Here is a 111947-nt window from a genome sequence, read left to right as displayed (position 1 = left end):
AAAATTAACATCGGAGGAAAAGAAGAAATCGATAATTCTGAGTATTACGGTCGGTTTCTCCATTTATGGACCGAAGTCTTGTGATTGAAGTGTCGCTAACAATGGATGAAAATATGGTGGCCGTTTTCTTCTTAGCTTTTTCTCCCTCTCTTCGTTTTCACACCTTTGTTTCAGTCTAGGTCTCGGGTTTCATATTTCTATCCAAACATGTACATATTTCACACCTTTGATCATTTTTAATTAATGTTTGCATCTCGCTAAATATTATTAGTCGATCTAAACAATTTCATCTGTCATGTTAGCTAGTGATCTGATATATGCATCTTTCTCTATTTGTGAGTTTGATTATTTTTATCGCCAAAACTGCTCTTAGTACTTTTATATTTTTTTATTGTTTTATTTGTAATTTTAGTCATTTTCGCATCTCGTACTAATCAACAATATCTGATATCATGTTAACATCACCACTTCAACACCATATCAAAAAGATACTAAATTTGAGTGAAAAAACAAAGGTAAAAGATAGCATATTTAAAATAAAATTTGACTATTTAAAAAGACCAAAATCACAATAAAATCAATATTCAGATTCAAGTTCGCAAATTTTTCTACTTTCAAAAATTGCAATTTTTCCTAAACATTAACTGTGTGCAGAATTCAACATACATATCCCAAAATATTATTATTACAGTAAGTTCCAATATTTCATGTTGATCCTTTGAAAAAAAATATATATTAAAATTTTGATATATTGATAATCCGTCGGTGCCCTTAATTTTTCTCGGCATACTAATCTTGGTATCATACGTTATATTTGACCGGCAGCTTTTCATGCGTTGACTGAACAGTGGTCAGTGAATAAAATAATTGATGGGTGGTGAGTGAGTGGATAAATCGATCAAATATATTCAAAGCAAGACATATAATAGAGTTTAGACAATAGGGATAACTTAATTTATTTTAAAAAATATATTAAAAAACACAATAGATAATTATAGAAAAATATTGATTTTAGTTAATTAATAAAGATCTAATATTTTAACCTAATTATAAACGTTAAAAAACTTGTCAGAATTAAACTCAGTCAATACATTGTCTAGCTAGTTTAAGCTAATTAATGCTAGAGAAGAGTTTGGATTCAGTTTGGATATATAAATACTCGTCTTGAACATAATGTTTCATTCAATAAAGGAATACGGTTAGTTGCATCCGTGTTACAATAATATATATACTTGTCTTGTTCAATGTCTCGTGGCAATATCCTTCTACATCTCTCTTTTTCTACTTAAGAAGAAATTTATTAGAAGACGTTTTACAAATTCTTGTAACAACCCACTTCAATCTTAAGATTTATCTATTAACTAAGTCGAAACTCATAATTAACTCTCACAAACAGTTGAGACAATAAGTCTCACAACTGATATATCATGAAAAATATAGAAAGAATGAGTCTTCATATTCAAACGGTCAAGCAACTCAAACTCTCTTGACTGAAACGATTGAGTAGTTGCCAGAAGCTTTGAGTGATCTTTGATGATTTGATAGATGTTCTTTAGTGCTAGGACTGTTGAGCACTATGAGTATGTAGAGTGCTAAGAGATTTTTTCAAAGAATGCAAGCTTGTATATGTAAAATCTTGTAGGTAGTTTTTCTTGACATCCTCTATTTATAACGTTCTTTGCATTTTTCTGTTCAACGTTCGACTGTAAGCTCATAAATACAAAAGCATTATTGTTGTCATAATCCTTTATTGATTCATAATACACTTTAATAAATGAGCAATTTGGTATTTTTTGAATATGGAAAGAAACGGTCGCTGACATAAAAATAACTAGCTCTGATATATGTCTTTTTAGGAAAACATTTTGATACTCTGATATCTCGTTTTTAGTGTATGATCAGTCAAATAAATTTTCTGATAAAGTAGGTAAAACGTGTGGCTTGTATCAAAAGATATATTTACTCAACTATTTTTCAATTGTTCTTAGGTAGAGTGAATGGTTGAGTGGTCTTATGATGCTCGAGCGGTCGAGAATATCAAATGTGTTGCTAAGACTAAAACGATTAGATAGCTTTGTATCTTGAGATCGATTGAATAATTTCTTCTAAATCTTCAATAAAATGGTCGAGTACATGTAATACGTGTAAAGACAGCTTGATCTGATACAATAAGTTGTTAAATATCACCAAAAATAAGGGATTGACAAAAAATATTATTAAATCCAAAGAAAAAAAAGTTAGTACGTCATAATTGGAATCATAATCAGACTGAACGTGGATTGAATGAAGCACACGCACAAACAAATTAAAGCTCACACAAACAAACAAATTATGAAGGAATTATCTAGCTAGCTGCTAGCACAATGAATCCCCTCCTGTTGCGAAAAAGTGGCAATATAATTAGCGAACATATCAGGTAATTTTGTTCCATATTAATAGTGTTTTTATCAATTCGACATATGTCACATGTGTTGTTGAGTGGATAAATCATGATAACTTATTCAAGCGTGATGTTTAAATGAGTGGTCATGAATCATCACTGAGCACACATGTGTCTGCTGAGTGGAAGAGAATATTACCGATATAAATAGTATTTACCAAGCCAGTTGATGTGTGTGTTCAATTAATTTTTGTAGTCGATTAGTTTGCGGTGAAGCCAAATCGAAGCCATAAGTTTCGGGTCATTAATTAGTGCGGTTCCAGGCTAGTAATTGAGGGTGGTGGGTCATATTCTTTAAGCGTACAAGGCTCCTTTAACTCGAAACTGGCTAGCTATATTTGTTATTCCAATTATTGGATTGAAAGAGCCTGCTAGTGCTACCGACAGTTCAATTATATATATTCTCGTATTTAAAAATTTTGTGTATATATATATCTTGTGTGTGTGTTTTCAATTTGTCAAATTGATTCATCTCAAAATTATATATATATATATACACACACACACACATGTTTTATCGGGTACATCACATGGGATTTCGACAATTCCATCGGAAATTAACTTTATTTGGATTGATTTCGACAACTACACGACAATTTTAGTATTATTTTCCTATGGTAAACATGCATTGATTTCCACTCCTTGTGTGTGTGTGTATTAATGTTCTATACAGATACTTTTAAAATGGAGCAAGGGCTTAAACTTTGATATGCTGCAATACTTCAAATAGTTTTAATTGAAGCTTATTAGATTCAATGTATGGGTAATATTTGCATGCACATCCGTATGAATAATAATAATATGACATAGACTTAGTTAATGGAATATATAGTAATTAATATATTTATAATATATATATATATATATATATATATATATATATATATATAAATAGAATTGTGTATGTTACTGATCCAAAAACAAAAAGACTCAAGTTTTTGTTTCGAAAGTAGACAAAGTAGCTTGTCCCTTTGCTTTGTCACATCCTATATAAAAGATTTTCTAGCGTAAATTCTTCTGTTCCTCTACCTTCCCCCATAAATTTTTGGTTCAACATATCAAAATACTTTAATTTCAGCTGAAAAGAAACAAAGGTAAGCTCCCATTTTCATGTTTCCTTATCTCTCTTTTCTCACAATCACGAGTAAATAATAAAAACAAACACAAAAAACCCTAGCTATGTAGCAACTTTCTTCATCTTTTTCAACTAAAAAGGACTAATAAATATCTGCTTTTTAATTTCTTGGTTCTCTTGAATTTTTGTAGATCTACAGAGAATAGAACAAGATGATTCAAGAGCTTCTACGGGGAGGCAATGTTGGATTGATTGGTGGAGAAAGATCCAAAATTTCTAAACCTAATGGAGGATTTCTTGATGGCTCGGTTTCTCCTTCATCGTCCAGTACTACGTCACCCTCTTCTTCTGCTGGAGCTGCCGCCACTGCAGCAGCTGCGGCTTCCATGGAGAATCTGAGATGTCCACGATGCGATTCTTCCAACACGAAATTTTGTTATTATAACAACTACAACCTCACTCAGCCACGCCATTTCTGTAAGACTTGCCGCCGCTACTGGACTAAAGGTGGGGCCTTGCGCAACGTTCCCATTGGAGGTGGATGCCGGAAGAACAAGAGCACCACCATAGCTGCGGTGGTTGGGAAGTCTTCGGGTGCCGGAAAGTTGAAAACTCTCTCACCAGAGATGGGGAAAGCAACCTTTTTCAGTGGATCTGAGCACGCTAATGCTTTCACTCAAAGCCCTATTTTATGGGCAACCCCTCAAAACTCTCACATACTTTCTTTACTCAGAGCAAAACAAAACCCTAGTCCTAATCCACTCTCCAATCCTGGAAAAGTAGAAGGTGGTTTGTTTGGATCACACTTGGTGACAGATTGTTCCATTTCCAATGGTGTGTTTCACTCTCGGGCTTTGGGATTCGACCCTTTAGGCCCGATCCATGTTCCATCTATCGGTCTGTCAAATTCTTTCCACAGAAACAATCAGCACCAAGCTCAAGCAAACCAAGCCATTATTCTCGGTGAAGTTCAAAATAATAGGATTCAAGAACTGTATCAAAAGCTCACATCTTCAACAAATTTTTATTCTGAAAATGCACCGCCGGTAATTCGTGGAAGCATGGTGTCTTCGTCTTCTTCCTCCTCCATTTTCGAGTCAGCCCCCATAGCCGGATCTGAAATGGGCTTCTGCAATTCAACTATTTCTTGGCCTACCGATCTTCATCTACCCACTAACAAATGGCTCATATCCTTAAGCGACCTAAATCCTTATTTACAATCAATTATATACTGCACGAAACCGCTTATATGCGCCCATGACTTAATCATCATTTGATCATAAAGTTTATAATCGGGTACTCCATATAAACTTTATCATCGAACGATAATTAACTAATGCGGTGAATTTCAAATATTTCGTGTAGTGTGTATATTATATATATCAACATCAGTATATACTTCATTAGTTTCACTTACAAAGCTAGAGCTAGCTAGGGTTTGGGGTTATTATTTTGCTGTCATTTGGAATGTGGTATATCATATATGGGTGAATTTAGCATTCTTTTTTTTCCTTTTCAGTTAATTAAGTGTGTTTAATTAGTTTATGGTGTGTTGTAATTGAGAGCGGTGTGGAAGAACTTTTAGATGCTAAGTAATTATCTGTGCATGGTTTATGCTGTAGATTTGATATTAGTATAAAATCAAATTAGTTGGAGTATTATTAGTTTAATCATTTATTTTTTTATTGCATGATGCTCAATCCACCAATCCTATAATTTTCTTGATATGAGAGAAGATTCACATTACACGAAGAAGATTTTGACTATACAATATCTTAGAATATAATTAATATAATCTTCTTCCGAATGCATTTTCTCAAGGCAATTAATCATTATATACAACTGTCTTGGGGTTTTTTTTTATACTTTGATATTATATTTCATAGTATCATTTTTCTGCACAGCTTTTTTATTTTATATATATAATCAAATTAAAAATATTTCCTCCTATTTTTTTTTAAAAAAACAAAATTTTCGACATAATTTGTAGGCACTTTCATACACCGAATATCTAGTCTTATGCTTCATCTAAGCTAAATTTGACAAATGGGAGTTTAGTATCCCTGTGATGCTCCTACAAAAACTTAAATTCCTGACAAATCATGTTTCTTTTGATTGTTTTTTATCGTCAGATCAAATAACTACCGACGAGAAAAAATCAACACAAACTCTATATAATTTTAAATATATTATTAAATGACCGCTCCTTAATTAGGATTATCAGTACAATATATATGATTTTTTAAACTAAAAGTGCAAATGAATCATACATGCTCTCAAAGAAAATACTAGGTTATAACAAATATTTAGGAAATGTTTATTTTTTTTATTTTTTATAGGTTGCGAACACACTCCATCAAATTCCCGACGATTTTGTGTGTGTGTGTCTGTTTTTTTTCCAAATAAATTTTTACTACGTTTGAGTATCATAATATAGGGTCCAGATACATGTCATCCTCTTTATATATATATATATATATTAGAATCTTGTTGATATACTCGAAGATTTGAATTAGTAGTTATGGAGACAATGTGAAGTAAGCGGGCTATGAAGAAGCAGGAGAAGATTATTGGTTTGTGAAGCTTTATATATTATTATTATTATTTTGAAAAGGTTTCTCAGAATCGAAAAATCTGATTCTCACAGTTGGGAGGAATCCTTCAAAAAAGGCAAACTGCAACCCAAGGTATATATATATATATATATATATATATATATATATATATATATATATATATATATATAGAGTGAGTCTCATGTGAGACCGTCTCACAGATCTTAATCTGTGAGACGGGTCAACCCTACCCATATTCACAATAAAGTGTAATACTCTTAGCATAAAAAATAATACTTGATTACTCATTGATGACCCAAATAAGAGATCTGTCTCACAAATACGACCCATGAGGCCGTCTCACACAATTTTTTGCCATATATATATATATATATATATATATATATATATATATATATATATATAGTGTGGGTTTCATGTGAGACCGTCTCACGGATCATAATCTGTGAGACGGGTCAACCATACCCATATTCACGATAAAAAGTAATACTCTTAACATTATAAGTAATACTCGTAACATAAAAAGTAATACTTTTTCATGGGTGACCCAAATAAGAGACATGTTTAAAAAATATGACCCGTGAGACCGTCTCACATGAGTTTTTGCAATATATATAGTTCCTGATTTTTATATTTATTTTATTTCGGTGCATATGACGGTGAGGACCACATACAGCACCATCACCTATTAGAGTCCAAACAAGATCATATTATTGTACATTTTATGACAAAAATCTTAATAATTAATTAAATAACGCAAATATAGTTCACAGTTGACTTCTATGAACAGTATAGCAGGGAAATTGATCGTCCTATTTCGTTAATATATAATTCAATTCCCACGAGCGCGCGTGCACACAAATGTATATATACTATCAAACTAGCTAGAAGGGTCGAGTCGGTAATATCTTGAACCGCCAGAATGATGCGGCTGCTGCCAAATCTCACACAAAATTGACTAAGCCCTCTAGGCCGACCCGCCCGGCTAGAAATTAAGTGGGTTAGGTTTATGATTTTTCAACTCACCAAAAATGACGGGCTCATGGGTTAATTTATTTGCTCGTTTTTTGACAGCTAGTATTGGGCCTAGGTTTTGACCTAAATGCTCTTGGACGAGTCCATTACATTTGGACTAGGCTGATTGTAGGCCCTATAGACAATCATTCTATTTGACCAACAACTGACAAATATGGGCTGCCTTTTTTAGGGAGTCATTGTTTCCCAGAAGACTGTTATGATCATTGTTAAATGAATTATTTACGTAAATAAAAGTTTTTCTAATAAAATTAATCTCTTTATAAAATGTTTAATTAAATAAAATTTAAGTTTTTATATCAAAATGTAAAATAAAAATATTAAAAAATTAAAAGGAAATAAAATATCAGAAAGGAAAAAGAAAAGCAAACTTGAAATCGGCCTGCAGCGTCAAGAAAATCCATGTACACCTTAACCTCTTGTATTAACTTAAAAAAGTTTCTGTTAGTTTGAAAAACTTGATGAGTGTATTTTAGATTGGGTGAGGGGTGTAATGTTATGGAGAAGAAAGGATGCTGGTATTTTGCTCCTTCTGACGGCAAAGGCAACAGTTAGATGGGTGGCGATGGAGATATACGACTTTATGTTCATCACTTTGGTTTCTTGGTTGGCTATGGCGATTGTGGTCTCTTTGTTTGCTTGGATGGAGACTTAATCGTCTCTTAATAACTAAGTTATATTATTTTCTTGAAGGAAATGATTAAACAGATAGCGTATCAGTTGAAAGTATAATTCTAGAGTCACACTCAAACACTGATGAACAGTTGCGTTTAACGAAAATAAATACCATGATTCAAGATGTAATATGTAGGAAAAAAATTAACTAATGAACATAATATTTGGTTTCAATTTTCTGGAAATGAAAGAAAGAATCCATGTACGTAGGCCACCCATCATATATACATGTATACATATACATATATATGATATCCAATATTCGAACTTTACTTCATTTTGATATTATATTGTCTGGTGCAGAGAGAGTCCAGATTTGTCAAGATTGGAAATCAGCGAACAGGCAACAGTAGACACGGCCATTTTATGCCATCAGCGGATCAACGAAGCGATTCGAATGATGCTTCACGCCTTCACGTGAGCGAATGGCATGTTTACGGACAAGCTCCAGAAATTTATTAGTAAGTTAACCGGGATACAGAAAGAATCCAACAAGGAGAGGAAGATGGAATGGCTGAGTTTTTTTTTTTTTTTTTTTGTTTAATGTAAATTTCTTATTCCGGTGTTTTTTTTTCTTTTTTATGCCGTAAAAAGAAACAGAAGCCCTGACGATGTCCTCTTCCGAAGTCGCAATTAAGTAATCAAGAAACCAGAGTCGTCCCTAGACAGATTCGAGGGTGGACGCTAGCTACGTTACAAGCAACATACAAAAATGAACGTTCACACCAATTAAGTCCTAAAAACATTACACGCTACACTGGTGACATGATCATAATCTATAAAAATACAAATCCAATCTAAGAATTATACGTATATGCAGCAACATACCACCTAGGGTTCTATATTTTTCATGGGACTGAGGTGGGTCGAAGGTCGATTTCTTGGGTCCAGGCACATCGGTCCTGAACGTGCAATTGCCAATACGTTTGAGCAAGTGCATCAGGGTCCATGGACCCGTCTCCTGCTCCTGCATGTGACTCCCCGACTGAAGAAGTACTTGAGGATCTTTGTTGCGAAGAAGGTTGGATTGTACCCCTGCAGTCAAATACCAAAATTAGTTATAACGGAAGGCATCCAGATATGCCACGAAACCGAAAGATGGTGCGTGGACCCAGTGGAAAATGGTAGATCTAGTTGCTCCTTGCTGAAAAGAATGTGGTGTGTGTGTGTGTGTGTGTGTCTATATATTCTAGTCGGCATGGGGGCAAAAGTGACAAGATTCTATAGGATCTCGTGGATCATCATGAATCATGCAGACTGCACGTAGGGAAAAAATTAAGAGAATGTAACTTTTTAAAAAAAGAAGGAAAAATTACCTAGGGTTGCTGACTATGCCGTCGATTATGACATGAGCCACATGTACTCCCCGAGGCTGGAATTCTCTGGCCAGGCATTGAGCTAACCCTCTCATAGCAAACTTGCCACAGCCTGTTAATACATATAACAGTAACAGTAACAATAACAATAACAATAACAATAATAATAATAATAATAACAACAAATTAAATTTGTGTTGCAAATTTTAAGTGCTTTCAAATAACAAATTCAAAAGTGATTTTTCCAAAAAAAATTGAAATTTGATCACTTTTACATTAGTTGATCATGTTCTATTTGAGTCGTCTCAATTGTATCTTGCAAGTATAATAAGATCTTGCAGATATCATAGTCAAATTTGTACATGCAAAGTACGTATATTTAGAATTTTATTAGAGCTCAATATCAAATAGAACAAAATTTGAGTGTTTCTGGATATAAATTTTTTTAAAGTACAAACATATTTAATATTTTTGTTTAAAAGGTGGCTTGGCTAAAAAAAGGTGCTTGAAGGAGATTTTATTCCCACCAAAAAGAAGTAATACAATTCGTAAAGTATACACTTTTGAGAATCTAATGTAGCTTATTATTTTAACATTAAAAGCATTACTCGATCTTAATTGAAAAACAGTACTTAAAAGATCATGTCTACAATTAGTATTTCTTTAAGCCAATTGACTGATTGAAAATTTAATAAATATTTTAAAGTTTACACATATCATAACAAATAATTTCACTAGTTCATATATAAATATAATTAATAAGCGAAGAGTAAAAGAATTAATTAATGGCGTTGGAAAAAGCTAGCTAGTAAGTGTATTAATGACATACATAAGTCGGAGAAGCCAGCAATCCCGTAAAGAGAAGCGGAGCAGCCGGTGAACATAATCGTCCCTCTTCCTCTATCCACCATGCCCGGAAGTACCTGCGATTTTCTCCAAATATTCAGTACCAGCTTCCGAATTTTTAATTTGGAGTACTGCACCAATTACCTGTTGGGCACAGTGGAATGCGCCGACGGCGGAGACGGCGATGGATTTCTCGAAGTGATCGAGCCTGATATCGGCAAAATTGGTGGGGATCCACGATATTGGATGGTAAACGTTGTACACTAAAACTTCCACGAAACCCAGAGACAGAACCCCCTCGAATGCATCCTTTATGCTTCGGGACTCGGAGCAATCGATTCGGATTGCGAATACCTGCGCTTTCTCTTCTCTCGCTATTTCATCTGCAAATCTTGACAGTCTACCTGTAACAAGTAAATCAGCATCGATCTGGGTAACTGGTATAGTGGTATATACATATATACGTATTTAAATGAGGTGGAAGTGGTGGAGAAAGTAATTGTATATATGTAGGGAGACTACTGGCCTAGGTCGCGGGCTAGAATGGCGACAGTGTACCCTTCATGCGCGAATTTCCGGGCAATGGACCGGCCGAGCTTGGCACCGACGCCTACTATGGCGGCGATGCCTTTCGGCGAGGCGGAGCTTGCCATGTTACGCATCGTGTGTGTATATACTATCTAGCTAACAATAATATTTGTACGCAATTGTGGATGCATAAACAAGATATTTGAGGAGATTTTGGGGGGGATCTGGCATGGAATTGGATGAGTTTCTTTCAGCGATCGTCGCTTTCTGGGCTAAAATTGGTTCCCAGACCGGTGGCAGTGTTCAGTACGGTGTGCATCTGCTTATGATTGATGAATGGACTCTATAAAAATGCAAGTAGTTTTTTTTGCTTCTTCCTGGTATCCATGTCAATATGTCATCTACTCCAGCGGAGCAAATTATTTACAAAAAATGTAATATATTTAAATTAAAATATAAAGATATTATTATTATTTTAACTCTAATAATCGTAAAATTCAAGAGAATCGACACGAATCATGTTGATGGATAATGACTCAATTTAATTATTCAATTCATCATTGAGACATGACCTAATTTAATTATTCAATTCATTTTTAAGGTCGAAATTAATTATAAAAGCCAAAGCCCGCTATACACTCCCAAAAAAATCTATAAATAGAAGGGGATTCTCATTAGTCAAAGGAGAGACAATTTTATGCTTAAACTTTTTGCTCTCAATTTAACATCTTTCATTGTTTTCTGACTTAAGCGTCAGAGTGTCTACGTTGGGCAAATCCCAATACTGCTGACGTTTGTTTGTGACAAAGGTGATAACCACAAAGATTTCTCTCCACCACCAGTTAATTGGAGTTGTTTACAAGCTAGCTAGAATGTCCTTCTACAATTACTTGAATTCGTTTACGAACTTGCAGAGTAATTCAGATAATCATAATTTTTAATTACATTACATGTCTTGGCTACATAAATGCAGTTAGATAGAGAAGAGCATTACAGTTTTTGGTATATTTTCCCACAGGAAATTCTGGCTTCGTACCTGAAAGAAGATTTATATGATATTTTCTTAGCAAGTCATTTCTTATCCACTTGATATGTAAGACCAAATGGCCACGACATTCCAAGAAATTTGTTTGTCAATTATCACATGTGCTACCTCACACCCCCCGATCCCGTATCCAATTATATTACAAAATTATTAAAAAAATTAATTTTCATCTCGCACATGAGAACATTTCTAAATAAAAATAGGTAAATATTTAATTTCCATGAAATAAATATCTCCAGACTAACTAATTTTGTTTATTTGTGAGGCATAATATCACAGGAATAAAATTAAAAAAAGAATCTAAGGACAAATCGTTTAATAATTAATTACAAACAATTACTTGAAAATAAGAAATATCGATGGCTTAAATTTTTAAGTAAACGAAAGTAATCTTCATGCCTACTAAAACTCAAATATTCTGTATTTTAGTCCATTAACTCGTCAAATATCGATCTTGTTGTATTAATTTTTAATTTTTCCACTGTTTTACACGTATTTATCAAAAGATAATATAATAATTTCAGTTCTAGTAATAAATGATTATTAATACGCACAAGTATAGCATTATTATTTAACACATTATTGGATGGGTGCATGCCTGTCATCTTTATTACGACCAAACAAGTTGATGATTGGTGGGCTTCACACTACATATTTTTATAAATAAATTTACTTGAATTTATATGCATACAGTAAGACTTCGAATAATTGACTTGATTTATATCTATAAAATTATAATTTTAATATAAAAAATAATATTTTTTTATCAAACGAGTGGGAGATTTATGTGAGTGAATTATATTTTTTTTTTGGAAAGAATGTGAGTAAAATTTTTGACTGTCATTATGTGCAAACTATTCCAATACTGCTTAATAAACAGTACATGTATTATATATACATCAATCTCGTTTGGAGAAAGTAAAATGAATGGAAGCTAGCTGATCGCATCGACGGCAAATCCTTCACCACTACTTTCCTTTGTTTTGCTTTAAATCTTTATTCCTTTTTTTTTCCTTTCACACACACACACACACACACACACACACATATATATATATATATACACACCTCTAACATCAACATCAACTCGCTTCGGTGTTTTATAATTTAATAATAAATATATAATATGCCAAGCAATGTAAAAAAATATCGAATTTTCGGTATATCGAAGTAATCGTATCGAAAAATACCAAATTTTCGATATATCGAGATATACTGAAAATTCGGTAAGATAACAGTATCATTTTTTTCTCGTACCGATATTTTCGGTACAGTATACGTTATCATAAATTTCGTTATCATACCGTACCGACCACCTCTAAATATACCATGGTTTTTAATATTATATATTAATGAAAAACTACTATAAAATTAATAGCAAACAAAATTGTTTAATTTTAGCTAAATTTAAATAATCCTATCGTTCCTCATCTTATATAACACCGACGAGAATGATAATAAATAAAAATAATAATTATTATATATATAATCAATGAATTAAGAATTTTTTTTTCAATTTAATTATATTGTGAAAACTATGCGTGACGATGAAATTGAGTAGGAAGTTCTAGTTAAGTATTATAATCATTTAATCATTATTTGATGTGACTTCAAAGACAAGAACATGAGATATTTTTTGGTTCTCCTATTTTTATCCACGATTATTAGATTTGTTTCGATATTTTATGTAAATTGATTGATGAATTAACTACACGTGATATTAATTCTATTTTAAAAAATAGAGTCAAAAGGTGAATATTCGTTTTATTTTTTTGTTACTTTATTGAGTAAAATAATAATATATTCGACTTTTGTATACGTATATGTAAAAAAAATCTTAAAAATATATATATATATATAGTATCATTTCATAAAAGAATTGAACTGGTTTGCGAACTTTTCAAGTCAATTTAAAAAGTATTCTTTTTGTATTTGAGCTTATCGAAATCGAGTCAAACTCGAGGTCAAATTATTTTGTTCGATAGTTCACGAATCTTAGTATTTCATCGATATATAATAATTATATATTAAATAAATAAATTTCGATTATTTTGATTACTTATTTTTAGCAATAATTCAAGAACATGTTCTAATCTTTTAAGCCGAACTCAAACTCGATCTTTAATTCGAACTGAATTTCACAAAATATTATTAATTTTTTCAACTTCGAATCGAGTTCAATCTCGAATGAGTTCAATCTCGAATAGAACTAATTCGAACAATCAAATTGTCGTGATATTCGACTTAATTTGATTCATTTACATCATAGATACAATACAATGAGGTGAGATATTTGTTTAAAATCAAAACAATTAATTAAACATCCTACGCAAACTGGTGATATTTGAACCAAAACTGGGTTTTGGGGCCTCGTCACCACATTTGATAAGGTTTTTTTTTTTTTTAAATGCTGCCCAAATTTAATAACAAAATATCCGGAAGATCTGGTCTGAGTCCATTTATATGTCTCCCTTTTTATTGGGCTGACTACTTAGTTGTATGAAATTTTAGTGGGCCTAAAGGCCCATTTAAAATATGTAATTATCGCGGCTTCGAGGTGGCTAATAATTCCCGAGTCCAAAGATTACGAAAACTCGTTGGAAAATTTTCCCACCTCCACGACTATTTCATCATACATCACGTTCATTTTTCCCCAACTAGGTTTAACAAAAATAATATAGTTTACCATCGTAAAAAAGAAATTTTATTTTCCAAATAATGCTTCAATTTCATGACACGTTGCAAACCTCGTGTATGTCGTTGACAAAATATATTATAAATCTTATTCCCATATTTTGTAGAATTCTTTTATAGAAAGATGATTAGGTCAAACAAACATTATAAAAGGAAAAGAGTGAGATGACCACGTGTGAGTTTTTCGTAGGGTTTGGACAGCAAACTTTTGCAGAGAATGCAAAGAAGATAATTTTCATGTTGAAGAATTTGAATGATTGATTCACGTTTATACCGTGTTGCTAATTGGTGTTGAAGATACTTCAAAAAGAACACTGAAGCAGAGTGTTGATCGAAGATGGTTATTTTATTTGTTTTAAGCAACTTCGGTTTATATATGCATCTAGTTTTTAGTTTGGTTATTTTGATGCATTTTAATTCATTGGAATATCGAATAATTTAGTTTTTTTATTTTCACTAGTATTGATTTGTGTAAACGATTTACATATTCCTCTAGTGAATTTTTGTCATGAGACGTTGTACAAGTATTTATACTTGTACATAATTTAAACATGTCTTTTATTTATTAAAATTATATGTGTGTGTTTATAATTAAATTTCGCTGTATGTTGATTGTTGTGTGCTCGTATTGACAACACTTTGTCACAACATTAAAAATCTGATACACACAGTTTATTTATCTCGTGTATTTTTATGATCAACAACACCCTTTCACATGGGAACCCCAAGGAATTGTTCTTGCCACTGAGAATAGTTTTCTACCACCGGGGGTGCATGATTTTCTATTTTTTTTAAAGACGGTTGCGCATCAGCTTTTGATTTGAATTCCAAATTACTTTGAACAATTGCATTCAATTGTGGCAATACCTGATTTTTATTTCTCTTTTTAAATGAAAATAAATAATTCGGATCCCCACATTTCTTCAATTGCCTTTGTTTTCCCTCCCTTCCTATAAAGTTTCTCATCAATTCCCCATCTAAATTAAATTCAAGTTAATACACTACAGACACCCTTTTAGCTACCTTCATATCAAAATCATCCCTTCCTTAAAAACAGTTCTTAGATCAGTGCTTCAAATTATTTTAATAAAATATTTAAAATTATATTTTCTGTTGTTTACCATATTAAAATGGAGACTGTGATACACGTCATAGAATGAAAGAGATCCCGAGACTGTGTAACCATGAGATTAAACATTTGAAAAAATCTTAAAATATTTAATAAGTACTACTCATACCAAAAAGACGCATCTTCATTTTGATCGAGAGTTCGTCTTTTAAAAACTCTAAAGTTAAGCGTGCTTGACTTGAAACGATATTAGAATAAATGACCCCTTGAAAAGTTTTCATGATGATATAAACACATTTGAAAAGCCCGTGTTAGTATAATAAGACAAACATCGAATCGGGTCATTACAAAATCTATTTGGAACTTAGTTTTTTTTTTCTGTCCCCGTAGATGACTTTGCAATAATTTAATCAAATCATTTGCAGTATACGTATAATTGAAACTTTTGAGTTAATTTTAAGCTAGGTTTTGACCTTGCTTTTGAAGAGAATTTTAGGAGATCGATCCATAGGCACAGCAAAACGAAAGTCGCCATTTACATGAAATATTATAAATATATATGGGCAGGAAAATTTCAACAATCATCATTTAATATTAATGTACTTCTCCCACATTAAATTTGATTCGAGTTCCATCACCATTAAATTTTATTAAACCTATAATTTATTTTTAATAATTTCTTATATAAAATGTCGTATAATTATTTATAGCCACTGTTAAGAAATCAGTCGTTTATGTTTGATGTGACTTTTAATAATATAAAATCAATGGTACTTTACATTTTTCATAATTTAATTAATGATTCTTTATAGTTTTCCGTTCCCTAGCTAAAATTTGGTGTCCAAACTCCAAATGCCTTTGTCAAATTCTTATAATATTATATTAATATAATGAAAGGAATCTAATTGTAGTAGCCCGAATTCTAAATTGGGTAATTAACGGAGTAATGGTGATTAAGAAGGTTTAAGGTGTAATTTTGGCTATGGTCATGATCGGACGGACCGAAGAGGGTTCGGAAGCACCGAAGAGTTCGGACGATCCGAAGTGTAGTTCGGTGAATCCGATCATAGGTGTCAAGTGTTGATCGACACGTCATTTTCCATGCATGTTCGGACGGTCCGAAGTGTATGATCGGAGGATCCGATCATGAGCTGTCAAGAGCCAATGGACACGTAGCGTTCGGACGTTCCGAAGTGTTGTTCGGAGGATCCGAACATGACCTATAAATAGTGCTCGGATTTCCTCATTTTGACTTGCCAATTTCTTGAGTTTTCTCTCATTTTGGAGAGTTTGGAAGGTTTCTAGGGTTAGTTGTTGGTCGAGCGATAGCTAAGAGCTGCCAGGAGTAGTAGCGTAGCGGCGCCTGAGTTTCAAGGCAATCGACATCAAAGGGCTGTCGACGGACGAAGGTAAACCCTAAACCTTTGGTAGTACTAGGGAGTGCTGGTTTTGCTAGTTGAGCATGGTAGTATTGTTCATTGGGTATGCTTTTGATGCGTAGGCTTGTTCTAGACCTGATTAGCGGTGTTGCGTAAGGCTAGGCTTGCTGTGATAGAGGTACGAAAGTACTATCCGAGATATCCTGGTTGAGTATACATTCATATATGTGTTGCATGAGTATTTGCTGCATTGTTATATGTCATATGATGCATGCTATTATGTCACGTTTATTACTGCACGTTGCATTTCATGTTGAGCCGTACCTCCTTCGAGATAGCCTTTGCTGTTGAGCTGTATCTCTTTCGAGATAAGCTATATCTTGGGGCCGCTCAGCCCTGTCTTGTGGACGCATGGACACCGAGAGTACACAGTGGCCGACGGGTCGGGAGGGCTTCGGTGGTCCGGGACATTTTAGGTCCACGTCTGTCTTGTAGTGGATGCAGTGACCCAGAGGTTGGACCGCGCGGCACTATCCACTTGGCGCCTCTAGACTGAGCATTTTGAGATCCTTTGTGATTCCTGTTTCTTGACTACCCTGGTATCATATCATAGCATGTGCATTTCATATAGGTTTGTATACTCATACTTTTGTACTGGGCGTTCTTATCGCTCACGTCCTCGGTTTTGTTTATTCTTGGACACCCCATTCCCACGGGGCAGACCTCAGGTTGGACAGCTCAGGAGGAGCAGGAGGAGGACGTTGAGTAGCTGGTTGGTTTAGTTTATCGGTATTGTTTTGATTCGATATGGTTGTATTGGATATTTATTTTGAGTTATTCTAGACTTCGATTGGGTTGTATAACCATTATTTTGTTGACTTTTCCGCTGTTATCTCTGATTATTGTTAATTAGGTTAATTGCATGCTTAGTTTTTTACTAGTAGGTGATTCTGGAACGGGTCACTACACTAATAGTCACTTTTAATTATTTTAGACATGTATGTTTGCCTGCCTTTAATTTAAAAACAATTTAGCATGTTTAGTAATTCCTAAGCAATCACTTGCATCTTAGTTGCTTTCCCCTTTACCCTACGGGAATCTCATCATTTCAAACGGTGAAAATTTATTTGCTTGCTCGCTTACCTTTTTGAAACAATAATAGTTTTTTTTAGGAGTTTTCTAGTCCATACATATGTATTTAAATATATCTTACAACAATCATAACAATCGAGAAATTAATCGTTTTATAAAAAATTATAATAAGTGTTAGGTGCATAATTTAAAAGAGTTCAATTCAAACTAGAGTATATCTCTTCTGATATGGTCTCACGAATTTTTATCTGTGAGACGAGTCAATCATACCGATATTCATAATAAAAAGTAATAATCTTAACATAAAAAGTAATATTTTTACATGAATGAGCTAAACAAGATATCTGTCTCACAAAATACGATACGTGAGACCGTCTCACACAAGTTTTTGCCTTCAAACTACACAAAGGTGTAATGATATTAGTGCACACAATGGTCAATTGTAATATAAATATAAAGAGTAGGTCTCATGTGAGACCGTCTCACGGATCTTAATCCGTGAGACGGGTCAACCCTACCCATATTCACAATAAAAAGTAATACTCTTAGCATAAAAAGTAATACTTTTTCATGGATGACCCAAATAAGATATCCGTCTCACAAATATGACCCGTGAGACCGTCTCACACAAGTTTTTGCCAAATATAAAACATTGCATGGATGAAATAATGTATCAGATTTTATATATTAACATCAGATAATGTGTTTTTATTGGGTAAGTTGAATGACCAATAATTAGGTGCAATTTTCAATTTCATGATCATTTATTAATATCGTAAATGTTAATTAGATACTGACAATAATATAACATATAATCTGTGTATCCAAAATTTCATATCTCTAGTAATAATAATGTTGATAGTGATGACGAGATATAGTAATTTGTACTCAACCTATATTAAATATTTTGACGATGATGGAAGAATGTAAGTGTGGGCTAGGATAATTAGGGGTTGACAACGTGACAACATCATTTATTTCCATTAAAGTCTGATTATCCAACTTGTCTAGAGATGTACAATCAACATGCATGTTATCTACTTTGATTGGCGATAATGAATTCAGCCCCACATTAACTCATAACACATGGTATAAATAAATATTAGATGCGTAAATTAAAATTTTATATAATTTCCTAGCAAATAACCATATATATATATATATATATATATATATATATATATATATATATATATATATATATATATATACACACAAAATCGAACACGAGATATATATTGGCATGGAAAGATTTGGGCTGCATGCATGCCAATTTTATATGGGAAAAAAATTTAAAATTATATGTATGATTTGTATTTGCTTTAATATTAAAATATTGATCAAAGCGACGACATGTTGATATTAAACATTCATTCGATTTCTCGCGAGTGATGTGCCCACCATGATCACTCACCAAACGGGTCTGTGCATGCCTTTATGGCCCTAAAATAAATGGACTTGCATGCCATGTCTCGTATCGTCCTCATATTATATAAACATGTTGTTACTTGATTAAATTTTATAAAAAAAATTACGAATTTGAATTTATTCACTTATTTTTTCAAGATTACATTTTCCACTTTCAAAATGATTAATGTATATATTTTTTGTTTTTGCTCTAAATAAACAGATAGAGAGATCTGTCTCACCTCATACCATGTTGTTGACGGCTTTCATCGTATATATGTTGAGACACAAGATCATATATATTAGCCCATTTGGTGTGATATAGGGGATTGATACATATATATATATACAATTTACTTAGGTATCTCTGATACTTGAAGAAGCTGGGTGGTTGGCTGTGGATTTTATTTTCCAGCCATTTATGATAATATAAAAACTCATATTAGACGGTCTCACTGGTCAATTTTTTGAGACACATGTTTTATTTAGTTTATCTATGAAAAAAGATCCGTGAGACAATTTTTGTGATAATTAGAGAAAAATATAAATGATGGGGAAATTAAAAAAAAAAAAGTAGGCTTTTATTTTTGCTTTCTTATTTCTTTCCGCTGCGTAAAAAAGCGTGAAAAGAGAGATATTTCAAAGCCTTAGCTTCTTTTCCATCTGCTTTGAAATTTGGCCTTTCCCCTGTGTGCAAAAATAAAAGACACCAATAAAATAACAACTACAAAAGACATGCAATTTGTTAACATAAAATAAAAGTATCCAGCTTTTGTTTGTAGGTTTTTCTAGCTAAGCAAATAATTAAAATTATACTAGATCTTGCCAAATTAATCTATGAAATATTAATATTAATTACTTTGTGATATACAAATTTTGTTCTGATATAATTAAAAAGCAGAAGATGGTTTAATCTTCAAACAATGTTGGTATGGGGTCTAGCAAGTTTATATTGACAAATTACGCCACAAGGTTAAATTTGTAATTTTCCGAAAAGAAGCGATTATCATGCTTTATAGTGAAAAAGGGCATGCCGTGTGATAAACAAGATACTAATTTACAATAAATTCATAATATCTCTGTATTCTTAGCTGAGGGATGTTTTGGTCTAGTCGAGTAAGAAATATATAATTTTATTTCACAAAAGTAAAATGGTATTATAAATATTTTGTATGAAAATATACCTTATATAACATTATCAAGTACAAAACAGTACAGTAATTAATTTATCAAAGAAACTCTTGTGAGACGGTTTCACAGATCAATTTCGTGGATCAAATCTCTTATTTGGGTTATCAATGAAAAAGTATTACTTTTTATTATAAATATTGGTAAAATTAACCCATCTTACAGATAAAAATTCTTTAAACCGTCTCACAAAAGATTTATTCTTAATTTATAAGATAAATTTACATGTCATTAAAATCCTCGAAAAATGTTTGTTAATCACACAATGGCTAAAATTGCATGTCAGATCTGCGTAACGGTGAACGTCAGGAAATCCAGTTAACGTTAACGGAGTTTCAGCCCACCATCATCACCACCCACCCAATCTCTCTCTTATAACACATGGAAAAAGTAATTATCCGACATTGCAAAATTTTGATCAGTACTCTCTCCTTGCGCATGGTGTAGGCTGAGGCTCGGAAATTTTGTTTTGCACGAAGTTTTCTTCAATGGGAAGGGATACGAGCAAGTGCAAGCGTTCGAGAGAGGCGGTAGTGGAAAAGACGGCGCCACAGATTGGCGCGAGGGTGACTCGGGCTTCGACAGCTCAGCAGGCGGTGGACAAGAAGAGGAAGATTGGATTGGGAGAATCGGAGATGACCGCGTCCTTAGTGCGGCTCGAAACGCGACTCTTGGCCGTGGTTCCAGCGGGGAATTCGGAGTTGTCGATGAGTTCGGGAGATTCAACATGCCACATCGGTGGTTCCGATCATGTTTTGGCATCTTGTTGCTCAAGCAACGGATCGATTCAGCCGGCCAAGGGGAGTACGGATTTCGTAGATCTGGAGGTAAATTTTGAATGAGTGGTTGAATTCTACGATCTCATACTTCTTAATTTCTCTGCAAGTTACGGACGGTGGAATTAATCTCGTCTTAGAGCTTTAATTGTTCTTCAAAATTAATACACGAGGTTCCAATTTTGAACTCCTTTTTCCTAAACGCACAGGAGGAGAATGAGGAATTTTCTGCTACATCAGCTGGCAAATTAGAGGAGAGGTAAATATATGATATGATTACATATTTAAATCTTCAAGTGAATCATTCCCACTTTGATTTCTTCCACGTACAGTTCCACTCAGCACTGTCTCTGACCTTCACTCACTTCCATGCGCAGAAGTGGGCGACTGTTAGAATTTTCTTTTCTTTTCCTTTCACGAGGAATAGTGGTTACGAGAAGTCACATCTTTTTCAGGAGAGAAACGACGCCGTCTAGACCGGTTCAAGCTGAGTTAGGCGAGCTGGAGTCTACTGCGATGCCACGCGAGCCCAATTTTCACCGACGTTCCATATCAGCGGAGAAAATGCCGTCCGACGTTGAACTCGAAGAATTCTTTTCTGCTGCTGAAACGAAAATCCATAAACAATTCATGGACAAGTAATCTCTCTCTCTCGCGCTCGCCTTCGCCCCGCGCGCCCCCCACCGACCAACCATGGTAGCTAATGTATCATAGAAATTTTCTATAATTTGTGAATGCAGGTATAACTTTGACATATTGAAGGACGAGCCATTAGAGGGACGCTACGAATGGGTTCGGTTTCTAGTAAATCCTTGAAAATGGAGAAAAAATCGTGGGTTTCTTCAGTGAAATCGATCGGTTAAGGTAATCAAGATCAGTATGTATGGGTTCGACTTCCACTAATTAAAGCTTAATCAAGAACTAAGGGTCCAACGATTTATTCTGTAGATTTAATTTGTGGCTAGTTCAATTAGCTGGGATAAATGTACAGCTACCTAGCTAGCTTCTTCTTTCTTTATGTTATCATTTCTTCTGAGTTCTGTCATTAGTGTAACTGTAGAGATCAAGAAGAAATTGATCGAGATACTAGATCCTCTTTCTCAAGTGTAAGGTAAATTATTTAGTCTCACGATTTGAAACTTCGTTCTGCGATGGATTGGAAATCTAATCCCTTATGTTAACATTGAAAATAAAAGTTCATTCCTCTCTTATAACTTACTCGGTTTTCTTTCTTTATTGTTAATATTTTCTTGAACTTGTAGTGTTTTCAAACAAGGGTTGAACCAAGAACTTGGTAAAGGAAAACCAAGATTTTTACCACGAGAATCAAGTGATGTGGTGTGACATTCTTTATTTAATACGGAAGTTAGGAGAAAATTAACGTATAATACAGAATATTTTATGTATATATTTTGAGGGATTGACCATATGATTCCGTGGGATCGCACATGATTATTCCTTGAGTATATAATTTTTTTTAGGCCTTGCGCTTAATGTGGCCCTCATTCCATTTTCTGAATAATTTACGGGTAACGAAAAAAGAGTGAATATACGCAATGAGTAATAGTGTGAGCTTAGAGAGTTTGGAATATAAGAGTGAGAAGGGAAGGAATTAATGGTATGTGATGTTGGTATTTGGTAGATACTGGTACAAAGCTACAGAACAACAGTGCTTGCCGTGTAAGCTATACGGACACGTGCTCCAGACCGGAAAATTAAGCCGATATCACCCGCCCATGTGGCTGTGTTTTGTGTGTGTGTTTGTGGACCTAATCTGCCCAAGGGAAAATTAATAAAACAGGTTTTTATTTTTTCGAAATAGAAATAATTAGAATTGATGGTTAGTGATTATTAATTCAATGAAAATATATTTTTTGGTAATTGATGAAAAACTGATACGAAATGGAATGATTAAGGATTATTTTGGAAAAGCTAAAGATGAGATAAAATTATTCACCAAGGAAATTGTATGGAAACATATTTGATGAAAAAAGAAGAAGAAAGAAAGTAGAATGTGGATGCATATCAGATATATGTACAAATGTTCGATTTATGATTTTATCCGTACACGTATGATGTATATGTGTGCTGCATGGCTTTCTTTTTCTCTTTTGATTTTACTCAAACTTAGCTCAGTAGTCTCCTTCCTTTTGCCTTTTATGTTAAACCCCACCTCGGTTCCTTACCAAGTACAAATGAGCCAGTGAAATCAATTATTACTCTTATTCTTTTCTTTTATATATGTAACATATATATATTGCATGGAAACATGCATGTGTAACAAGAAGTTTGGCACCCCTACTCCCCATTTCCGTCTTAAGTTTGAATTTTCTAACTACATATCATTCTTAGACCTTTTTTTTTCTGTGTATAACAATGAAATACGTTCCATCTATTTCTCTGGATGTTTTCATGAGTCAACGATTAATCCCTTATAAATTCCAAAATTTACACTTCAAAAAACCATGGAATGGTAATAATACATGTGGCCTTGAATTAGAAAGAGTTGTTGGTTAAAGAGGGGGAGAGAGAGATGTGATAGAGATAGTTTCTTTTTTCACAAAGGAAATGGAACAAGAATAGGTGGGTATGGAGGGGTAGTGGTCCTTTGATTCCCTTAATGAAATTGGTGGGGGTAAAAGCATCATATAAATAGCTAGGTCGCCACCAATTTCATTTGGGTTTTTAACTTTGGGTGAGAATGAGATTAATTGTTTGATGTTTCTCCAAAGAAGATGAAAATGCAACTTTCAAGTATTAATTAGTACCACAGCTTTTGGTTGTCTTTGTTCCCACCGACAAACAGTATCAGTATCTACATAAGTTTAAAGGGTAAGGTTTAAAAATAAAGGTTTTAGTAATCTTTTTTCATCAGATGTGAGTGAGTGGGTTTCATTGGGATTTGCCAATGGGAAGGTATGTCTAGGTGTGAGCGATGTAATGATTAGGACAGAGAGGGATATAAGGGTAAAAAAGAAATTCTGAGCATCTTTTATTCAGGATGTAATTATCATGACAACTAATCATCCCATAAATTTTATTAATTAATCCGATTTATTTATTATAAATGAGCTGAAAACACAGTATTATATGACTTTTCACGAAAACGAGATGATCCAAATCTTAAACTTTTATTCGATGCCTTCTTTCTTTATCGGAATCTCTTCCAGTTGTGGAAAATAGCGGCTCCCTTTTCTCGTATAGAGCAGAGGCCAATAATGTAATGTTTTTTCATATAAATAATAGTGACATATTAAAACATGTGAATTTGTAAATCTACTCCAGATTATAATTCTTACCGCAATATAATTTCTTAGATAACTATCAATCAACGCTACTAAATTCGGGTATTGCTTGCGTGTCAGTATACATTGTTGTCCGTAATACAAACAAAACAAGAATTACATTTCTCCAACCACATATCTTCCTATACTTGAAATTTACATACAGCACCTGCTAAAATTTTTATGCACACAAAATGAACTGAATAATGAAAGATTTAGAAATGATGACGAAAAACAACGAGTCGGGACCCTACTAAATCTTCTGCTCCGCCTACACGATATCGATGGAAGCAATTGTTCTGGTCGACATGTATCTGTTGGAGCTTTCCTTTGCTGCAGCAGAAGACGATCTGTCAGATCCATCCTTTGAACCAGAATAGCCCACGGACTTTGAGCCACCACCTTCTTTTGCTAATGCATAAGCAACTAGTGCCTTCACAACCTGCCGGAATCTCCTTCTGTAAGTTGGTAGCTTCGCTGAACTTCTGATAATCCCCAACATTCTGCCAAGAAACGTCGTTTAAGATTTTATTTGCAACTGAGGGGAGACAGAGATAAAGTCTGATACACTAGTTTTTTACCTACGAATGAGGCCCTCGATTTGAGCGGCTCTGATGGAATCTTTAGGAACAACACTCCCATTTTCCCAAGATTTAAAACACTGTCCATTGTTTCCCAAAAGAATAAGTTTCTCCAGATACTGTGTCTCGCCTTCCTCCAAGTTGATCGCTCTAATTTGTTCCTTGAGGACCATTATTACAGGGTGGAAAAACCAGTCCGACAGTCTATCCTGGGGTCTATTGTGATAATTAACCTCTGTATCGTCCATAAACATAAGACCATTTGATCCAGTTTTACAAGGCTCTTATAATTTAGGATTCTGACACAAAACATTAATTAAGAATCAGTTAATCACTATGATTCTTTTACGTTGTTTATATATTTATCCATATATTTCTTAGAACTGCAAGAAGCCCTGAAAATTTTAAATTGGAAAACTATTAATTATCATCTGCTCGATTTGAACTCCTATTTATGCATTATAACAAGATTCGTAGCTCATTTCGATCCTCTCATTTTCACAGTCATCTGATGGTCTTTCTTGATGAATATCATTCGAGATCATATATATATGGATCAATGAATGCCTGTGAAATGAAGGAAGCAGAATAATGCATATTATTTCCTAAAGTACGATAAGTATAATGGAAGTAGACAGGTTTACCTATAGCTGCTGTATTTAACATTTTTATATAAAAAAAAACTATTTTTTCTGGGATTTACGCATCCTTGGGCGACATCGTACTGTTCATTGTTCAAGATCTCGCATCCCTACTACTTATTTCAGTTGTTCTGTTGCAATTTACCTTTATAAACTGTAACTTTTTATGTATCTTGTATCGAACGCAGCTGGAAATCCATTGTGAAAGATATCATATCCTCATGTGTGGTATACCAAAGCTGCCCGATCACGGATTACATGCTATCTTCATCAGAACTTCTATCGTACCTCCGCGTGTTGTATCTGTTAAGGACTGGCATTGGTGCAGTTACAGGTATTCTGAATGATTTACCTGCGCCCATTGTAGTTCTATCCTGCATTCTGCCTACATCTTTGCATACATTGTCTAATATGGAGAGAAAATCTCGTACGATCAGGAAAATCCTTAGTGGATGAGCCTCCTCTTTTGCAGCATCTCCATGGAAATAATCGGTTACCTCAGTCACGAGGGACAGTGCTTTTCTTTCTACAGACTTAACCCGATATATTTCCTCGGTAGCTTCATCAAGAAACTCTTTCATCGAATCATAGAATTTACCTTGCATGCTCTGTTTCTCGTATTGAAGAACCAATCTGATCTTCTCAAGTCCCGTTTCCAGTTTGGAGACGTAGCTGCTCAATACATCCGAGTCCATTCCTGCTGCCTTTTTCACACTTCTAAGTTCTTTACTTAGCCCAGATACGATCTGCAATCCCTTTTTCTTGAACTCTTCTTCTCGAAATGGGGTTTTGATTGGCAGATTTTCACTGGTGGGGTCGGAAACTGCTCCTTCGGACCTGACTATCTCTTGGACGACAAAGTGAAGTAAGGTTGTTTTTCCATCCATTCCCTTTATGTCCACTAATTTTAATAGAGTGTCCAGTTTAAAAGCCTGAGCATCACCACGATTAGTGCCATCGTTCATGCGGTTTCCTGTCTTTAAAACAGTTTCAAGCAGCTTAAGAAATAGGAGGCTCTTCTTCAATTCCTCACTCGCCTCCTGCATTGTGCAATGATCCACTCGTGAGAAGATTCACGAACCTTAAACATTGAGATTTTCAGTTACACTAGAATGGAAACGTATAAAGAAACGGTCACTGTTTAACCGGACAATCTCTCAAGAGTTCAAATTTTTGGACATATATTCCCTAGTTCCAGACTTCTAGATGTAAAAATGAGCTCAAACATAAATTCTATTGTTGGATTATCTTCCGTGAGATCGAACATTTGGGATCTATGGTTTCCACATTCAGTACGGACAAAAACTGTAAATCATAAAACATCATCATAGAATTAGTCAAGTTCAATCCAATAATTGGCTGTACCTCTAGAGTTTGAAAAGATTTTCGCAAGTAATTCACTTCTGCATCAAAGTTTGCTCTATATAGCATGGCTTCTACTCTTTTAAAGGCAAATGGGACAGCGAGTATTGACTTGAGGAATCTCTCTGCGGATCCCAACTTACAGCCTTCATCATTGTAGTTTTTGAGTTTTATTTCTTCCTCTTTGGTTGGCGCCATCTTCACTAATGTCTCCAAAAGCTCTGGACCCAATCCCTCTGGATTTCCTGCAGCATCAAGGCAAATCTTTGAATAAATTAATAACGAAAAATTCGGAGAGATAACCAATTATAGAAATCTCAAATAAAATTCAAACCCCTGTTTAGGCATTAAAAGAAACAAAGCATTGTAGGCTAGGATTCGTCATAATAACTAAGCATCATGCCAATTTTCCAAAATCATAATGGCATGGTGTATTCGTTTTAGAATTGCTTGATTCCGAACTAAACGTAAATTCCGCCCTTTTTCGCCTCCTTTCTTTAGTCTTGGTCCTCTGATTGCAGTATTACAATACATTAACACAAAATTCAAATGTTTTCGTAAGCATCTGTTGGAATAAAGTTTTTTCTTCCGCTGGAAAATTTACTGGTAAGTGTAATTTTTTTCTCATATGAAATTCACAAGTTCAAACATGAGATTCCAAGTCGGTTATTATCTTCCGAGTGACAGTAACAACCACTTTTCTTTTTAAATCAATAACTAAACCTCATTGTCTAATATTTTTGGTACAGCTGATTTTTATTCACTTATGCACAAAGTCAACGATACATACCATCTAAAAGTGCTTCGCAAACTTCTTCTCTTGTCACGTTCAATGCTCGCAATAAAATGGCTATGTTTTGGGATTTCTTTGGATCAAGCACTCTGTTCTCCTGATCCAAGGAAGGGATCGCCAACTTCCTTCCCTCTTTAGGAACCGAATTAGCTGAATTAAATCCAAAAAGAGATTCCATTGCGTCCTCGTTCAACCTTGAGGAAAAATATCATATCAACAGATGTTATAAATATCACAATTATTTCCATGTAAGTATTGTATATTTCACTTACTGGAATGAACTAAACTTTAAATGGTCCCAAACCGTGTCCCTGTCCGAAGTGGCTCGCACTTTGTCCCAATGCAAAGGTTTCAACTTGGGCTTCGACCCATCTTTGTCATCAGCACCATGTATCTCTGATGAACTGGAACCTTTACTCTCTTCTTCAACGGAGGTTAATTTCTCAATCCTTGGGGATGCTTTCGGACTGGGAGTCTTTAACTGTAGCCTTGTTACCAGTTTGGAGACTTGTAAAGGCACATTTGATTCCACGGGTCCGAATTTTCGTGGTGCCAGCAAAGGCGGTGGAGGTGGAGGCGGCGGGGGAGGAATTGGTATCTTCGATGTTTGTTGCTCATAATTGCTTATTGATTGAAGCCGTGCCATATCCGGTGGTGGAGGTGGTGCCGAGAATCTAGCTGCTGCCCTTTTAGGAGTAAATGACTGTGTTTTCCTTGGCTGCGATGGCCCCAAGGAAGAAGTTTCAGATGGTAGAAAATATTGCTTTATTGATTGTATAATCACGGGCTTTGTGTCTGGGGATGATTCTGATAAACGAGATTTCGGTGATGTTCTCTTGGAATGAGGGAGCGAAGTATTAGCAATACGAGTTTCTGGTCTAGTCTGGTTTAGTTGGTCCATATTGTTACACCGGTGGCTGTGGCGCGCACCCGGAGACTCGTTGCTCTTAGATGATCCTTGTGGAGTGTAAAAATTGGTGTCATTACTCTCATCATCTGATGAAGACATTGGTGGAGGTGAATTTATACTCGGCGGCAGCGGTGGCTTGGTTAAAGGTGGCAGAGGCTGAAGTTCGGGACTAGGTCGGTACCGTTCCGATCTTTTTCCGGGCTTCAACTTTTGATATGGTGAGCCATTTGCATCATGATTAGCGGTCTCATTTACCAAACTTCTTGCAGATGGCTCCACCGTCCCAATGTAGAGGAAAGTAGATGGCGGCATTCTTGATTCTTCATTGGTGAATCTTGAATTCCCACCAACAAGCTTCCGGGACTCATCAGTCTGATTCGAACGCTGCTTGAATAAATAGAAGGCAAGCGCAGATACCATTACCAGAGTTAGAATTCCTGATGAAACTGCTATTCCAATTTTCTTAGCGGAATTGATTGGCTTCGTGGCAACTGGATTAGACACAACGGCCGGCGTGTTGTCTGAAGTTGAAGGTGAATTCTGGCCGGATCCGTAGCCCTGATCCACCGTTGGACCAGTTGGGAGTTCATGGAAGAATGGCTGGTCTTGGTCTGGTGAAACCTGGCTTGTCGGTGGTGGTGGCGGGGAGGGCGGCGGCGGCGGAGTTTCTGAGTTGGATGGAAGCATTGGTTGGTGCAGAATTCTCCTGGTTTTCTCTTCATTAACAAAATTTTGAATCTTGGGTTCTGCCCCTATAATCAACTGGAGCATAAAAGAGACGACCAATGATAAAATCAAGAAATCGCACAGATAATCGGCTCTCATGGTGCTTTTTTCTCGACAAGCTCATTTATGTTTCTTTGTTTCCCCTTGTTCATGTCTCGTTCTAAATTCTCAGTCTTCGCCAAAATTTAGAGATAAAAAGACTGAGAGAGGCGATGAGTTTGTACAGGAGAAGTCTCCCAGAGCTGCAAGATCTTGATGCTCTCTCTCTCCCTCACACACAGCGGGGGCGATCACTTGAGAATATCTACGCTTTTCCACCTCCTGTATTGAGGTTTCTTTTTACATTATTATAGTACATAAACTTGAGTTTTACACCTGCAAAGTAATCATTATTATTACTTTCATTTATTGCAAAGTACTTTTTTTTTAATAACCGCTAAGTACTTGTTTAGGGTTAGTTTTCCTATTTTATAAGGCTAAATAGGATGATTAATTCTCATTTAAATATTTTATTTTAAAGAATAATAATACATTTGGGATTTAAAAAAAAAAAAAACTCTCCTTACAAAAAAGTTACATGTTATGTGACCAATTTTACGAGCTAAAGTGTAAACCTGAATATTTTAGCTATATAAAAAATTATAGATATAATTTAAAAATTCCAAACTATACAACAACCCGACTAAACCAGTTGGAATCATTAGATAATTATTATTATCAACAATATATAATAATTGAACCAACTTAAAAATCACAAGAATTAACAATTCAATTTAAGTTACGTCTGATATGATTTTATTTATATTCATATATACCTCACGATATTCAATATATCATGTTTTTTTCTTATAAACTAATCTGACTAATGTCAACTTGATAAGTAGCGACATGCAAATAGGTGTGAACCTAATGGACTATGATTAGGGATGAGCAAAATTTCGGTTAAATCAAATTAATCGACCGAACCGATGAATTCGGAAATTCGGTTCGGTTACTTCGAAAATTCGGTTTTCAACTTAAAAAAATTCGGTTATATCGGTTAATTCATTTCGGTTACAGTTTTTAAAATTTTGAAATCGGTTAACCGAATTAACCAATATAATATTATTATTTAATAAATTTTTATTATTTATCAATTTTATATATTTTTTAATTTATAATTTTAAAATCAGCCCTAATTGTAAAAAAGAAATTGTGATGAGTGTGATTTTATGTTTGCATGTATTTGTGTAGAATATAATGTTAAAAAAAAGTACACATATAATTAAATTTAAATCACAATTTTTTTAAAAAAACCTAATCGACCGAATTAACCGATTTTAATTCGGTTCGTTTTCATCGATTATGAAAATTAATTAATTCGGTCAGTTCGATTATGACAAAATATTTCGGTTCAGTTCGATTATAACTAATTCGATTCGGTCGGTAACGGAATTGATCGAATGCTCAGTCCTAACTATGATGACCACCAAGTGCTCCACCTTCCTCAACTTTTCTTGTCCGATAAAAAACCTTGGACCTTACATATATAACAAAACACCCAAATTTCCATTTCCGTTTTACAAGATGCATTTGAATGTATACCTCGTGTGACATTGGAACATGAAAATTATTTGAGAATGGCATCATTCTATCCATAAAGTCAGAGGTCATGGAATCAATCTCATCCAATCCGCGATACATATTAATTCTATGGAAAAAATTGAAATAAAATAAAATAATATCAAATCACACTTTTTATTGATGAGGGTGAGTTCTCAATACAAGCACATGTCCAGAGCATATTGCTTTTATTAGGCTTTCTCTTTAATTCTTTTTTTTTTTTTTTTAATTTCTTTTTCTCTTTTGCTTCCTATCACAAAAGGGACAGCACCATCCATCACTCCATTAAATTATTCCATGTACAATAAGTAATAGAACATCATAATCCGTTTATTGCTTACACAAAAAGGGAATGTTACGTTTGATTAATTTATGACAATCATTGAACACAATCGGTCTTAGTTTTTTTAGATTATAGTCTCATGCATTTGTTCGAGTTGTTTGGTTAGACAAATATCCTCCCATTTCATCGTCTCGAAAATTATATAATTTTTTTTTTAACAATATTGGGTGGTGGAATGAAAATACTGATCAAATTATTTCGTTTGACCGTAATTGAATTTATAGATCCAGAATCTCAATTATCAAGTTTGATTTTCCAGTCAAAGAATAATTATTGGTAAATTTTGTCGGATTATTGTCGCCACGTTATTGATGGAGATTGATATTTTCTGGAAGACTTGTCGGCACTCATTCGCTCCTGAAACAAACAAATAAATAATTAATGCAGCTATGTTACAAATTTTTATTTATTTCATTGCGTGGAAAATAAGAGAAAAAAAAATACTTGCACGATTAATTCAAATCGTGTGTTTTTTTGTTTTTTTTTTTGTTTTGTACGTTCCAATTTTACTTAAGAAAAATTCCATTGTAAATTTCGCACGTCAGGCATCTTGACCTTTGCTTCCATACGATAGATTCGGGCAATCGTACTCGTAAAACTTGCGTTATTCGTGATATGGCATGTAATAAATAAATAAATAAATTGACAGTTAAAAGATGAACAAAAATAAAGAATTATTTTACATATTATTATTATTACTTTACAAATAATGAGACGTAAAATGTAAGAATTGGAAAAGGGGTTTTACTTTAGGACATTAGCCAAATCATACATCCAACGGTTTAAAATTATCCTTGTATGCTGTGTCCACAAAAAGTCATGAACCCTTCGTAAAAATAAATGTAGATTTTAGATGCATTAGTGCAACATATTTAATTGATACTTTTCTTCATTTCCAGATAAATATACAAATTATGGCTGCCACTATTAAGGAAATCATGAGGTTTGAATAGGATTTTTTATTTTATTTTTTGAATAAATTTATTATAAATGGATCTTGAACTCAAAATTTTGGGTTGGATAGATGTTTAGGCCCATATAAATAAATTCGGGCTAAAAATATATGGCCCATCTTAAACGGCAACAGGATCGTTTCATAATCGAAATCTATTACAAATTTTTATTTTTATATCGTATAATATGCCACGTACTCTATAATATATTGCCATGCAAACTTTGGAACATGGTACTTGTAATGAATTGTGCAGCGAATATTTAATGTAATTCGTATAACAAATAATCACCTGTACGTGTTTTTGTTCTCTTATCGATACGCTATAAACTAAGGTTTCGAAACTTTGTCCTAAATATAATTATTTGAATAAATAATAAGTTTACGATATTCCACATATATTCATACTTGTCGTCAATTCAAATAGTCCCCGAAAAATATATTTTTACGCCGAGAAAAAATTATATATTTTATTATCTTCTAATAAAGGGTGGCAAGGAACATAATACATGCATATTATTCGTTGAACCGAATTAATTAAAGGTAAAAAGAAAATTAATTATTATGATTAGTGTTTGTTAATGCATGTGACTAAAATTATTAGCGCTTGAGATTAGGCTTTACAACACGATCTATCATCATTAGTGACACTCTCCTCAACCATTAAATATTAGTATTATGTCTTTTAATTAATAATTAAGTGATGGCTGATATTATTATTATTATTAAATATATGAATTGATGTACAATTATCTTTTAACATAAAGCAAAAACTTGTGTGAAACGATCTCACATGTCTTATTTTGCGAGAAGAATCTCTTATTTTGGTCTTCCATGATAAAAATGTTACTTTTTATGTTAAGAGTATTACTTTTTATTATTATGAATATCGATAGAGTTAACGACGGGATAAACCTTAATTAAATCAAAGAATTCAGTCCCTTCCAAGAAAAATAAAATAGAAGGGCGTATAGATTTTTCGACAAAGAAGGATCAAATTTATCCACTAAAGAATCTCGATAGAGTAGCACACCATTAGTATCGAAGTGCGCTAGTGAGTGGGAAAAAGATAGATTAGTTGTTTTCCTCCTCAAAAAATATACTAGTCCTCTGTGGAACAATCGATAAAATCCAAATATGGGAAAAAGTTTTGTTTATAATGAAGGGGGCAACAGTGTCAGCATAGCGTGCCCAATACTGTATACTTTGGATGAATTGAAAAGATTGAGGGGTCCTGATTGGATATAGGCGAAAAAGAAGCCACCTCACTTTACTGTAGCAGATGCGGAGGAGTAGAAAAGCGACGGCTAATTTTTGTAGTTTAATAATGTGTTTTCACTTTGCTGTGTATATATATTATGTGGCTTGGGAAATGGGTGTTTTGATCCTTGATATTAAAAGTGAGAGCGTGGGGAGAAAAAAAGGAGCGAGCCTTGGGGCCGGTGGTGCTGATTCGTAAGTGATATATATATTATATGTATGGGAACATTCTTAGCTTGGCCTTTTGTGTAACATGGTGTTGCGGTGGTGCCTGGCATAGTTTCGAGACAGCGCTTATGTTTTTTTCCTCTGGTTTTTTGGCAGTGGGTTTTCCTTTTTCCTTTGCTCGTACACCATTGTTTTGCTTCATTGAGCATTGAAACTTTGTTTGGAGGTGAATTCTGTTTAATACAGGGGTTACCACACGTGGTCAAAGTTTTTATGTTTCTTCACTTTTTCTTTCAATATCTTTTCAGGGATGTTGGATTTCTGGTAATTGAATGCATATGGGTTTTCGGGTTCTAGACACTATATGTTATTTCTTGATTGAAACTATGATAAAGATGTAACCTGACTGATTTTATTCCATTTTCTACATTAGGTTTCTACTTTCTTGAATCTTGAATGAATGGATTCTTGTCTGATTACCGCTGTTTGTGTTTGTTCTTGTTGGAGTGTGTCTCACAAAGAGTTGGACCATTCAACCCATTAGTCGGGACAAGAAGCTTATCAATTGGCAACAATAACTGATATGGTTTTTCAAAAACCTACGGCTGGAAAAACTCCTTCATGACAGCATGTCCAGATAAACACAACACCTGGAAGGATTGATATATGAGAGCAAATTCAGATAAACACAACATGGGGAAGAATCCATGTATCCGAGGGTTATAAAAGAAAGCAGAACTCTGTAATTGGGGGGACCTTTTTTGCTTTTGTAAAACTTGTCCACAAAATTGGGGTGACATCAATAAACAAACTTGTTTCCACGTAAATTCATTTGTGTCTTGTTACAAATAGATTTGTTGGTAGTATTTGATTCATAGTCACCGATCAAGTTTCGAGTTCGATACTTGGCTCGAGATTCTTGTGTTTTTCCTTACGTAACAATCGAAGCAAATTTCCAGAATTCTCATCATGAAACGAAACCATTCATAACAATTCTCGTTTCTTGCAACTTTCATGATCACGTGGTTTGTTATTGTCATTCATTTGGAAATTTAGTTTCTTTAAACGCAAGAATATTAGAGAACAAATGTGTTGGTTTTAGTGCTGGTTTGTTCTTATGTTTCTGTACTTTCCAAATAAGCTGCAATTTTGATGACTTTCATACACTAAAACCGAGGTTATGTTTTGCTTTCCAGGTGTCAATTACTCCATTATTTGAAGGAAAATCTTACCGAGTAATATGGTTTCTTGGCCTCGACGTTGAAAAAAATTAATTTGAGATTATCATATGTACTCAGTGTAGAGATTATTACTGTTTCGGATATATACTAAGGTTGGGGCATTTAGGTATTCTTTCTTTTGTTTTGGTTTGGGGCTATCCTGTTCTTGTTTTTCAACCTCAATTTTGAGTTGAGCTCTTGAAGAGAAGTTGGGAATTGGGAGCTGAAATTCTTGAAAGAGAAAGGAAATTAGCCTGCTAATATGAAATTTATGAAGCTTGGATACAAGCCTGATCAGTTTCAGACAGATGGGGACAATATCAGGTTAGTCAAATTTCTTGAAATCTTAGTTCTACTGTGGAACTTGTTTATCAGCTATCTTATTTTATTTTTCCGATATTCATTATATTCTCTGTTCAGTATGGTTGGGTTTGACTGTTTTGTAGAGTTGAGATTTAAATGAAATATTTGATATGTGGTGATCATTTCTCCTTGTTTTTCTCGTGAAAATTGGAACTCGGGAGCCTTAAAATTTTTACTTTAATTTTTCAGGGGAAGGATTCCATTATTTTCTTGTGCTTGATTTTGGTTGTTTTTCATCAATTCTCAAAGTATATGAATTTTGTTCTGAATATGAAAGAAGCATTTAAATTTCAGGTATGTGGCTACGGAATTGGCTACTGATATTGTCATTAGTGTTGGAGATGTCAAGTTTTATCTCCACAAGGTATAATCTCTCTCTTCATACTAATATGCACCATGCATATGAACATGTGCTTTTCTGGTATTTATATCTCGAATTTGCACTTCCGTCTTTTTACAGTTTCCTCTTCTTTCCAAGAGCTCTCACCTTCAGAAGCTCGTATCCAGTGTGAGCGATGAAACAAATGATGAAATTGACGTCCACGATATTCCAGGCGGACCTGCTGCTTTTGAAATTTGTGCTAAGTTTTGTTATGGCATGGTTGTAACACTAAATGCATATAATGTCGTATCAGCACGCTGTGCAGCAGAGTATCTAGAGATGTTCGAGATCGTTGAAAAAGGGAATCTTGTTTACAAGATCGATGTTTTTCTTACTTCCAGCATTTTCCGGAGCTGGAAAGACTCGATCATCATACTTCAGACAACTAAATCTCTTCTTCCATGGTCTGAGGAATTGAAAATTGTTAACCACTGCTTAGATTCGGTAGCCAATAAAGCTTCAACCCACCCTTCAAAAGTCGACTTTTCATATGCTTTTAATCGCAAGAAATTCCTGTCCAAGAATGAAATCAGCCAACATTGGAATGGTGTGAAAAAAAAGCACACTGTGCCGAGAGACTGGTGGGTGGAAGACCTCTGTGAGCTTCACATAGATTTGTATAAGCAAGTTGTAGCTACTATTAATGCTAAGGGAAGAATATCTGCAGAGGGGATCGGAGAATCAGTAAAAGCATACATTATAAGAAGGGTACCAGGCTTCGATAAGGGTGTTATCCAAGGTGGCGATACCTTGAAGTACCGGTACTTGGTTGATACCATTATATGGTTGCTTCCCTCGGAGAAAAACTCCGTCTCTTGCAGTTTTTTGCTCAAGTTACTACACGTGTCTATAGAGCTAAATTGTGGAGAAACTGGAAGATGCGAGCTGATGCAAAGAATTGCATGCCAACTTGAGGATGCGTCTGTTGCTGATTTTCTAGTTTGTTCTCCAAGTGGTGAGGTGATCCTATACGATATAAATTTAGTAATCGAGCTAGTCGAAAAGTTTATAATGCTAGAACATAGCTCGCAGAGCCATTTTACGAGTGATATTCATGAATTCCCGGATACATGTACCGGATGTTACTCAGATGCATCAAAGATGAAGGTGGCTAGATTAGTTGATGGCTATCTGGTCGTAGCTGCAAAAGATTCGTCATTGTCATCGTCCAGATTTGTCAATCTTTTTGAAATTGTTTCGAGCTTTCCAAGACCAACCCATGATGGAATATACCGGGCTATTGACATATTCATGAAGGTTTTTTTCTACAGTCCTCTTGTACTCTCTGTTTTATTCAATTCTCCTTACCTGCTGGCGCGAATCAAAGAATTCGGATGAGAGTGAGACTTGACCAGGGGATGAGATGGGAGAACTAAGTTTTTGGGGAGGTCGAAACTAGCAGTTTTAGAAATTACACAATAAATGCTATAAATTTTTTTGGGCTTGAATTGGTCCTGTTTGATCTAGGTGACTAATCGATATATCTTGTTACAGGAACACCCGGGGTTGAGTAAAAGTGAGAAAAAGAAAATTGGCAGGTTAATTGACTGCAAGAAACTGTCAGCTGACGCTTGCACGCATGCTGTGCAAAATGAGAGGCTTCCTCTTCGAGTAGTTGTGCAGGTTCTTTTCTTTGAGCAAGCCAGAGCCGCAGCAGCTTCTGGCGGAAGCAGCACACCTGATTTACCAGGCTCTCGTAGGACTTTGCTCCCTGGAGGGTCATACGGTAGCTCTAGATCTGCAAAAACCAACACAGACGAGGATTGGGATGGTGACCAGATGACAAAGGAACTCAAAGCTCTAAAGTTGAGGGACATCGGAGGAAACAGAAGCGAAAGTGAGCCAAGTAACGGTACAGATGCAGAAAAACTTGCTGCCAAGAAAGTCAAAAAGATATTTTCGAGACTCTGGGCATACAAAGACAGAGAAAGCGAAAACAGTAGCTCAGATACGTCAGAGAGCATTACATCCACGAGTCTCGAAGAGAGAAGATCAACCTCTTCCAGAAATAGGAGGCATCCCTCGTCTTAAAACTAGATTTTAAGACAATACGATGTAGATTTGACTTAGGTTGCTTGAAATCGTTTTGAGTTCCGGAAACAGGCATGTGAATGATTTGTTAATGGAAAGTATGCGTCTTCGACGTTTTTCTTGGCCCAAAGGGAAGAGTTGGTATTCTCTTTGTGGTTATTATCGGTTGCAGTAATAGATTGAGGTTGTTTTATGCAGAACTGTTGTTGTAATAACATGAATTAGTGTATAAATATGGTTTTATATTCTAGCTGATGACGATCACTATCACATTAACCCCTTTAAATGAAATAAACATATAGAACACATCTTTCTTTCTTTTTTTTTAGCGCTGAAAAAACAAACATAGGAGACGTCGTTTATTTAACACCTAAAAAATTTAATTTTATGTGACATTTATTCTCTCAAATTACATTATAAATTTTTTTAAAAATTAAATAATTTGTGATACATAAAATATTTCGACTTAGATTATAACAATATAATTGACATCTCTTATTTTAAATTTCAATTTTATCCCATAAAACATGTCGAACCATTTTCAAAAATCAGAAACGAAATTATTTCGATCTTACTTTAAAATCAGAATCGAAACCATAAACTTAAGGTCCAACTTCGTCATCAATAAACAAAAAATATATATAATTGCATAAAAGCATAACTGAAATTTATAATCCATTATTATATATTATATATTATTATACATTATATATTATTATATGAAATAACTTGTATATCAGATCCACATTATTGGGTATGCTTTGCTTGGGGGCACGTCATCACGCACTTTCATGATTTTATCCCATGATTATAATCATCCTGTTTGGAAGTTGGTAAGAAACAGCGGACTTCATCCTAGGACAGTACATTTTTTACCAAAACCCATAAATGATTCAAAAGCCAAACAGAACCTTCCCTATCATGCAATGCATAAATTAATTAGAACAGCGGCCAATATATATATATTTCGATCTATTTTTTTAGTAAAATCACTTAATTATAATTTAGGTTGTCAAATTACTTACTTATAAATGTATTTCTTAAAATATATTTTATAATATTTTCTTAATGATGTAATCTAAAATCAATTTAATTTCAAGCATTCAATCTCAATTTAAGTCGATTATTTTCTTTTTTTTTTATTGGAAAAAAACAGAGAGTATGAAACTGCAGTTGCATCTCTCTCATGATAATAAGTACACGTGCCTTTGACCGTGGTATGACTTGAGAAAAGAAGCTTCCAATGCCAACGCTTACATGCCCTAATCCTATTTTCTCTCTCTAATTACACCCTCGAAGCTCGATCACCACTTCGCCCGATTTTTTCCAAGTTTTTAATTCTGAAACAATTGTGAAAAAGAGCGAGGTTTTTGAATACCTCAGAATCGGGAGTTACTGCTTCGATTGAATCTGGTGAGTTTTGTTTGGTATCTTTAGATGAAATGCTCAGTTAGCTTTAATGGGTTCTTTGTTCTTCATAGATTGAGGTTTCTGGAGATGGTTTTACTTCGGTAATTGGAATTTCAACGTGGGATTAATTGAAGTTTGACTTTTTTTTGTTGTTGTTGTCTGTGATGTTTTTCAGTGGGTCGTGCGGAATTGTGTAGTCGAGTTGGCTCGTTCAATCATTCTGTTTGACGGGTGTTCGTGAGTAATTCAAGTGATGTAAAGTTTTTGGGGTTTGATTTACGAGCGGGTTTGTTCTTTGTACTGAATTTTTGTCGACTGTTGATCAGCAATAACTGTTGACCATACTCACTGACGTTGACACTTGATGGAAACAGAGAAGAATTAGGGTTTCTGAATCAAGATGATGGGTTGGTCTGAATTTTCCCAATCTTATAGATTTGATTGATTTTATTTCGTTTTTATGGTTATATGAGTTTTGGAGCCAATTAAAATGCCAGGAGATCGGCATTGTCCTCGAATTGATACCATTGAGCTAAAACTTCATATCGAAAGGGTACTTGGTAGACAAAAAGCTGAAAAGTATTTCAATCTTTTGAGTAGGTATCTGAGTCTCAAGCTTAATAAATCAGAGTTTGATAAGCTCTGTATTGGATTATTAGGGAGGGAAAATGTCACTCTCCATAATGGACTTATTCGAGCAGTTATCAGCAATGCTTATGCTGCCAAGAATCCCCCTCCTAAGCATGGGAAAGGGGATAATACTTCATTTAATGTGAAAGTTCCGAATGGGTACCGCAGAAGTATTCTTCAATCTCTTTGCGGAGATGTGTTTCCTCAGTCTCCTAGGAAGGGAAGAACTCCCACTCTTCGAGATCGTAAGCCCAAGGATAGACCAAGCTTACTTGGGCCTCATGGGAAGGCCAATAATGTGGCATGTGAAGATTCAATGCTCAAGGTCCAGGAACAGCAGAGTGCTACCGAGCTTTTATCTCTAGGTAGTAAGCCCCCTGTTGAAGTTACCTCCGTGGAAGACGGTGAAGAGGTGGACCAGGATTTTGGAAGTCCTGGAGTTAATAGAAAAAGCCCTCTTAGAGCTCCATTTGGAGTTTCTCTTCATACAAAAGGAACGAGAAAAGTGTTATGCCACGGATCATCACCTTTTGTTGAAATTGACACTTGCTATAACAATGGTGCTCTTCCGGACTTTGGTTCCTTAAGGAAGAGGTTGGAACAAAAGGTGAAAATGGAGGGATTGAATATATCGACAGATTGCGTGAATTTATTGAATAATGGGATGGATGCATTTATGAAGAGATTACTCAAACCTTGCCTCGATTTAGCTGCCTCGAGATCAGCATACAAGCTCCCGGACAAAGTTCAGCATCAAATTAAGAATGGGACGAGCCCAATGACACATGTACAGAAGTCTAACAGATTGTTTACTTTGTCAACAACAGACTTTCGAGTTGCAATGGAATCAAATCCTCGGAGTCTTGGAGAAGACTGGCCGTTATTGCTTGAGAAGATTTTATTGCATGCTTCAGAAGATTAAGTGGGTGGATGCTGTGTTAGTTTTTATATGTTGATTTTTTACTGTGGTTCTAGAGGCTCTGCTAACAGTATCATTGACACGATTCATGTGATCTTAGTTGGTCAAAAGCTACAGAAAATTTTGGATCAAGTTGGTTAGATTGTATATATGCCACCGGGCAGATTGTTTCTGGAGTCTTATTTCTTACCTCATAAAGTATAACACATGTAAGATTGTTTCTATTACATATAATTCAGGGGTCGTCTTTAGCTAATGTGATACTTTGCTCATGTCAGTGAAAGTTTAATATGTTGATAAATATTCTGACTTTTTTTCCCCTGTGTTTGGTACGTGGTTAACATTTGATATCGAGATATAATTTTTTTATTTTTGTTGTTCCTGGATACCTCGATATTCCAGATTAGATATGCATTTAATGATGCCTAGATTTTGTGATACTTGATCGAAAGCCTACGTTTACATAATATAAAGGTATTAATTAATTATTAAGCATAGAAGTTGACTTAGGAAGTCATTCAATTTGGCCTACATTATTGATTGAGAGCATGTAAACGAACATCTCCTGATCATGTATTGATTGAATTGATATATTTTAAACCCATACCACTCACATGGACATTGAAATTTAAACTTAAATAAAAAACATTAAATCTCCGCAATGGATCAAAGATGAATGAACCCATTTAAAAATTAAGAAATTTCATGGTCGATTATAAAAGTATAATAATTAACAAGGATGTCGTGAATAATAAATACACCGCCCCCCACGGTTCCGCTTGTCTTTATTTCTTGTTCCGGATTTCTTGTCTTTTCTTCCGTCAAATGTAGAGTTCCCAAGTACGAACATAAGAACATGATATTCCATATATGTGTGTGTTTTTGTGTCTGTGTGTGTTTTATTTAGCAATAAATTAGCAGCGTTTGTGTGATATTCTTAATTTGAAATGGAGAAGCTTCTAAATCGACATGAGAAGGAGTGCGTGAGAAAAGCAATGTTGAGGCATGAGGAAACATTTCGGGATCAGGTAAATTATATTTCCTCCCCCCGATTCTTGAATCTAAATGCCGAGTTTAAATATAATTAGAACTGGCTTTTTTCCCAGGTGAATGAACTTCATCGTCTGCATCGAACCCAGAAGATACTGATGAAAGATCTTGCTACAGTACAGAGAATTAATGGCACGTTGCATCCCAGGGCCCCGGAATTTGTTGAGCTGGAGAATAGGGCAGGAGAATATAATTCTACGGAAGCAGGTGAAAATAGTAGAGTTTTAGAAGCTGATCAAGATGATCAAAGTACTGATCTTGAGCTAACGTTAGGCCCGAGAAGCTATTGTCAGAGGAAGATTAAAGCTGCTGAGCCAGGTGTTGGCAATAAATTTGGTATTGATGGGGGTTGGCAGGTGATTGTTGGCTGGTGATGGGTGATTGGTGATTGGTGGCTGTCTTTATGACAGCCACGATACACGTATGGAGGGAGCTCTATAAATAGAGCTCCTCTCCCCCTGATTCTATCATCCCAAAAGTTCCTTCAGCTCTTCTCTTTGAGCATCTCTTCTTCTTTGAGTGCTTAATATTATAATATTTGTTAGGTGTTTGTTCTCCTGTATTAAAAGAGTTTGTGTTCTCTTTGGAAACACAGTGAGTGAGTTGTACACCAGTAAAATATTATAGTGGAAATCTTTTCATCTTGCCCGTGGTTTTTACCCTAATAATTTTTAGGGGTTTTCCACGTAAATCTCGGTGTCCAGTTTATTCTTTATTTTCGGGTTTTATTATCTCAAATCTCGCACGTGGGACCAACAAGTGGTATCAGAGCCTTGGTTTAAAATTTCTTAAGATTCTGAGTATGCTCTGTGGTTGCAGCCTAGACTGATCTTCCACATCAGAAAAGATTTTTCGAGATTTTTTATTTAAGGCGAGATTATTTTGTCCGGTCTACTAAAATTGTTATAGACGTAATGGCGGGAAGGTACGAGATAGCAAAGTTCAACGGAAGCAATTTTATGTTGTGGAAAATAAAGATACAAGCAGTTTTAAGAAAGGAGAATTGCTTGGCGGCTATTGGAGATAGACCGGTGGAGATTACGGATGATGGAAAGTGGAATGAGATGAATGACAACGCTGTTGCCAATTTACACTTGGCTATAGCTGACGAAGTTTTGTCAAGTATCTCTGAGATAAAAACAGCAAAAATTATCTGGGATACTCTGACAAAGATGTACGAGGTCAAGTCCCTACACAATATGATTTTCCTAAAGAGAAGGCTTTATACTCTTCGGATGGCGGAATCCTCATCGATGACCGACCATATCAACACACTAAATACTCTATTTGCCCAACTCACTTCCATGGGGCATAAAATAGGGGAAAATGAACGTGCGGAGCTTCTACTTCAAAGTCTACCAGATTCATACGATCAACTTATCATCAACATTACCAACAATATTCTTATGGGCTTTCTAAGATTCGACGATGTCTTAACTGCGGTTCTCGGAGAAGAAAGCCGGCGCAAGAATAAGGAAGACAGGTTGGTAACTTCGAAGCAGCCAGAGGCTTTGCCGATGATAAGAGGAAGATTCATGGACCGTGACTCCAGTGGGAGCCAAAGACGAGGTAGATCAAAGTCGAGAAGTAAGAAGAAAAATATTTACTGCTTTAAATGTGGCGGTAAAGGGCACTTCAAGAAAGAGTGTACGAGTATCGATAAAAGTTCTCAAGGAAATGTGGCCAGTACTTCAGGAAGTGGTGAAATATTATTCAGCGAAGCGGCAACTGTTGCAGAAGGCAGACACAAATTTTGTGACACATGGATAATGGATTCAGGAGCGACGTGGCATATGACGTCTCGGAGAGAATGGTTCGATCATTATGAACCAATCTCAGGAGGATCTGTATTCATGGGAAATGATCATGCCTTGGAAATCGCTGGGGTCGGTACTATCAAAATTAAAATGTTTGATGGTACCATTCGCACCATACAGGAGGTACGACATGTGAAAGGACTGACGAAAAATCTTTTGTCCTTGGGACAATTGGATGACATCGGGTGCAAAACTCGGATCGAGAACGGGATCATGAAAATTGTGAAGGGCGCGCTTGTGGTTATGAAGGCGGAAAAGGTTGCTGCAAATCTGTATGTACTTTTGGGAGAAACACACAAAGAGGCAGAACTAGCTGTTGCATCAATTGGTTCAGGAGAAAAATTAACAGTGTTATGGCATAGAAAGCTCGGGCATATGTCAGAACGGGGGTTGAAAATTCTCTCAGAACGGAAGCTGCTGCCGGGACTTACAAAAGTGTCACTACCCTTTTGTGAGCACTGTGTTACCAGTAAACAACACAGATTAAAGTTTGGCACTTCTACTGCCAGGAGCAAAAGCATATTAGAGCTGATTCATTCGGATGTTTGGCAAGCACCGGTTGTATCCCTAGGAGGAGCTAGATACTTTGTCTCGTTCATTGATGATTTCTCTAGGAGATGTTGGGTGTATCCAATCAAGAAAAAATCAGATGTTTTCCAGATCTTCAAAGATTTCAAAGCGCGGGTTGAACTTGATTCTGAAAAGAAAATCAAGTGTCTGAGGACTGACAATGGAGGAGAATATACCAGTGACGAGTTTGATGAATTTTGTCAACATGAAGGCATCAAGAGACAGTTCACGACGGCTTACACACCTCAACAGAATGGAGTGGCGGAGCGGATGAACAGAACCTTGTTGGACAGAACAAGAGCTATGTTGAGGACTGCAGGTCTAGAAAAATCATTTTGGGCGGAAGCAGTCAAAACCGCTTGTTATATTATCAATCGTTCTCCTTCAGTGGCTATTGATCTGAAGACTCCGATGGAGATGTGGACCGGGAAGCCGACAGATTATTCTCATTTGCATACATTTGGAAGTCCGGTATACGTTCTGTACAATGAGCAAGAAAGATCGAAGTTGGATTCGAAATCCAGAAAATGTATCTTCTTGGGTTATGCTGATGGAGTAAAGGGGTTTCGCTTGTGGGATCCTACTGTTCACAAGCTTGTCATCAGCAGGGATGTTATCTTTGAGAAAGATAAAGTAAAGGGAGACAAAGGCACACAGAATTCAGAAACTACTATTTTTCAGGTAGAAAATAAGACAGACGAAGGTCAAGTTTCTTGTGAAGCAGTACCAGAGCACGAAGAACAAGAACAAGTTGAGTCTGAGGTTTCCAATGTGAGGCAGTCAACTCGAGACAGAAGACCACCAGGTTGGCTTTCAGATTATGTCACTGAAAGCAACATTGCATATTGTCTATTATCAGAAGATGGTGAGCCATCGAGTTTCTACGAGGCTACTCAGAGCTCGGATGTATCTTTTTGGATGATAGCAATGCAAGAAGAGTTGGAGGCATTAGACAAGAATAAAACTTGGGACCTTGTTACATTACCACGAGGGAGGAAAGCCATTGGAAACAGATGGGTCTATAAGATCAAGCGTGATGGCAATAACCAAGTGGAGCGATATCGTGCTAGATTGGTGGTAAAAGGGTATGCTCAGAAAGAAGGCATTGACTTCAATGAGATATTTTCTCCTGTGGTTCGGCTTACAACAGTCAGAGTAGTGTTGGCATTGTGTGCGGTGTTTGACCTACATCTAGAACAGCTAGATGTGAAAACGGCATTTCTTCATGGAGATCTTGAAGAAGAAATCTATATGCTCCAGCCAGAAGGTTTTGCAGAAATAGGCAAAGAGAACTTGGTTTGCAGGTTGAAGAAATCTCTGTACGGTCTCAAACAGGCGCCGAGGTGTTGGTACAAGAGATTTGATTCCTATATCATGAGCCTTGGATACAACAGACTGAGTGCAGACCCTTGTACGTATTTCAAGAGGTCTGGTGATGATTATATCATTTTGCTGTTGTATGTGGACGACATGTTGGTAGCAGGCCCCAACAAAGATCAGGTCCAATTATTGAAGGCACAGTTGGCTAGGGAATTTGATATGAAGGACTTGGGACCAGCAAACAAGATTCTAGGGATGCAAGTTCACCGAGATAGAAGTAACAGAAAGATTTGGCTTTCGCAGAAAAATTATTTGAAGAAAATCTTGCAACGCTTCAACATGCAAGATAGTAAGCCAATCTCGACCCCTCTTCCTGTCAACTTCAAGTTATCCTCCGAGATGTGTCCTAGCAGTGAAGCGGAGAGGATGGAGATGTCTCGAGTACCGTATGCATCAGCAGTGGGAAGTTTGATGTTCGCTATGATCTGTACAAGGCCGGACATTGCTCAAGCAGTGGGAGCAGTTAGTCGGTATATGGCGAATCCTGGACGAGAGCATTGGAGCACTGTTAAGAGGATCCTTAGATACATTAAGGGTACCTCGAATGCTGCATTATGTTATGGAGGATCGTATTTTACACTTAGGGGCTATGTCGATTCAGATTATGCAGGTGATCCTGATAAGATGAAATCTACTACTGGTTATGTGTTTACACTTGCAGGGGGAGCAGTAAGCTGGGTTTCAAAATTGCAGACAGTTGTGGCGTTATCTACAACAGAGGCAGAATATATGGCAGCTACTCAAGCTTGCAAGGAGGCAATATGGATTAAAAGGTTATTGGAGGAGATCAGACACAAACAAGATAATGTTCCTTTGTTTTGTGATAGTCAGAGTGCCTTGCACATCGCAAGGAATCCAGCCTTTCATTCCAGGACGAAACACATTGGAGTACAATTTCATTTTGTGCGAGAAGTAGTAGAAGAAGGAAGCGTGGATATGCAGAAGATCCATACAAAGGATAACATAGCTGATTTTCTGACCAAGCCAGTGAACACTGATAAGTTTGAGTGGTGTAGATCCTCAAGTGGTCTAGCGGAAACGTAAGCAGCAGGGAATGACAAGATTGAAAGGATGTGTGGAGATATGTTTGATTCTCAATCAAATCTCCAAGTGGGAGAATTGTTGGCAATAAATTTGGTATTGATGGGGGTTGGCAGGTGATTGTTGGCTGGTGATGGGTGATTGGTGATTGGTGGCTGTCTTTATGACAGCCACGATACACGTATGGAGGGAGCTCTATAAATAGAGCTCCTCTCCCCCTGATTCTATCATCCCAAAAGTTCCTTCAGCTCTTCTCTTTGAGCATCTCTTCTTCTTTGAGTGCTTAATATTATAATATTTGTTAGGTGTTTGTTCTCCTGTATTAAAAGAGTTTGTGTTCTCTTTGGAAACACAGTGAGTGAGTTGTACACCAGTAAAATATTATAGTGGAAATCTTTTCATCTTGCCCGTGGTTTTTACCCTAATAATTTTTAGGGGTTTTCCACGTAAATCTCGGTGTCCAGTTTATTCTTTATTTTCGGGTTTTATTATCTCAAATCTCGCACGTGGGACCAACACCAGGTGCCGATCTACCGGGTTTCGGGCCAGGTTTTTCTTCAAGTAGCTGTATGAAGACAAGAGAACAAAAGAAGGCAAGCAGAGTCAAGAAAGATTGGATAATTCACGTTGGGTTTTCCAGGTTTTGAGCTTGAATATGGCTTGAACGTGCGGAATAAATTAAAACCCACAAGAAGATTGATAAATAAAAAATAATAATTCACGATGCTTTTAGATCTTTAACGTAAACTGTAACGACTTGACCATTCTTATGAATATGTTATGTTAATGTTATCAACTGCTTATGTGATCAAATACATCATGGTTTAATTATAACTATCAACTGCTTATGTGATCAAATACATCATGGTTTAATTATAACCATTGGAATTATAGTTGTTAAATCTACAAAATTTATTTTAATTTGGAACTCCGTGAAAATTAATCTAGGCAAAAACTTGTGTGAGACGGTCTCACGGGTCGTATTTTGTGAGACGGATTTTTATTTGGATAATCCATGAAAAAGTATTACTTTTTATGCTAAGAGTATTACTTTTTATTGTGAATATGGACAGGGTTGACCCATCTCACAGATTGAGATCCGTGAGACGGTCTCACATAAGACCTACTCATTAATCTATATGCTAATTCAAGTCCTCGAGAGGATTCATTGCATGTATAGTTCCTAATAAATGATAAAGACATAACCAGTTGCATAACCAAGCACGCGCATTAGATAAATTGTCGTCTAATACGATAAGAAAACAATGTCCATTTGAACTGTTGATTTGATGTGTCTGCCACCAAACGGACACGAGATTCCGTTTCATAATAAACAAAAGTTTTGCCTAAATTAAGGAATCCGACCTAATTAAAAATATTCGTCATTGTTTAGGACGTTGACATGAGATCAATACCGATTATTATTAGGATTGTGATTTAATCCATATATAATTGGTGTGGCTATTGCCTGCCTTTAGTACTTTATAATAATAATTTATATGTAATGGTGATGTAATCTTACAAAATTCAAAAGTATATATTAAAGATAAAAAAAATGTTTTTATAATAAGATAGTATAGATTAGATACATTTTATGTTAAAATTTAAAATAAGATATAATTGACTACAATATATTTTTATAGCAAGTTATGTTAATTATTTTCATAAAACAACAACGAATACGAAATATTTCTTTATCTCCATGGCACCTAAACCAGGATGAGCCTACACATAGGCTACGTTTGGTTGAAGGATAGAGTAAACTAATGATTAGTACGTAAATGATAAAGAAAATGATTGTGATAGGATTGTAATATATGGTGTAAAATAATATTATGTTTGGTAAGATTTTTAAGTGTAGGATTATTTTGAATTTTTTGATGAAAAGACGAATTTGCCCTTCCTCTTCGCGACGGCGACAGTGGCGGTGGTGGCCGGCGGTCGGGCGGAAATGGTCTGCCGGAAAAGGTCGGCGGGTGAGAGGGCCTGAAACGTCGCTATTAGCGACGGATTTGCCGGAAATGGTCTGCCGGAAATGGTCTTGCGACGGATTTACCGTCGCCGATCTTGTTTAGATCGGCGACAATTTCTGAAAAACCGTCGCTATTAGCGACGGTTTTTGAGAAAACCGTGGCTATTAGCGACGGTTTTTGAAAAAACCGTCGCTATTTGGGACAGATTTTTACAAACCGTCGCTAACTTGAGTTTGAATTTAGGAGAAAGGTAAAAATGGAAAAATAGGAGGTATTAAGAGTGGGATAATTTATCACACCTAAATTGTCAGTATTATTTGTCCAACAAATAGTAGCTACAGTGCGGGCTTTTCAATTTTATCACGGGCCCTCGTATTTCCTAAAAATCCAACCAAACGGGTGATTAGCCGGGATAAAATAATCTATCCCGGCTAATCACCCGAACCAAACGCAGCCATAAAGAAAATCATACAAGAATCTATTATTCAAAGTTTGTTACCTATAGATTTCATACCAAAACATGTAACTGGTTGCAGCTGCTACCTTGTCTGCCTGTCTTTATTACATTGCAATCGAAACCTGATATTCAGGTTATTAGATTGCTTTAAATATTTGAGTTTCTCTATTACTAATAAATAACAGCTTTTGATGCAACTCCTACAATGTACTATTCAAAATTTTAAAACTGTTAAACTGAAAAATATATACTTGTCATAGAGTCGATCATTTTGACGCCATGACCAACTGAATTCGTTAATATAACTTATAATAAACAAAGCAAAAGAATATACCGACCTTCAAGAAAATGTCAATGGCCCGATACATACCATCTTCTGTTATCCTGGATTGTTCAGGGATAAGTTCTGCGAGACTAACAAATTTCAAAACTGATAAATTTCGATCAGAAGCAACTTCAGAGAGGTAGACCTCTATCAATCGTGTTACGCGTTCCTTATCGTTTGCAGAAGGGGAACTATTATCTTCATCAGCATTGTATCCCATTTTTTTCACCTCTCTTTCAAAGTCAAAAAAATAAGTTGTGATCCGTTGCACAGTCTCAACATCGAACAATGTATCGCCTGTCAACAAATAAGATGGGATCAACAGATCATCTAGCACGGCCTGTCCCAGTTGAGAGGCCATTCTCTTCTCCAAATCAAGCCGGCAAGAAACTGTTGTTTCTAAACATATTGAAGCTCGAAGAAGCATCGACAGGAAGCTAACTGACATCACGTTTTTTCCTCTGGGGAGAAGGCTAACTATTTTTTCTAAAACGACCCTTTTCTCATGTTCTTGTTTTGGCTGAAAATTCGTCCTACCCTTCCCAAATATCTCCTGGAACCACGAAAGAAAAAGCATATCATATTGGCAGTTCATGTAATCAAGAACTCAAAATTTTATGGGGTAAGACCTCACCAAACCTCGAAGAGATTTCTGTGCATATAGCATTAGTATCGGGGCAAGGGCGTGTTGCTTGAATCCCCTCGCCATCATAGCAATGAGGACTATTTGGAACATATCAACTTGTAACACAGCCAAATCTTCTGCCCACCAGTCGATAACAGGTTTTGAGCTATGTCCAGTCGCGGATGAAATGAAGTCATTTAGGCCACTATGTTGGAAATGTGCCTTAGTTACGTTTGGTTAAAGATTTGCTGAATAATTGGTCAATTGACCAAGTCTTTAGGAACTAATTTTTGAATTATTTTGAATTGATATTAGGAGAATATTTTGGTTTCTGTTTTGTTTTTTTAACTCTATATAAAGAGTATTGCAATAAATAATAAAGTATGCATTCCAGATACATCCTTTTGTTGCTTTCAACCATAAACTTTTATACTCTTTTTGCTATAAAACAACAAAATGGTATCAGAGCTTTCTTCTTGAGGGACCTTTGAGTGGAGTGAATCCAAACACATAACCCAGATTCAAGAATGGAAACCGAAACAAGTTTCTCCCATATAGCACCACCAATTTTTGATGGCGATAACTATCAAGTCTGGGCTATTAAGATGACAACATATCTGGAAGCGTTAGATCTTTGGGAAGCTATAGAGGAAGACTATGATGTACAACCACTGCCAGAAAATCCTACGATGACTCAGCTTAGGATCCACAAAGAGAGGAAGACTAAGAAGTCCAAAGCTAAAGCCTGCCTATTTTCTGCTATTTCGAGCACTATCTTTACAAGAATAATGAGCTTGGAGTCAGCAAAGAATATTTGGGATTACCTCAAAAAAGAGTACCAAGGAAATGAAAGAACCAAAAATATGCAAGTACTCAATCTAATCAGGGAGTTTGAAATGCTGAAAATGAAGGAGACAGAAACCATCAAAGAATACTCCAACAAGTTGCTGGGTATAGTAAATAAGGTGAGGCTGCTTGGTAAGGATTTTTCTGATGAACGAATTGTGCAAAAAATTCTCGTATCTCTTCCTGAAAAATACGAGTCCAAAATTTCTTCGTTAGAAGAATCTAAAGATCTGTCAAGCATTTCCTTGGTAGAATTGGTGAATGCATTACAAGCTCAAGAGCAAAGGAGAATGATGAGAAGAGAAGAATTAATGGAGGGTGCTCTTCAAGCAAAAGCAGAAAGTTTAGGAGGAGGTAAAGATGGCAAGAACAAAGATTGGACCTATCCAACATGCCCATATTGCAAAAAAACAAACCATCCTCAAAGGAGGTGTTGGTGGAGGCCTGATGTCAAGTGCAGAAAATGTGGTATTATGGGACATATGGAGAGGGTTTGCAAGTCCCAACAATCTGAAGAGGCAAAGGCTTCTACTGAGCAACAGGAAGATGAGCAACTCTTTGTTGCAACATGCTTCTCATCAAATAGCTATTCTAATGATTCCTGGTTGATCGACAGTGGTTGCACAAATCACATGACTAGTGACCGAGAGCTCTTCAAAGAGCTTGATAAAACAATTACCTCCAAAGTAAAAATTGGAAATGGTGAATTTCTTCCAGTCAAAGGGAAATGAACTGTGGCTATAGAAAGTCTAACAGGTTTGAAATACATTACTGATGTTCTATATGTTCCTAATATTGATCAAAATTTGCTTAGTGTTGGCCAGTTAATCGAAAAAGGCTTCAAAGTTATATTTGAAGACAAATGGTGTTTGATCAAAGATGCAAAAGGTAGAGATGTGTTCAAGGTGAAAATGAAAGCAAAAAGTTTTGCTTTAAATCTCTTGGAGGAGGAGCAAATAGCATTTTCAATTACAGAAAGCAATGCAGAATTATGGCACAAAAGGCTTGGACATTTCCACCACGATGGACTTCTATATATGCAGAAACATAACTTGGTGAAAGGTGTTCCTTTGCTGGAAGACAAGCTATCTGATTGTGTGTCATGTCAATATGGCAAGCAAGCCAGAAAACCATTTCCTCAAACAACATGGAAATCAACACACAAGCTGCAACTTGTACACACAGATGTTGGAGGACCTCTTAAAATGCCATCTTTAAATGGTAGTAAGTATTACATTATATTTATTGATGATCATACCAGATTTTGCTGGATTTACTTCCTCAAAATCAAATCTGAAGTTGCTAGTATATTTTGGAAATATAAAGCATTGGTGGAAAATCAAAGTGGTTGCAGGATGCAGAAAATAAGATCCGATAATGGGAAAGAATATACAAATAACATATTTGAAAAGTTCTGCGAGGAAGATGGCATTGAACACCAACTCACAACTCCTTACACCCCACAACAGAATGGTGTAAGCGAGAGAAAAAATCGAAGTATAATGGAAATGACAAGGTGCTTGTTGCATGAGAAAGAATTGCCAAAAAAGTTGTGGGCAGAAGCTGCAAACACTGCTGTTTTTTTGCTGAATAGGCTGCCTACAAGAGTTTTGCAAGAAAAAACTCCATTTGAAGCTTGGTTTGGTTATAAGCCAAAGTTACAGAATCTAAAGATTTTTGGTAGTCTCTGTTTTTCTTATGTGCCACAGGTAAAAAGAGACAAACTTGATAAAAAGGCTGAACCTGGAGTTTTTATTGGATACAGTGATTCTTCAAAGGCTTATAAAATTTTCCAACCACAAAATGGAAAAATTCTCGTGAGCAGAGATGTCAAATTTATGGAGGATAAACAATGGAACTGGGAGGAGTCTGTGAAGAAGCCATTGGAAGAACCATCACAGTATTTTGATGATGACATAGATGATGTTCCAGTTCGAGATACAAGATCCTTATCTGATATTTATGAACGAAGTAACGTTGCTATTTTTGAGCCTGCAGAATATAAAGAAGCAAAGAAGGATGACAAGTGGATTGAAGCAATGAAAGAGGAGCTCAAAATGATTGAAAAAAATGACACGTGGGAGTTGGTGGATAAGCCTCAACACAGAAAGATCATTGGAGTCAAATGGGTCTACAGGACCAAACTTAATCCAGATGGTTCTGTGAATAAATACAAAGCCAGACTTGTGGTCAAGGGGTATAGTCAAGTGTTTGGAGTAGATTTTTCAGAAACTTTTGCACCAGTGGCACGCTTAGATACAATTAGAATGTTGCTTGCTTTGGCTGCACAAAAAAGATGGAAGATTTATCAGTTGGATGTAAAATCTGCATTCTTAAATGGTTATCTTCAAGAGGAGATTTACGTAGAGCAACCTGAAGGATTCCAAGTCAAGGGACAGGAGGAGAAGGTCTACTTGTTAAAAAAGGCCTTATATGGTCTTAAGCAGGCCCCCAGGGCCTGGTACAGCAGGATTGATGAGCATCTTCAAAGTCTTGGATTTGTTAAAAGTCCAAGTGAAGCTACATTATATGTAAAAGGGACAAATGCTGACTTAATCATAGTTTCTGTTTATGTTGATGATCTTCTTGTTACAGGAAACAACGAGGAAGTAATAAAAGAATTTAAAGTTGAAATGCTCAAAGTATTCGAGATGACAGATCTTGGTCTAATGTCCTATTTTTTGGGTATGGAGGTGAAGCAAGATCATGATGGAGTCTTCATAAATCAAAAGAAGTATGCAAGGGAAATACTCAAAAAATTTCACATGGAAGATTGCAAAAGCACCAGCACACCAATGAATGAGAAGGAAAAATTTAGCAAAGATGATGGAGCAAAAAAAGTTGATGAAAGCAAATATAGAAGCTTAATTGGTTGCTTGATGTATCTTACAGCCACTAGGTCAGAAATAATGTTTGCTGTAAGCTTACTTTCGAGGTTCATGAATTGTGCTAGTGAAGTGCATTTTCAAGCTGCCAAAAGGATTGTAAGATATATCAAAGGCACAACAAATTATGGCATCAAATATTCTTACTGTCAGTTTTTTAAGCTTCATGGTTTTTCTGATAGTGATTGGGCAGGTTCTCTTGATGATATGCGAAGTACAACAGGCTTTTGTTTCAGCTTTGGATCAGGTTTTTTTCGTGGTGTTCAAGGAAACAAGATGTGATAGCTCAAAGTACAGCAGAGGCCGAATATGTAGCAGCCAATGCTACGGTAAATCAAGGAATTTGGATAAGAAAAATACTTGCAGACTTACACATGGAACAAAATGAAGCAACACAGATTCATGTAGATAACCAAGCTGCAATTGCAATTTCAAAAGATCCTGTTTTTCATGGCAAAACCAAGCACTTCAAGATCAAGTTGTTTCATTTAAGAGAAGTACAAAAGAATGGTGAAATTACATTGTGTTATTGCAAGAATGAAGATCAAGTTGCAGATATATTAACCAAAGCTCTACCAAAAGCTAGATTTGAAATGTTGAGAAATAAATTAGGTCTATGCAGCTACTAAGGCAAGGAGGAGTGTTGGAAATGTGCCTTAGTTACGTTTGGTTAAAGATTTGCTGAATAATTGGTCAATTGACCAAGTCTTTAGGAACTAATTTTTGAATTATTTTGAATTGATATTAGGAGAATATTTTGGTTTCTGTTTTGTTTTTTTAACTCTATATAAAGAGTATTGCAATAAATAATAAAGTATGCATTCCAGATACATCCTTTTGTTGCTTTCAACCATAAACTTTTATACTCTTTTTGCTATAAAACAACACACTATCCAACTTGATTGGTGCACAGAACTGTCTGTCCTTACACACAACTGTCGAAATCGTATCAATGCTTCTGCTCACAAGGCGTACCTTTTCTGCGATGGGAAGAAGGTTTTCAGAAGAACGTAGAATGTTTATCGCGCCTGAGAGGCTCTTTAAAGACACTTCGTTTATGTAGGATTCGGTTCGGTTTATCAAATTTCCAACCGAGTATTCCTCTGTCATTTCAAGATACTCGGCTGCACATCTGAGCATGGCTATGTTCTCTGTGGTGATTTCAAAGTTCATTCCGTAACAGAACTTTGCCGCTAGTTCGAATGCTTCCCAACCACCAGGAATATATGGGATTTTGACTGTGGATTCTGAGAGTTTTTGCCTTATGTATCCACATTTTGAGACCAAAGGAAACCGGGATTTTGATCCAAAAAATTACACGTGTATATGAAATTTATTCAGCTCAAACTGTTGTACACAAAATGAACACACATTTCTTGTTTTCCTTTCAATCAATTCCATATATGACCAATAACTTATGAAATAACAAATCAAATTCTCCAAAACATTTGCCCATCAATTGGTAGAAATCAATCAAAAGTCGATCGGTAGCCTTTCCGGGGCAGAACCAAAATTTTAATTTAGAGATGAACCATTTTTCATCATCGTTCCATTTCTAATTCCTTCAAATCATCACAATTATATAATGAAACTGTGCTATGAAAAGAACATAACATTTAACTGTACCTTGTGCAAAGAAAAGGAAGTTCCTCCATCATTAACTGTTAAATCGCTGGGAATTTCTTGGGAAAAGATCATGTTGAATATCAAAACTTTGAGTTCAAAATCATTCAAACATATTCCATTTTCATTCACACACAAATCATAACAACAATATTCATGTTCTTGAAAAGCTAATCAAATTTCAGCATCCAGAAATAACCCAAGTTTCAAATTTTACGTGTATCATTCAAAATACATAAAGTTTTGTCTCGTTTCATAAGGTACGTAATCTCCCCAAGCAACAAGGCAATGAAAATAAAAGAGGAAAACAAACCATTCGGTAGTCCTCTCCATTGCAGTCGAAAGAAGATCTTTTTTCTCAGCAGACATGTCCGATATATGCATTCTGCTCTTGGCCAAGATCCACCATTGAAGTGTACTACAATACAGTCAATACTATTTAAAGGGCAAAAAAAATCATTAATGTACAACTTGAAGAGATAGATTTTCATAGAAAATCACCATTGATGAGTAACAAGTGATGGTAATTGTCTTTTTGCTGACAATTTCTTACTCAATGCGCCGAAGAAGAGAAGACTGAACCAACGTACAGTACAATCATATTTTGCAGTCTGGTTTAATTGTGTTATAATCTGACTCCACATAACTTGGTATCAGAACCCGGGTTTCACCGTTATGTGTTGAACTACCTATAATTAGGCCACCCGTTCTGCCCATAATTGGGTCATTTGTAAACTCCACGCTCCAGATGTTCATTCCTGGGCGTGAGAGGGGTGTGTTAAATGTCCCACAGTTGAAGGGCTAATAGATATGTTAAAGATTTGGTTTAGAACGTGTGGTGGAGACATGGATGAGAAAGACTGCCTGGTTTTTTGGATTTTTCTTTAAATAGTATAAAATTGCAAAATTAATAATAATTAAAGCCCCACAAAAAATATATATCATTCTATATAACATGACATAGATAAAGTTTAACCTTTTTTTTTCTTAAAAAAAAGTTTAAGTTTTTTTTTTTTACTAGGAAAGCTCTTATAATTTATTAAATAAGATAAAACTCTTTAATTATAAGATTAATCAATCAAAAAAGAAAATCTCCGTTTCCAAACCGAGAAAGAAGGGGTAGAACAAACAAAATAAGCAATGAAATGAAATGGGCAACATTATTTGCAGTTCATCTCGTACATGTCTTAAAGATGGGTTTCCCAAAAGAGAAAGGAGATATGGAGTTCAATGATTTGACACACGAATAAAATAAGATATAGAGTGGTCGAATATATTCATAGATATAATATATATATATATATATATATATATATATATATATATAAATTTTGATATGTTATTCATATTACACACAGATAAAATCTCATTCATCTATCATAATAAAACATAATGGATTTACAACCGTGAATATGTTAGTATTATTAATTAATTTTTATAAAATGATATGCTTTTAACTCACCTTATGATTTGTTTGGATACACGATATAACGAATATAAGTATAATACAGAAAAGCACAGGTAATTAAACACTTCTCCAAACACTCCATTTCCAACATTCGAGAGCCAGTAGATGACGCCACTGGCGCACCACCCCGTACTCTTACTCCGCATCTCGCTAGTGTGCGCCTTGGTCTCTTGACGTGCGCCGGTTGCACAGCTCCCTGCTTTGCTGTCCACTCCCGCCTCAGCACTATCATCGCAGATCTACAGATCGGTGATGTCGAAGGCGAGGGTATACGCGGATGTCAACGTTATTCGCCCCAAGGAATACTGGGATTACGAAAATCTCACCGTTCTATGGAGGTAAACGTTCATTAATCCTATTTAACTTTCGATTTTGTGTTTTTAAGGTACAATGGGAGTTTTTTTTGTAATATTTTAGCATAAAAGGAGATTCTTTATTGATTATTGTGTCTTAGTAGTTGAGGATGTTCAGCTTGTTTGGTGTTCAGGGTTTACTGCTAGTTGCATGAATGATGATTTCAATTGGATTATTCATTGTCGCAAAATATTATTTTTTATTTGAGTGAATGTATAGACACCGGTTTTCTTCTAGGCATTTTAACCGGTCCACTTGAATCCGATCAAAGCTGCTAGCATCTGTTGCATGTTATGTTTCAAAGCTTATTTTGATCGTGTCTGGATTAGGGAATCGATATACTATTTTGAACGTAAGAGAGGGGGACCTGGATACTATTCTTCAGGCCAAAAATAAATAAGCAAATTTTTTTCGATTCATCTTCCATTCATTTCATGAGTTCAATGCTGTAGACTTCCCTTCATTGTTTTTTCTTGTTATCCAAAGTTCATTGTTTCATGTTATCATTTGAAGTGCCAAAGAGAATTTATTATAATTATTGGTTTGTTTTATGTTATGCCTTGATATACGCCATCTTTGAGTTGCCAATTATTCTTAAGCTATTTGAGGTTTTCAAAATTCTTCAATATTCAAGCATGCATGCTCATAAAGTAAAGAATGTTGTGCAAAGAAGTTTGTTGTGGCATGTTGACTATATATCTGATTACAATCTTCGGGTACTTTTGCAGTGACCAGGATGACTATGAAGTTGTTCGCAAAGTCGGCAGGGGGAAATATAGTGAAGTTTTTGAAGGAATAAATGTCAACAGCAATGAGCGGTGCATTATCAAGATTCTGAAACCTGTTAAGAAGAAAAAGGTAAAGTTGTATTTTTAAATTAATACATAGACCAGAATATGGTTTGCAATTCAATACTGGTTAGTATGTCTGAAAGGAACTTTTTGTTGTAATCATCTGCCACCTTGACAGTTTTTCCGAGGTTGTTATATTAGAACTTTACAGTATAAATATGTACAAAATTTGTTTCCAAATTCAAATGTATTTAATAATTAGCGACTTAGAGTTAATCGGAAGGTGTTGCAATCAAATGAGGTTTTCAAAAAGCACAAATATTTCAGTTGTTTATTGGATTTGTAGTCTATTGGTTAATTAGGTTGACTTTGCAGCAGTTTTATCCTGAGCAAATTTTCTTGGTTTATTTTCTATTTTTGCAGATAAAAAGAGAAATAAAAATTCTGCAGAATGTGTGTGGGGGACCCAATATTGTCAAACTTCTCGACATTGTCAGAGATCACCATTCGAAAACTCCAAGCTTGATATTTGAATATGTGAATAGTGCAGATTTCAAAATTCTGTACCCTACTTTGACAGATTATGACATACGTTACTATATATATGAACTTCTCAAGGTGCAAGGGAACCTCAATCAATTTCAGTCCTGTCTACTCAATTTTCTTTTCTATACATTTTTATTTTTTTATTTGCCAGTTGATGGTGGATAACACTTGCTAATCATTTCAAATTTTCTCTTAGCTTCATTTGGTAGAGGATTCAGTAGAGTAAATTCCATATTGAACATTAATAGAGACCACGACTACTGTCTTCATTTTCTTGTCTTGGCACGAAAAGGAAAACAATTTGCTATATTTTCAGAATCTCAAGCTTTCAGTCATCTGTTGTACCTTTTGGAGAAGTTAGGAAGAATTGCATGCATTGAGTATTGGCAATAGATTGACTTTTGATTTTGTCACCTATTAGAATTTGGTGATCTCAGTTGTCTACCGCATTCGGTGTAGATTTCCTATTTAGGTATATGTGAGGAAAAGATAACAGTTGGAACCCCATATTCTACTGGCTTCAAGACTTATATAAGGAGAGAATTATGAAAAGGATTTATAGGATAATAGGTTGATGGTGTTCATGATTTTTGAACCACACGTCGTTTTTTGGATACACCTTCTGTGATAGTGCCTGAAGACTAAAATATTTTTTGTTCCATGCAGGCATTGGATTACTGTCATTCACAGGGAATAATGCACAGAGATGTTAAACCTCACAATGTAATGATAGATCATGAGTTGCGAAAGCTACGTTTGATAGATTGGGGCCTTGCAGAATTTTACCACCCTGGCAAGGAGTATAATGTTCGAGTAGCTTCAAGGTAATATGCACTTATGTGAAAAGATAGGGAGTTGCTAAATCAGTTTCTGCATATGCAACTCTTATCAGCCGTTCATTTTTAATTGTCTTTGCAGTTGTCTGGTTTCACTTACAGGAGGAATTTTTCTTTTAGCAATGATGTCTTTGACTTCTAATCTTGCAATCATGGAATAAAACTGTGACTACAGACTTGATCATTTTTACCTTGTTTTAATCAAATCATAAATGTTGTATGTGTACAACACCTTAAGCCATGTAATTCCTATTTATCTGTGCTCTATTTCCTTCTGTTGTATATCCTATGCACGACTATAGAATTGCATGAAATTGATAGGTAGAGGTATGGGAAATGCCCACAGCTCCAGATTGTTCTCTGATCGCAATTTGTGAAATAGTTACCGTTAAATCTCCATATATTTCCTACTTTTAGGCCTAGCCGTCTAAATTTGACACACTGAAATAAATTTCATCTGGTACTCCCATTTACCTCCTATGAGTGGAAGTATGAATTAGTAAGATTGCATACTATAGGTGTGGGTGTCTTGCGGGTTTACACTCTATTTTATGGGAAAATGCCAAAAAATGACTTGGCTGGTGATAACAACACATTGCTTTTGTTAGTAAAGCCTTCTATCTATTTTAAACATCACCTTGTGGAAGTGGAAGTTGAATTTAATTGTAGCAAGTTTTTTATTACATAGTGCTATCATTTTGTATCTTAAATCGAGTTCACATGATCATGTGATTTGTGCAAGTATGGCTTTGTTTTATCTTCTTCTTTGATTACCTTCATAAACTAAAATGTATTGTTGGTCCTTCTGAATCCTTGAAATTTCTCTTCCACTCAGATACTTTAAGGGTCCGGAACTTCTTGTCGATTTGCAAGACTATGACTATTCTTTAGATATGTGGAGCCTTGGTTGCATGTTTGCTGGAATGGTGAGAGCTTTAAATGTCACTGTGGGTGGTCCTCCTCTTTCGTGGGTTGTCGTCTTTATTCATTTCTTTGCCTGTGTACTTTCTTGATGTAGATTTTTCGCAAGGAACCTTTCTTTTATGGGCATGACAACCAGGATCAACTTGTTAAAATTGCCAAGGTACACAATTTTGACCCATTCTTAAATGATGATATCTTTGAATTTTATTATGACTCTGTTTCCCAATAATGGTTTTGCCGTGTTTGTATGTGGTTAAACATATTATTAACCTGATTTCTACAGTGGTTATACACTTTCCAGTATTAAAAAATTCTGATAAAAACAATCAGGATCAGTAATGAGTAACTTAAGCCCAACCTCTTTGTCCACTCCATTTTCAGGATTTTGTTCTAAGTTATATGATTGAGAAATAGTTGTTTAAACTTTAAAAAACCATTCATGGAAATAATTTAATATTGGCAAAATGTCAGTTTTAGTTCTGTATGTATTGTGTTGTGATTTTTAGTCCTATATGTTTTGTTAAATCAATTATGGTCCGGTAACTTATGTCCTTATGATCAATTTTAGTCATTCTTATCAAAATTATATAATTAAATGACTAATATCGTCGTTAAATTTTTATAATTACATTGTTAAACATATGTGCATGAAATTGAATTTTTTCAATAATATAATTGTAAAAAATTAATAATGATATTGGTAATTTAATAATATGATTTTGAAGAGAGTGACCAAAATTGATCATCGAGCCATGGTTACAGGATCATAATTGATTCAACAAAAGATATATGACTAAAAATGTCATGACACGATATATATAGGATTAAAATTGACATTTTGTCTTGAATATTCATATTATAACTTTTATTGCATGTATAAATGATAAAACATATTATCATTAAATATTTGAAGTGTTTATCGAACTGATTTATTTTTATATTTTTTGTTCCAAGTCATTCGGTTAAACCATGTCTGTACCATGCAACTGATGTCATTGCATGTTAAGATAAAACTTTCCGAGCAATACTTGCTGAGTTCAACATATACACATTTATGGTGCTAAAAACAAGATAGTCTTCACTCAAAAAAAAAAAAATAGTCACAGCCTCATCAGTCACATTCGGCAATCCACTTAAAACTAGATTGTTGACCTTCATCTGGAAAATTTGGGGAAAGGCAAGTTTCAAATTGATAAAGATGTCTAAGTTCACCAAATAAATGTATAAACTAGGCATTAAAACAATGTTTTATCACCAGCTCTTCTACCTGGCTTTCCCCACCAGTCTGGTATTAGTAAAGTCACATACTCCGCAGGAAGCAGCTCCTTCCTTCTTGTTACCTGGGGCATCTATCCAACAAATTTGGGTTTTTGAATTGTGAATGCTCTATGAATTGGGATCGAAAACTGTACCTGTAATATTTTAAGAAGAAGGTTACAATAACAAGGTGTTAGCAGTTTTTTATGAAATCTGAGTTGTTTCCTCTCGTAATTTGATATCTGAAATTGAACTGATATTTCAGGTGCTTGGCACTGATGAATTGAATGCTTATTTACACAAATACCGTTTGGAGCTTGATGCTCAACTTGAAGCTCTTGTTGGAAGGTATGCTAAATGCAACTGCAAGCAATCAAATTGGCACTTCATACGGACAAACTCTAGACTGTAACAATACCAAATAAGATTTTCTGTTTTCATCCCTTCCCAGATTGACTTCTTATTAGCGATCAACCTATTGGTGTCGGGTGGATAAAATACCAAAAATATCGGTATACCGCACCTACTATAAATACCGTATTTTTCGGTATCGGTATGAGATTATATATATATATATATATTAATATTATATAGGCTTTAGCTACATTTTTTTTTTTTTTTTTGTATTGTAAGAATTTCTTTTTTCTTTTATAATTTTGGTATAGATGGTATAATATAGATATCGTACGAAAATTTCAGATATGAAAGATATAAAATTTATATCATACCCAAAATTTGGTATTTTCGATACGGTAAAGCCATATTATTTTATTTTTCCGAAATTTTTAGTATGGTATACGGTATCGGCCAAAAATTTTGGTATACTATACCAAACCACCCCTAGCGTGGCCCTGTTAGATGCAAAAAAATACAACATCCGTCTTGGTATAGCATATCTCTATGGGATTAACTTTTCCTTTCTTTCATGTGACAGACACAGCAGGAAACCGTGGTCGAAGTTTATAAATGCTGATAATCAGCATCTTGTTTCGCCCGAGGTCATGCATACAAATCTTTTCCACATTTTCTGTTACCTCAAAAGATGGGGACAATCGGAGTATGCATCTTGAACTTGTTAATAACATGTCATTTGAGTTGATTTTTATTGTTCCATAAAATGCAGGCCATAGATTTTCTGGACAAACTCCTTCGTTATGATCATCAGGACAGGCTCACGGCAAAAGAGGCCATGGTAGTTCTTCGTTGCCTTCCGACTTCTAATCTATTGCAACATATTTGGTTGTAGTCCTGAAAATTGATGGTTCTTGGTGTTGTTACCAGGCGCACCCGTATTTCATGCAGGTCAGGGCTGCAGAAAATAACAGAATAAGGACTCAATAAAATGTTTGGTCCCCCTCGTTCTGAACATCGCAGAGATATGTGTATCGATGTCCAACATCTATCCTGGTTAGGCAAAATTTAAGAATGCTCGTGTATTATTGATCTAGAAGTTTGATGGCTGAGCAAAGTTTTATCGATACTATACCAAAACCTACGTATTTATCTTTGATCCGCTTATCTGAAGACTTCCATTGTACCCACCTTGGAGGAAGATGATTTTACTTCTTTTTAACCCAATTTTGTTGTAATTTGATCTCATGTATTATGGTTTAAGCAATCAGGGGAATGATGAATATCGAAGTATCTTGATTCCAGTGGAAAGAGACTCGTACGTACCTCTACTATAGAGGCTCTCTCTCAGTTTTTTTTTTCCTTTTTTTTTCTGTCGGGCAATTTACTATCAAATAAAGCAAAACATACGAAGAGAAAAATATGTGACGGGCACAACTAAATTCAAACAGAGACACATTGCGGGGAGGTGCATCCACGCTAATCTGCAGCAATAATTTTGAAAACCCACGGAAAAAGAAAAAAATAAATCACTAATCAGAAAGTGGGGACTGAAAATAACATCGTCATTGATTTTTTTTATAAATATCAGGTTTATTTAAACATTGAGACATTCATTTTTACATATTGCTTACAACATTTATTAAAAAACTCTCTATAATCGTTAACTGACTTGAGCGTCAGAGTGGTCACGTCGAAGAATATTCCGTCGGTAACGTTCTTTCTCTCTTAAGATTGCAAGTCCAAGTGTTCGGACAACCATCTCCAACTCATCAACCCAACCCGATGAAATCGCTCATCAATTTCTTATCCGATTCACCCGGTTTTCATCAATACTAATATAATTATTTCACAAAAGTGCTAATTCTGTCAAAAACAAATGTATATTTCATATCCTAAACATTGATACTCTGAATTTGCCCGCCTTAGTTATTTTCACGAGATTAAAATCGTCGTGAGTAATTTAGGAGAAACATTTCAAATGTAGTACAAAAAAATCGTAAGTTATGAGCCTTTTCTTGTCTGAAATGAGATTAAAAAAAACCCATTATGGAATTGACAAGGCCAACGAATATATTAAACAGGCATAGAAGAAGAGGACGCAGCACACATTTTTGTTCGTAAATAAATAAATAAATGTAGTGCATGGGCCATCCTACAGTGATGATACCATCAGAATCCAGCTAAAGATGTCCAGAGCCGCCGTTAAAATGCAAACTCACCCTGTGATTACAGTACTTTGATTGGACATTGGATGATTTATTCATTCTTTGACTCCAATTCTATCAAATGATTAGAATTATAAATAATTATTATCCATACGATTTCTACGTCATACATATTTCATCGTTTCAGACCAAAACTTAAAAATTGTATAAAATTCTTTGGAAAATGGACCTTCCACGTGATCGCATTGGAGGAATACGTGACATCTATTGTAAAACAATGAATATATATATAAAAGCAGAGTTTTTTGTCAAAAATAATAATTTTCTACCAAAATATCATTTCTGAAAAAGGAAAGATTTATCATCAATATTGACATACGTGCATTGCAATAAATGACCACTTCAATTATTGTCTGCATTGATTATATCAATTCATTTAATTCAATTTCGAATTTAATTAATTTTTATATTATTTCAAATGTAATTTATGTATTATATGTTTTTAATTTTTTTTACTCAGATTAAAACTAAACTATATTGAAAAAGTAAATTATATTAAAAAATTTTGCATAATTATATCAATCATTTTAAGTAGAAACTGTATAAATAAATTTAAAATAAAAATGATTGCAATGTTCAGTATCACTCATGAGGTAAATCATCCAAAAATAATTTTTGCTATTTTAAGTAATTTACTGTCCAAATTACTTACTAAAAAGAAATACAATCTTTAATTAGTTTATTTAAATTTTCTAAAAATAAATTGGTTAAGTGTTAAAAATCTATATATATATATATATATATATATATATATATATATATATATATATATATATATATATATATATAAAAGCAGATTTTTTGCCAAAAATAGTAATTTCCCGTAAAAATGTCATTTCTAAAATAGGAAATATATATCATGAATTGAAATATGTGTACTGTTTGCGTTGATTATATCAATTAATTTAGTTCAAATTTGAATTCAATTCATTTTTATAATAATTCAAATATAATTTATGTATTATATGTTTTTTATTATTTTTTATTCAAAATGAAACATCTATATCTATATAAAAGCAGTGTTTTTTTTTTGCCAAATATAGTAATTTCCGCCAAAATGTCATTTCTAAAAAAAAAAAGATATTTCATGAATATTGAAATATATGCACTACAATAAATGATAATTTCATTTATTGTTTGCATTGATTATATCAATTCATTTAGTTCAAATTTGAATTCAATTCATTTTTATATTAATTCAAATATAATTTATGTATTATATGTCTTTTATTATTTTTATTCAAAATGAAACTAAACTCTATTAAAAACATAAACTAATTAAAACTTTTGCATTGATTATATCAATCAATTTAATTTGTGATATGATTTGAAAAAATTATTTGTCATTAATTTTATTAAATTTGATTTAAAAATATTTATTTATCACATGTTAAAAAATAATAATATATATAGTTTTTCAGAAATTAAAGAATTAAATATGTATTTAGGTTGGTGATCGACATTAATATTTTAAACAGGATAAGAACCATGACATTGTATTTGGGTAACACAATTAATCGACATACATTCATATTTAAGAATTTTTTTCAAATTTAGCGAAAAAAATAGTTTTTTATTTTTATTTTTTATAATTGTATTAATTTTTTACAATTTAAATATCTATTTTTTTATAATAATTAATTTTTAATAATATTCTCTCGCACATCACACCGGTTAAATACCAGTGAAATTTAAATTCAAGTTGAACGCTGCAACGGCTCAATTCATTACCAGCCTGGTTTAGTCTGGTTGTTACATCTGGGCCCAACTTTCGAAATAAAATCAAACAAAAATATAAAAATTAAAAATTTGTCTTATAAAAAAATAATAGCGCATGCCACTATGACAAATACTATAAACAAATGAAATATGGTTTAATGATTAATATTATTTTGTTTCACATGGTATACATGTTGCGAATTTATGCTTTTATTAAATGTGAAATGTTAATATATATTTAATCACTCCTCTTATTAAATAATACCCCGCTGTCAAAATTAATTTTTTCACATAAAAAGTATACTTCAAATAATACATAGTACATTCGGGGGAAAAACAAAGAATATGTGGTTCAAAAATGAAACGATGGCATTTTCCAAAAATAAAAAAAAAAATAAACAATGGCTATAGAAAATAAAATAAAAATAATTCAACTATTTCAACACGATAATAATTCATTCGTTTCGAGAAAATTTGGAGCTACACTTTATTTTTGTTTGGGTTTTGGGATTAAATTTTTGCATCTATATTGGGATTCTTCAAACAATTTTTTAAGATTAAGTTTCTCTAATTATTTGTAATACATTTATGTGATACGGTGTCCTCTCTGAGATGAATCGAAATGATCTATATATAGAGTGAAAAATAATATTTTTAGAATAGATCGAAGCAGATATAAGATTTGTCTCACAAAATTAATATGTGAGACGTTTGATAAAAGTTTTTGTATATTACTTATGCGAGTCTTTCTACAAAAAAATTTAGGAAAAAATATATTTTTATTCTTATATGTTTGTTTCTATTATATTTTTGTTATCTATATTGTTATATTTCAATATTAGTAATTTATATTTTGATAATTTTATTAATTTTCATCGAGAATATTGCTGTGACACTATACACGTCAGCGTTATATTGATGTCACATCAGCACTATTTCGTAAAATTATTAAAGTTGTAAAAAATATATAATGAACAAAAATTAAAAATTTTGATAATATAAAAATATCAAAAAAATTCAAATAGGCAAAGATAGAATACATTAATCTTCCCTCGTGTTTTATTTGGTTGTCTTTGTAATCGAGTTTAAAGTATGATTTTGAAAATAGAAAACGGAAATAAATTCTATGATTGTTTCTGTAGCTAAAGTAGGCAAAAATTTGTGTGAGATAATCTCACGAATCTTATTTGTGAGACGGATCTCTTATTTGGGTCATCCACGAAAAATTATTACTTTTTATGCTAAGAGTATTACTTTTTATTATAAATATGGTAGGGTTGATCCGTCTCACAGATTAAGATCCGTGAAATGATATCACATGAGACTCACTCATTAAAATAACCAGATAAAATAAAAAATAAAGTAGCCAAATAAAATTATAAAATGGAAATATGGTAAAAAAAACATTCTGCCCATGTTCCGAAAAAAAAAAACATTCTTCCCTATTTATATTCACTAACATTCCACTGCTCTCTCCTCTCTCCTCTCTCAAACTAGAACCCAATGGATCGGAAAACCGGATTCCTCCTCGCATTCATCTGTATAGTAGCGGCTACCGCCGGTGGCCAGTCACCCTCGGCTGCGCCAACTATTTCACCGGCCGCCAGCACCATTCCTACTCCCACGGCAGCTCCACCAACTGTTTCCAGTCCTCCGGTTGTGGCTCCCGTGAGTTATCCACCGACGGTCTCAACTTCTCCGCCAGTTCCCGAGCCGGTGAGTTCGCCACCGACAGCCGCTCCTGTTCTGTCGCCTCCATCTCCTGCACCCGAACTTGTCCCTTCACCCGCCCCGGCTTCCGCACCGCCTACCGAGACTCCGACTAAAGCGCCTGCTCCCGCTCCTGAGCTGCTCAGCCCGCCTGCGCCACCAACCGGAGCTCCAGATCCTAGCTCCGACTCCGTGTCCCCTGGTCCTTCTACGGTTAAAGATCTGGTACGCGTCATTATGAATTACTTGTGAATGTTTTAACTCAAGCTCATAAATCAGTTGTGCACGCGTAACGCATCCAGATCTGGAACTGTGGGCCGCATCATTCCCCATAAATCTAGCTGATTTGCGATAATAGTTGTAGTCTGTAGTGGATCTCGAACTTCACACATCTTTGATTAAAAAAAAAATTAAGTTGTTTGATTTAAATATTAACTTAACGTTACATAACCTGATTTGCGATAATACTTTGTCTCATTTAACGTTACAGTCGAAGTTTTTTTAGTACTGTGATTGTTTTGATTTATTGATTTTATTAAAAAAATTGAATAACATACCTTGAATCTTGATGGTGTTGCAAATTTTAAATTAAATTTACTTATTAATCTTGTATGATTAGACCTCAATTTCTATGAAATTGCTGGGATTTAACTTGTGGGTTTCTATTTATTTTATTTTTTGGATAATTTGATGGTCGGACAATATATTAGCTAGCTAGAATGGCACAATGCAGCTGTACTCATTGGTTTCCATGAAATATTATATAATATGCAATGTAACATGAAATGCAGAGTGGGGCCGAGAAATTGTGGAGCATGAAGAAGTTGTTAGCCGTATTGATTGGTGGCGCTTGGATCTTGTTCTTGGTCTAGTTCACGGGCTTTGATTTTCCCTTTCCCACTTGCATTTTGGGTTTTGTTCTCTTTTCAATTCTTTGGAGAGTTCAATTTTTCAGAAATTTGACTGCTTTTGTTTCTGTATAAGAATCCTATATATTTATTCGATTTCTTGGTTCTCCGTTGTATTCATGTTTATTTCTCCATTGTATATATATAAATATATATAGAGGGTTAAAATTCATGAATTATCTATTATTGTAGCTATAAATTGTTTTATGATGGATATTTTTGAAATGAGACATGGAGCTGAAGTTGAGCCAATTGTCATCGAACAACTTTTATTTATGCCATTATTATGACAGGGAAGTAAAGGAAATGTGCAAAAGTTGGTGGATTCCACCTGTCCAGTAATTTACGCGCTGGATTTTTTTTCCTGTATGCGGGAAGCTAGCTAAAGGGTTAATGTCTGCATATTCTTTTCTTTGGGAGTAGCAATTGAGCACGTAAAGAATATATATAAATTAAATACCTGTACAATCGGTTCCAAAGTTAAATATCACTATCTACCCTAATTTCTTAATAAACGGAGCCCCAGCAAAGATCCGACTAGTGTTCCATATAAACTAGAGGCTTTTTAAATTTGTTTTTACAAAATAATTGGGCTGCTTATACACTCCAAGTTAATACTACCATAGATAAAAACCGGCCCAATTATATTAAGCCCAAATATGTGGTTACCATCATGTTTCAAGAGAACTAACAAAATTTTGGCTCCTTGCTAAGAAAATTAGTTCATGCAATTGTTGTAATTCTACAGAAAAACTGTGTGTGATTTTAGTGATGCACGTTATTATACATTTTGCACTAAAACAGTATTCAGTGCATAAAAGCGCATAACTTATTTTATTTTTAAAAATAATTTTTTTATTACAAAATTATTTAATAATCTATTATAGGTTTTCTAGTTGTATTTTTTTCCATAACAAATTGTATTGTTTTGAAATATGTAATAACATAATTTTGTCTTTAAATTTCTTGATAACCTTTTGCGTTTTCAGTTTATACGATGATTAAGCATGAAATCAACTTTAATGATTTTGGTTCATAGATCTAACAATGTTATGCCCTAACCATACTATCATTTGTTGGATTGATCACAAATCCTTCATCGATAAATCTCAATGTTTTTCGCTTGTAGACGATGAATCACATTATTGATAAATGATAATATTTCATTTTTTTAGAAAACATCAGCATTTGAGGTAAGATGGGTGACAAGTGTTCTTCGGAATGACTAAGCGTAAAGAGGATAAAGAAAGTCGTTTGGAGGTAGTCCAAATTATAAGTCTTTTCGATTTTTTTCATAAATAGCGTAAAAGTTTATATTACACACTACATAGTTCATTCTTTCAAAAACTTTTTTGCCCGACCTAAAAATGAAAACCATCCAAGTGGGTTTGCTAACCTCTATTCCTTACTCTTGATTTTTTTATTTACATTTTTTTTCAAAAAAAGAGGGGCTCTCCTATTTATATTTTTTATAAATATTTTTTAGAGAGAGACCCGGGGTTAATAAAAATCTCGGACCGGTGTCGAGTCAAACAAGGCACGGGATTTGAAAACCCCGGTCCTCGAGAAAGTTTTATTATGTTTCAAAAAAGAAGAGAGGAGCAATTAGAACTCTGCGGAAAATTTGAAGGGAGTAGATGGTGAGCAGTTCGGAGGAAGAGTCGGCGAACGACGGCCAGAACTCCTCAGGCGACCCGACGGAGTCCAGTTCTAAAAGCCTCTTCTCTGAAGGAGAGAAAGTTCTTGCCTATCACGGGCCCCGCATCTACGAAGCCAAGGCATGTTATGCCCTAACTTGTTTTTTTTTCTCTGAATAAGAATATTTTTAGTTGTTTAGCTTTCTTTAACTAATTTGGATTTTGGATGGTTATAATTGCGCTAATACTCGTGTGGAGATGCATTTTGAATGCAATGACCGAAATTATAAGAATCATGTTATGTATGCATTTTGCCCCCACGTGAGACACTTTATTTCCTTTGATCCTTAAAAAACTTTTATATTGCATAATCTTTCAGCTATGTGTCTACTATTTGGTTTAAGCATCAGAATGGCCCGTTCCCTTAATGGGTTTCTATGCTGGAAATTGTATTTATTAACTCGCTGCTCCTGGTCATATGAAGGTTCAAAAAGCAGAGTTACGGAAGAGTGAATGGAGATATTTTGTCCATTACCTTGTAAGTCTGATTATCAGTTTTTTCATGTTCCGTTGTCTGGATCATTTGATTTTTCAAATGTTACAATTTTCCCCCCTTGTGTGGCGTTATGCCAATGAAAATCATTCTATGTTTGGACTTATTTCTGAAATAATTTACCATCGTGGCATACATGAACGTATGTTTTTTATCCTGCAGGGCTGGAGTAAAAAGTGAGTACACAGGCACCACTCTTCAAATGTTTTTCATTTCTGAACTGGAAGAGAAAAAATGAAGAAGTCTCCGTTCCTTGGATTCCCATGATTTGGTCAAATGTCTTCCATTGCAATTATATTTATTCGCAAGGGGCCTTTTCGAGTCTCTCAGAAAAGATATATTATGATGTCTTTTCATCTTAGTTTTAATCAGTAAAGGACCAATCATGTATCGGCTTATGTAACATATATATGCGTTTGGGAGACAATTTTCCACTGCTCCACCAGAGGCTGTAATGATAAAAGATTGACAGAACATATATCACTAACTAAATTTTCAAATGTTGCTTATAGTTGGGATGAATGGGTAGGCATGGATCGCTTGATGAAATATAATGAAGAGAATATATTGAAGCAACAGGCTCTTGATAAGAAAGTTGGTGTCGACAGGAATACTAAATCAGCGCGCTCAGCACAAACAAAACCTAAAAGCTCAGCTGGTATCCTTTTTCACTCAGATAATTTTCACATTGTTCTTGGTGGCTGATGATTCTTCTATTAGTAATTGTGCTTCTTTGCACGGATTATGCAGATGCTAAATTGGATAAGGAGGAGGTAAAGAACAATGGTATGCTGTTCAAAGCTTCTGTCAAATTCTGTATATTTCCACTTGCCACCTTTCTTATCCTTTTAGAACCCCAATTATTTTGATCTCATGAGTTGTAGCGCATGATTATCTGTTTATTATTATGGTTTTCAGCATGGCTTTTCTTGATCTAGCAGTTTTTCTTGCTGTAAAGCTTTTTCATTTATCCTTTGAATCTTTAACAAAGCGAAAGAGTCTTTGTACATATGGATTAGGCTACAGTAATTTTTAGCTCTATAATGGATGCAATATTTAGTGCAATTTCTTTCGACATGTGAATGAATGCTTTCAAAGTTAATTGTTTTTAGTTTCCGGTGAGCATCTGATCGAGGTCATTATCCTGTTCTCTCCATGATATTGCAGTTGCAAAAGGAAAGAAACGAAAGGCTTATTCTGGACCCGAGGTTTTCTTTTATTTAACATTGCCATTGTTCAAGTTTAGTTTCCAAGATTAAATGTCTGCTTGTGTATGAAGATGTCTGTATATTTCTTCCACTTATTTTTTTAATTTTTTATGATGAGTACGCAAGCTTCTGCTATACCGAATTACTTATACCTTCTGGTACTCCAATCTACAGCTGTTAATCTAAAAGAAGAGCGTGACTTATGCTGGGCTTTCTATTCATGTCGTAACGATGTGATAAGTGTTATGGAGAAAGAGTTAGTGAAAACTAGCATTAGAGTCATTCTCTAGGCCTGACCATGTTCACGAGTCTTTTTCTTTGTCAACTTGATGTTCCCATGTTTGGGATTTTTAATTTTCCATATCTTTTCTGGAATTATGTAGTTTTTCTCAGAAGGTTCTTCTCTGCTAACTTTGGTTCTGCTCTTTCTCAATGTTGAGTTCTTCCATATTCCCCTTGTGGAATATGTTAATATTGGATATGTATAGCAACGCGTTGATTCTTGGCTTTTGGACTATCTTTTTGTACCTTGATTGAATTTCACTGACATTATACCCACAAGTTAGTTTCTTGAAGCTGTTGTTGTATGATGGGTAAAATGTTGGCCTTTTGTTGTTAGAAGGACAATCCAGCTGCAGAAAAACTGATAAAGATCCAAATTCCACAAACTCTGAAGAAGCAATTGGTTGATGATTGGGAGTTTGTCACACAGCAGGATAAGGTAACTCTACTGAACAATTTTGTTTTTCCCAAGAAAAGAGAAGGAAGATGACTGTAATAGACTGCATTATTTTATGATTTGCGTATTCTATCCTCCTTTCAAATTTAGTCGATACCTGGTTTATGAAGTGGTGCATTACCCTCTATACTTGTTCAATGGAAAATGATAATGTTTATTCAAGTCCTGCTCCTCTGGCAGCTTGTGAAACTCCCACGATCTCCTTGTGTTGATGACGTATTCACAAAATATCTTGAATACAGGTCCAAGAAGGATGGCATGTAAGTTTCTAATTTACTTTCTAATTTACCACTTTCTCATAGAATGAAACAACTTGTTAAATTGTTTTGTATTTCTTGTGGGGTGGGGGCATAAGTTCACATTTTAGATTAGTAGTCTGTTACTCCTCTGTGCTTTCTTGTTATAGTAGCAACTTGCATGATTGTATTTTGTGGTTTTCTATCAAGTTCAGGATGACTGATGCAGTTGGAGAAATTTTGAATGGTTTACGATGTTATTTTGACAAAGCATTACCGGTCATTCTTTTGTATGAAAACGAGCACCAGCAGTACAGAGATGTGATTTCAGAAAGTGTCTTTCCATCAAGCATATATGGTGCTGAACATTTATTGCGCCTCTTTGGTATGTTTGTCATGTTGTATTCGATCATACCACAGTTTTCCTTAAATTTAATGATTTGAAATTTTTTTAGACACCTTCTCCTGAAATTTCTGTGCTGGTCAATGTGATTTTATGTTCATATTAAATTCTCTTATTTGCAGTGAAGTTGCCAGAGTTGTTGGCATATATGAATATCGAGGAGGAGACTTTGATTCGCCTGCAGCAGAAGTTACATGAATTTCTCAAGTATAAGATTATTTTCTTATTTTCATGTCGTCTGCTGGTCTGATTCTCATTGAAATACTGGTTGATAAAGAATGATGATGAGATCATTTTGTTTTTCTTTTGTACCCGGTTAGATCATAATCTTTTTGAATTTGCTGCAACTTTTGAGTCCCGCCTTATTTTTAGGGTCGTAACAAAGTTCAAGATGGATTAGTAGTCTGCAGATTGGTTAAATTTATTCTTCTCCAGACTTGCTTGAAAGTTTAGACCATAGTTTGTTTCAAGTCTCCATGATATTTTTTGGTCAGAAATGCTTGAACTAGTCCTGGATTTACACGATTGATACAGGTATCTGCAGAAGAATGAGAGCACTTTCTTCCTTGCGACATATGATGGCCCTAAAGTCACTGAAGGTGGCAGCAAGAGGAAGGATGATTGATCATCAACAGCCTACTTGATTGCCAAGTGTATCACTAGCTGAGGGGAAGCTTTCTTATAGATTCTGAATTGGTTATATGTTGATATAGGTGGACTCCAAATAGCCCAAGTGTTGTAACAATAGCTCTTGTTTTACCATTTTACTTAATAATTAGTGTTTTGTTCTAGCCAAGATGTACCGAAAACAACAGTTTTGGTTGACATATTTCAGGTTTTTAAGCATCAAAACATGCTACTTACCTTACCCTCTTGATATGATTGGCAATGGTCAAATATTCAGTATTAACGAACAAGTTCAAAATCTTAAATTGGTCGCAAATTTTCCACCTTGAAAAAGAAAACTATAATTGTTGAATTTGTTGATAGAAACGTGTATATTAAATTTTGTTACACTTGACCTAGAGCTATTTAAAACACCATTCTAGGTATAGCTGCCAAGAGCTAATGAAGTAGATTTTTATTTTTTTGCCTAGAAAACTACAATTAATGAAAAGAATATAAAATTTCAAGTTGAGCATCAATTTTTAATTCGATGATTAATTCGTTAGATTAATTACAAATGTTATTTATCTGAAGGTACTATAAAAATAGTATGGAAGATTAAAATACTAATTAGGCTTAGAAATCCCAAATGATGCTTACTATTGAGGTTGGTTAGTCTAACTCATCTGTCGACGGTGGAAGGAAGTGTTGACATCAGCTCTTACTATAATTTTCACCCTTGTCTAGGTAGTTTATTGTAATCAATTTATTGCTACATTGTGCGTAGTGTAATTCCATATCCTTTCTTCATTATAATAATTATTCTTCAAAAATACTTGTGAGTAATTCCTAATTTTCATAGTAAGATCCACGTGAGTTAATTTATACTATATTTATTAAATGCAAAGTCTTAAAATTGGTATTCACAATATACCAAATTTACTTTATATTACAATACATATTAAAAAATTAAGCAAAAACTAATGTGAGACGGTCTCACGGGTCGTATTTTGTGAGACGAATATTTTATTTGGGTCATCCATGAAAATATATTACTTTTTATTGTGAATATCGATAGGGTTAACCCGTTAGACCGTCTCACAAGAGACCTACTCAAAAAATTAATACATGATAATAAATTGTGTGTCTATCGTATTAATTAACCACGATCCAACTCCCGCTTGTGTAAGGAGTTGGGCGCAATGGCATTTACTCCTCGCATTGAATGAAGGTAGCAACAAATTTCTCGAGTAGAGTGTTTTGTTCCAGCTGCTACCTCACGTCACAGATATTGAATAGCACATCTCTCATTCTTTTGGAAAGAAGTTTGTTAAGGAGGCTGAATAGTTTTTAGCTATGTAAAATCTTATAAAATATTATGTTGCGTTTTTTTCCTTTCCAAATCGAAGTAAATTTATTGGTGGTTTATAACACATTTGACAAAAATTTCTCAAGTAAGTTTGAGAGATGGTATCGGGTTTAAGTCTATTGCTGATAAACGAGTGTTCTTAAGCAGGAGATCCTATTAATGACTAATTTAATGTAGATGGTGAACTAATTTGGAATCTATGACAGTCGTCGTAAAAGTGGATAAAGCTACCATACAAGTCCATGCAAAAAGGTGACCAAAACTAGTGGTGAACTTTCTTAAATTCCAATTCCCAAACCAAGTTCAGGGTTTTTTTTTTCGTTTTAAGAAAAAATGATTGATTGGATCAAGATTATATCTTTTAAAATATTGGGCACACCCTTCTTCAATTGGATGGACGCTGTCTTTCCAACTCTTTTGAGTGGCGAGGGGTGCTCAAGAATTGTAGAGATAAAAAAAAAGAGCCAATTTGTTGATAAAGAAATGAAAAGCGTGGCATGTTTGTAATGGCTTCCATCTAACCTCTAGGTTCACTCCAAATCTCGTTCCAGTGGTCCAAAATATAAAAACCAATTATCTTAGCTTAATTGGGTATATGATAATACATTAATATAATATTTAAAAATACTTTAAAAAATTGATTATGAATTTTTCCTTTTCAAATTTACAAATTTTTTAAATATTTTTTCTAATATATGAACAATGCAATTATTTATAATTATAGTCATTTATGAAATTAATGTCAAAAGTTCGATTAAACGATGACATGTAATCAATTAATATTTTACGCTTCATTCCAAATAGTGTTTGAGTTACATTTTTATGATAGAACCCACAATCATTATATACTGTTAGTGAGCGCTGAGTATATTCCGGGTCAAAACCATGAATTCATCTTATTTTTAATGAAGTATAAACGTCCAATTAAGATCTGATTTTTAATGAAGTATAAACGTCGAAATTAAGATCTGAATCAAATTAAATTACATACAAATAGTTCCAAATCAGTTCCGATTGTCATGGGAACCAAAACATACTGCCAGTTTAGAACTGACGAAGTACTTTTTTATGCTGTGATCGGAATCCGAGGAGACTATATTTGGTAAGTAGATTTGGTTATTGGTGATCTGTTTATGTTCTTTAATACATGTTCTTTCTTTACCTCACGTGGCCCCTTTCCGTCTTAAATCTCAGTTAATCTTTTTTCACTATATTTCCTATCTTTCTCTCCCCCTTTTAACTCCTGTCTCGAACCAGCGAAAATGTGGGATCACTGTTTAGAAAAATGAACTACCAAAGCTATAGTCTGCTCCATTCATGGCGGTGGAGAATTCTAGCATGTATATTTCTACTTCGGGCACGGTCTTATGGGCTCAACATCGACGGGCTGTTCTTGCTTTCTTTCAAGTACGGTATTCTGAATGATCCGTTGGGTGTTATGAAAAACTGGAACCACCACGACGCCACACCATGTTCCTGGAATGGTGTCACCTGCGGCACATCCGGCTCGGGGGGTGCTTATTTTCGGGTTACGGGCCTGTCGTTGGCGAGTAGTGGGCTATTGGGTTCCATTCCAGCGACTCTTGGCAGGATAGAGCACTTGAGGTTCCTTAATCTTTCCAGCAATTCAATCAATGGTTCCATTCCTTCAACTCTCTTCCGTGCAACCGAGCTTCAAATTCTTGATATTTCCAACAACTTGATCTCCGGTGAACTGCCGGAGCTTGTGGGGAACCTGAAAAATCTCCGGGTTCTTGCTCTTTCAGACAATGCTCTAGAAGGGAACCTGCCGAGGAATTTAACGACTCTACAGAATCTGACTAGTGTTTTTTTGCAGAACAACTACTTATTTGGTTCACTACTTGGTGGGTTTGATTCAGTTCGGTCTTTAGATCTGTCCTCCAATTTGATCTACGGGTCCTTGCCTATGGAATTTGGAGGCAGTAATCTTGCATACTTCAACATTTCTTTTAACAGAATCTCCGGTGAAATTCCGCCGGAATTTGCTAACAAAATCCCTGGAAATGCTACCATCGACCTTTCGTTTAACAACCTGACGGGCCCGATTCCTGAATCTTTTATTTTCTTTAACCAGGAGACAAAATCTTATTCTGGTAACCCAGAATTATGCGGTCAGCCACTATCAAATCCCTGCTCCTTTCCATCTTCCATCGCAACTCAGCCCAATACTTATATACCTGAATCTCCACCTGCTATTGCCGCCATACCCCAATTTATCGACTCCATCCCCTCAGCTGCCGGCAATCAGCCTCAAGGAAGAGAAAACAAGCTCAAAATCGCAACTATTCTGGGAATTGTCGTCGGAGATGTCGTGGGTATATGCGTTGTGGCTGCGATTTTCCTGTACGTTTATCATCTGAAGAAACGAAAAACTACTGAAAATGAGGCAAAAGGGGAAAAGGACTTTGACTGGGCATCCTCCGCATCGTCCTCGGATGAAAACAATTGGCTGAAAACATGGCCATGTTTGAAGAAACAACACCACTCCGCCACCGAGGAAGACAAGGAAACATCCTCGGAAGCCACGAACTCCTCCCACATATCGAATTTGCCCAAGAATCATGATATGCATGCAAATCAAGAGAAGAAAAAGGGGGAGCTGGTAACGTTTGATGGGGAACAAGAACTGGAAATGGAGAGTTTGCTCAAGGCGTCAGCTTACATTATGGGGGCGTCGGGTTCGAGCATAATGTACAAAGCAGTCCTCGAAGACGGTACTGCATTGGCGGTCCGCCGGATTGGCGAGAGTGGCGTGGAACGTTTCAGAGATTTTCAGAATCAGGTCCGCGTGATTGCGAAACTAGTGCACCCGAATCTGGTCCGGATTCGAGGGTTCTATTGGGGTGCTGAGGAGAAGCTCGTTATCTATGAATTTGTCCCGAATGGCAGCCTCGCTAATGCTCGTTTCAGTAAGTTCCTTAAACCGATTGAATTTCTTGATCTTTACTCTTAATCATGCAACGCAATTGACCCAAGTCGTGTAATTCGAGCACAAATTTGATTACTTATTAATAAAGATACGATTTAATTTCAGATTTAGGTACTGAGGCTCGAACAGGATAACTAGTAACTACTGCTCCTATCAAACTGACTTTCACGATTGCATGCTTGAGAATTTTGGTGAGATAGCTAGTGAAATTTTGAGTTTAACCTGAATTGCATCGGACAGAAATTGTACAAAAATACGACTCAGAAAGACCTAATTACTATGAGTTGAGTTTTAGAGGAGCCAAACTGGCCTTGGCCAGTGTGCTCTATCATGCACTATTACGTCTGAGTTGTCTACTTTTAGGGAAAAACTTGGAAATCGAGCAGGAATGATGGATGAATCCACGTGTGAGAGTACTGAAAAGGACCGTAATTGTTTTCAACGTTAAAGCTGACATTTGAACGGTAAAGTTTGTTGAAACTTGAACAATGTTTTAAATGCTCACTCAGTTGTCTGCGTCAGCATCCATTGCATCTCAACCGGGTCTCAGGCTACTGCTTTTATTTATCAACATTTGGACCATTTTCGCACGAAAGCGATGTGTGTCTCGGGCCACCATCACCAAGACAATTGTCATTTTGTCATAGTCATTTACATGGAAAGGGGCCGGACTTCAACTATCATTTACTACGTACCACAATTAGTTTTGATCCAAGTGTAAGATCGTGCTTGGTTGATTTTCTATTGCCTTATTTTGGATTTGAAAGTTTTAAAATTAGTTTTTTAATATCTTTGAGACTACTTACAAAGCTTAATTATATTATTATAGTTTTACTTTATTTGGATATGGGAAGAAACTGTCATCAATTGTTGGGTCGTTTTATATAGACTAATAATTTGAGCGTGCACTTTTAATATGCGATTTTCAGGGAAAGCTGGATCTTCACCGAGTCATTTACCTTGGGAAACACGGCTTAAGATAGCGAAGGGCGTGGCCCGTGGGCTTTGCTACATCCATGAGAAGAAGCATGTCCATGGAAATTTAAAGCCTTCTAATATCCTATTCAGCCCTGACATGGAGCCCAAGATTGGAGATTTCGGGCTCGAGAGGCTTGTGTCAGATGAAAATAGTTCAAAGAACGGGGGCTCGAACCGAAACTTTGGTAGCCGGAGATCCACGGCCTCACGCGACAGCTTCCAAGATGTTGCCTCTGGTGCCACCCCGAGTCGAAGCCCGAGTGTGATGTGTGTATCCCCTTATCACGCACCCGAATCTCTACGAAACCTGAAGCCCAATGCGAAATGGGATGTGTTCTCCTTTGGTGTGGTGTTGCTAGAATTACTTGCCGGAAAAGTTGTCTTGCCAGCCGACGAAATGGGGACCGCTTTAGTCCTCGGTGCTTCCGTGTCAGCAGAGGGAGACAAGGGAAAAGTGTTGAAAATGGCTGACACGGCGATTCGTCCTGATTTGGAAGGAAAGGAGGAGGCCTTGTTGGCATTGTTTAAATTAGGGTACAATTGTGTGGCTCCTGTCCCACAAAAGAGACCATCCATGAAAGAGGTCCTTAGTACACTTGAAAAGTTTTAATCTTCATCGTACTTTTGCGCTCAGTGGTGACGATTAGTTGGATCCAAATGTTGAAAATCAGCATGCATGCATGCTTGACTAATTTGTTTTTTTTATTTTGTGACTATTATTGGAAATTTTTTACGGGTGTATTCAAGATTATTAAAACTTGGCAGTTTTCACTGAAATATTCTTAACTGTTATAAATACGTGTCAATTTTTTTTTTAAAAAAAGATATAATTTTAAAAACAATATTTCACCGATGTCATTTTTTCTACCTAAACTGTAAAATCCTCGCATTTAACATAGAGCCTTGTTTGTTTCCCCATGTCCAAATACACTAATGTGCCAGCCCGCCCGCCCCAGCCCAACCTAACCCAAATCCCATAAGAGTCCGGCCCAAAAAATTTGAATTACTAAAAGGAATACCCGCTCAACGTACACTTCAAAAAAAGAAAAAACACGCCCACATTTCCATTTTCCCACAAACCCACCATTTTCAAACCAAATCGAATAATTGAAACTTGGAAGAAAATGGCGACGAACATCGGAATGATGGATTCTGCATATTTCGTCGGTAGATCTGAAATTCTTGCGTGGATTAACTCTACTCTCCATCTCAACCTCTCCAAAGTCGAAGAGGTATGCAGAAGTTTCATTATCAAGCCCTAAATTCCCATTTTATGCAATTGAATTTAATTGCGTTTGGATCCTCCCAATGGGAGCCTGGATTTAGGCAATCAAGAGATCGTGTAATGCATTTATGTATCTTCCAGGCTTGCTCAGGTGCCGTTCACTGTCAGCTAATGGACGCTGCACACCCAGGGATGGTTCCTATGCACAAATTAAATTTCAACGCGAAGAACGAGTATGATATGATCCAGAATTATAAGGTCCTTCAAGATGTTTTCAACAAACTCAAAATCACTAAGGTGCCTACTACGTTCCGTCTTTTCATAATTTATCGACTTATCTATACTTATTATTATTGTTTTTTGTTTAACTGAATTTTTTCTATAGATTTCATCCTGTATCTCGTTTGCTCAGTGTTGTGGAAGTCTAACGAGTGCATCCGTTGCCTTTTGTGTTTGTATGTTGATGTGTGTACAGCATATTGAGGTCAACAAATTAATCAAAGGGAGGCCTCTGGACAACCTGGAGTTCATGCAGTGGTTGAAGCGATACTGCGATTGTGTTAACGGAGGGCTTATGAACAAGTGATATTTTTGTGCCAAAACTTATTTTGCTTTTCTAATTGCTAGATTTGGTCGAGTTTCCTGTGTTGATAAATGTGTACATACAAATATGAACAGTGTCCTAACTCTTCATGATTATTTGTTGTTATCTTTGTGTTTCTGAATTTATGAAACAGATGACAGACACTTCTTCTATTATGTTCTATTTGGCTTATAGAAAGTGTGGTCTATCTGGTCTTTAATGTTACTTTTTATTTTTGCTACTTTCATTCACATCTATCAAACGTCTCAGTGGTTTTCATCGGACATGTATCCCAAATAACTACATCTTTGGAAAGAGGAGAGGCTTGCCACATATATTTCAATTTAACTATCATTTACTCCATTTTTCCAGTTACAATCCTTCGGAAAGAAGGGAGGCTTGCAAGGGTGGAAAAGAATTGAGCAAGAAATCTGCACCGTCACAACCTTTATCTAGAAGTTCAGCAGCTGCACCCAAACACAGCTCCCACAATGGCCGAAGGATGGAGATAACTAATGCAAGTGCGGGAAGTAGTTTATCTGTCAAGACTGCCCGACCTTCTTCAAGCGGAGGGTCTTCTTCCCACAGTGAATCAGAGAAGACGATGTTTGAGCAACAGGTCAAAATGTATCCGTTATGGAAATGCAAAGCACTTTTGAATACTAAGAGGCTCATCGTTTCTAGATGTTTTGCAGATAGTAGAATTGAAGATATCAGTGGATAATCTTGAGAAGGAGAGGGACTTTTACTTTGCCAAGTTGAGGGATATTGAGATCTTCTGTCAGACCCCTGGGATCGAAAACACACCTGTACAACTTCAACTATTATAGTTCACTAAGCATTTGAACACGTTCTTGTGAGTTATATGGATTAAAATAGACCTCACGAAATTTTTTTTTCTGCAGGTTGTGGAAGCAATAAAGAGGATTTTGTACAGTGCAGATGATGATGACCCATCAATGGTTGAAGAAGCTGAGGTCATGATATCGAAGAGTCAGCAGGTAAAACAGTTGGATATCATAGCAGAAGAGGCGGAGGAGAAGCTGAAGGCTGATCCACAAAAGAGGAAAACAATTATTAATGTTGATGTCGATGCTGCTTCAGGCAATTCGTCGTCCCCAAGGCAAAGGATTTCTGAAGCTTCTGATGTCCACTGCAGCGAATCACCACTAATTAGTTATTAATTAATTGTCTTCTAAATATGATGAATGGGATGATGTTCTATCTGGTTCAGACTTCGGATTTCTCTCCCTTGTCAACTTTTCAAATGAAATCTTGTCCTAATGCGTAATACTAATACATAAACAAAATTTGAATTCAATATCATCTGCGTTGGGAGTTTGTGTTTATAGATTACTAAGGACACTTAATGTGTTGTGTTGTTTGAAAAGTATAAGAATAGTCTGTCTCGCCATTCTTCCTATAGAGCAAGAACCAGACAACTAGTATAAGAGATATATGGTTTTCTTGCATGCCATTACATGAAGTTGTGTACTCTTTGCAGTTCAGTTTATTGCTTTTATACAGTAGTCTGTTAGATTTGGATGGACATATTAGATTGCGTTTGGTTAATATGATAGATTATGAATGCTCAATTATATTAGGATTATCAAAGTGAAACGAGAGAATTAAAAACAGTTAGTACGTCACATTATGAATAATCATTATATTTTCTAGTAATAGAAAAATGTATTCATCTCATCGTGCAAGTAAGCTTATTCCACGAATAAAGAAGGCGCCATGATAAATGAATATTTTTCTTTGAATTTCATCTTTCATCTCTTTTTCCTTGGCTTTCCTTTTCTTTTTTTCTCTTTATGGGTTAGCGAGAAGAGGCCATTTTTCAACTAGAGACGAGACGGATATGGCTAAACCCAAGACTCGTCCCATGAAAAAAACTTTGACCCATTATCCGTCCTACCCCGATTAAATATTCTTCGAACCCGTCCCACCTCGAATACGAAACGAGTTCGGATAGACTTTTGAGACCCTAATTTTTTTTAAAATAAATACAGTAATCTTTCTTCTAACATGACTGAATTATGAAACATACAAGTCGCTAAATACAACACAATAAAAAATTAATTCATGTCTTCGACCACACTTAATAATACCAAACAAGTGTTTTCAAGATATAAAGAATTAAATAAAAAAAGAGTTGCTAGCTCTCCAAAAAATTCTTGACATCCCCAAAAATAAGTAATAACATAACTTAAACAGATCAATATAAAATCTGCGAGTAGGTGATATTTCAGACATATTTTTTCGGGATCATCTTACTTTTTATCAAGAACGGTGGGATAAGTTGGTAAACTACTTGAAGAATTAACTACAAAATTAAAGAAAGAAAGTATATTGAAAAATTAAAATTGTAATTTAAAACTGTAAAAAAAATGTAATTTAAAATTGTAAAAAATGTAATTTCAAGAAAAAAAATTATAGTAACAAAATTAAAAGGAAAGTACAATAACAAAATAAAACTGTGATTTATTTATCTTTATCTCACCACACAACCATCTTCGCTAGCACATCAATGCCTCCAAAGTCGTTCGATTAAGCCTACTAAGATGATGACCAACTATTCTTCAATTATTTTAAAAGCAGATTCAAATGCAACACTTGACATATGAATAGCTAAGACCATTATGGTTGAAGTAGGCTACTAAAAAATGAAAATTAATAAAACTAAAACCCTAAAGTATTTATATCAACATATAGGGGCGGGTATTATAAGACATATGACCCGTCCTATACCCGGACGGATATGAAAAATTGGACCCGAGATCCGTCCCATGACCCATTTAATACCCAAACCCTCCTCATACGCGCGGGTCCATTGCGGGTCTGGGTAAAACCCGGATCCATTGACGTCCCTGTTTTCAACCACCATTTATCATCATTCTGTCTCAACCTTATTTTGCTTCCACTTTCAGCATCACCTATTTTTTCTTCAGTGAAGTTTCCAACTTAACATCCTTACGATTTTCAGATATGGAACACCACCAATAAACTCCATCAAAAGATCACGCACCATGGGAACTACTTCGTCTCCTTGTCCTTATAGTAACACTGATTGAAGTCTTGAACGACTAATAGTCTAATACACGAGCTCTGATTTTCTTTTGGATTAATTTTTTTGGAATCACCCTTGATTTAATGGAGAGTTTGGCATTAATTCTTATATTCAATCACAATGAGTAAGTGTACATATTATTTTTATCCCTTCAACTGCATAAAGAATCATATATATTTTAGGGATGAAACTTTTATCAAGCAATCACATTAGGTTTAAATGTCAATCGATGACCATACAATGAATTAAATGTGCTCGAGCTTTGTAATAAAATAAATATTAGCTTTAATTTTTTTAATTAGAGAATTTTATGTTTTTTAAACTTTTACAATTAGCTCTGGATAATTAATCAATTACCACGTTATTAATTTGAAATAATCCATATATATGAGCCAGACACAATATTTAAACCTGGGATCAGACCAGAAATCAAATAAATGCCATACAGCTATTTTATTTATGAGATGCCTCGTACATTACTGACATAAATTTCAACTTGGTGTTGGCACATTGATGCCAATGAGATTATCCAAGAGAACCTCATTAAACAGGTGCCATCAGTTCTTGCTGACACCTTCATCAGAAAATAGCATTTGGATTTAATTCTTTTTTGAACTTTGAATCTTTCCTTTTCAGATAAATATATAATCACACCATTTTAACAAAATCCAAACACCTGTGTATTTATTAAATGGAGGTTCAGATGTTCATACTTTCATCAATGTTTTTGTTCTTTCATGATTGGTAGTTGAGAAATTTTATTTCCCATCGTCTCTTTAACCACGTCATGCAATTTCCTGTGTTTCTTCAATTCGAAAAAAGCTCACGATGTACTAATGCTCGACCATAAATATATTCGCAATGATAACCAGAAAAAAAAATCCTCAAGATTAGATTGACTTTAATGAAATTTTTTAGTTACTGGTGAGCAAATCTCGGTCGCGTTGGTCCTCTCGAGGAAGTTGCGACATGGAAATTTTCTTTCATGTAAAATTTACACAAAAGAAGTAACACTTGTGGGAAATATTTTCACTGTCCTAGGCCAACTATATTACTGCAAAGGCATGGCCGTACTCTGGTGTTCCCAGGTGATGTTGAGCATTCAAAAAACACCAAATCAGTACTGGATTTTTCATCCTTATTACTCAAACATCGATATGAAATGGGAACCATCGGCTCAACTTTTTCTCCCTCGTTTATTGATTTTCCTTTACAAACGTGATGTTGTTTGTTTCCATTATCAATAATGAACAACCACCCATTTTCACCCTTTCATTCACTCTTTCGGAATCTTGGGTCCAGACGACTATATCATAACCTAAACCTTAACTCGACTGTAGCTCAAATAATTCTAAGCTCGATCGCCGTCATACCCAAGTTTAAACCGATCCGAAGAGCTAGGATTTAAATTTTATGGCATAAATACTTACATATATGTTTCGTTTAGAGAAAGACACACACCGCACAGGGCATGCATATTAATATTACTTAATTTTTAACTTCCTTATATATGTGATCATGAGTTCAAATTAGTTTTACAATGGAGGAATCAGAGTGTCGATATGTCATAATGCTAAAATTTACTGTCGGAACAAATCCCAGAAAAATATTGTGATACCGCAGAAATTTACACTCAAAGTGAAATTATATATTTAGTTAACGGGTTCGATGAAACTATCTGTATCCCATGAAAGGAATGCGTGTCTACAAAAACATTCACATGCATTGAATTTTCAGTCATAAATTTGAAAAACACAAAAAATTGGATTGTTTTGACGACCATGCACGTGAAGAACACGTTTCTTACTAATATAGAAATAGAAATCAATCGTGGGTTATTATCAATAACTAAAGGATTTAAATACCGTGGATAGGACTTAAGTTTCACTTCTTCTTCTTCTTCTTTTTTTTTTTAAAAAAAAAAAGACTTTCCAAAAAAATGTTAGAAATACAACGTGAATCGTGGTGACCCATTTCTTGTGGAATTAGGATTAATTTCAATGCGGCCTTAATGATGGGTATGGACTTTTGACCAATCGAATCTGAGTTCAAAATCTGGTCCCAAACGCAAGAAGAGTTGACCTTAATGCTCCTACCCATCCCATGGTCCATTTTTGTACTACATTTTTTGATGTTTGCGCTGCAAAATAACTAGCAAACCTAATACCCACATGCTATGTGCAGTCAATTAACTCCACTGAATCATATATACATACTATTACCACAAATATCTCATTCCACTTTTAATCTACCTAACAATATCATTCATCTAAAAATTGAGATATTCATTTTGGAAATTGAGTTGTTGGTAATATATAGAAACAAATAGTTTCAGTGAAAGTTGTGCAATTTTCATTTAGTTGTGGATTATTTTTAAATATATCCGCTTACTTTGCAAAATATTATAGATTATCGTATAGATTGATGAATTGGAGAATTTATTGGTCAATGAAGTGCAGAACCAAGAAATAAAATTTCCCTTACAAAGTCAATTTGTTCTTGCTTAAAAATTGTTATTTGATTTAGAAAATATGTATGAAACTTTCTAAAAATGAAAAATTTATCGTTTAAAGTACACTTGTTTTGTCTGTTTATTTGAATAATTTTTTAAAAAAATTCTTTAGAAAAGAAGAGTAAAACAGCACATTGTCCATGCCAACCTGTCTCCACATTGAAAAGCTTACTTAATTCATTGATACCTCCTTTTGAGAAACAACCAAAGACAACACCCATCCCTGTCTCTGAATCTTTATCAAACCTATGCATCCTACTGTTTGTATGTGGCATACATAGACTTATGTCCTGAATGAATTCAGATTCATTCACTATAATATGGTCACTCAACATACCAAGAAACTCCATTTTATCTGTCTCAACAATCTCAAGCACCACTCTCAATCTAAGAGGTCATACGTTGATCTCATCCATCAACGGGATAGGCATGGAATACATCAAAATTTTTAATCCATAATCATAGGATGGCATTTTATTATGATCGAAAAAACATAGGAAAAACGAGGATAGGATTGTTCAATGTGGATGGTCGGTCACACCAACAGGCAAATTACTGCTTAATGAAGCTACTACGGTGTGCTGATTCAGAATTCTGCTTCTCTTAAATAATGGCTCCGGAGAGGATGAACCAGGCGAAACATATGCCCATGAGTCATTCGAACTATCGGAGCTGAAATATGAATCGATCACACCACTTGGGCTACTGAGTATGAAGTTGTACTTTCTCTTGTGGCAAGGCCTGCGATTATGGTCATCCATTAGCTCCAGAATGAGTGTATGGCAAGCATCGACCTTGTCCTGTAACAATCCCCGATTTCACAATCAAGAATCAGTGAAACTTCAAATTTTGGTTACAATAACTGAGGAGATGCTAACAGATGACCAGAATTCTGAATATGAACAAAAAGCGAAGAGATAAACAGACCTTGCTAGTTTTTAGCACGGTCACGAGTTGGTTTTCGTATTCCGGGGCAACAGAAGGCTGGACCTCTCTTATAACATACTTCATTGTTGCAGCAGCAATGACAGAAGGAAGAAAATGCACGAACCTACAATCTGCAATTACACATGGATAAATAATTAGAAATCAATAGACAGAAACTCCTGGAAATTCAGCTTAGAATCATGGTCTTACATCGATTCATTCACTTAAATTCACAGAGCAATAATCCATTCTGCTGAAGTAAACATGCGTTATTGTCAAACTAACCAATTCCACGTACCGGTTACGATAGTGAGTATGAGACTCTCACAGCTCCTCAAGAACTCGGTGTGTAAATTGGTGATCAATCCAAATCTCCTCACAAAGTGGTCAAAGAATGAGAGTGGTGTAACGAGATTCACCTTCCATTTAAGCGTCGAGAGCACCAATAGCTCCCCTCTCTGTATCGTCTTTGCCTCGAAAACATACTTGGATTCTTCCACCTAAATGTCGTCCAAATAAAATCAAGTCAATATCACCATAAATTCGCCACAATAAGGAATTAGACGAAGATAATTTGAATAAATGATGAGCTTGACAAGGTAATGCACACACATACACTATTTGAGTATAAATGTATACCGTATACATCTGCTAACAAATGCATTTAATCACCAGAAAGCAACACTGAATATAACTACGACTCAGATCTTTAAGATATCAAGTAACGGAAGAAACCACCCTTGTCCACATCTTTAGGCATTATCAAAATTGGCACTAACAAATGGATTAATTTTCCACAAGCACATTTGTCCGAACATACTAAAAAAGCGAAATGCCCATCAAGAAACGTACTTGAAGGTCTAACAGAAGAGGCACTTGAGTTTCCTCCAGTTTTGCAGCTATAGAAAGACAAGCCACAGCAGCCAGTTGACTCATCCATGGCTTATCTTTCTGAAAACAAGGGCTTGACACGAATCTGTCATAGCATAACACAGCTAAAACACCAGTCGTGACAGTGAACCCGTAATGGGCAATCACCTTCAACATCCATTTAACAGCCTCTTTTCTCCCCGTACCCAAAAACCCATCAGAATTAATTTCATGACATCTCAGTTCCGCCTGATCTTTTTCCTTGATCAGAAGGGTGACAACCTCATCATCTTCCCAGGAAAAATAACTCTCGCATAGAAAAGGCAAGTGCTTTTCTTCAATCTCATTAAAATCAAAAATATCCAAACCCGAATATTCATCAAAACGCTCTTCCTCACAGTAAAGGTCGTCAAGAATTGAATTTTGGACAAGGGACTTTTGTTCTTGGAAATGGGAAACCATCTTCTTCTGGGAAGAAGACATTGGAGCCTAGGCTCATTATCCTCAGGACAAGAAGATAAAGCTCGAAATATTGAATCTTTGGCTCATTATCACACCTCGCGTCTGATTCTCTCTTTTTCCGCCCTTCGTTCCCTTTCTCCTTCTGGTACCGAAAAGGAGAGCGACGCAGAGAGCTAGGAGGCTAAAGAGGAGTGTCCGAGGGATTTTATACTTTTATACGTGAACATTCTCACGCCTCTTCTTTTTCCCCTTTTTTTTATTTCATTTTCTTGGAGGAATTTTCGGAATTTTGGCGCCGAGCAAAAGTTGGCATTGAAATAAGGAATAACTCCTTGTTATTCATTACGCAGGGTCGGGCCGTGCGGGCTGGGATCAGCCCACATGGACTGCATGGGCTTTCCAGATATTATATTTTACTTTGCCTGGATCCATCTGGCCCAAAAAAGTTTGGTCAGGTTTGAACGGTCAAACAAAGTACAAAATTGTTGGGAACCATCTCAATAATATAATAATCATTTAGTATCTAATATCATTTTATATATTTTTAACTTGCATAATTATTATATTAGTTATTTTATAATATTTTTACAAAAGCAAAAACTTGTGTGAGACGGTATCACGGGTCGTATTTGTGAGACGGATCTCTTATTTGGATCACCCATGAAAAAGTATTACTTTTTATGCTAAGAGTATTACTTTTTATTGTTAATATGGGTAGGGTAGACTCGTCTCACAAATTATGATCCGTGAGACGGTCTCACATGAGACTCACTCATTTTTATAATTGTACAATTTCATTCATATAATATTATTAGGTGGGTGAAGAAATATGTCTAATACAGAGGTATGGGTGTAACCAAAAAAATTTCACATTGGGACGACAGATCCAATAATAAAATAAAATAATATAAATTATATATTTAAAATGAAACAGAAAATCATAGAAACTAAACGAAAAAATTCGAAAAACTTCACAATTATTATCAAGAAACTCATAATTGCAAACATCAACTAAATCAAGTAGCTCAAAACAGAATTAAATCTAGTTTAAAGAAAAACAAAAATCAAGTTAAAAATTGAACTTTTGTAGCGAGCGAGAAGAAACTTGAATGAGAAAATGATTTGAAGAATTGGATGTGCTTCCTCTACTTTAATTTTAATTGAAAAACAATTTTATAAATCAAACAAACCAAATCCCACAAATATATTTAAGAAAATAGACTTGACCAAGTATATACAAATATATTTAAGAAAATCAGCTGCTACAAGTCTCACTAATCAAAAAATTTAACATGGTCTAAAATTATATATACATACATATGTTAACTGATAAAGAAAAAATATGGTTTAACCCACCTCTGCTTTTTGGGTGACTCTCACCGAATGCAAACCATACATAATATCATCACACAATACGGCAAAAACTTGTGTAAGACGGTCTCACGGATCGTATTTGTGAGACGGATCTCTTATTTGGGTCATCCATGAAAAATATTACTTTTTATGCTAAGAATATTGTTTTTTATTGTGAATATCGGTAGGGTTGACCCGTCTCACAAATAAAGATTCGTGAGACCATCTCACAAGAAACCTTCTTGACAGAAGAATTGGTAAAATCAAGATTGAAAAATCCGTGTAAATAATAATGTCAAACTTCATTAAAATATATTTTTTAAATAATTAATCCCAGATGCGGCAATAACCATGCATACCTCTTCAACATACATACCATTTTATATGTAAAGGAGTCCAAAACATCAAATCCACACTAAAAAAAAAAAAAAAAAAAAGATCAATTGAAAACTTTGGCAACAGCAGCAAAAGAATGCAAATCTGCAAGCGGGCGTCATGAGCCAAGTGGCCTATAATAACCGTAGATACCGTAAAATGTTTGTGAAGATGTTAGCAGCAGCAACACAACTGCAGCAACAAAGGAGATAATGGCCCATGGATTACTGAAGTACTTTGATTTCAAAGTAGCCCTCCAAGCATTCCATCTATACTCGTAATACCGATTCACTTGTTCAGACAACCTCGAGAAATTGCTGTCATTTATGTCAAAAACCACCTCTTGACATAGCCGATTGAATAGGTCGGCGACCTCGGCATCACTCCCTAGCCAATGCTCAATAATGCCACAATAATGCAGGTAACTAACATCGGCTGCCGAGTCAATAAGGTTGTCCATGAAGATCACGTACGATGTTATGTCGTTTGAACAGTCTAAGTGGCATTGTTCGTACGCTATGAGGTTCAGGAAGAGCGATTTTGTGCCATCGTGGATCAAGAGTCGGGGAATCTTGAGTACTCCTTTATTGAATTTTATATCCCAGAATCTGTCTGTTTTCCTTCTCTTACATTTGATCCCTGCATCTTTTAATTCTGTGACACAGTGAATGAGTTGCTGCCGTCTCTTATCTGCCACCCGATTTGTGTGCGACCACCGTTTGATCCATATTCGAGGAGTTGGTTTGGGACCGACTCGAATGGCTAAAAGGCTCCTTCTGAAGATTTCGAGACAGTGGAGTCCACCCTGCAACGTTAACGGATCAAAAGTACTCGGATTTCCAATTGATGATTCAACTTTTTTCCTATCGCGCTTAGTTAATGGCTCATCCGTAGGCATCAACGGATCGAAAAACCGAAGTGCCAGTCGCGCCACGACACCTTTCTGGTCAGGATTTCCAGACTGAAGGCCTAAAAGCCTGTCCAATACAAAGAGAGGGATCTGATTCTCCAGCATTATCATGTCCCGTTGAGTCGAATGCATAGAACCCCGCATCGCAAAAACGGGATCGTACCTTGAGTACCCAAGTTGCGTAAACCCTCCGGCCATACCACAAAGGAGCTCGAGAATGAAACACGAGTCGAGCACCATCATCTCCACAAACTCGTTGCTACTTAAACAGATAGCCCCTTCATAACAAGCTCGAATTCTTTCTTCAAGCTCTTTAACAGCGTCCAAATATATTGTTATGTCTTGATTCATTCTATGAAGAATCCGATAAACAGCTCGCCATTTATGCTGGTCCATGTTTCTTAAACGCTTCTTGCCATGATGATAAGGGCCAAGAGACACAATCTGAGGAATATAGGCCTTATCGTCACCATCTCTTAGACAATTAGGTATCCTATAAATACATAGTTTTGCCCATGAGCTCGCAGCATCGTCTTTTTGAGCTTGATCGAGCTTCTCTTTTATATTGACCACCCACTCATACTCAGGAGTCTTGAGCTGATCCTGCTCAACTTGGCCACTCTCTTCTTTTTTAATTGGAACTTCAATCGAATTCGATCCCTTACTTTCCTGTCTGATCTGACCATTGATTTCTTGAAGAAACTCGACGGATCTTGGAACCGTGGGACTTTGTGCATTATGAATCCCAGTTTCTACTGCTTGATTCAGCTTGAGGGTTATCAGATACCAACTTAAAAGCTCTTTGTTGAATACAGCCACCATTTTTTTGGATTATGGTACGAGATCTGTTGAGTGTAACTGTGTAAGAACGAAGCTGATTTATTGACATTTTTTTTGGTTCGATTGATGCCCTTTTGTCTTTAGAATAAAGTTTTTTATTTATTTATAAACTTAGTTTTACTTTTTCAAAAAAAAAAAATCTGAAAACATTATAAGTATTGTTATGAATCAGAAAACAAAAAGGTTTCCATATTCATAGATCAAAATGGAGCATTAGTTTTTTGAATTCTGTTGTTCTATTACGTCCTTGATTATTAATTTTAAGTTATCGATCTCTTACTTGACGGAAAATTATCTTGAATGTGTGGACATAGAAGACTAATAATAATTATATCTTATTTCATGCTAAAGACAAAATGAAAAATGGCAATTGCTTGGAAATTTCCTCGATCAAGTTGCATGATTGCTGGGAACATGTGGGCTCATGCATTTGCTGGAAATTGCCATATGATACCAACCATCTGTAATTCAAATTTCAAATAATCATTTTATTTAGCCACATGCTTCATTAATCCGTCCTACTAAATTCCCATTTTCCATGTTTTCACCACGAAATATTAAAAAAAAATAAAGTTCCCAAATTCTGAGTTGTTGTAGTAGGTTATTATTTTATAAATTATCAGGAAACAGTTCTTAATATCTCATAGATTTTGTTTAACATTAAATATAACACCAACTATGATGGAAAAATTGTTTCAATCAAACAGAATCCACTTTCACTAGTAATAATATTTTTAACTTATTCATTAAATCACAACTTTGATTAAGAGGACTGACGAACTTTCACAAGAATCTACAAGTTGCAGCGAGAAACTTGAAAATTATTTACCGCTACTTTTGATTTTAGTGATGCAGTTGAGAGCATTTTCGATATTTTGTGATGATGGTTGCAAAACGCACAAATATATCCAATTTGTCTATAATGACAACAGAAATTAGAGTTTGCCATGTTTATAAGGTTGCAGTGAAACAAAATTTTAGTATTATATGAAATACATTGCACGAAACATTCGAGCTTGAGTAGTTGAATTTTTTTTCGAGTCGAGCTGTGGAGCTCGGGTGCTACTCCAGTTCGACTCAGCTCGATTGCACCTTTAGCTGAGACTCGAACCCTAGCTTTTTTTGCACAACAAGCACATTACCACTGCACTATCATATATTTCAATGAATACTTGTGTAAAAAATTAAATAAAAATGTAAATTTTGGGTTGAGTTTGAGTCAAGTTTTTATATTTGCATCGAGTTTTTTACATTTGTGTCGAATTTGGGTTGAACTTGGTAATTTGTATCGAATTTTTTACGTTTAGTCAAGTTTTTAAATTTTAAATCGAGTTTTTTTTACATTTGAATAAAAAAAATCAATTTTGGTTAAGTTTTCATCGTTGAGTCGAGTTTTGAGGTTAACTTGTTTGGTGTAATTTTGGGATGAGGTTTTTAGGGATTAGTTTTTTTGGGTAGAATTTTGTTTTTGAGGTGGTGGGTTGAACTTGGAGTGAAATTTTTATTTGGACAAAATTAAAACTTAATCAATTCCCAATTCCCTCATTTTCCCCTTAAAATAAAATGATGTAATATGTAATTATTTGTTTCCTGAACGAAATCATATAATCCGTTATCCTCGACGTTGACGATAACATGTGCATCAAAAATTCGAAGCTTCATGCAGAAGTTGTCGTGCTATGGGTCAGGTTTAATCATCCCCGTTAACCCATTTTCCAACAGCAGGCATCGCCGCCTCCGTTTTGATTCCAGCGGTGATGGGTACCCGGAGAGATGTAAACCCATTCCGCCTATCTCCAAGATCCATCTCAACCCAAACCCGAATTCCAAACCTTTCGACTTATTCGTGGCGGCCGCACAAACCCAACCCCTTTTGCCACACACCGTTCCCACTGGCACCGAGGTCAATTTCCGCTTTTCTGGAACTACGACTCTCGCCTCCGGGACAGATTCCATCCCTTTGGATGCCTGGACCCACTGGAAGAAATTGGGACGGCCCAAATTCATCGTAGCCCCTATGGTGGACCATTCCGAGCTACCGTTCCGTTTGCTCTGCAGGAAGTACGGTGCCCACGCCGCTTACACTCCGATGCTTCATGCCAGGGTTTTCAACGAAAACCCAAGATATCGCTCTCGAGAATTCTCAACCTGTAAGGTATAGATGGTAAATTTTGGCTATTGGACTGAGATTGAAGCACATACGTGGTGAATTAATTGTTGATTTTGCGTGATTGGACACCCTTCAATAGCTTTGACTGGGTCTTATATGAATTGGCTTGCAGGAGGATAGGCCGTTGTTTGTGCAGTTCTGTGCAAATAATCCGGATGTTTTGCTGGAGGCCGCGCAGAGAATGGAGCCTTACTGTGATTATGTTGACATTAACTTGGGGTAACATGCTTGATCTCAATTGTCTGAAGCTACAGAAAGCTTCGAATTTTTCATCTGAATATCACTATTTTAGCTTTTTAAATCTAATTCTGTAACAATGTTTCGTACTATCATGTAATTGTTCTCCCCTGTTGGGATGTTAATGATGAAGATTTGAATTGATTTATCATTATGCCGTTTTGTTTTGTGGTGTCATTGTATTGAAGAAGGTTCACTTCCAATCAGACGCTGTCTGAACTTCACTTTACTAACCCTGTAAATCAGTCTCAAGTAGTCAGTCAAAATCCACACAACTGAGGATCCGGGAGAAACATTTATGGGGTGTTGGAGGCTATAATTTTTCTTATCTATTAGCTGTTCATTTTGTTAATCTCTCTCGAAGAATATATGGCATGCTACATTGCATAGCGATGATCCATTCTTCCTCTTCATTATCATGTGAAGTAGTCAATGACAAGCGAGTGTACAATGTGTAAAGAATTGTTATGATTCTTGCTTCAATCCGCAAAAAAAATATTAATCTGGCCATTCATTTTTTTATTTTTCCTCGGCATATGATACCGGTAACAAAAAAAAAATATCTCAGTGTGTTTCTATTTATACTTGTTGCGCAGGTGCCCACAAAATTTTGCAAAACGTGGCAATTATGGTGCTTACCTCATGTCAAATCTCCCCCTCGTCAAGTCTCTGGTGGAAAAATTGGCTAAAAACCTGCGCATTCCTGTTTCATGCAAAATTCGAATATTTCCAGATCTGCAAGACACCATCAACTACGCCAAATTGTTGGAGGACGCTGGTTGTTCTCTTCTGGCCGTACATGGTCGTACAATAGACCAAAAAGACCAGAAAACGATCCGGGCCAACTGGGATGTCATAAAAGCAGTCAGGAAAGTGGTTAGCATACCCGTCCTTGCGAATGGAAATATACGACACATTGATGATGTATGGCTGTGCTTGGAAGAGACCGGAGTTGAAGGGGTGCTGTCAGCTGAAGCAATACTCGAAAATCCAGCTCTTTTCGCTGGATACAGACTGACTGATGAACTTGTGTTGGGGAATGGAGAAATGGTGAAAGATTTGAAACTGGACCAGGGAGAATTGGTGGTGGAGTATTTGAAGCTGTGTGAGAGATATCCAGTTTCTTGGGGGATTATAGTTTCTCATGTGCATAAAATGTTAGGGGATTGGTTCAGAATACATCCAAATGTAAGAGACGAGTTCAATGCGCAGAAGAGTCTCACGTTTGAATACCTTTACGAGATGGTGTTTAGGCTTCGGGAACTTGGTGTCAAGTTACCTCTTTGTGTTTCCGATACTAATCTCCACAGATTACATTGTATCAAGTGAGAATGTTCGATTTGTCAAATGTGATGGAGTTTTTTAGCAAAGATTTTGTGGATGCTAAACCATATGTTTCAGTTTGTTTTGATTCCATTTTTATGAATTCGATTTAATTTAAGTCGATAATTTTTTTAATCGACTTCGTTTCTGGGAATTGAGACCAATGGCGCTTAGGTCTTCAACCTACTTTATTTTATATATTCTTTAAAAAATTATTTGTTAATTTGTTTAATTATCTCTATCTTCATACTTGGTATCAACTTTGTTCTTCGACAAAAATAACATCTTTGTAAAATTGAGTGCATCTTTTGGTAGTTATTTATTTAAGAAAATGTAACTTTTCAAAAAAATTCTTTATCTTCTATTTTTATATTAAGATTTTTGTGTTGTTTTTTATTTTATCGTTTCTTTTTTGTGCTAGTATTATATTAAAAGTAAGGTGAAAGGTTAAATATATTGGCATGTTGGGATGTAAATAAACCAAATCGTTTGCAAGTTATTCAGAGTTCGACTCTATTAAAAGCGTGTTTGAGTTCGTTTGTTAATCATATCAAGCCAAACTCAAAATCGATTTTGAAAGGAATACTTTATTCCTTTATTATTTTGCTAAATTGATAATATCAATTTATGATTTTGCCTTTCTAGATTATTGTTTGATTTATTTTTAGATTATAAAATCTTGCTTGATTTATTTATAGATGATAAGATCTTGCTTGATTTATATCTAGATATTATATGATTTGTTTTCATATGATTTTTATCTCTAAGATATTTTATCTTTGTTTAAAAGAGTGTTATATCTAATGAAATCTTGTTTTCCATATTTTCTAGGACTACTTTTTGGGAAGATAATTATGTCAATATATGTGAAAGCACACATATATATACAAGTGTGGTGTACGGCAGAGAGGGTGTGGTTTTAGAGAGAAAAGAGGCTTGAGAGAGAAAAGGGTTTTTTGGAGAGGAGAGAGTTGGACTAGGAAGCTTTTCACATAGAAGAAATTACAAAAGTCCAACACATATTTGCTCTACATTTTTATGTGATCGGGTTGTCACTTTATTGTGTAGGTGCTGAAGTTTTGTGTGATTGTGGATCACTTTGTTGTGAAGAGAAGCTGCTGGAGTTTTTGGGAGTCTTCGGGAAGGTCGGCAGAGGAGTTCTTACATAGAAGAATATACGAAAGCCGAGCCTATTTTTGATGAGAAGTTTTCGTGTGATCGATTGATCACTTTGCAACGCAGAAAGCTGCTGGAGCATTTTCTGAACACACAAGTTCAGTATTGGAGATTTTCGTGTGAAGTGTTTGAGTGATTGATTCACAGATTTTCCGTGTTGCCGATTGGTGTTGCCAACACTCGGAGACAACACTGACGCAGAGTGTTGGACGAAGAGTGGTTGTGTTTGTTTTAAGCAATACGTTTTTTATTTTATGCATCTAGTTTTTATGTGGTTTATTTTGATGCATTTTTAATTCCTTGGAGTGTAAAGGAATTTGCTTTTGTTTTCTCACTAGTATTGTTTTTGGTGTAAACGATTTACATAATTTTTCTAGTGAAATTTTTGCCATGAGGCATCGCACAAGTATTCGTACTTGTGCATAATTTAAAGCTGGTGTTTATTCATTAAAATTATATTTGTGTGTTAATAATTAATTTCCGCTGCATGTTGTGTGCTCGTGTTAACAACACCAGAGCACAACACTAACTTCTGATACACACATTATAATAATGTTTTTATATTTATTTCCTGCACAACAACAATTCCTTACAAGTGGTATCAGAGCCAACGCTTGATACACTAAGTGATTGATTCTGGTTTATTGTTGTTTTCTTTTTTCAGGAAATTTAACAGAATCCCGATGGACGTACTATCACAGAACACTGCTGTTTTGAAAGAAAAATGCTGGCTGCAAGTCAACCCGCACGGTGTTGCCGCTGGTGTTGCAACACCGGGCCGCAACACCACTTCAAAAACCTTGTGTCTCAATGCTAAATCTCACGGTGACTCAGGTAATCATGAAATCCAGGATATTGATTCTGATGAACTCACATTTGAATGTGTGCAGGCTATGTATGAGGAGCTATACGAAGATTGGATCAAAAGAAATAAAATAAATTCAATCCTCTCTAAGGATAATGCTGATTTGAAAGAATCTGTGTCTCGACTTGAAGTTGTGCTTAGCAAGAATGATCTTGAATTGTGCAAAGTCAAGGAGGAGCTTGAGAAGGCATCAAAGACTCTTGCAAAATTCAACTCAAGTTCGTCAAAACTTGACTCGATGCTAACTATGGGAAAGGACAACAGAACTGGTCTTGGATATGTTGAAAGCACATATGAACATGGTGAAACTTCCAATTCTAAATCAAAATCAACCATGTTTGTAAAGGCAAGCGAAGACCGCTCTGTCCCCTTAACAGTGAACCCTCCTATGGAGAATCTGCAAATCTCAAAGCTAGCATCGGAACAAAGGCCGAAACAAAATAGAGCTTCTTCCTCTCCTTTGAAAGTTGATCCTCCAATGAAGATATCACAAATCAAGAAACCAGTGTCAACTTCCAAACCAAAGCAAAGAAAACGACATTTTATCTGCCACTACTGTTATAAGCCTGGGCATATCAGACCTTTCTGCTACAAACTAAGAGACGACTACCTAAATTGGAAATCAAATCGGGTGTTGCCCACAGTGTTGTCCAACACCAGGCGCAACACCGCAGTCAAGAAATCTTCCACAAGAAAAGTTTGGGTACCTAAAACTGTTATTCGATGCAATATCATTTATACTTCTTTAAAAACTAACATTGCAGGTAGGGGTGAGCAAGATTTCGGTTAAACCGAATTAACCGACCGAACCGAGCCAATTCGGAAATTCGGTTCGGTTATTTCGGAAATTCGGTTTTCAAATTAAAAAAAAATCGGTTATATCGGTTAATTCGGTTCGGTTACGGTTTTCAAAAATTTGAAATCGGTTAACCGAATTAACCGATATAATAAATATTATTATTTAATAATTTTTTTATTTTTCAATTTTTATAAATATTTTAATATTTAATTTTAAAATCGATATAGTATGTATTAATTGTGTTCAAATAAAACTTATACATTTGTGATGTGTGTGATTTTATGTTTTTATGCATTTGTGTAAAGTGTAGTGTTAAAAAAAAATTACATATATAATTAAAGTTAAATCACAATTTTTTTTAAACTAATCGGTTAATTCGGTCACCGACCGAATTAACCGGTTTTAATTCGGTTCGGTTTTCATCGGTTATGAAAATTAATTCGGTCGGTTCGGTTATGGCTAAATATTTCGGTTCGGTTCGGTTATGGCTAATTCGGTTCGGTCGGTAACCGAATTAACCGAATACTCACCCCTAATTGCAGGTGCATGGTACTTTGACAGTGGGTGTTCACACCACATGACAGGATCTAAAGAACGCCTCACGGATTATGTTGAAGTAAAAAGTGGGTGTGTAACCTATGGTGGTGGTTCCAGAGGAAGAATTGTAGGCAAAGGAACCCTGAATGTTGATGGGCTCCCTGAACTTCATAATGTTCTACATGTTGAAGGACTTAACTCAAACTTAATAAGCATAAGTCAACTTTGTGACGATGATTTACATGTTAAGTTCAATAAAAATAATTGTGAAGTTTTTAATGATGCCAATGTTTGTGTAATGTCAGGTACTCGTTCAGCTGACAATTGTTATCAATTGGGAGAAGGCGATGGTTGCCGAAGTGCCAAGGTGAGTGATTTAGACATATGGCATCAAAAACTGGGACACGTGAGTATCAATACCTTGAAGAATCTGCGTAAGTTTGATGCTGTGAGAGGTATGCCCAATTTAAATTTAGGTGTTGTGTATGTCTGTGGTCCATGCCAGAAAAGTAAACAAACCCGTGTTGCGCACCCGGTGTTGCAACACTTTGGGACAACACAGTGCTTTGAACTTTTGCATATGGATATACTGGGTCCAATGGATGTTGAGAGCTTGGGTGGTAAGAAATATTCGTTTCTTTGTGTTGATGATTTTTCGCATTTTACTTGGGTAAGGTTTCTTAGAGAAAAATCTGATATATTTGATGCTTTTAAGAAGTTGCATGCTAGGATAACAAATCTGTTTGATATGAGGGTGGTTAAAATAAGAACCGATCATGGTGAGGAGTTTGAAAATTCTCATTTTATTTCTTTGTGCCATAAGAAAGGTATCACTCATGATTATTCATCTCCGAAGACCCCTCAAAAATTCGGCATAGCTGAAAGGAAAAATCTAACCCTCCTAGAAATGGCTCGGGTCATGCTTAGTTCTAAGAATGTGTCAAAATGTTTTTGGGCCGAAGCTTTAAATACGGCATGTCACATTTCCAACCGTGTTTATTTAAGGAGTGGTTCTACAATGACCTCATATGAGATTATAATGGGAAGAAAACCAAACCTTAAATATTTTCATATTTTTGGATGTGTAGGTCATGTGTTGAATGATAGAGATCATCTAGCTAAATTTGATTCAAAAAGTGTTAAATGTCTCTTTCTTGGATACTCTACTAATGGCCGTGCTTATCGTGTATTTAATCTGAGAACTAGGACTACAATGGAATCAATTAACGTTGTGTTTGATGATCTTGCAGATCTAACAGTTAAAACACCGGAGGCTGATGTAGAAGAATGGCTGGATATAAGTGAGGCACTGACCAGAAACAGTGTTGAGTCCGGTGTTGAGACCAGTGAGGCAACACCAAGCACAACACCGCCTCTGAACCAAACAGAAACTGTGGATAATGATTACAATCAATGTTTTCAAAACCGGACCGGACCGGCCGGTTGGACCGGTTCAACCGTGAACCGGCCTCCAGACCGGTCCGGACATAAATAAAAACCCGGAAAACAGGTTTAACCGAAAAAAACCGGTTAAAACCCGGTTCAACCGGAAAAACCGGAAACCGGCCGGTCTTCAGGAACCGGCCGGGTCTGTGAAATTATTAAAAAATTGCCCAGAGATCGGCGACGGTTATTTCAAAAACCGTCGCTATATAGCGACGGTTATAGAATAACCGTCGCAATTTAGCGACGGTTTTTTTAAAACCGTCGCTAAATAGCGACGGTTTTTGATGTTTGCTACTTTTTTTTATAATTAATCTTGATGTTTAATTGGGCACTTAAACTTGGTCATCCCTATTTGGTTACATGTTATGTGTAATTTGGATTTTTGAATTTGAAAAATGATTTTTATTTTGATATTTATTGTAATTTTCATCTTAAAAATTAAATAAAAACTATAAAAACATAAATAATCAATATTTTACTATTTTATTTATTATATAAAATAAATAAAATATTAATTTTATTGATCCGGTTCGACCGTCCGGTCGAACCGGTTGAACCGGTTGAACCATTTTTTAAGGCTTGACCGGTTCGATTAACGGTCCGGTTATAAAAACACTGATTACAATGATAATGATGATGTGGTGATCAATTGTGAAAAAGAAATTCCCAGCAAGATTCAGAAAAATCATCCATCATCACAAATCATTGGTGAATTACATGATGGTGTGCAAACAAGAAACAAAGAAAAGGTGGTGTAGTATCCCGATGCCTAATTTGAGTTAATTATTGGATTAATTATATTTCGTTGGGATCGGAAGGACCGAACCGGGTTCGGATCGTCTGAAGAGGGTTCGGATCGTCCGATCAGGGTTCGGATCGTCCGAAGACAGGTGGCTGGACACGTGGAAGACATGCAGAGTTCGGATCGTCCGATCAGGGTTCGGATCGTCCGAAGACAGGTGTCTGGACACGTGGAAGACATGCAGGGTTCGGATCGTCCGATAAGGGTTCGGAAGGTCCGAAGGGTACAGGGTTCGGATCGTCCGAAGTGGATCGGATCGTCCGATCGTTGTCTATAAATAGAGGCGCGAGGCTTCACTATTCCCTCGCCAATTCCGAGTGTTCCAGAGCGTTTTAGTCGTTTCTGATAAGTTTCTAGTCTTTTCCCGAGGTTTAGGCACTAGCGGGGAGCTACTGGTTTTGTAGCGGAGCTGTACTCTAGTTGGGAGCTAGCGGTATCAGTGGGCTGACTACGGACGCAGACTTGATTCTAGGGCTGATTGCTAGGATCTACTGATTTGAGGTACGAAAGTACTATCCGAGATAGCAGGATTGAGTATGCTTTACTATGTGTTGCATGTTTATATGTTGCATTATTATCTGTCATATGATGCATGGTTTATTATGCGGCATTTACATAATCATGTTGAGCCTGACTATTTTTGAGATAGCCTGTTGAGAGGGTGCTCAGCCCTCGTTTGTTGTGGATGGTTGGACCCCGTTGGCCGACGGTGGTCAGGTCACCGGTATATCCACAGGTTTATTTTGGTATGGGAGCCACCTCCTGGTGCGACGGCGCAGAGTGCTACATACCTTGACGTCATTTACCTGAGCAGTATTTCGATATACCCAGATCCTGGTATCCAGTACATTTTGCATACATGCATGTCATAGTCTTGTATACTCATGCTTTCGGTACTGAGCGTTTTATGCTCACGTCCTCGGTTTATCTCTGTTTTGGACACCCTATTCGATGGGGCAGGTCTCAGGTTGGGCGGTCCAGGAGGGAGTGGACAGGGAGCTGGCAGAGGTTGACTTGTAGTTATTGGTATTTGTTCTTGGTATTTAGTTCAATCTGGTTGTTTAAGTATTTTGTACTTACAGATTCGATTGGGTTGCATTACTGTTTTTCCGCTGTTTTACCTGATTCAGTTTTAATGTTAATTTTGCATGCTTAAGTTCTGATTAGTAGGTGATTCTGGAACGGGTCACTACAGGTGGACTACCGCAAAATGATTGGTTCAATCTGCATGGGCTCCACGGGTATGGTACGGTAGGTTAGCCGACAATCTGATAAACTTGGGCTTCAAACGAGGTGAGGTTGATAAAACCCTTTTCATTCAAAAACTGAAATCTGATATTTTGATCTATCAAGTGTATGTAGATGATATTATTTTCAGTGCTTCATCTCAAATGCTTGTGAATAACTCTGTGGATTGCATGTCATCACAATTCGAAATGAGCATGGTAGGAAAACTAACTTTCTTTCTTGGATTGCAAGTTAAGCAATTGCATGATGGTATATTGTGACAACTCAAGTGTTATAGACATTTCTAAGAATCTTGTTCAACACTCTCGAACAAAACACATAGACATAAGACGTCACTTTATTCGAGATTTGGTTGAAAAAAGGCATAATTCGACTGAAATTTGTTAGGACTGAGAATCAACTGGCTGATATATTCACGAAACCTTTGGATTTTGAGAGATTCTCCAATCTTCGGAAATCTCTCAGCATGTGTGTACTTTTAAAAACATTTGTTCAGTGTTGTCAGTGGTGTTGCCAACACCAGAGACAACATTCGTTTTTGCATGACCATTACTAGGATATTAGGCATACTGCATATTCATAATCATCCTATTTATTTGTGCAATGACTGAACAGTGGAGGCAAATTTCTGAAAGGTACCCCTGAGTGTTCATACTTCCAATCGTATGTTGAGAAATAGATTTTGCTCAAATCCAAGGCATTGAGTAGTTGAGGACAATCATGAAAATCGTGATCTTGTCTAAAGTGAAAGATGACTTGGAAAATGTGAGCAAAAGGAGAAAAACAGAAAAGAGGTAAATAAAAAAAAAAAATTAGAAGAAAATGGAAAAAGCTACCTAGAGGAGTCCATTGAAGACCGTTCTTCTAGTGTGGGAGCTACCACTTCTAAGTAAAAATAGTAATGGAAAAAGCTACCTAGGGGAGTCCATTGAAGACCGTTCTTCTAGTGTGGGAGCTACCATTTCTGAATCAAAATAAAATTTTATGGAAGTTTGAATAAAACTCAGTGGTGTTGCCAGGAGGTGTTGCCAACACCAAGTTCTGACACAGCACAGTTTATACACTGCCTGACATTTTGATAATTCATCATATTGGAGGCATATTTAGGACATGCATATTGATTTTTGTTTCGTGAATTCATCGTGTGCAGTAACATATCAGTGTTGACCTATGACAGTTGATAAAAACCTTGATTACCTAGATTTTGAATTTATGTGTATACTTGTGTCAGTGAGTTATAATCGACGTGGGTTTCACTGGATTTTCTTTTGAAAATGTCGTAACACGAGTTTGAATCAATTTTACTATTTGATTTTGGAATTAAACCATAATAAGTTTTTTTTTGGTAAATTTTGAAAATATCACATTTACGGTGTGGATTGTTCAGAACTGAAGGAGTGAATCAATCTGATTTTTTTCGTTGGAGCAAGAGTATATGTGTTTTGTTACCATTGAATCCATGATAATTACTCTTGATTATTTTCACTTGCTCTCACATCTTTCCTACTATCGTGATTTCTTTGTGCATAACTCCTAATATATCTTTATAATTTTCTCTCACATTTTACAGGTTGCTGAAAATACTGCTGATGTTGAGTCCGATGTTGTCAACATCGCTGACAACACTGACTCTTTTGATAATGATAGATCGTGGAGTGTTTGCTACGGTCCAAATTGACTTTGATCTACAGTAGATTCAAAAGCCCAAAGAACCTATTGCTTACTAAGAAATACCAGTGGCTGAGTAGAGAGCGCTTTTGGAAGTTGGCTTACATTCTGGCCAAAAAGGGGGAGAAGGAGAACAAAAATTACATGGTTCTATGGATGGTGCTGAAGCATCTCGAGTTGTTAAGACTCTTTGGGTTGCTGTGCGTGATTAATGAATTTCTCATTCGCATGTCTTCTTATGTTTTCAGGTGTTCTAATGATGGTGTTGACAACACTGTCAACAACACCAGTGCTCTAACATATTTAATTCAGGGGGAGATGAGCTTTAACTCAGGGGGAGACACACTCTAATGCAGGGGGAGCTTAACTGACTGCGATACTTATCAAGATTATCATTTTTGGATGTTTTGTCCAGAAAGGCAAAAAGGGGGAGATTGAAAGGAATACTTTATTCCTTTATTATTTTGCTAAATTGATAATATCAATTTATGATTTTGCCTTTCTAGATTATTGTTTGATTTATTTTTAGATTATAAAATCTTGCTTGATTTATTTATAGATGATAAGATCTTGCTTGATTTATATCTAGATATTATATGATTTGTTTTCATATGATTTTTATCTCTAAGATATTTTATCTTTGTTTAAAAGAGTGTTATATCTAATGAAATCTTGTTTTCCATATTTTCTAGGACTACTTTTTGGGAAGATAATTATGTCAATATATGTGAAAGCACACATATATATACAAGTGTGGTGTACGGCAGAGAGGGTGTGGTTTTAGAGAGAAAAGAGGCTTGAGAGAGAAAAGGGTTTTTTGGAGAGGAGAGAGTTGGACTAGGAAGCTTTTCACATAGAAGAAATTACAAAAGTCCAACACATATTTGCTCTACATTTTTATGTGATCGGGTTGTCACTTTATTGTGTAGGTGCTGAAGTTTTGTGTGATTGTGGATCACTTTGTTGTGAAGAGAAGCTGCTGGAGTTTTTGGGAGTCTTCGGGAAGGTCGGCAGAGGAGTTCTTACATAGAAGAATATACGAAAGCCGAGCCTATTTTTGATGAGAAGTTTTCGTGTGATCGATTGATCACTTTGCAACGCAGAAAGCTGCTGGAGCATTTTCTGAACACACAAGTTCAGTATTGGAGATTTTCGTGTGAAGTGTTTGAGTGATTGATTCACAGATTTTCCGTGTTGCCGATTGGTGTTGCCAACACTCGGAGACAACACTGACGCAGAGTGTTGGACGAAGAGTGGTTGTGTTTGTTTTAAGCAATACGTTTTTTATTTTATGCATCTAGTTTTTATGTGGTTTATTTTGATGCATTTTTAATTCCTTGGAGTGTAAAGGAATTTGCTTTTGTTTTCTCACTAGTATTGTTTTTGGTGTAAACGATTTACATAATTTTTCTAGTGAAATTTTTGCCATGAGGCATCGCACAAGTATTCGTACTTGTGCATAATTTAAAGCTGGTGTTTATTCATTAAAATTATATTTGTGTGTTAATAATTAATTTCCGCTGCATGTTGTGTGCTCGTGTTAACAACACCAGAGCACAACACTAACTTCTGATACACACATTATAATAATGTTTTTATATTTATTTCCTGCACAACAACAATTCCTTACAGATTTTAAGCTCAAAAATTTAATCAAATCAAGCTCAAGCATAAGGATATTCGACTCGTGAGCTCGCACACATGTTCGATAATACACTCGCAAACATGTTCAATAATAAGCTCTTGAACTCGAGCTCGGCTTGTTTAGGTGGCTCGTAAGCTCGAGCTCGATGTTTAGGTGACTCGTAAGCTCGAGCTCGAACTTGACTCATTTGTTGAGTTGACAAATAAAAATATTAGTATTAATGTCAATGGAAAGAAATGAACACAAAACATAATTGAAAAAAAAGATGAATTTACACCACATAGCTACAATTACATTTTGAATCTTAAATACATATCATTATACTAAAATGTTCTTTAAAACACAACAAATTAACAGAAATACACAAACTTATTATTTTTTCCCCAAAAAATTTACATCACCTAGACATATATACATTGAGTAACTTTACAAATTATTATTAATATGGTGATATCAGTGTATGACAAATATTTGTTATCTGGATGATAAAATTATTATTTTGGGATGTTCAATAATATACCGAGTTTTTGTTTTTTTAGTTATTATTTTTGTCATTTAGGTTATTTATAAATGAATTTATATTTTTATGTCTGATTTAAAATTAGTTCATAGATATATTTAATTTTTAACAAGCTCAAACTCAAACTCATTTTATGCTTTACGAGCTAAAAATACGAGCCGAGCTCAAGCCAGGTTTGTTAAACATCATAAACGAGCTATTAATAAATCAAGCTCGAGACGGGCTTGATTAACATGATAAACGAGTTTTTAACGAGCCGGACTCGAACTTTTAACGAGCTTAGTAATTTCAAAACAAACCAAGCTCGAGTCTGATAATAGAAGCTCGAATCAATCTCGAGCCTCAAACAATCTTAAACGAGCCAAATTCAAACTTGATATTATTTGGTTTAGTTTGATTTGATTTAGATCGTCTACATCCCTATTGGTATGGAGTGTGTCTCATGTGAGATCGTCTCATAGATATTAATCTGTGAGAAATGTCAACCATACCCATATTCACAATAAAAAGTAATACTTTTAGTATAAAAAGTAATATTTTTTTCATGGATGACCCAAATAAGATATCCATATCACAAATATGACCCATCAAATATGACCCATGAGACTGTCTCACACAAGTTTTTGTTATTGGTATGACATTCTTTTCTTTATTTTTTTATACCTATTTGTTTGTTTTTCCCCACAAATTTCTGCATTTACTAGTTTGGCTTTTTTTTTTTTTTTTTGCATTTAATTATTTATCTATTTTCGGGAACCATGTAATGATTTTTAAAAAACTGACTTAACGGTCGGGTCAAGATGACCCTCCACCAAAACCAAAAAACCCTCCATTGCCCTATTTCCCAAGGCCCATATTATTTCAAGCGCCTCCCAAAACCCACGGCGGCGATGGATCAATCCGCTTCCGCCGCCGCCGCCACCCTTTTACCATGAAAATCAAATTTGGATCACCTCTGATCCAGCTCTACTTCAACCCTGACCCGAAACTGAATCCTCTCATCCGGTTCATGGCTGCCCAATCTCAACCCCTCTCTACACAATCCTTCCCCACCATTGAAGAAGACGATACTCTCTGCTCGTCAGAAGCTTCAGTTATTCCTACAGAGAAAGAATCCGCTCCTTTGGGTGATCCGAATGGGTACTTGACCGGTGAGGCCAACATCGAGAGGGCCTGGTCCCATTGGAAGAAATTGGGCTGCCCCAAGCTCCTGGTGGCCCCCATGGTGGACAACTCGGAGCTGCCCTTTCGTCTTCTCTGCCGTAAGTACGGCGCTCAAGCTGCCTACACTCCAATGCTTCACTCTAGAATTTTCAGTGAAAACCACAAGTATCGGGCAGAAGAATTTACAACATGTAAGGTATATGTCGGTTCCAGTTTCAATCATCGGTCCTTTTAGCTTGTACGTAGCCCGTATGTCACGAGAAATTTGCTCATTTGATACAAACTCGCGGCTGATATATTCCAGAAACAGGCCGTTTTAGCAGAGCACGAACAGGGGTACTAGCCAGTCAATTGAAGAAAAATCAAATTGTACTTTTGAGTATAAATCTCCGTAAACATAATTATATGAATTAATTTCTTGGTCTCCTTTGAGTGGAAATGGGCCTCATGCCCACATGTTATCTAATGTTTGTATTTGACTCGATTTTGTTTGAAATGGCAGGAGGATAGGCCTTTGTTTGTGCAATTCTGCGCTAATGATCCGGATGTTTTGCTGGAGGCAGCACGGAGAGTGGAGCCTTTCTGTGATTATGTCGACATCAATTTTGGGTATTTGTTTCTCAAGTTTTCACTTGCTTAACATTAAACTGTTTTTATTGTTCTTTTTATTAAATGTTGTGTTGTGTCTGAATATATATGCTTAGTTTAAAATCCATTTGTTTTTAGTTTTTGATATGAAATAGCAATTATTTTTTTTGGAAAACAACATTATCAAGCTTCTTGATGTTATTTATTTATTTAGATCAAAATATTATGTAACATAAACATGGAGGAAGGAACTAGATTTATGATTTTATTATTTTGGATGACAAAACAGTAATTTCAGTTACATGTTATTTATTTGTGTAAAAGCTGTGGAAACCCACATAGTACTAGTAAATACCGTCATAAAAGTATGTTTCAAGTTCCCTTTCCATGAAATCAAAAGAAATTTCAGTCACTTGGAGTTATAACGGATTAGAAATTAGATTGTGGATAGGCTTGCTTGAACTTATCTACTCAAATGCTGCCTCTCTATACATATCAAGGTTTTGTTTTAATATCCTTCAACACTTTATAACGTTTTCCTGTCATGGAAGATGTAGCTTGTCCTCTTGTTTGTCTTCCAACAATCTTTATCCTCAAGCAGCCATTTTTCTTTTAAATTTTGAGTTTATTTGCCGGCCTCTTTTCTTGAATCTTGCTCTCTGTTCGTGACTTCCGGTTAAATTATTTGGGATATTTATGAAAATCTCAAGTGATTCTCTTTGATATTGTAAATTATTGAACTGCTTCATTGCCTTTCTTATCTGGAACATGGAACACCTCAATTTGTTCAATATGAGCCACCCAGTTGGTGTACATATTTATGAACACCTGAGTGAATCACTTTGTTGGTGTACATGATTGAACTGCTTCTTGGCATTGTTATCTGGAATAGAGTTGATCTCAATTTGTTCAATGTCCTTATGCAGTTGTCCCCAACGTATTGCAAGACGGGGGAATTATGGTGCTTTCCTCATGGATAATCTTCCTCTTGTTAGGTCCCTAGTTGAAAAATTGTCTAAAAACCTTAACGTTCTGGTGTCATGCAAAATTCGAATATTTCCAGATTTGCAAGATACCATTAATTATGCCAAAATGCTGGAGGATGCTGGTTGTTCTCTTTTAGCTGTACATGGAAGAACAAGAGATGAAAAGGATGGAAAGAAATTCCGGGCTAACTGGAATGCCGTCAGAGCGGTTAGAGATGTGGTTAGAATTCCTGTCCTTGCTAATGGAAATATACGGCACGTGGATGACGCCTGGCAGTGTATAGAAGAGACTGGTGTCGAAGGGGTACTTTCAGCGGAGTCTCTTCTCGAGAATCCAGCTCTGTTTAGTGGATATCGAACTGCTGAATGGGTACATGAGAATGAAGAAAATACTCAAGAAGGGAAACTGGACCAAGGTGATCTGTTGGTGGAATATTTGAAGTTCTGTGAGAAATATCCAGTTCCATGGCGAATGGTTCGTTCACACGTGCACAAGATGTTGGGAGACTGGTTCAGACTTCATCCAAATGTAAGAAACGATCTTAATTCACAGCACAAGCTCACGTTTGAATTTCTTTATGACATCGTGAACCGACTTAGAGAACTTGGTGTTCAGATGCCTCTTATATTATCTGGAAATGGTAGTTCAGTATAATTGTTGGGTTCTTGTTAGGTTATATTAATATTTTTGTGATTTTTCAAGTTGATTGAAGAATATGACGCTAATCGTGCTATTTCTATGTGGGAAACGGGTTCTTGATCTTTTTCTGTGGGACTCCAAGTGACTTGTCCTACTCGCATCTTCTTTTATTACCACGACCTAAACAATTTTCTGTGTATAATTCAGTCTTGTTTGGGAGCCGTACGGACTGTGGATTGGGCTCCAAGTTCAAGTTAATAATTAATAAAGCTTTATATGAGGTTTCCTATTTTAATAGCAGCTCCTTTTTTCGAGTCCTTAATTTTACAATCCAAAGTTGGAAAACCGTAGGCACTATTATTTTATTAAATTCTAAACATAATTAAGCTGCCAACTCAATATCTCTTTCGAAAAATAGAATCTTTACGTCTCTTCCCAAGAAATCCTCGGGCCCGTGTTGTCGACGAAAGTCTAATTTTTTTACTCGAAAATATATATACAGTCATCGAGTTTACTCGTTTGCCCTTGTCTTTGTTATAGCACTTACTTTATGTCAAAATCATTTTGTTGTTTCACACGTGAACCAAAAAGTTCGATGTATTTATTTCGAGAAAAAATTGAGGTAACTAAAAAAAAGTACAATTTAAGGAATTAAATATATATTTTGTTTTATTATGAAACATTAACAAAACATTCCAATTGTGTTAGATTTTTTATTGGGTAATTTGAATGCTAAATATAGGAACTTTTGTATAGGAGATATGTATCAACACCCGTTTTTAGAAAATAATAATATTTTTGAGTAGATCTCTTGTGAGACGAACTCACGAATCTTTACCTATGTAAAAAAAATTTGAAAACAAAACGAACATAAACTGAAACTTGCATAGAATTTGATACAAATGTTTTCATTAAGATTAAACACCCACCACTTTAAAGGTCCAAAAAAAGTGGTGGTAAATCTTTCAACTTTACATAATTGTGTAAGCTTTTGGAACAAACGAGCACTTTAAATACACATTTTTCAAAAATGAATTCTTAAGTCTAAATAATCAATGCCTAAGAAGTTTCAACCTTTTTCGGTTTTGTTATTCTTTCAAATACAAGGTAAAAGAATTCTGTGATAACATGATTTCTCATTAATGGACTTCTCTCCCACATTTGGCATGCCTGCTTATCGTGAGAATAATAATTTTTGAAGTGGCAATAACAATATTTCTCATATATATATATGAGACTTGCATATATAATCATATATATATATATATATATATATATATATATATATATATATATATATAATCATTTATTGATTTGCATGTGCAAGTACTTTTGCACTGAAAGCTGGTGCAAGTACTTCAGACGTATATATCTAGCTAGCATGCTGTAACTTTCCTCCATTCTTGAAAATGACTACAAATCGAGAGTGCCCGGCCAATTCTAACCACTCAACTCGTAAATTCGAGTTAAAAATTCTTTAAATTACATCGTTATTCTCTAGTACTTGTTCTAAATATGTTTAATAGCCGTGCAAAGTGTTTTTAAGTTAATAAATTTGTGATCAATTGATGATCAGTACCCAAATTCAGATTTGCAGGTCGGCCGTGGACTCCCATTATTTTCTGGCAGTGACGGTGTCGGTGGCCGTGGAATGGTGACCAAAAGAAATGGGGGAAGAGAATAAATAGAAAATGAGAGATTGAAATGCGGAGAAATAATAATGGAATTTTTTTTAATATAATTTTAGTCGTGTATTAGTTTATTTGTGCTTTTTGTTGTTTATATATTGTGAAATTTCATCGTATGGTTTAATTTTTTTTGGGGATAATTTTAACTTTTTTAAATAAGAACGTCTATCAAAGTCATGTTAAAATCACATCAATGAGACATCAATGATCACATCAGTGTCAATTTGAAAAAAG

General features: G+C 35.4%; 17 protein-coding genes and 1 pseudogene across 27 annotated transcripts; 13 read left to right on the top strand and 5 right to left on the bottom strand.

Moving 5' to 3' along the window:
- The first annotated feature begins 3545 nt into the window (after positions 1 to 3545).
- LOC140821804 (uncharacterized) lies at positions 3546 to 5173 on the top strand (annotated as a pseudogene).
- Positions 5174 to 8490: 3317 nt separating this feature from the next.
- Positions 8491 to 10900, bottom strand: LOC140821836 (uncharacterized). The gene is made up of 5 exons (XM_073182475.1): positions 10486 to 10900; positions 10108 to 10363; positions 9947 to 10040; positions 9118 to 9229; positions 8491 to 8836 (listed from the first exon to the last, which is right to left on the bottom strand). Exons 1-5 carry the CDS (start codon positions 10623 to 10625, stop codon positions 8650 to 8652), a joined length of 789 nt encoding a protein of 262 aa, XP_073038576.1. The 5' UTR covers positions 10626 to 10900; the 3' UTR covers positions 8491 to 8649.
- A 9815-nt stretch (positions 10901 to 20715) lies between these two features.
- LOC140822131 (cyclin-dependent kinase inhibitor 6-like) lies at positions 20716 to 22355 on the top strand. 3 transcript variants are annotated; one of them, XM_073182881.1, is made up of 4 exons: positions 20716 to 21193; positions 21346 to 21400; positions 21597 to 21779; positions 21882 to 22355. In XM_073182881.1, the coding sequence occupies exons 1-4, from the start codon at positions 20854 to 20856 to the stop codon at positions 21955 to 21957; spliced, it is 654 nt and encodes a 217-aa protein (XP_073038982.1). In that variant the 5' UTR covers positions 20716 to 20853; the 3' UTR covers positions 21958 to 22355. The 3 variants fall into 3 exon arrangements, with proteins under 3 accessions (XP_073038982.1, XP_073038984.1, XP_073038983.1); XM_073182883.1 differs by having other exon boundaries at positions 20717 to 21192; positions 21354 to 21400; XM_073182882.1 differs by having other exon boundaries at positions 20729 to 21192; positions 21351 to 21400.
- Positions 22356 to 25432: 3077 nt separating this feature from the next.
- Positions 25433 to 29814, bottom strand: LOC140821700 (formin-like protein 6). The gene is made up of 4 exons (XM_073182257.1): positions 28075 to 29814; positions 27800 to 27996; positions 27013 to 27254; positions 25433 to 26687 (listed from the first exon to the last, which is right to left on the bottom strand). Exons 1-4 carry the CDS (start codon positions 29535 to 29537, stop codon positions 25902 to 25904), a joined length of 2688 nt encoding a protein of 895 aa, XP_073038358.1. The 5' UTR covers positions 29538 to 29814; the 3' UTR covers positions 25433 to 25901.
- A 3442-nt stretch (positions 29815 to 33256) lies between these two features.
- On the top strand, positions 33257 to 37980 carry LOC140821692 (phototropic-responsive NPH3 family protein NPY4-like). 5 transcript variants are annotated; one of them, XM_073182241.1, is made up of 5 exons: positions 33257 to 33651; positions 34960 to 35307; positions 35641 to 35710; positions 35807 to 36985; positions 37223 to 37980. In XM_073182241.1, the coding sequence occupies exons 2-5, from the start codon at positions 35246 to 35248 to the stop codon at positions 37757 to 37759; spliced, it is 1848 nt and encodes a 615-aa protein (XP_073038342.1). In that variant the 5' UTR covers positions 33257 to 33651; positions 34960 to 35245; the 3' UTR covers positions 37760 to 37980. The 5 variants fall into 5 exon arrangements, with proteins under 5 accessions (XP_073038342.1, XP_073038341.1, XP_073038340.1 ...); XM_073182240.1 differs by having other exon boundaries at positions 33257 to 33790; XM_073182239.1 differs by having other exon boundaries at positions 33257 to 33918.
- Positions 37981 to 38983: 1003 nt separating this feature from the next.
- Positions 38984 to 40974, top strand: LOC140821690 (uncharacterized). 2 transcript variants are annotated; one of them, XR_012115821.1, is made up of 3 exons: positions 38984 to 39172; positions 39345 to 39580; positions 39667 to 39794. XR_012115821.1 is itself a non-coding variant. In XM_073182234.1 (3 exons), exons 2-3 carry the CDS (start codon positions 39570 to 39572, stop codon positions 40719 to 40721), a joined length of 1062 nt encoding a protein of 353 aa, XP_073038335.1. In that variant the 5' UTR covers positions 38984 to 39172; positions 39345 to 39569; the 3' UTR covers positions 40722 to 40974. The 2 variants fall into 2 exon arrangements, 1 of the variants encoding a protein (XP_073038335.1); XM_073182234.1 differs by having other exon boundaries at positions 39345 to 39576; positions 39667 to 40974.
- A 300-nt stretch (positions 40975 to 41274) lies between these two features.
- LOC140821691 (uncharacterized) lies at positions 41275 to 47285 on the top strand. The gene is made up of 3 exons (XM_073182235.1): positions 41275 to 41746; positions 41825 to 42086; positions 47099 to 47285. Exons 1-3 carry the CDS (start codon positions 41666 to 41668, stop codon positions 47221 to 47223), a joined length of 468 nt encoding a protein of 155 aa, XP_073038336.1. The 5' UTR covers positions 41275 to 41665; the 3' UTR covers positions 47224 to 47285.
- Positions 47286 to 48238: 953 nt separating this feature from the next.
- LOC140822205 (BTB/POZ domain-containing protein SR1IP1-like) lies at positions 48239 to 50193 on the bottom strand. The gene is made up of 3 exons (XM_073182943.1): positions 49966 to 50193; positions 49345 to 49884; positions 48239 to 48301 (listed from the first exon to the last, which is right to left on the bottom strand). Exons 1-3 carry the CDS (start codon positions 50065 to 50067, stop codon positions 48239 to 48241), a joined length of 705 nt encoding a protein of 234 aa, XP_073039044.1. The 5' UTR covers positions 50068 to 50193.
- Positions 50194 to 50344: 151 nt separating this feature from the next.
- LOC140821820 (uncharacterized) lies at positions 50345 to 51539 on the top strand. Its single transcript, XM_073182443.1, has 2 exons — positions 50345 to 50447; positions 50483 to 51539. Exon 2 carries the CDS (start codon positions 50484 to 50486, stop codon positions 51531 to 51533), a length of 1050 nt encoding a protein of 349 aa, XP_073038544.1. The 5' UTR covers positions 50345 to 50447; position 50483; the 3' UTR covers positions 51534 to 51539.
- Positions 51540 to 56830: 5291 nt separating this feature from the next.
- LOC140821876 (casein kinase II subunit alpha-2-like) lies at positions 56831 to 63148 on the top strand. Of its 2 annotated transcripts, none has more exons than XM_073182542.1 (10): positions 56831 to 57116; positions 57861 to 57990; positions 58347 to 58541; positions 59136 to 59293; positions 60141 to 60231; positions 60324 to 60389; positions 61752 to 61894; positions 62421 to 62484; positions 62610 to 62678; positions 62768 to 63148. In XM_073182542.1, the coding sequence occupies exons 1-10, from the start codon at positions 57031 to 57033 to the stop codon at positions 62825 to 62827; spliced, it is 1062 nt and encodes a 353-aa protein (XP_073038643.1). In that variant the 5' UTR covers positions 56831 to 57030; the 3' UTR covers positions 62828 to 63148. The 2 variants fall into 2 exon arrangements, with proteins under 2 accessions (XP_073038643.1, XP_073038642.1); XM_073182541.1 differs by having other exon boundaries at positions 56937 to 57116; positions 61752 to 61834.
- Positions 63149 to 67193: 4045 nt separating this feature from the next.
- On the top strand, positions 67194 to 68518 carry LOC140822109 (uncharacterized). Its single transcript, XM_073182847.1, has 2 exons — positions 67194 to 67719; positions 68286 to 68518. Exons 1-2 carry the CDS (start codon positions 67288 to 67290, stop codon positions 68364 to 68366), a joined length of 513 nt encoding a protein of 170 aa, XP_073038948.1. The 5' UTR covers positions 67194 to 67287; the 3' UTR covers positions 68367 to 68518.
- Positions 68519 to 69956: 1438 nt separating this feature from the next.
- Positions 69957 to 74054, top strand: LOC140821763 (protein MRG1-like). 2 transcript variants are annotated; one of them, XM_073182356.1, is made up of 11 exons: positions 69957 to 70180; positions 70524 to 70577; positions 70755 to 70768; positions 71105 to 71250; positions 71343 to 71378; positions 71760 to 71800; positions 72423 to 72521; positions 72720 to 72799; positions 72991 to 73160; positions 73301 to 73385; positions 73713 to 74054. In XM_073182356.1, exons 1-11 carry the CDS (start codon positions 70040 to 70042, stop codon positions 73801 to 73803), a joined length of 957 nt encoding a protein of 318 aa, XP_073038457.1. In that variant the 5' UTR covers positions 69957 to 70039; the 3' UTR covers positions 73804 to 74054. The 2 variants fall into 2 exon arrangements, with proteins under 2 accessions (XP_073038457.1, XP_073038456.1); XM_073182355.1 differs by having other exon boundaries at positions 69962 to 70180; positions 72420 to 72521.
- Positions 74055 to 76330: 2276 nt separating this feature from the next.
- Positions 76331 to 79833, top strand: LOC140821993 (probable LRR receptor-like serine/threonine-protein kinase At4g37250). Its single transcript, XM_073182697.1, has 2 exons — positions 76331 to 78083; positions 79033 to 79833. The coding sequence occupies exons 1-2, from the start codon at positions 76439 to 76441 to the stop codon at positions 79689 to 79691; spliced, it is 2304 nt and encodes a 767-aa protein (XP_073038798.1). The 5' UTR covers positions 76331 to 76438; the 3' UTR covers positions 79692 to 79833.
- Positions 79834 to 80117: 284 nt separating this feature from the next.
- Positions 80118 to 82375, top strand: LOC140821807 (microtubule-associated protein RP/EB family member 1C). Its single transcript, XM_073182412.1, has 6 exons — positions 80118 to 80313; positions 80448 to 80603; positions 80782 to 80888; positions 81262 to 81508; positions 81585 to 81698; positions 81795 to 82375. Exons 1-6 carry the CDS (start codon positions 80206 to 80208, stop codon positions 82071 to 82073), a joined length of 1011 nt encoding a protein of 336 aa, XP_073038513.1. The 5' UTR covers positions 80118 to 80205; the 3' UTR covers positions 82074 to 82375.
- Positions 82376 to 86637: 4262 nt separating this feature from the next.
- On the bottom strand, positions 86638 to 89182 carry LOC140822155 (cyclin-D3-2-like). 2 transcript variants are annotated; one of them, XM_073182904.1, is made up of 4 exons: positions 88278 to 89182; positions 87700 to 87901; positions 87402 to 87532; positions 86638 to 87274 (listed from the first exon to the last, which is right to left on the bottom strand). In XM_073182904.1, the coding sequence occupies exons 1-4, from the start codon at positions 88752 to 88754 to the stop codon at positions 86993 to 86995; spliced, it is 1092 nt and encodes a 363-aa protein (XP_073039005.1). In that variant the 5' UTR covers positions 88755 to 89182; the 3' UTR covers positions 86638 to 86992. The 2 variants fall into 2 exon arrangements, with proteins under 2 accessions (XP_073039005.1, XP_073039004.1); XM_073182903.1 differs by having other exon boundaries at positions 86643 to 87274; positions 88254 to 89172.
- Positions 89183 to 90367: 1185 nt separating this feature from the next.
- Positions 90368 to 92394, bottom strand: LOC140821959 (UPF0481 protein At3g47200-like). Its single transcript, XM_073182647.1, has one exon. It carries the CDS (start codon positions 92191 to 92193, stop codon positions 90580 to 90582), a length of 1614 nt encoding a protein of 537 aa, XP_073038748.1. The 5' UTR covers positions 92194 to 92394; the 3' UTR covers positions 90368 to 90579.
- Positions 92395 to 93753: 1359 nt separating this feature from the next.
- Positions 93754 to 96002, top strand: LOC140822001 (tRNA-dihydrouridine(16/17) synthase [NAD(P)(+)]-like). The gene is made up of 3 exons (XM_073182706.1): positions 93754 to 94366; positions 94494 to 94600; positions 95215 to 96002. The coding sequence occupies exons 1-3, from the start codon at positions 93872 to 93874 to the stop codon at positions 95945 to 95947; spliced, it is 1335 nt and encodes a 444-aa protein (XP_073038807.1). The 5' UTR covers positions 93754 to 93871; the 3' UTR covers positions 95948 to 96002.
- An 11439-nt stretch (positions 96003 to 107441) lies between these two features.
- On the top strand, positions 107442 to 110320 carry LOC140822033 (uncharacterized). The gene is made up of 3 exons (XM_073182757.1): positions 107442 to 108007; positions 108314 to 108420; positions 109326 to 110320. Exons 1-3 carry the CDS (start codon positions 107579 to 107581, stop codon positions 110038 to 110040), a joined length of 1251 nt encoding a protein of 416 aa, XP_073038858.1. The 5' UTR covers positions 107442 to 107578; the 3' UTR covers positions 110041 to 110320.
- The last annotated feature ends 1627 nt before the right edge of the window (positions 110321 to 111947 follow it).

Source organism: Primulina eburnea, unplaced genomic scaffold (genome assembly GCF_022965805.1).
Source record: "Primulina eburnea isolate SZY01 unplaced genomic scaffold, ASM2296580v1 ctg739_ERROPOS11973397, whole genome shotgun sequence".
Lineage (NCBI taxonomy): Eukaryota > Viridiplantae > Streptophyta > Magnoliopsida > Lamiales > Gesneriaceae > Primulina > Primulina eburnea.
Note: the sequence above shows the minus strand (reverse complement) of the source record. Positions and strands in the feature narration are given on the sequence as shown.

Excerpts from the sequence above, each read along its gene's own strand:
- LOC140822205 (XM_073182943.1), bottom strand. The coding sequence starts at position 50,067 with ATGTTCCAAATAGTCCTCATTGCTATGATGGCGAGGGGATTCAAGCAA. Across the intron at positions 49,885-49,965 it reads AGAAATCTCTTCGAGGTTTG|GAGATATTTGGGAAGGGTAG; the intron begins GTGAGGTCTTAC and ends TCGTGGTTCCAG. Across the intron at positions 48,302-49,344 it reads CCATTGACATTTTCTTGAAG|GCTCATCCTGGTTTAGGTGC; the intron begins GTCGGTATATTC and ends GCCTATGTGTAG.
- LOC140821820 (XM_073182443.1), top strand. The coding sequence starts at position 50,484 with ATGGAAACCGAAACAAGTTTCTCCCATATAGCACCACCAATTTTTGAT.
- LOC140821763 (XM_073182355.1), top strand. The coding sequence starts at position 70,040 with ATGGTGAGCAGTTCGGAGGAAGAGTCGGCGAACGACGGCCAGAACTCC. Across the intron at positions 70,181-70,523 it reads CCCGCATCTACGAAGCCAAG|GTTCAAAAAGCAGAGTTACG; the intron begins GCATGTTATGCC and ends GGTCATATGAAG. Across the intron at positions 71,801-72,419 it reads AGGCTTATTCTGGACCCGAG|AAGGACAATCCAGCTGCAGA; the intron begins GTTTTCTTTTAT and ends TTTTGTTGTTAG.
- LOC140821876 (XM_073182542.1), top strand. The coding sequence starts at position 57,031 with ATGTCGAAGGCGAGGGTATACGCGGATGTCAACGTTATTCGCCCCAAG. Across the intron at positions 60,232-60,323 it reads GTTGCATGTTTGCTGGAATG|ATTTTTCGCAAGGAACCTTT; the intron begins GTGAGAGCTTTA and ends TTCTTGATGTAG. Across the intron at positions 60,390-61,751 it reads AACTTGTTAAAATTGCCAAG|GTGCTTGGCACTGATGAATT; the intron begins GTACACAATTTT and ends CTGATATTTCAG.
- LOC140821993 (XM_073182697.1), top strand. The coding sequence starts at position 76,439 with ATGAACTACCAAAGCTATAGTCTGCTCCATTCATGGCGGTGGAGAATT. Across the intron at positions 78,084-79,032 it reads CCTCGCTAATGCTCGTTTCA|GGAAAGCTGGATCTTCACCG; the intron begins GTAAGTTCCTTA and ends TGCGATTTTCAG.
- LOC140821807 (XM_073182412.1), top strand. The coding sequence starts at position 80,206 with ATGGCGACGAACATCGGAATGATGGATTCTGCATATTTCGTCGGTAGA. Across the intron at positions 80,604-80,781 it reads ACAAACTCAAAATCACTAAG|CATATTGAGGTCAACAAATT; the intron begins GTGCCTACTACG and ends ATGTGTGTACAG. Across the intron at positions 81,509-81,584 it reads AGACGATGTTTGAGCAACAG|ATAGTAGAATTGAAGATATC; the intron begins GTCAAAATGTAT and ends GATGTTTTGCAG.
- LOC140821692 (XM_073182241.1), top strand. The coding sequence starts at position 35,246 with ATGAAATTTATGAAGCTTGGATACAAGCCTGATCAGTTTCAGACAGAT. Across the intron at positions 35,308-35,640 it reads ACAGATGGGGACAATATCAG|GTATGTGGCTACGGAATTGG; the intron begins GTTAGTCAAATT and ends TTTAAATTTCAG. Across the intron at positions 36,986-37,222 it reads CTATTGACATATTCATGAAG|GAACACCCGGGGTTGAGTAA; the intron begins GTTTTTTTCTAC and ends ATCTTGTTACAG.
- LOC140821700 (XM_073182257.1), bottom strand. The coding sequence starts at position 29,537 with ATGAGAGCCGATTATCTGTGCGATTTCTTGATTTTATCATTGGTCGTC. Across the intron at positions 27,997-28,074 it reads TTAAAGTTTAGTTCATTCCA|GTTGAACGAGGACGCAATGG; the intron begins GTAAGTGAAATA and ends TTTTTCCTCAAG. Across the intron at positions 27,255-27,799 it reads TTGCGAAGCACTTTTAGATG|GAAATCCAGAGGGATTGGGT; the intron begins GTATGTATCGTT and ends TTGATGCTGCAG.
- LOC140821836 (XM_073182475.1), bottom strand. The coding sequence starts at position 10,625 with ATGCGTAACATGGCAAGCTCCGCCTCGCCGAAAGGCATCGCCGCCATA. Across the intron at positions 10,041-10,107 it reads CATTCCACTGTGCCCAACAG|GTACTTCCGGGCATGGTGGA; the intron begins GTAATTGGTGCA and ends AGAAAATCGCAG. Across the intron at positions 9,230-9,946 it reads TGCTGGCTTCTCCGACTTAT|GCTGTGGCAAGTTTGCTATG; the intron begins GTATGTCATTAA and ends ATGTATTAACAG.
- LOC140821691 (XM_073182235.1), top strand. The coding sequence starts at position 41,666 with ATGGAGAAGCTTCTAAATCGACATGAGAAGGAGTGCGTGAGAAAAGCA. Across the intron at positions 41,747-41,824 it reads AGGAAACATTTCGGGATCAG|GTGAATGAACTTCATCGTCT; the intron begins GTAAATTATATT and ends CTTTTTTCCCAG. Across the intron at positions 42,087-47,098 it reads GATTAAAGCTGCTGAGCCAG|GTGCCGATCTACCGGGTTTC; the intron begins GTGTTGGCAATA and ends GACCAACACCAG.
- LOC140822155 (XM_073182903.1), bottom strand. The coding sequence starts at position 88,754 with ATGTCTTCTTCCCAGAAGAAGATGGTTTCCCATTTCCAAGAACAAAAG. Across the intron at positions 87,902-88,253 it reads CTCTTCTGTTAGACCTTCAA|GTGGAAGAATCCAAGTATGT; the intron begins GTACGTTTCTTG and ends GACGACATTTAG. Across the intron at positions 87,275-87,401 it reads CCGTGCTAAAAACTAGCAAG|GACAAGGTCGATGCTTGCCA; the intron begins GTCTGTTTATCT and ends GGATTGTTACAG.
- LOC140822001 (XM_073182706.1), top strand. The coding sequence starts at position 93,872 with ATGCAGAAGTTGTCGTGCTATGGGTCAGGTTTAATCATCCCCGTTAAC. Across the intron at positions 94,367-94,493 it reads GAGAATTCTCAACCTGTAAG|GAGGATAGGCCGTTGTTTGT; the intron begins GTATAGATGGTA and ends ATTGGCTTGCAG. Across the intron at positions 94,601-95,214 it reads TATGTTGACATTAACTTGGG|GTGCCCACAAAATTTTGCAA; the intron begins GTAACATGCTTG and ends CTTGTTGCGCAG.
- LOC140821959 (XM_073182647.1), bottom strand. The coding sequence starts at position 92,193 with ATGGTGGCTGTATTCAACAAAGAGCTTTTAAGTTGGTATCTGATAACC.
- LOC140822033 (XM_073182757.1), top strand. The coding sequence starts at position 107,579 with ATGAAAATCAAATTTGGATCACCTCTGATCCAGCTCTACTTCAACCCT. Across the intron at positions 108,008-108,313 it reads AAGAATTTACAACATGTAAG|GAGGATAGGCCTTTGTTTGT; the intron begins GTATATGTCGGT and ends TTGAAATGGCAG. Across the intron at positions 108,421-109,325 it reads TATGTCGACATCAATTTTGG|TTGTCCCCAACGTATTGCAA; the intron begins GTATTTGTTTCT and ends GTCCTTATGCAG.
- LOC140822109 (XM_073182847.1), top strand. The coding sequence starts at position 67,288 with ATGGATCGGAAAACCGGATTCCTCCTCGCATTCATCTGTATAGTAGCG. Across the intron at positions 67,720-68,285 it reads CTTCTACGGTTAAAGATCTG|AGTGGGGCCGAGAAATTGTG; the intron begins GTACGCGTCATT and ends CATGAAATGCAG.
- LOC140822131 (XM_073182881.1), top strand. The coding sequence starts at position 20,854 with ATGGGAAGGGATACGAGCAAGTGCAAGCGTTCGAGAGAGGCGGTAGTG. Across the intron at positions 21,194-21,345 it reads GGATTTCGTAGATCTGGAGG|CACAGGAGGAGAATGAGGAA; the intron begins TAAATTTTGAAT and ends TTTTCCTAAACG. Across the intron at positions 21,780-21,881 it reads CATAAACAATTCATGGACAA|GTATAACTTTGACATATTGA; the intron begins GTAATCTCTCTC and ends TTGTGAATGCAG.